Below are 144,179 nucleotides of genomic sequence, written 5' to 3'. Positions count from 1 at the left end.
TAATAAAGATCATGACCAAACGCAAGTTGGAAAGGAAAGGGTTATTTCTCCTTTCAGCTCTCAGATCATACTCCTGCTATGAGGGAAGTCAGGGCAGGAACCTGAAGCAGGGATCTGAAGGTGGGAACTGAAGCAAAAAATCCTGATGGGAAGGAGGAGGCTTACTGACTTCTTCCCAGTACCTGCTCGGTCTGCTTTCTTTCACAACCTAGAACCACTGTCCAAAGGTGGCACCATTGACTGGGCCTCCGGGTTATCTAATGGAAACGTTTTCTCAATTGAGGTTCCCCTTCCCAGTCAGTTCTAGATTGCATCAAGTTGACTTTGGGGTGTTAGAGGACCAATGAGGACAGAAATGAGGACTATTTCTAATTAGCTATGAGAGACTAGATTTTCTTTGAAGGGCTAGTGTTACTTCTTTTACACCAATAAGGTCTAACTTATTGGACAGAGATGAGGACTCTTGAAACTCAGTAATTGTGAGCTCATGAGGGAGATTTTATGAGCCACACAGCCCTGAACTATCACTTTCAACGGAAGCATCTCAGAAAAACTGGATGTGAAGAAAGTAGCCATGAATTCCTGAGGGATAAGATCCAAGAACATGCTAGGGTAACACTATGGGGATTTTTCCCAATTTGTCTATACAACACTTATCTGAATTTTTTAATTTCATTAACAGAAAAACTTGACAATGAAAGCAAACACTGGGGTCCTACGGCAAGTGATGGGGCATTGTGGTAAGGCTGATGTTTTCTCAGCTATTAGATACCACCTGATAGGGCTTTCATGCCAAGTACCTAGCAGGCTCTGATATGCTACATATAGGAGCTGATATTATTGTAACTTTTATTACAAAGTGCACTCTGTAGTGACATGATTCCCAGACTCCTGGGTTGTTCACTTTAATCACATCTAAGTTTAATCACATCTAAGTTGCCTAAGTTCAAGAGTTGACTTTTTACATTCAGTTTGACTTTGGAGGTAGCTTCACTCTCTGTCCTCCCCCCATTTTACAAGAAAAATAAAGACCACGTTGTCTGTTTTGCCCAAAACTAAAAGTAATGCTCAGAATACGATCCTATTGTAATTGCTTAAGAAAAAAATCTTTCCCCAGTCTTTACAAAACACTTCTGCACCTGAAGCACAGGTTGCACTGCAAAAGAGGGGAAATAGAATTGCAAAAACCAAAGATCCAGTGACTTTGCTATGAGATTGTGTGTCTTAGTAATATCAGAAGCTACATCCATAAAGTCTCACCAACAGGACTGCCTCACAAGGATGACACCAGTAGATATGCAGAAGTGGATAGGGGAGAGTCCATGAAACTTCAGCCCTACAGGCAACTAAGGAATGTTGAGAGTAAGAGAGTAAGAGAAATAGTCTTCAACAGGGAAGAGCATAACATATCAATGGTTACCCAATACCAAATGGTCAGCCCTGAAAACATACATACGAACAGCATTGTGCAGATGGAGAAGGTTATATTTAGGAATATATATGGATACACCTATATACATGTAATACCAATTAATAAAATGAATTTGAAAGCAAGCATGGAGGTGTACATGGGACAGTTTAGAGGAGCGAGGGGAAGGGAGAAACGTAATCATAATCTCAAAAAACCTAAAAAAATTTAAATTCCTTTCAGCAGTGTTGTAGTAGCTCACTTCTTAATGAATCTGCAGCAGTTTTCTGCCTGCGTCAGAAAAACAAATCTGTTTTCAAGAACTTTAGAGGACAGAATTCATATGTACTATGCCCACGAATGGAAGCATTTTGAGGAAACCAAGTAAGTCCAGCAGTTCCTTGTTAACTCTCAATCTGGGCATGACAGGCTAGTCAGAGAGACACACAGGCTCTACTGGAAAGACCTAGATGAAAAAATATAAAGCAGATGGTTACAAAGATATCGAACACATGTAGGATATGTTCTAGGCACTTCATCCTTACACGGGAGAGGCATGAAATATAAGAGTGTCACTTCACAGGCAACAGAAGAGGGAAAAACAGATCCCAGCTGATTCCCTTCTGTGGCTGTTCATGCCTCACACTCTGGCTTTCCTTCAGCACAAGACATTGCTGGCTGTTTCTAGGAATAGGAAGCAGACGGGGAGAAGGAGAACTACATGAGACTCCCAACTAAGAGTGGGAGTAGTCCTAAAGAGCTAGGTGTAAGGAAGAAGCAGACATTGGTTTAAGGAAAAAAAAAAGCTGGGCGGTGGTGGCACACGCCTTTAATTCCAGCACTCGAGAGGCAGAGGCAGGCGTATCTATGTGAGTTCAAGACCAGCCTGGTCTACAAGAGCTAGTTCCAGGACAGCATCCAAAAGCCACAGAGAAAACCCTGCCCTGAAACTCCCCCCCCCAAAAAAAGGCATGGTTAAAAAATAATATAACCAAAAGCCTAATTCTAGGAGGTCTAGCCAGAGATGAGACAAGATGTACTAGGAAGTCCGCAGTGTGGGCTATTCCTGCAAAGTCAGCAATGTGGGCTACTACTTGTGCAGAAGTGAGTCAGGAGTTTTGCGCTATTTCTATTCAGGAGTCTCAGATATTCACATCACAGCTTCTGATATTAGAGATGCCAGAAATGTAAGTCTAAGGAAAAGGACTAAGACAATAAAAGATTAATACTGGCTCTGCAGAGGACTGAGTATAACTGAAGAACAGGTCCCATGGTGGACATTAACTTGGTATTGCAGGTGCTAAACTATGGCCCGGCCAAGCTGAGAAACATGTGTAAGATAATGTGTTCATTATCTTAGATAACGTATTCATGTGTGGCCCTGATGGGCCAAGAATAAGTGGTGTACCTTCATGTGTTAGGTCAAAAGGGGATGCTGATGTGGTTTCTTTTCTTTTTTGGGGGGAGTCCCTCAAATCATGCAAGCATGGCTGGGTTTACAAGAGAATTCTGACCGTGAGTAGGTGTTTGAGGCTGGTTGCTTCAGGCCTACGGTAGCCTCTAAAGCTGTTAAATGAATTCCCATCACTGTGACAGAATACCTAAGATAAACAACTAAAGAAGGGAAGATTTTTTTTTTGTCTTAGCTCAGGTTTCCAGAGGTTTCAGTCCATGGGTTTCATGACTACGTAGCTTTGGGCCTATGGTTGAGGCAGATCGCCATGGTGGGAATCTGAAACAGAGATGGCTGGTGACATCGCGCTAGCCAGGAAGTGAAAGAGACAGGCAGAGACCGGAGTTCTCAGTGTACTCTTTAAGAATATGTCCCCAATGACCTAACTCCCTTTTAAGAGGTCCTGCCTCCTAAATGGTTCTCTCCCTTCCAAGCTCATGGCCTTTGGGGGATTTAAGATCCAAACCACAAACTGGTGGGAGGAAATAGAAACCTACATCTGAGAATCTGTGAGAAGACAGAGAGAAAAAAAAAAACAAGCAAATAGATAAGATTAGAACTGAGTGCTGAGATCAATATTTACAGAAAATTACAGTGTACGATATTTATCCAAAGTAAGTATTTGTCACACTGCCTGGGGATCTTGAAGACTGCTTTGCATATGAGTAATTAAATCACTTTTTAAAAATGTTGACATAGCCGGGCGGTGGTGGCGCACGCCTTTGATCCCAGCACTCGGGAGGCAGAGGCAGGCGGATCTCTGTGAGTTCGAGGCCAGGTTGGACCGACAGCCTCCAAAACAATACAGAGAAACCCTGTCTCGTAAAACCAAAAAAAAAAAAAAAAATGTTGACATAAATGGCTTCAGTTGGGAGTCAGTTGTGTGGACTGAGGAAAGGGCAATTCTAGAAGACTAAGGCGGGAACAGGATAGCCTGAAGGGTACTCTGCAGACAGCCCTGGGTTCAGAACTCCTCCACATATTTCTGTCAAGTGCCTGAGGCTCCTGCCCTTTTACAGATCATCCACCCTTTCAGAATGATGGCCACAGCGCCACTTTAAGGAAATGTCTTACAAATGCATTTAGCTGCAGAGAAAGCTTTTGTGAATGAGCACCAACAGCTTGGCACATTCGCTCATTACTGTTTTAGAGCAGAACTCCGGGGAAACCTTTTATTTTTAATTAGGCACAAGACAGAAGTGCCCAGAACGATGGCTTCTAGTAGTCCCTGAAGGGACAACACCCCCTCCCTCCAACCATTTTAGCAGCCATGACAGACTAACATGTGCTTGCCTGACCTTGCCTTCCTCATGGCAAGGAACCAATCAGAACTGGTGTGGCTGTGCTTTAAGGCTCTGGGTGTGCAACAGTGATGTGCAGAGCATAGCAACCGCCCTGGGAGGGCCTATGGGCCACAACAACCAGTTGACCAATCAACACAGGGCAGGTCGTCCAAGCCTGGAAGCGCACCAATCTTGAGACTGTTGCGTACCCCTAGACACTCCCCTTATGCTGCCCTATAAGATCCCTGTCTCATGATTTCTCAGGGTCTTTTCTCCAGACATCAGCTGCCATGGATGGATGAAAGGCCGGAGCTAATAGGGTTAACTCGTTAAACAACTGCAATAAAAGACTCTTTGCTTTTGCATCAAAATGGGCCTCTTGGTGATTTTCAGAATTTGGGCACAGCACCTCATAGGAGGCCTTTTTTTTTTTTTGTCACACTCTGCATTTAGTTATAAAACGGTGTTGTGTAACTTGTCCACTTAATAGAATTCTACTATTTTTAATCACATCCTTCCACCACCGTCTTCTGGAGGTCCAACTCCTTTGCATCCGTATGTCCGTGTTAATTTGGTTTGGGAGAGACTGATAACCCTGAAATGGGAGCAGTGCATTTATAACACAAAACTGCAGTTCACATGGCATGCTGAAAGCCAGGAGCTGCTCACCTGTGGAGTGTCATCAAGGCTTCGGTGAAACCTTGTGTTCTGAAGAGCTGGGAGTCTCTAAAGACAACAGTTCAAGAGTTGGGTCCCTTCCTGTGAAAACTGTACTCTCAGTCCTGTGATAGCTCCTGGTTTAAAGCAACTGCCTCTGGCACTCAGTTTCCAAAACAATGTACACTCTCCTCATTTTCAGAGATGATGACTGAGTTGCTGCTCCTTGAAACTCCTGAGCAGGCTAAACCTCGGTCTTCTGCTGGAAGAGAAAGGCTAGGACTGACAGTTTTGGGCGCTCAGACTAGATGGCTTAGCTGGAAATTTTTACCCTTGAGTTGCATTTTATTGACAACTGTTAACATACTTTTTTAATATATTGTAACAAAATAGTTTAGTAAACTAAACAAGTGTGTGTTTATGAGAGAGAGGGAGAGGAGAAAGGGGGGGAGAAAGGAAAAGAGGGAGAGGAGGGAGGACAGACAGTGTGTGTGTGTGTTTTTTCTTGGCATAAAAAATGTTTGAATAATCTAAGCTTTCTAAGAAATTCAACTGTGTAGTTAAGAGTTAAAATGTCAGTTAAGCCTGGAAAGAGTGAAGCCCACTGATTCAAGGATGCTCCACAACCACGGGGTGGAATTAGGGTGTATATGAATCTCCCAGTGACCACAGCATGACAATACTTGTGAGAGAATAGGCACGATTCGTTTCTCTGTGCAGCCCAAACGTCCCTAGGATTTTCACCTCATAATATGATGGAGTGTAAAAGTTCCCGAGAGCTACAGAGATTTGCAGACGAAAAAGTCTCGTGCTGTCTCCAGTCCTCAGAGTCCAGCTTGAGAAGTTCAAACAGGCGCCTTAATCGAGCTGATCCAGGCCTGCTTTCCGGTGCTGGCCTCTGGAGTGATCCGGTAACCTGAGCTCCCCAGCTCTCTAGCCATCCCAGGCTGCGGAAAGAAGCCATTTCCTTTCCCTTGGAGGCAATGCTCAGCAACTTGGTAGGACCACATGTTCTAAGGTAGGCTCGCCATCTGCATGGGGGGGTCGGAGTGGGGGTTGGTGCTGGTGGAGGGGGGGGAATGACACAGGCCTGGTAGGAGCCCTTTGAAATGCCAGGACCAGCTGCAGGCTGACCGAACAGGCAACCAACCATGCAACAGCTGGAACACATTAAGGTTGGCAATTTTTGCCCAAGGGAAGAAAGTGCCTTTACATAGGCAGGGCCAAGGATTTGCCTCACACTTGGCCATATTTGTAAAGAGATGCTGAAGGGAATTTAAGGCAAAGGGGCTGAGCCTTTCCCCTAGGGCTCTGCTGTGAGCTTGAGCAACCTGTCTGTGGAAGTAATTAGGTGCTGTGCTGATGGGCTCTCTGTCAGCAACACATCACAGTGTCCAGGAAAGGTTGTCCACAGAGCACAGGCCATTCTGTGAGAATTTCCTTGAGAATAAATGGCCTGTACCTGGGGATGGTATTCAGACAAGAACGACAGTGGACAATGTGGCCGCTCTACTGTTCGTATTATTTGTGGAGCTTGAACCCAGATCCTCACGAATGCCAACTATAAGCTGCACCCCTGAGTTATACTACTATTATTCCTTTTAAAATCGACACTGGTAGCATAATGTTTAATGTTTGTTAATATATCAGTACATTCTTTCTAAGTTTTGTTTAGGACATTTAACATTTGGACTGAGGAAATATTCACTCAATAAAGTGCTTGCCTTCCAGAATGCAGGTGGAAAATGCAGAGGAGGCAGGGACAGGTCTCTGGCACTCATTGGTCAGCCAGCATAGCCTATTTAGAGAATTACAATTCAGTGAGTGACACATGACCTCCACACACACTGTGAACCACTCATACCAAATAAATAAATAAAATTTAACTTTAAAAAAGGGGGGCGGCGGCTATTGTTGATAAATAATATTGTTATTGTTGTCTAAATAAGAGGGCTTTAAGCCTGATACAAAAGCTATATACAATGATAACAAATATCAAGCATAGTTCAGGAGAAAGAAAGGTAAAAACATACACAAGTTTAGACCTACAACCAGCAAGAGCAATACGAAGCAAGAAACACATGCTCAATAAATGTCCAGTCCTAGGGTAATGGCATATAAGAGAGATTACTCCAAGAGCTGTTCTATTCTGGAAAGTCTAAAGTCTTGTGCCTAATATGTTCTAACTAATATAAAAGAGGAGGATATTAGCTGTGAATCTTCAACCTCATCAAAGACCTGAGAAGGAAAATAACATCACTAGGGTGAACAGGAAGTACAAGTGGGTAACTTCCTAAAGGTGCAAAATATGACAGAAAACAGCAGGCTACCTGGACAGGCACCCAAGGCCTCACAGTAACGTCAGAGTACTTTTGCTAAGGTCTAGAGTATAATGACAGACCATCTCAGAAGCAGGAAAATTTGAAAGATTGTCTTACCCTGACTTGGCAAGGTTCAGCAGTCTCTTTACCTCTGGCTATCCCAGTTAAGAGAGCATGTTGGAAGTCAGCAGCTGAAGAAGGGTCAGTTCTTTGCCCAAAAGGCCAGAAGAAAATGAAATCCAAAAGGAGTGTCAGGGGTGCCCGTCATATTCTTGGGAATAGCTGGGTGCTGTCAGAAGCAACTGTGTTTCATGTCAGCAGAGTTCTAAATTATTAAAACATTTAAATGTCATATTCTGTAGGTCTTTGAAGTGTCTGAAGATCAAATATCTATGTTGGGCATATCTCTGAGCACTTAGAGAACCTGACTAACATCCTTAGGTGTAAGAAGCATAGGTAACTATAATTTGTGATTCTCAGAACCATAATTTCTCAGTGACTGAAGCTTCATAGATACAATTTAAACAACCTTTAAGCACATGTGCGGCATAAGGACAATGACCTAAAATTTGTAGCTATATTCATATATATATATATGTAAACCTCTACATTAGGGGTAGAACTGAAATATCTTGACCAGAGGTAGAATTGTATAGAGCAAAATTAGGATTAAAATATCCTAATTTTTATTAATATACAAAGTATCTTAAGCATATATAGAGAGATACACACATACAATATGATAAAAGATAGTTTTAGATTTGCGCACAAAAAAAACCCCATGGTAAACAGAAAGAGGAAACTGCACTCTATGACAAATATAATTTCAAGTTTGAAACAATATACAAGTTATCCAAGACAGGAATACAAAATAAATTTTACATAAGTTTCAATAAACAAGAATCTGTAACAGTTTAAGTTGTCTATAGCTAATAATTGCTAAAATAGTTCACAAGAAGATATACTAATCTGCCTATATCCCATCCCATCCATTCCCTTTATACTTTTCTAAAAGAAATTCCTGAGTCTGAACGTTATTTTCCATTCCCAACCCTACACAACTTAAAACCAACCCTTAGCAGGTGACAATTATCCATATTCTAGGGAAAAGCTGAAACACCATCTAAGCCAACTGTAGGGAAAGGGGCCATAACTTTCTTAGAATTACTTCCAGCTGTCATGGGGGCTAAGGCAGCTCTACAGGACCCTGTAAGGGGAAAAAAGGAAACTAAAGCAATGGTTAAGTCTCAAGAGTACTAGCTGCAACATTTGTAGCTGGTCTCTGAGTAGCAGGTGATGCTTGTCTGAAGTTAAAAACCACATTTCCCACTTTCTTTTGATGCTCTAACTTTTTGAGGAGTTTAGTTCTCTTTTGCTTAGTTGTAAAAATGCAAGACTGGTGCCCAAACTGAATTAAGTAAGGAGGGAAAGTGAGCAGGAGCTTTCATTGTAGCAGGTCCAGGTGGCAGGGATACAGAATGACTTTAGAGCCTGGAGTTTTGAGGGGGGAAGTTTATTCCCTCAATTTTTCCCTTAAGGTACGGTGTTCCTGAAATGCACAGTGCAGAGGCACCTTCTTCATTGCCAGATTTCAACTTAAGTAGTCTAATCCTGGATGCAGCTGTGGCCACTGCAGCATTCAGATCACCATTCTTTGCACTAGTCTATTAGTTATTCTGAAAATATTCTCTAAAACCCAGCCTAGCATCTGTTCTTCTAGCTATTCCAATGATTCCCTGAATTAGATTTCTTTCTACATGAAAAGAGGAGAATGCTGTCTCGTATCTGCAAGTGGTTGCTGATTAATTCACTGTAGCCTCTCTCTTGATAAGACTTATCTTTCATTACCATTCACATTGGAAAGTATGTACAGTCCTTTCCCTGTGAACTTCACAGTTGTCTTTGGTAGCTGGTATTTTTTTTCCCCTAATTTTACAAACAGTAAACCCTTTTCATAATACATGAGTTGTCTTACAACACTGTGGTCAAGACTGCCATTTCTCTGGGGAACTCCATTGGGTAGGAGTAAACCCTCCTCGTAATACATGAGCTCTCGTCTTTGTCTTACAACACTGTGGTCAAGGCTGCCATTTCTTTGGAGAACTCCATTGGGTAGGCTGAGCAAGATTCCAAGATTTAAAAATGGTGCATTCTTGTTTATATTAATACTCAACTAACTATGTTGAGTACTGACATACATGTGTTGGGAGTCCTTTAAAAAGTTAACTTCAGCAAATTAAAAATACTTCAGAGTTTCTGAATGTTTTCTAGTATCATGGAAAATTCCATTGTCACTTTATGAATCTGTGGATCTTTGACAGAGAGCTTCTGCTTTTATAGGTACACAAATGGGTTCCAAATCATAGGTCATGTCCTTGTATCACCAAAGAACCTCCTTCGGAAACTAGCAGCCTAGATCTTTCCTTGAGTGTTAAAGGAGGCAAACATGTACAAAATTTATGACTTTGGACTTTTTTTTAACAACAGAACTTAATAATAACTGTGATAAAAACTCTCATTTGTAATTATTGAGTACTCCATTAAATAACTTGTGATAGTTTGGAACAACAACAAAAACTGATGTCCAGTAGAAACATCACATATAATTCTAACTTTCACATATACATAATTTGCATTATAGGTACAAAGGGATACCATGCGTAGTGAGTCCTGGGCTGGATTCTGTTGTATAATGGTTTGCTAGGCAACTGTATAATAAATAATGAAGACAAATCAAATTAGAAGATAAAGAGTTTGTTTTGGAACGCGTTGCTAAAGGTTTACAGCTATAGCCAGTTGACTCCATTGTTTTATAGCCTCTGCCCTTCCAAGGTATACCCACAGTGGTCTCCTTTCAAGTATCTGATTACCTTTCTCCTGTTTAGTTTGTCTCTCTGTTTTGATTGGTTTATAGGTTTAGAGAGGTATTGATTGTAAAATTAGCACAAATTCAATTTAATTTAATTTGCCTTTAACATGATATTAATTGAAACCTGTACTTCCCCTTATTCTAGCTTATGTTTCCTCATGGATATAGTATCTTTGGTCTTCATAGAGTAGCTCTCACATAAAGGGGACAGACACACAGAGGAACTCTGAGATTGCTGTAGAGCTGCTCCGTGGTATCTTTACCGACGGAAACAACTGTAAGAAACAACTGAGAGAAAGGTTGGAAGCCCAAAGAAAGAAACTGAAGCTGTCTGCACAAGGAACCATGTCCTAGAGAATGTGTTTCTGTGAATTATCTTATTCCTCAGATGGAAAACACTGTTACAAACACACTTAGCAGTGTGCACAGGCATATTTCTAAGTAATAATCATTTGTGTCTGATTCTCATGTTATGTTTGAAGTAAAAACTTGAAGAGATTGACCCAGAGGTGTTTCCTTAAAGACTTCTGGCTAAATGTTTGATGAAGTTCATGAATTTGAGGTCATGTGATTTGTTGTTGACTCTGTGTTCTCTAATACACCTTTATTTAATTTCCATCCCCTTAGCTGAAATCTGACTCTATGGAATGCAAACAGGAAGGGGTAGAAAAGGTACCTCTGTGTATGAAACCTCTTTGAGACACAATTGTCTGACAAACATTCTGTTCAGCAGTATCCCCAGGTCCCTTGATGCTGGGCCTTTCCTGAAATGGACACGTGTCACTTTGCCCCAGATGTTTAACCAACCAGTCCTATTTTATGGTGAGTTTTAAAAGCAAAATTAAATAAAACCAAAAAATAGGAAAACAGAAACAATTTTGGACATATCAAATATGTAATTTGTTTTTCTACTTTGTTTTCACATCTTTCACTTGAAGATGCAGAAAAATGCAGTTAAGTATGTTGTGAAGTGAATAACACAGTTCTGTTTTTTTTTTTTAATTTGAGAAAAACCAGGCTAGGTAGTCTGCCACTAAATTCTAAAATAAGTTCAATGTTTTAAAACAATATCCCCAAACTTTTCATTAGCTTAAATAATGTCTATTACCACACCCTTCCTTTGAGTCAGTCTAGAGAACTAACCCGAATGTGCCTTTAATGAAAAACATTACTTTCAAAAGAGTACAAACACCTACTAAATTTTGCTAATTAGCAAGAGATGATGGATGACTTCATTACGGTGATGATAATGAAGTATATTGGGACTCTTAAGGCAGAAAAGGAAATGATGGAGTTGCACATAACTTGGACAGAGAAAGCAAAGAAGAAGTGGGAGAAGGTGTTTTGTTATTTTGCCTATTGTTTCATCCAACTCTCTCTCTCTCTCTTTCTCCTCTCTCTTTCTCCTCTCTCTTTCCCCCCACTCTCTATCACATACACACACACACACACACACACACACACCAGCTTTGCAAACTATAATATTCATTGCACCATTGCTATTACTGTTCATTAAACTAGGTGGCTGGCATTCTCTCAAGACTCTTTAATGGACAAGTTAGAGTATAATTTGGAACCAGAATCCCTGCTGCTGCTGTTATGTCATTATCCTACACTTACTGCCCATGAAACTCCTAAGGCTCTTACAGATGTGCTCTAACTTTTCCCCTCCTCAGTACCTCAGGGACCTTCATCTTGGACAAAATGATAACTTGAAGTTTTTATTTCCTTTGAGTTCCTTAATGAATTTTGAAGTAGAACCCATGAAACATAATAGCCTTGAAAAACCTGGTCCATTTACTCTAATTGTTCCTGAGTGAAAACAAACAAACTCATTTTCTAAACTGATGTTACTTTTCCCCTTTCAACTCATTAAGTAACCTAATTCAAAAAGCTTTCAGAGTTGAACAGAATTGCCAGGCAACCACTATCCTTTCCTCATACCTACTAAATGCTGGCTCCTTTGTGTGATTTTTTCAAGAGAGTAATGACTTAAATTAGCCCGAAATATATTTTATCCAATATTTTGTTTTGTGAAATGATTCTAGTAGCACGAAGAGCATATGGAGAGAGGAATGTGTTTTCTGGACGGCGAAGACAGAAAAGGGGCTGACTGTCCAAGAGTGGGCCCTTGTACTATCATCTGTACAGAGCAGTCAGTTGCTTTCTGTGGCTTTCTTCCCTGCCACCCAGAGCAGCCAAGACCATTCCAAGATACCAGAAGGGACACTGAATTAAGTAGAAAAGAAACAGATATGTGAATCTGACAGTTGGTTTTGACTCCCACCCACTGAGAGGGAAAAGAAGTTTATTGTTTCAGTTGATACCTGGTTTTTGGTGATATATTGTTTATTGCTGTTATTTTTAGAGTGGAGTCATTTACTTTATTTTGAAAGCTGGGTGTGAGAAAAAGCCCTTCTTATTCCTTGGGACAAGTCCACGCCTTAACCTGCAAGCAACAGCAACTGTTCTCTGTCACTCATTTTCTGGTCCCTGCTGCATGCAAATGAAGCCTCAAGAGACTTACACCCAGGAACCCCAGGAACCAGACATCATTCACACCCAGTGCTTCACTCCTCTCCATTGCCAGTGTGTTTAAACTTGAAAATCAGAGGAGTGTATTAATCTGAACTTCTAAGCAGACGCTACCACAAGGCATGTGACATACCTCTAAAATTTTCTTCTCTGAGGGTGAACCATGGGTAACTCACACCTTTAATTCCAGCACTGTCAAGGCAAAGACAAGCAGATCTCTGTGAATTTGAGGACAACCTGGTTTACCTATATAACTGAGCTCCTATTCACATATGTAGTGAGTTTCAGCATAGCCAGAGCTATACTGAGAGACACCACCTCATAAAGGATGTACTCAAGGGATATAAATCTTCAAAATCTCTGTTTAATTTAAAGAAAACATTGGACATAAAATACTTTTATTTTGTTTGGAAGATACCTATTGGGCTGGCTTATAGATCATTAGTTGGGTTATTGATCTTCTTATAAATTATCTATAAAGTTCTTTGTTCACGTATTGTCCTTTAAGTTCTAGTGTTTCTGTTGAAGTCTGTATAGGTTAAAAATACTTTGGCTTAATTTACTGTCATTTCCTCTATTTCATTGAACATACTAACTGCTTAAAATTCTTTACGTGTAAGCGAAGGAGGAGCCATGATATGAACAAAGGAGTCAAGACCGTGATGGGGAAACCCACAGAATCAGCTGACCTGAACTAGTGAGAGATCAGTGACTCCAGTCTGACAAATAAGGGAACCTGCATAAGACCGAACTAGACTCCTTTAACAAATGTGACAACGGTGCGACTACAACAATATATAAGGTCCCTGGTAGTGGGTCCAAGATCTAATTCCAATGCACACACTGACTTAGTGGAGCCCATTCTATATGGGGAGACACCTTGTTCAGCCTAGACACAGAAGTGTGGGGGAATAGGGCGGTGCTTCTGTCCTTCCTCAACTCGATGATAGAACAGACTTAGTATGACTTCCTAGGGTAGGCCTTACCCTCTCTGAGGAGCAAATGGAAGGTGGGGTAGGGCGGAAGTGGGGGGGAGCAGGAGGAGAGGAGAGAGGGGGAACTGGGATTGGAATGTAAAAGATAAATTAATAAAAATATTTTTTAAAAATCTTCATGTGTTATGCCACTATCTGGGTCAATAAAGTGTCTGTTTCTACAGGTTTTTTTTCCTCTTGCTTAAATTACATGATACTGTCTCTTGGAATTACTGGAGATTTTTAAAACTTAAAACTAGGACACCGAATTTTAAAGATTACTACTGGTTCCACCAATTTTTTTTAGCATAGAAAGTCTACTCTCTTCTTGTTAAATGGAATCATAAGGACGGAAGACATGGCTCAGTGGGTAGGAGTTCTTGCTGTGCAAGCCTGGGGATTAATGGCTCCTCAGCACACATGTAAAAGGTGATTATACAACCACCAACTTGTGTAACTACAGCAGTTCAGGTAGGATGGCAGAAGAGTCTCCGGGGGATCTCTGGCTAACAGGTCTAGCTTTAAAATGCAGTAGTTAGCTCCATGTTCAGTGATAGGATGTCCCCCTCTGGTCTCTGCATACAGAAGTTCTTACTTACACACACACACACACACACACACACACACACACACACACTGAATGAGATATGAGCTAGTCAGTCAGGTCACATGCCATATCAATTACATGAAGACATCTGGGTATGAGATCTTGGTGACAATTCTTTTCAAGAATCAAGGTGATTCTATTAGCAGCAAAGCTCAAGAGGTGATTTCAACCGACTATAATCACCTAGGACTTTTGCCTTTTCCTATTATCTCTTTTTCTATGCCTGTTGCTGTTTTAGGGACCCTAATTGGGAAGAAAACACCATTGTCTTTAAGATACAGTTTTCTCAGTGTTGAAAGTTTTAACAGTCATTCTTTTGAGATCATGACCTGAGTGATGTCCTGAGGCTGGCACCTTCCATGGGTAAGAGCTATTTGTGTTGTTTCAAATAAGGTGTTTTTGCTAGAGGCTCACTTGTTATCAACACATAGAGGACTGATTATCCTGACAACGGACACTGGGCTAGGCTTGCAGAACTGGGCTCCCTGCAGTGGAAATGAAATGTTAAGTCTTCTTCATGTATTTTAAGTTAATTAATTAGGTGTGGGGACTGACCCAGTGTTAAAAAGGTACTGAATTACATCTCAGCCTAAAACATTGAGTAGTCTATGGGAGTTCATAAACTGTAGTTAATGAACAGTATAGTTTATAAACACTATATACGCTTATTCTAACAGGTCTCCATTTTAAAAGAATTAAGCATTATTTGTGTGTCTAGTACAAGAGTAAAGATACAAAAGCAGTATGAACTGTGAGGAGAGCTTTGTCTGTGAGCAGGTATCCCAACACAAGCCTAGGATTAAGCTTCACGCCGAATTAAGACCAAATTTAGGTTATTCTTGTAGTACTGACCTGAAGTTACACTGCCAGAAAGGAGGAGGCAGAAATTTAAGACCTGGGCTCGGTGGGCTCATGACTCTGTCTTTGGGAGAAAGACTGCAGAGAGGTTTTCCAGGCATTGACTAAGGGATTTGGAACTTAAGGGAGGCCTGCTTTACAGGCTGAGTGCCAGAGCGTAGCTTTCAGGTTACTGCTGAAGCTGAGAGCAGGAGCCCAGTGGTCTCAGAGGGCGGAGGGACCAAAACTCACCCTGATACCCTGGCACCAAAGCATTGTTCTTTGACAATCTTAGTTCTCTGGTAGTGGTAGGAACAACAGTCCCTTTGGCTGCCCCTGTGGCACTTTAGCTAATATTTTGGAATGTGTATCACTGTCATTAAGAAGTTACTCATGATTATGTCTTGAGTCAGGAAACTAAGGTTTTTGCACTGATGGGGCTCACATTTGGTAGGAAAAGAAAGAGATAATAAGCCAGGAACTCTACATGCTTTATTTCCTATAGTTTCCACAGGTGGACGTTTTGGAACCTTGTATCCCGTCCCTCCTTTTCACTTATTAAGACAACCCAGAGCTCATATCTATAATCCTGGAGGTGGTAGTAGGTGAGGCAACAGTGAGGAAGTGGATTGCCCTGAAATCAAGGCCTCCTTGGCTATATAGTAACTTCCCGATCAGCCCAGGTTACAGAGAAAGACCAAAAATAAAGATAAAAATCCTCAGCTCAGATCGGACTTTACTCCTTAATGCTTTCTGCCCCTCTATGCCACTGTTACAGCATAATCCTCTCCCACACAGTAACCTGGATACCCACTGTATTTTCAGCTCCTTGCACATAAGGTTTCTCATTGTGCCTATGATTGTATTACTCAGCAGAGACCTATTAAATTAAAGCAGTAGATGAATGTAACATTGCTCTTACTTTCTCTGGCCAGATCGCAATAGAACATGGCATTCTTGAGCTAGCGCCTTTACTCATCACCATTCCTGGACAGTACTACTACTCAAGCCTTAATTGCCACTATATACATGCGTTACATGCCTAATGAGTTTTATTAACTCTGAATTCAAATCTGAACAAGTCATGGAGTAGTTTATAGTCCAGATAAGCATATAACTTTAATATTGACCTTGAGAGAGAACCATGGAGAGCTACCATTTCAGGATGAGAAAAAGAGAGTATGTACTTTTTGTCTTAGGTTTTATTATGTATTTTTGGCCCTGATACTCTTGCTAAACTTAGAGAAAAATAATGTTTTGAGGTAAGATCTAATCTCATAGGCCAGGCTGGCCTGGAACTCTCTTTACAGCCTAGGTTGATCTCAAACTTGTGGTTACACTGTGGCCCCACTTTTCCTACTAATGGAGGGGGGGTTGATCCTGGATTTATCTGTCACCTATTATATATCATACACTATAATATATCATTACCCTAAAATTGCTACATTTCACTTGAAAAATAAATCTGAAAGGACAACGGTATCTTCAGTTCAAATATTAAACAAAGGAGCTTTAAAAGAATTAAGAAACTTGTACTGGGTCCAAAAGTTAGGCATGCACAACCAGGAAAGTCTTGCTTTATTCTTGACTCTTGTGTAGATGGATATAATGTCAGTCACATAGGGCAGGGTACATACTAAATCCCAGACCTGTTTTCTATTATTATTTTTTACCACTCTATTTGGAGGTGGGGCCTGGGAGAATGGAGCCGATAAATGAGGCAGACTGAAGTCTCATTCAACAGTCTACTTTATTCAGAGAAACAGCCAATTCGTACGTTGAGGGTTAAGAGGAGTCACACGAGTCAAGTGTACAATTACAAAGACAAGGTGCACATGAACAAAATAACAATAGCCAGTTGTTAGTAATTTGAATAATCTGAAATAAACTCATCCACTACACCTGGGAGAGGCAGGAAAGTACAATCCAAGAACAATTTTGTATTTTTGAAGACACTGAGGTCACAAGACTCATCTTTTTTTTTTTCTTAGAGTTTTCTCGCAAGCAAGCACTCAGAATTCTTATGTATTCCATTTTTGGTTATGTCCCGACAATCCATATGACCTTGGGTAATTCACAGAAAGTCATTAGTTTTAGTTTTTATCTGTAGAACAGGAATGTAAAAGTTACACTACACGACAGCCATGATCATTAAAATGCAAATTATAATTGAAGTTACAAAGTTCACAGCTTCATGAATATTATGAGGATACTATGGTCTCCCTAGGTGTGATCATGTTCTTTTGCTGCCTACTATTTTTTTTGTAGGCATACTTCAAAACTGCAATTCCTAGCCAGGAGCAGCTGCTGCATAATTGTCCTGAGAATTTGAGGTTCTGTCAGTAGCTGAAAAAATATCCCAGGACAGAAGCATCTGAGTTTTATGCCAGCTTCTAAGTTCTTAAAGTTCTTGAGTGGAGCTGCATGAAATAAATTGAAAAAGACTGAACATACTATGTAACTGTGTTTTCTCGACTGGTGATGATGAATGGATTTGACAGGAGACCAGAAACTCCGATAAGTTCTATGATTCCAAAGAATTTTAATGGGACAAATAAAAGGTAATGATAATTGTCAGAGCAAGACACAGCAAGTCAGTGTAATTCCCTCCCCATTTAACATACGTATCAGAAAGCTCATAGCATGGCCCATTGGCCTCCAGGCAGGTCAAAGCCATGAAATGGACAGATGTGATTGAGAATGGTCTTGCTTTAAATATGATCTTCAGATCAATAATGTCAGTGTTACTAGGAAAATTGCAGATTCTTGTGTTTTATCCAGAACTTCTGAATCAGAGTCTGGACTTCTAAAGATCCCCAATTGATTCTTATGCTCATGAAGGTCCGAAAAATACTAAGTTGGTCAGTGATGAGGAAGTATTTATACTCAGACCCACCTAACTTCTCATTTTATGTTTTTTTTTGGACATGCCATTTAATCTCTCTGACAGTATTCACACTCTATAAATGGAGATACAGTATTTCCAACATCACAGAGCTATTGAAACGCAAAAACTCTGGTAATTATAAAGTATTAGCACAGCCTTTGATGTACAGTAAAGGAAACAGGTGTTTGTGTTTTACAAACTCACATAACACAGAATAGAAACAGAAAATTATGAGCTTCAACCCATTAACTAGAAGCCTCTAACTTTGGTTCCTGCAGGTGAAGACCTACAAGGAGAAATGTTAATTCAGTGGTTTTGAGTAGATCAGCCTTGCCATCTTTTCAGGTAACTTGGGAAAGTTCAGCAAATTCCCCACATACCGATTGCATGCCAAATGTACTCAAATTATTTCTTCCATCTTTCATAATCATAAACTTCAGTTTCTCTCCAAATCTGTTTGCTAAGAAAAGCAGAGTGGTCCCCACTGAAACTGAGATGTCTATTCTTAATAATCTTTTTGGTGACTGATGCCTACTAACTCTGAGATTAGAATGCATGTTATAATGACAGTTACAAGAATATTGCCCATGTTTACCATAGGAATTTGATTTTACTCTCTAAGCCATTGATAACAATCTATGGCTAAATCTCTGGTTTGGCCCTAAACAACTGAGTCAGTATGATAGTTGCATGCAGATATACTAAAAAAATTAAGAATCCAGAGAAAGGCATTTTAAAACACATATCATATGTATGTGTCATGTATTCAGAGAATTGAACTCAGTCTTGTGCATGCTAAGTGTACAGACTATCAATAAAATATACTTCCAGCCCATGTAAAATATATCTTTACAAGCAATAGGAAATTAACCTTATATTGTATCTTGTATTTTTTGGTAAGAATAGGGTATCATTAAGTCGCCCTGACTGGTCTCAATCTCCTGAACCTAAGTCACCCCCCTGCTTCTGCCTCCTAGGAAATTGGCATTATGGCTCATGTCACTGCATTTTAGTAAAATGCAATTTGTAGAATCCAAATTTGCTACAGTTATCAAGTGTTACCCTAACCCTGACTATTATTTTTGGCAAAAGGACAGAAATATAAAAAGATGCGTAAAATAGGTTTTTAATAGAATTAGGAAATATTAGGTAAACACAGCTCCAATAGAGGCCCAATTTTTCTCTACAGGGAAGATCAACAGAATACACACATCTTCCCTGTCCTTTAGGTTGCAGCAAACTCTGGCTTATGTGAAAGAGACAGTAGTGCTTTGTGTATTTAAGAAAAGCTTTGTCGGGCGTTGGTGGCACACGCCTTTAATCCCAGAACTCGGGAGGCAGAGGCAAGCGGATCTCTGTGAGTTTGAGGCCACCCTGGTTTATAGAGTGAGTTCCAGGACAGCCTCCAAAGCAATACAGAGAAGTCCTGTCTCGAAAAACCAAAAAAAAAAAAAAAAAAAGAAAAAGAAAAAGAAAGAACGAAAGAAAAATAAAAAGAAAGAAAGAAAAGCTTCAAACAGAGAACTACAATAAATGTGAATAAATTCTCCATTTGGCAGAAATAGTAGAATTGGGGGTGTATATAGTATATTCTGTAAATAGTCTTTATATAAAGTTAATAATGGCCTCCCATCTCTGTGTGTCTCTGAACACTGTCCATATATTTTGTTTCTCCTTTGGTTGAATGAAAATTCACTAGTGCAAACAGAAAATTAGAAGAACAAAGCTGAGTTACTAAGTGATTTCTTTTTCAGATGATAGAATGGGTTTTGAAATTTAATATTTGCTTTTTTATAGCAAAGTGCATTTATAATTTTTTTCAAGAAGAAACTTGCCTATTAGAACAGCAATCGCAATAATTCTGAGAGTTTAAATGGTGGCATTATGTGGAAGTTGCACCACATATGTTACATATGTGACTGGGCCCTTTTTTGGGTGGTAATCTGATTTATTACATGCTAAGGATCTTAAAATATTCAAGCCATTTGCTATTAATTTAATTTTAAATGAATGTTTACTTATATGATTCAAAGAGTGATCGAATCTATTTAGATGGAAAAATATGTCATAAAAGAGCACCAAATATATTTAATATTAGAGTTTGGATGTTACTGTTTGAAAAAAATAAATAGGAAAGAGACAGTATTTGTATAGTGTGCTTGCAGGATGGTGCCGCCAGAAATAGCAGAAACGGAAAACAAAATTCCTCTGAAGAGCAAATGAACTTGCTGATGACATACTATCCACGGCAAGTTTGGAAAACACAGTAACAAATGAAAAGGTGTACATGAAATTACATTAAATGGCTAAGATAGAATATCAAGTAATACGAACACAAGCCAGAGCTGTATAAATATATGTAAACATGCTATAAAAAGAGAGATAAAGTAGCTTAAGATTTATTAGGCCTTTTAGCTCTTCTAAATGTACTTTCATAAAACATGAGACGCTCTTGCCTAAAGAATGTTTAACTATGGTTTCATCTTACCAACAGGAGCATCAGATAGCTGAAGCAGAATAGAATTTAAACCACTGTCCGTTGTTACTAATTGCTGAGGGACACATCACAAGAACTGAGTTATTGAGCAACAGGAATCCTGTTTGCTGTCTACCAGGAGAAGTATTTTGGTTTTCTATGAACTTTTTTTGAGGTAAATTAATAGTAATGAGAACATTTTCCTGTGCTATTAAAGAGAAATGTATGATTTCACAATATGTCATTAAAAGAAATTCCCATGACTAATGCATGACAAACACATATTTGGATATTAACCGACATTAAATTCTGAAACTTCCACTTTTTTCTTTTGGTTTTAACTTTTAGCTTTAAATTAAAAGTTTTTCACTTTTTTTTTTGAATTGCAACACTGCCCTTTGCTTAAGTCTATATCTATCCTGCAATTCTAGCTTCATGTTCCACCAAACTTGTTATTTCTATTAGTGTTTAATTTGTTTAAGAGACTTGGATTTTATGTATTACTTTGAAAATTGTTTCTTTCCATCAATCTATATAGGACTTTTATATGTTTATAAAGAAAAATTTAACTTATTTTAAAAACTGCATGTAACAAATGCTTCCTAAGATAAGTATAGTTTCACATTAAAATGTGAGTCACATTTGCAATTCCATTACAGATATGTTTTTGCCACATATAAAAAGGTAAACAGAGAGAACAGAAGAGACAGATGGCTTAGGGTGTGAAAGTTCTTCCCATGCAAAGTTTTATGACTTGAGTTAGATCCCACAAGTCACATAAAGGTGACTAGAGAGAACTGATTTCACAAAGTTGACTTCAGCATGTGCTCTATGGCACATATGTATCCACACTCACACATCATGTACACACACACACACACACACACCTCTAATAAAGTAAAAAATTTAAAGATGAAACTAGACATCATTGGTTTAAAAATACACTTACCCAATACATCTGATATAATTTCTGCAAGCATCCGTATAAACATTATTAATAGGGCCAGGGAGAGGACTAAGTAGATAAAACGCTTACTGCACAAGCACGAGGAAGACTTTATATTCCCAGCTCTCACGTAAAAACTGGGTGGGTATAGTACAGCTGCTGCAGGAATTCCCAAGCCCAGTTTGCTAGACTATTGTTCTGAGTCCATCTGGGCCCATCTGGGAATGTCTTGTGGTGGAGAATGGCCAACCTCCGGTCTCCACACACATTCCCAATGTCGCCCTCAGGTACCATACACATGCAAACATGCATACACATACAAACTCATGACTAATTATTACCGAAGCCATTTATTTCATTTTTACAAACTCCATTATGTACTCAGAAAAACAAACTATACATCAATGATTAGTAGGAATGGTGCCTAGCCTCTACACACCGGACAGCGCAGGGAGAGCTGGACTATGAACTACTTAGCCCCATACTGAAGAACATTTCAATGTTTTCCATTATGAACAATAAAAATAAAAAGTGCCCCTTAAGCACCTGTACACGCTTTCTGGAGGATAAATCTGTCAAAGTGAATATTCAGAGTCAAAGGACAAAGCAGCAATTTTAACAAAGTTCACACTCTCTCCAGTTGCAGATATAACTATTCACCGCCAATCTGATTGGGGAAGAAATGACACTGAAAACTGGAATTTCTGATTTTGTAGCTGCTGTTAAACTTGAATGTTTCCCATAATGGAGTGCCTGCCTTCTTTCTAGGCTAATAAAAGCAGATTGTCATTTTTTCCATTCTGTGTCGAGATTCTGAGGACTTCTCCCTCTTACACACTGAGGTGGCAGCCCAGACCACTGGCATCGACATGGATTTTTGGTGGAAAAATGGACCACAGACATCAACACAGACCCTGCCTGCAGCAAAACCACGGACCCAGACACGGTCCTCAGCAGCAGCCCAGGTCAGGACTTGCCATGGCCTCAGGTGGCAGCACAGGTCACTCAAATTAGTTTGGCTCCAGGCTGCTGCTGGAAGGAATTGAAGGAGTCTGCAAAGTAATCACTAAATTGACTTTTCTGTCTGAGGGAGTAAAACTTAATTATGTGGGGTCAGCAAAAAAGGAAACACACACACACACACACACACACACCACTTAGGGTGCTGATGAAAGGCAAGCCTTCATCAGGTCAGAGAAACTGAAGAAGAGATGCAGAGTAAGCTAACCACTGGACAGACAAATGGACACATGAGGATTCTGAGGGCCAAAGCTAAGTTCTTCGTTTTATTATTCTTTCTGTTGCTTGTTCTACTCTATTCCATTTCTGTTCTGTTCTTCTATCCTGATGTTTCTCTTCTTCTTTCCTGATTGCTTCCTTCTAACTTCTTTATTATTTTCCTTACAGCTTATGTAACCCGGCAGAATCTTTCAAGCAATATAAAAATTACAATCTTGAAAAACCAAAAAAAAAAAAAAGAAACGTGGTTACATTCTATTTTTTTAAGTGAATGATTACAATGACTACAGTAAAACGTATTTCCCATTTCCCTTACACGATGAAGCATTTTACATATTATAGGTGAAAAACAAATTATCCCAAAGAACTCACATACAGTTGAACATTTGTCTTTGAGATTTCTCACAGACCAGAGCCTTTCAGCCATAAGCTGAAATTACAATTGTCAGAAAAACAGGTTACTAGTTTCACTTTTCCTATTTTAGAGTCCAGTGCAATTATCCTAACTAACCAGCCAGTTCTTTGTCTTTTAATTACATGAAATTATTTAAAGCTTTGCGTTAGCTATGGTGCACACTGAAACACGTGGACACATTTCCCAATATCCAAACGAACTTGAGCTAACTCCTGGGACTCGATTGTTTTCCTTGATCATTAATATGAACCATAGTATTATTTACAGCTTCTCAATTAAAACTCACACGTCCTAGCTGCATGACACCTTTTTTCTTGTTCCTAATAATCCACAGTAGAACGGGATATTCCCACGAGATAATCACACTGCATTAAAGGCAGTGAGAATCTCTCCACACCCATTCCCACTTTGCCTGACACCAGAGAAAAAAACGGCAGCGGCAGACATGTGAAGACGCAGCAGTAGCAAGAGACATTCTGGAGCTGAAGCCCGCTGGGCATTGCTTATCTGAGAGTCACCCATCGGTGCCTTGTGTTCTAGCGCACTGAACTCCTGAAGCTCAACTGCTGCTCCTCTGACAAGGGCACTGGCACCAGGCAGCAGCATGGCCCCCAGACATCAACATGGTCTCAGGCAGCGGGCCAGACCACGGACATCTATCTCTGAATGGTTTTGGTGGCAACATGGGTCATGGACATCAACACAAACCCAGACTGTGGTAGGGCCATGGACCCAGTTATGTCCCTTGAGAGAAGGCCGTCCTGACATCACCAGATGATTGCATAGGCTCCTCATATCCACCCGTTCCTTACCGCATCTCCTGTTCCTCCTCTCTCCACGGTTCATAAACTGCTCTGTTTGGCTTTCTCTCCCATCTCTCCGCCACATATTCATACTCCATCTTTCCTAGCTCTCAATCACGTATTTGCTCATCGTAGTGGTGCTGGGGTCCCAGAACAGGTGCTTGGGTGTCTTCTGTCCATGCCCAGGGTTGCAGGACCCTGGGATGGGCATTTGGGTCTATAAATTATATATCGGATATAAGGGACTTTCAGTTTCAAAGTTAATAAAAAAAACCAGCAGCTGGCTGGTGGTGGTGCATGCTTTTGATCCCAGCACTGTCGAGGCAAAGACAGGCGGATTTCTGTGAGTTCGAGGCCAGCCTGGTTTAGAGTGAGTTCCAGGATAGGCTCCAAAGCTACAGGGAAAGGCTGTCTCAAAAAAACAAAAACAAAAAAGAGAAAGAAACATAGAAAGAAAGAAAGAAAGAACCTATTGAGCAAAGAAAAACTTTGCACACTTTTCTAGCCAATCAGGTCATTGTAAAATGACACACATATGTATCATTGTTTGTCAATGACGAATAATAAGCCAAAACAACAAGAGGAAGGAAGGCAGGAGAGAGAGTGGAGGGGGAGGAGAAAGAGATTAGCTTTATTGGGAGTAAACACAAATGAGAATATCATTATTACTACAAAGTCAATTGACTTTGATTAGTCCTAAAGAACTTTAATTCTAAATGTGACTACAAAGTAATTTGAATCAAACAAATGGAATGTGTAACTAGACAACATGAGAAACTAAAGATTGAGTCCAACAAAGACTGGCTTCTCTGGCTTGAAGTGAAAAATAAGGTTGCAGACAGACTCAAAGCTTTCTGTTTTGCAACACGTATTGTGAGGAAGAGAAAATTTTGTGTTCTCAAATGTTGAAAATTAAATTCATGAAATAAACTGGAGAGGAGAGATTAACAGGAAAACAATCATTTTCATTGTGAGCATAACTGACAAAATGAAGCTCGAAGAAGGGCTTGGAAAGTTGAAGAATGGTGAGAAGTTTTGGGAGGGAGAGGGAAGGGGGCGTGTGGAGTATAAAAGTTGTCTGATTTTGAAGGAGAAAAGTCGCTGATAAATAAAAAGTACCCTAGAGGAGCAGAGCCTGCCATCTGGGGACTGTTGGCATACTGTCGGCATGTTCTTTTCTAATTGGATATATAGTTTCTGACTTTTTATTCTTTAGGCCATTTATTTTAGGCCCTGTAAATCCTACTGTCAACATGCATGACTCTTGCAATGTCTGAGATGATGTTGCACATGTGGCAAGACACAGCCCATTGAAGCCTCTTTTTTCATAGAGAGCTAGTCAAGTCCCCTTGGCTTTTCACAGTTTGTAAACAGGGCAAGGAGATACTGTCGTGGATTAACATGGAGGAATGAAAACAGATCCCAAACATGTTACAAATATGAATGCACTAAATGAAAGGCAAAGTTAAAGGAAACTTGTTTTAATTTACTGACCCCTGTCTTTAACAAATGCCATTATCTATGATAAAAGGAACTATATCTTGGCACTTGGGACACTTGAAGTCTCCTCTTATTTTTTTTAATTCATTTGCAGTAGTGGTCTTCTAATCCAAGTATTTTTTTCCAATAGACAAATAGGTAGAGATGGTAAATGATAGGTAGAAGGATAGATGTTAGATAAATAGGTGATAGATAGATAGATGATATCCCATATAATTTGATTAACTGAAAGCATATAACATTTTGTTCTTTTCAATTTCAGTTAAGTGTAGTCTTAGGTTGGCCTTTCAGCTATCCTAGCAATCTGGAATTTCAACAGATCATCTGCGTTTTCAAACTTTCTCTATGGAAACTAACTTTCACCAAATACCTTCCAGGTATCCCTCACAAATCACTGATGGAAGCAGTACAATGTCTTGGTAAACACAATAGATCACCTCAGAACAACTTGTTTCCCACATAATGTTATGACTGTGTAAGTCACAACTCACAGGTCAGAGAGGCATGTTTAAGGTTTTTAAATCACTCCATCTCAAATAGGGTTGAATAAAAGGTCTGGGCTATTGAGCTGTGCATTTTTGCTCCAACTGTTTGCACTTGTTGGAATAACTATTTCCTGTTTTTGTTAACGCTCATTAGCAGCCACTGATAATAAAAGCCAGTGCCCAGCAGAAACAGACCAGAGGAAATTTTCCGACTCATTTTCATAAGTCCAATTCATCAGTTCTGAAGATATATGAAGTGTGACTGCAGAGTAATAAGAGTGATTAGGTTTCCATGGGTAACAGAACTCTTACATATAAATGAGCAACATCCCATCAGGAGTCCTCAGGGTGTCTATGTATTCCTATGTGATTGGTCTGGAAGCATTTTTGGATTTCCCCTCTGGGGAAAATATTCTTTTGAGCATCTTTAATACTGGCAGTTCCACCTTTGAGGAGGGATTTGATGTTTGGAAATGCTACAATGTATTAATAGTATATGTCTGTTGTCTTCGTCTACCCAGAAGTCTTTTACCAAATTTCTTTTATTGTTTATACTGTCTTTGAAGGTCCTTGAATGGGAAATAATTTTTAAATGTCCTGGGAAGTTGCCATTTTACCTCTGGTAATTGAACCCATATTTTGCCCTCCTCCTTTTCCACTAGGTCTCAGCTGTTTAGATGGGTTTGACTTGACAGCGAGACAGACAAATAACATAGATCTGTCATCAACTTAGACCATGATGGTACTTGGTTCTTGGATAAGAACTGATTGGGGTGACTCATTCAAATGGCTATCATCTTGCTTCAGGAGGAAAAAAAACACTGTAAAAATGGATCCAGAACTTAAGAAAGTAGATCCTAAAACATGAGCAATAATGTGTATGTGTATGTGCACACCCATGAAAAAACATGTACTGAGAGATGTCAAATTCTGATTTGTTTTTCTGGTAGAAAAAGCCTTTGTTTGTTTTGTTTTCAGACAATTGGTAGAAGAAACCATAATTAAACAGGGATAGGGAGTGCAGGGAAGGAAAAAAGGACAACCCATCTTGAAGTGAGAAACATACTCCAGGGTGGTGTTTTAGTATGGGGCCCTATATCTATTGCTGTTCCTTGTTCTACCTTCTGGATATGGGTCTTGCACATACTAGTCAAATGCTCTACCACTGAGTTAAGTCCCAACTGTTTGGTTTTTTATCAGGCTCATTTTAGTTTTCATGGATCAAAATTGTAGGAACTCTATAGCTAAGTAGTGTTGTAGTTTTAAAAAAAATGTGGCATGAGAAAGATGCCATGTGACAGGGTTCAAGAAGAGGGGTTTTTCATTAGGGAACAGGATCATAAAAAGGGGAAAGTGGATGGGGAAGACCAGCCTTTAGGGACAGAAGCAGCAGGAGAGAGGAAAAGGGGGAGAGAGGAAGAGAGAGATAGAGAAAGAGAGAGAGAGAGAGGATGGCAGGGCCCTTTTAAAAGGGAACATAATGACTATACACAGGTGGTGCTCTTAGTGGCTGCAGCTGAGGGTGTATCCTATCAGAACCCCAAGGGCAGGCCAGTACAGATGCCTGAATACTAACACGAGGTCTTGCCTGAGAAACTTGTCACCAATTCTCATCTTTACAAATTGTAAAGAGAAGCTTTTTCCTTGAGAGAAGCCTTCCCACCAGCCTGGTTCTAGAGCCGCATCAGTCCCAAATAAACACACAGTAGACTATATTAATTATGAAGCTGTTGGCCTTTGCTTGTTTCTTACTGGCTAGCTCTGACTTAAGTAATTACCCCATAATTGTTAATCTAAGTATGTCTCTTACCGGAGAAGTTTCCGGGCTTCCTACCCTATGGCGTTACATCTCGACTCCTGTCTTTCTCCTTCCCAGAGTTCTCCTGGACTCCTAGTCCCACCTATCTAGATTCCTATTGGCCAGCAGTGCTTTATTGACAAATGCACAGGACTTCCCCCCAACAACAAATGAACTCATGGAACACAATTTATGTCAAAATTAGGAACTGGCTGGGCGGTGGTGGCGCACACCTTTAATCCCAGCACTCAGGAGGCAGAGGCAGGTGGATCTCTGTGAGTTCGAGGCCAGGCTGGACCAACAGCCTCAAAAACAATACAGAGAAACCCTGTCTTGTAAAACCAAAAAAAAAATTAGGAACTGCATGCAAATAGCAATCTGTCACTTCCCACTGGAAACCAGCATTCTTCAGAAATCAACAGCCATCAGAGTGAAGTTCTGCTTGCTTTCCTAACACCTGCTTTGCTCCCAGACAAAAATGTGACCAGTGTTAACTTAGATTGAAAGAAGGGCGTTTTACCATAAGCTAACAGATGGAGATTGTAATGGTTTGGTTCCTAGCAGGGTGGTTGAGCATAATACTGAACACTGGGGCCAAGGTGCTCTTTTGAGAGAAAGAGAAAAAAATCTCTTTGCCCCCTCTACTACTTTCTAGCTTCCAGAAAATCCTTCTTTCTCTGTCCTTACCCGAGAGAGCAGGACGATGTTGCTCAGTGAAGGATGCATTAAGTAATTTCAGGCTAGAATGCCAAAGACTGAAGTGTGGTCAGAGGCATGAAAGAACATGGTGAATAACCTAGAAACCTCTACAACTTGCTCAGTGGAACTGCAATACAGTCTAGGAACTTATTTTTTAAGCAAGGATTTCAGGTGATTCCTGTGTAGATGGTTCACATACAAGACATAAGAAAAAGAGACCACATATACCGTGGGGCAGAATCTGGATCTGATGAGGTGTTTGGTTGCAAATCTGGAATTCATTAGGACATGGACACTGACTGGAGAAGGTCGGAGTTGTATTTTGTCATGGCATCTTCCTGTATTCCTTTTTTCTGTTTCTCAGCTGTCATAATGTAAAATAACACCCCCATACCCGCAAAATGTGTCTGTGTATACACTTTTCCTGATTTAGTTCTGGACTATAGGGGAAAAACATTTTCAAGGAAAAGTATCTGATCCTATGTAGCCCAGAAGATCTCCAAATTTGGGTTTGGGTCCAATGTCAAGAGGGGCAATGACTCTGCTGGTTAGATAATAGATTTGAGTCAGTGTTGACTAGAGAAAGCAAGCAGTAGCTGTCAACTTCGCTGTGCATTAAAACTGTCTGATAAGATAGATACAACATTGGTGCCTGGACCATGTGTCCAAAGAATCTGATTCCATCAACCTTGGAATAGTCTGACTAAGATTTTCAGAGCTCTTTGGGCATTTTACATACATAACCAAAATCACTGGGGAAGAGAAACTGAGTTCTATTACACTAGAACCCTAGATGAAAACGGCATTGGCACACTCTTAGACCATTTGCTTTAAGTTTCAGCACAGAAGGTTATATTTCAAGTTTTATAACACCACAAAATCAGTAGGTGACAATATTTGGGCTAGTGTTTACCCACAGACATAGTCAAAGATAAGGAAATTATCTGTCTACTTTGGGGCTTTGGCTACAAAGAAAAGCACTGCACAATAAAAACAGGAACTCTAAAACATCTCAACCATAGTCAGCAAAACTTCTTTTGGCTTAAAACGCTTTCCCTAAAGAAATAGGAGAGTTAGAAACTTGGGTTTTCCCCGTTTGTTTGTGTCCAGACTGAGATGATGGAAGTGAAGAATTAAGAGCTTGATTCTTTTCCTTTGCTGGAGATAGTTGGTATTAAGAGCAAAAGCACATGTGTACTGTAGCTTTAGAAAAATCCAGAATATTGGAGGGTTAGTGAGTTTATTAAATCTGTAATATTCTGATACAATTGCCCACATCTAGTAACTACTTTGTCTTAGCTTGTTTTTTCACAACAATGTGGTACAATTTGATTTTTGTAAAAATTAAGCTATCTTTGCCTAAACAATACAATTCTTTATTTCAGCATCATTGTAATTATCTTTGAAGTAGAATCTATGGGCTAGATCAAAGATACACTGATGTGAAATTTAAGACCATGTATGCTTTTAAAATTGTGAGTTCCAAACTAAGGGTCAGTGACATTCTGGGACAATGCATGGATTTTAGGATGGGGTCCACATATTTTTTGAAATCGTTCTATTTTGCTATGAGCTAGTCTGTGGCTTCTTATCTGGTTGTCAAAGAGTTCATCACCAAAAACAGCCATCTTCCAGGTTCCATGTTCTTAGAGACTCCTTTACTTTAATCCCTTTCCACAGTGCAGGGTTGAGAACAAGACAGGCTGTGAGGTTTTGGTCCTCACCTGTGGCTCTCTGTACCAGTGTGACAGGTGTGTGTGTGTGTGTGTGTGTGTGTGTGTGTGTGTGTGTGTGTGTGTGTGTGTGTGTGTTGCTCTGTCAGCACAACGTCATGGCTGAAATCGATTTGCTATTAGACGGGGGCCAGCCATGGCTATGACCTTTGTTACTTTTGCTGAAACTTCCGGTACTATTTCAAGAAAGAGAGAATTTTCCATCATTTTCAGTTCACAGAATTTGTACAGTGTTATAATCACCAAACAGAAGGTGAGTCTGATGTTGAGCCATCTAAGCCCTACTCTTGTATCTAATCAGATGTCATCCTTTTGAGGTGGACATTGCCAAAGGCTGCAAATACAGTGAAGACGTACCACACATAAAGATCACAGCTAACATGGGAAATGTGCTGGATTTTAAATTTATGAAAAAATTAAATAGAAATTTTCTTTCACTTAAAAATTTATTCAACAAACAAGCAAAAAAATCCCTATTCCTTCTCTTCTGGATGACATTTAGGCTCATTATCGGCAGCAATGTGATTTTTGTTAAAATAACATTTTAAGATAAATCTATCTGATATTACACACCATTGCTTTTTTTGGGATATTGGAATAGGGCAGTTGTGTAGCTTGATTTCTTCTTGTCTGAGAAATATGATATGTGATACTTTTGTTATTAAAGCTAATTTCACAATATATGATGAGAATAAAGTAATTTTTAGGAGTGCTGGAGAATATACTGACTGTTGTACATTTTTTACAAACAAATCTGTACTATTTATTTAATCTTAAGTCTTTTAAAAGGTGTGATCAGCTAGGTGGTGGTGGCACACGTCTTTAATGCACTCAGAAGGAAGAGGCAGGCAGATCTCTGAGTTCAACGCCAGCCTGGTCTATAGAATGAGCTCCAGGGCAGCCAGGGATACACAGAGAAACCCTGTCTTTAAAAAAAAAGTTGTTAGCGTGCTATATCCCCCAGTCCTGCTGCTGTTTTCTTAGAGGTTTCTTGTACTGGGCCCCTATGTGAAATAAGGCACATATCAACTAGGCTTTATAGATTAAATCAAATCCTGAATAATTCTTTCCAAACAGTTGTGTTGTCATTCTTTCATTCTGAAGTAGAACTACTAAGGGTATGGCTGAAAACAAACATGAAGTAGGAAGTTGGGGTCTGGACCCATCCTATTCCCTGTGAACAGAATGGGTAGGGAGCAGTACACCCTTCAGGTAGTGACTATTAAGCTAAAATCTCCGACAACCCCTGTCAATGAGATTCCTGATGTGAAAGTCCTTGGGAAATGATAGCCTTGCTAATGATAGCCACACAGAGCCGTGAGGCTCAGCTGGTCATCACTGGGTGAGGAAGGGTCAGGGTCACTATAGATCTGAGTCAGAGCCAAGCTCAGGATTTCTTTTTTTTCTTTGTAAAACCGTAGTTCTTGTCCTGCCTTCCTGGCTTCCTCCAGCTGTCCCAGGGCTGCACGTAGCTCTTGAGAGAGAATTCCTGGTGACTCACGCTCCTTCATGATCCAGTCCAGGGCCATGTGGCTTCGCATCTTTTCATCTAAAGAATATTGGGAATAATAGGAGATGACTTCCTAGAACCAGGAAACAAAAGTTCAGAGTGTCAATAAACAGAAACAAGAACACATGTGTGCAATGTCTTCTATACTTCCCCAGTCATGTGGCCTTCAAGCAACTCTTACTTTCAAAATCTGAAACCAAATCCCATTGACATACTTCTGAAAAGGAAATGATGAACTAATATAGTCCTGCAAAGCCTGTCACTCCAGGCTGAGTCAAAACATAACACTAGGAATGACAATAATGTTCACAAAGATATATTTCTGTAACAACATAGAAATACGGCTTCATTTATTCACTGGACGCTTGGGCCCTGTACCATTACCTTTAACGAGACAGAATGAGGAAAGGGCTACACAGACAAGTTGAGGTAGACTGAGGTTTGGACATGCCTATTGCATGAAAAAGGAAGCATTCAGTAAAGGGGTCTTTAGAAGACTTTGAAACCCAAGACTCTACTTCCTAGACGATGTGTTTTGCTGTTGGGACACAGTCCAAGAGTAGAGTCCTGTGAGAAGAATTTTGAATGCTTTTGAGAAAACGCCAAGGAAACAGGACAAGGGTCTTGTGACCTCAGTTTCTTCAAAAACACAAAATCGTCCTTGGAATGTGTTTTCATGCTCCTCCCAGGTGTACTAGTTAGGAGTGAGTTTACTTCCAATTATTTGCTACAACTGGCTATGGCCTCTATGGCAAAATGCTTTTGCCATATGCTGTTGTCCACCATGTGTGGCTTACCTTGTGACTATAAGCTTTACTCATGTGACCCCTCTTAACCCTCAGAATTCAAACTGGCTGATGCTCCAGATAAAGTGGGCTATTTATTGCATGAGACTTCAGTACGCCTCATTTTTTTTAAGCTCCATTCCCCCAGGTCCCACCGCCTTTAGCATAAGGAAGACAAATGTCCTGAAATGGCTTACAATCGGCCCATAAAGAGCTTCCGAAATGTATTGTAGAATGGAGACATCATTATTGGTATTACGGTGACACTTTTGTGATACACTATTTTTTTTACTTTTGCAAACAATTAAAAATGAACCACTCCTTTCATTTCTTCTATGAAAAAAAATCAATCCATCATGCTGTCACATGTATGTTTGATCATGGGGAATGGATGCATTGCTTATTTTTATTTTCAGGAACATATGGTATTTATTTATGACCTTAGCAAATTAAAAACAATCACGGAAAAGTGTTTATAACCAATCCAACATATTTCAAAGGACTTGCATAAACTCAAAGGAAAGGGAAAAAATAGCTGAAGCCATTGTTAGCTACTCATTTCTTTTCCATTTTTGACATGTTGAAAGCCAGACTTTCTAAGCAAAGGACAACTAAAAATGACAGGGTCTGCAGTGCCTCCAAGACCCTCATCTTGATTACTTTAGAGTCTTAGTTCTTCATAAAAATTCTTATTAGGAAATTCTCAAAAATAAACTATTGTCCTTCAAGTTCTGATGGATTAAAAAAACGGGTAAATCTCAGAGGGCAATAGGAAAAAAAGCTTTAAACACACAGGATAGAGTTTACACTTGGTATTAAAAAGAGGAAGGGTTCCAATTGTAAGTTATCAGCGCTTCAGAGAGAAGGCTTACAGCAGGCAGGTTTGCTAAAAAGTTATGATCTGAGGGTCAAAAGGAAATAAGCAGGCTCACACATGCATTCCTTTCATGGTTCTTCACTCTTCAAGAAATGTTCCTCCCCACAAGTTCTCTCTCAAAAGCTCTCTTTAAGATTTCGCTCTTAAAAAGCTCTCTCCTCAAAAGTTCTTTCTCTAAAAGCTCTCTTAAAGTTCTCTTGATATCTGAAAGTCCCTTCTAAAAATTCTCCCTAGGTCCTTCTAAAAGTTCTCCAAAAAGTTTCTTCTAAAAATTCTCTGAAAGCTATTCCACAAGGTGTCTAGCTTTTATGTCCACAGGCACATTTAACAACTCTCAGACAACAGGGTATGCATATCTCTCAGAGCCAGGAAGGTGGGTAGGGTCTTGAGGAAAGCAGGTGCCTCAGGTCTTCCCCCCTTGGATGTGACTTGCAAAGCTTCCTGGCAAACGTAAGTCTCAGGGGAGATGTGACTTGTAACATGTGCTGTTAACTCATTAAAACGGGGACTTCTCAGCATTATGTCAAAGGGAAAAACTAAGTGTGAGACCTGGAGCTGCAGCTCTTACTGCTGATGCCCCGGTGAGAAGGAATTCCTTTTCTCTGGGGCCTATTTGAGAATACAAGGTAGCCAGTATATATTCTATATACAGTCAGATTTGCAGTAACAAATATCCTGGAGTTGACGCCTACAGTATTAATTGCTACTTCTGTAATAAATGATAAGGGCTCCCAGCATGTCACCCCTTTTCAGTTTATTTTTAAAGAGGTGTGTAAACATCTCCCCATGGGCAGCATAAACTATGGACAAATAAAAGTCTGAAGATGATTTAAAGTAGAACAATGGATTAATACAATGCTGGGGTAATTTGGGGTTGAATTCCACTATGGAAAAGGGAAGTGTTTTGTCTTCACAAAGGTTCCACAGAGGTGACAGTGACAATTCAAATGGCCAGGTATCCCCAAGGCTTTGCAAGAGGGGTTTCCTCCAACAGAATACATGATGATCTCGCTGGGTAGCCTAGTGATTTTGTCAATTGAAATCTCATTGTATGATCTCTGTGGCCTGTAGCAGTAAGTAATGAAGGAATACTGAGACCTAGCCCCTGGAAAACAAAGAGGAAACTTCTAAATCAAAAAAATTAAGGTGACTAAATGCCAGTGTGTCCAACTTCATGACCCTTTTTGCTGCTTTTGAGGAACTTTGGTTGTAACAATTCCACCTGTCTTTATCTTGGAGGTTCTAGAAACAGCAGATTCTCTTTCTCTCTATACTGGATAGTGCAAAAGGGGACAGATCCAAGGCAGGTAGGGTGGATGTACAAGCTACATTACTTAGAATCCAACACTATCTTATGGTTGCTTCATTCTGCATTAAGAATAATGGGCCTTCTGACCAACCCTCTGCAGAGCCAACATTCTTAGTGTGTGTGGCAGTCCCCGACTCAATATTTCCTCACTTGTCCTTGCTTTTAACTTAGTAGGTAAACATAATTTTAAAACAAAGAGATGCATAAATAAATGAGGTTTCAGTCGATGTGTTTACACAAACAGAAGCATCTGAATAAAGGAAACCTCTTCAAAGTTTGGTAGGCTCCTGGCCTTGTCCTTGGCACATTAGCCTGTCTCAACCAGAAAGTCTCACCTGTCTAGAGCACTTTGTTTCACGGAGGGCTTTCAGGCTTCCATTCCAGTGCAATAGTTGGAAAACGGTCATCAGTTCCTACAAAATCCAAACATCTGTCATTGATCTTAAAGCAGAAGTGCATGTCAGCAAGAGCTGAGCAGACATAAATATGACCCCCAAAGAAATAAAGGAAACAAGATATATGAAACTGTCAGAAACCTTGGGACTTTCCAAAGAACAGAGCACCAAGGCCCCTGAAGAAATGCCTCTATTCCCCTGCTTAATCTTACTTTCAATATGATATTACTAAATGGTTGACAAGTGTCTTTCAACACTAAAAATATACACATTAAAATAGTTGTACACCCCCAAAAGTTACTTAGGTATGTCAGAACATAGGAGAAATAACTTACAAACAAACTTATACATACTTTGTGTTTTTTTAAAAGAACAGAAGATTCCTAAATACACATTTTCTTGTAAATGACTAGAAAATTTTTTTACAAGATGTGAAAGAACCTGGTAATATAGTGTGAAGGTCTCACTTGGTGGTAGAGCATGTACTTAGCACGCATGAGACCCAACTGTGGATCTCCAGCACCAAAAGCAAAAAAAAATATTGATCTGGTAACATGTCTGACTTGGAAGAAAAGAGTGGGAGGAATTATTTCCAGCATTCTGGAGGAAAGGTTTTTGGGTTTTTAATCATGTAATTAAATGACATTAAAGAAAACAGTGGAAAAATTTAAGAACTTAGACTGAAAAATAAATGTCTATGTTACTAAGTAAAATTTATAGCAGTCGATTTGCTTTGGACCAAGCTCCTTCCAACACATGACTCAAAATGGACCAAACCAAAGTAGACTCATAATTGCTAAAGTTCCATATCAGTAAGCTGAAATAGATTATCTACCTGACTTTTTTTTCAGGATACAGAGAAGAGAGGGGGATGGAAGGAGGGAGGAAGGGAAAGGGGGAATGAGGGAGAAATGTGGGAAGAGAGAGTCAGAGAGAGAGAGAGAGAGATAGAGAGGCAGACAAAGAGAGAGGGAGTGAGAATTTTAGCCAGTATAAAAAGAGAGGTAAGTCCTTCTGCTTTAAGAATGCCTTAAAATACCAACAACGTGGTTGTATTCACCTTTAAACAAACAAAGGATTCTACATTCTGTTCTTTTGCCCTGAGAGAGTACAACTCTATCCCCATTTCCCTGTCTGGTCTAGGACCAGCAAGCTGAACATTTCCGTTTTCCTAATGTGGTCAAAGCTAGCAGTTTTCCACTGAAATTATCTGTGTTTTACCTATTTAGGGATTTCATTTATGTTCTTGCTTTTTCCCCCTTAAAGCTAGGTGTCAATTATGAATCAATACCATAAACCCTGACCATATAATCATTGGAAAATAGCCCCACATAATTAAGGAACTTCCTGCTTATGAACACTTAGCATCTAGACAGATGTCCTATTGACTATTCATAACAACAGCCTTTTACTGACTGTCTTTACTTCTGTTTGCTCAAGAACATGTTTTTCTTCTGAAATTCCAGAGACAGTGCAGTCGTAGGTTGCAGGCATGTTGAAATCATCTGGTGTATTTTAGAACTGCAGGATTATTGGAGGATCGAGCAGCACTAGTCTCAGCTCTGAAGCTTCTATTATGGGTTAGTGCTGCTACTTTCCATCTCAAGATCCAGTGGGTGCACTGTCGGTACTCCACCATAGGTGGAGTACCCCAGGGAACACTGAGCTAGCAGTAAAAGCAAGACCATTTGCCCCCATCAATTAAAATCAACACAAATATTAAACAAGTTGCTCCTTCAATACTGAACAAAGACCCCACTGTGCAGCATCCCAAGTCAAAAGCCCAGAGACTTGCCCTGCAACCGCCCCTCTTCTCCCTGGCCCCATACAGTTTTACTCCAGCATATCGCTACACTAATACAAATAATTGGGAGCACTTTGACAGACTAATAGGGCTCTTGTCTCTGTGCTTGTTGATCCATTCATCAAAGTATCCCCAGGAGGGTAAACCTCTGCTACGTTCCCCAGGGCTCCCTTCAAAGCCACTCATGCAATACTTTGTAGCCACAAAAATGGATATGGACTCTCTATGCCCTGATAGAGAACAGGATCTATGTTATAATAAAGGTCCTTTAATAAAAGGCCAATATTGGATGTTTCTCTGATTTAATATAAAAATTCACTTGAATTTTGCACTCATATATATATATATATATATAATACATAATCATATTATTTGTGTGTCATATATGTGTGGTCACATGGATGTGCGCATACATGAGTATAGAGGCCAGAGGTTGGCAGAGGTGGGTGCCCTCTTCAACTGCTCACCACCATAGTTTTTGAGACAAGGTCTCATTGAACTTCGAGCTTACTGATTTGGCTAGACTGGCCATCAAGCTCTAAGCATCTTCTTGACTGCATCTTCCTGGTGCTATGATTACAACTTTGAGCTACCATACCTGGTTTCTTATGCTGATGCTGAGGGTAGAATTTAAGTCCTATTGTCTGTGTGCAAGCAATGTAGCCTGAGCTATCTCTTTGGCCCTATATCTATTTATAATAATAATAATGATAATAATAAAAGCAATGCTCTGTTTCTTCAGTTGATGCCTCACGATCCCAAATCTGGAGTTTGTTTTTTTTTTTAATTCATTTATTATGTAAACAGTGTTCTGTCTGCATGTGTACCTGCAGACCAGAAGAGGGCACCAGATCTCCCTACAGATGGCTGTGAGCCACCATGTGGTTGCTGGGAATTGAACTCAGGACCTCTGGATGAGCAGCCAGTGCTCATAACCTCTGAGCCATCTCTCCAGCCCTGCAGTTGGTTTTAAATTTAGCTTTCTTCCAGTTCTGTAAATCAAACTCAAGACTTTGCACATACTTGGCAAGCCTCCTACAAGCAAGCTGTACTCACAGTCCCTATGTAAATTTGGCAACCGAAAGAGACAAGCTGCAGCTCCTAGTACCCATCCTAACACTGCCCTCAAGTGATCCTGTCTGAGAAACGACTTATTGCTGACACAGCTGTTGATTCCCATTGGTGTGTATACCCTCCTCTTTCTTCAGGAGCCTCTGGAACAGCCCTCTCGTTTATGCACCAATGGCTACCTCCTGTAGATGCATTGCTGTCATTCCACCCATAACTTTAGAATCCTTGGTTACACTGTGAACAGAACCAGAAAGCTTTCTCATACCCCTTGCAACCTTTCTCTGTCAAAGGCTTCCTAAAAAGACTTAAACTGTTCTTGCCTCTCAGAGGAAAGTCGTTTACTTCCCTACTGCTCTAGTTTGTCTAAAAAGTACTTCCTCCTCAGTGTGGCTCTGGTTCTTACATTTCTTTAGGGAAGGTGACCTCCTTCTCATCCTCATACATTCTATCCTGAACTAGTCTTTGCTCTGCTGTGCAGAAACACTTGTCTTCATCGTACAAGGTGTACCTAATTATTTATACACACTCCCTGTCTCACTTCTTTATTTCCCTTCAAGAGATCAAATTCTTTTAGTTGTTATTGTCTTGCTTGTTTGTTTCTTTGTTTGTTTCCAGACAGGGTTTCACTATATAGCTCTGGCTGTCCTGGAACTCACTATGTAGACCATCCTTCCTCTTCCTCCAAAGTGCTGGGATTAGAGGTGTGGGTCACATCTTCTGAGTCTCTGTGAGTTGGTGCTTAATCCAGTGCTTCTATGGCCTGTCAAACTCAAAGGAAAATAAATCCATGCAATATTGCAGAGGACATCTGTAAGGAATTGTTTTCTAGTAATTCCTGTTCCCTGGTTTTTACCCTGGCTTTGTACTTTATCAGCCCCTGTCCTGTACAGAAACTTGTAGTCACCTACTCTATGATGGCCTTTTCTGCTCTAATGTGGTGGAGTTTGCTAAATAGGTTAATTTCAAAGTCTGGGGAGACTGGCTGGACTGAAAGGAAAGTGAGAAGCCAGTTTGTTAGGGTGAGGTATGGGAGGCAAGATTTAAACTAATTCGTGAGTATTCTGAATCTTTTTAAAAATTGACATTTTGTGCCAGGCATTGTAACACACATGTTCAACTTCAGTACCGGGGAGGTAGCAACAGGCAGATCTCTGTGGGTTCAAGGCAAGCCTGGACTACCTACTGAGACCTACTAAAATTTTTTGTTTGGTTTTCTTTGTATTTTGTAATATTATACATGTTAATCACTGAGCTTTTAAAAGCATCTTTCAATTTTGTTCCAAGACATATGCATCACTTTCCTCTCTTTGTCTGGGACCTTCTGGATCTGCCTGGCATCAAGTCTGGCTTCTTACTTGTGAGGTCTATTCAGCCCTGGAGGTGCTGCCCCAGTTTGATGCTCAGTGTAATAGTTTTTGAGCAAAGGTCTTTGCATTTTTATTTTGTACTAGGCCCCACAAATTATATAACTGCTCCTGGTCATCAAGGTAAATTGCAAACTGAATGGTGAATGAAGCCTGTGTTTCCTTTGCTCTGTAGGGAAAATTGCAGTTGCTGCTTTCTCTCTCCGTCCACAGCCCACAGCTCCACAGTTTTTACTGTCATTCAATTCCTTTAATCCTGCAACAACTGGGCTCTGTCCTAGAAACTGCCTGCCTGGTTTCACCTATTAGAGACAATGGCTTTGCAGCTCCTTGGAGCAGGAGAAAGGGCTCACTTGCCTCTCCCTGGAACTCTGGGAGCCTGGCTTGGCTCTGTGATTCATCAGAAATAAGAAAAACAAACACTGTAAATGGAGAACTTGGAAAACAGGTGGGCACCATCTCCCCACCCAAGAGAATGAGTTTAAGAGGAAATTTGTTTATGGGATGAGGCTTTAAAAGGCGACCTGGGGAATTTAGCACAGATGTAAATAAACAACTCCTCCTTGCATTGCATTAGTCTTCAGAATAAATATATTAACTAGCTTCAGTCAAATTCCGCCTAGAATCTGACCTTGACAAGACCCAGCACCGCCGGTTGCCACTCCTGTCCCTCCCCCTAACAGCAGGCAGTTTCTCTCTGGCCAGCCTGCCTCAAAACAGGCAGCCCTTTCTCTCCCAAGAAGTGAAGGTAAGCAGAAGCCTCTTAGGATTCCCTCAGCGCTGGCTGCAGGACCAACCCGCTGAAAACCCAAGGGCAGTGGTTTTGTTCTTTTTTTTTTTTTTTTTTAACGCTATTGTCATCCTTTTCCCAGATTCAACCACTCTTCAATGGCCTTGACCGCACAACACAATAGAGCTAGCTCTGAAGAGTTAGGTGTGGGAGAGCCGACCCTGAGGATGGGAAAGTGTGAGGACTGACCCCACTGCTTGCTCGTCCCTTCAAGGGGCGAACTAGCCCGGGGGGGGGGGCAATGATTGAGGACTCACCCTGGTGGTGAAGACAGGAGAGGGATGGCCAACTGATCAACCTAGCAGCTACCCAGGCTCCGAAACAGGGTTAAGTGTTGGCCCACCCCAACAACCATCTCATCTGTGATCTGTTGGAGGCGGAGGGGGTCTTGGGACTGCAATATCTCCACAGCACAGGGCAGCAAACGAATGTCCAGGAAGAGTACCAGTGAGGGCCCAGTGTCGATGGTGTAGTTGAGACCAGGGGCCTCGAGCCAAACTAACGCTTCTATGGGATGAATGCCTGCTTGTAAAGATGTATGGTACTAACGCTTCTATGGGATGAATGCCCACTTGTAAAGATGTATGGTTTATTGTGTGACTCATTGTGTCACGCTGCAGCTTCCATGACGAGAGATTTTTTCCCTTTCTCCTACCCTCCATTTTCTTTTTCTTTTTTTTTAAATCTTAAATGGTGTTTTATTTGGGGAGTGTTGCAGGGGCAGAGGGTGGATGTGAGGATGCGGGAGATGAGTGGGATCGGGATGCATGATGTGAAAGGCACAAAGAATGAACGAAAAGGAAAGTTAAAAATATTCCTTAAAGAAGAAAGCTAAGTGACTTTACTCGTTATGAGTAGACCTACTCTGGATGATTTATAAATGTCCAGGTCTTTAGCTCTATAAGGTGACACTATTATTATTATTTAGCAGGAAAAATGAGTTTCAGATTGGACAAGCTCACAGACATAAAGTGATAGGCACACACACATAGGTCTGTATGATTTTAAATGAATGTCTTTTCTCTCCTGCCATTCTTTCTCCTGTTACTTTCTCCTATGCTTAGGGTTAGATTGTGGGGGAGGGTTGTAGATCCTTTATAGTTTCCCCCATTTACTGTAAGACAGGGGGCCATGAAGCATTTCGGCAGGGAGCTACCTAACCTCTTGTGAAGCTTATGATAACCAAATGTGTCAGGGTAAATCCACCCATCAAGCAGCCTCTGACTTTTCAAGTAACACAATCCTTCAGAGTCACCCTTAAACTTCATGGAATGTTTACCATATGCCAGGCTGCTCTAGAATCTTCTTATTGTGTCCTATTTCACCTTCATACTGGCACTGTGAGGTAGTACTGGTATTTCCTCGGATTTATACCCAAATGAAGAAACAGATTTAGAGATAAGGAACAGAGTAAGGCTAAAACCAGGTAGTCTATTCTGTATGATTTCTTCCACTACAGAGAAGAGTTGGTGGCTTTGGAAGTCAGCTGCAACACAAAGATTAAGTTTTATCATGATAAACGTTTTTGTTCATAAAATTTGGTAAGACTGCTTACTTCTTGAAATCAAACCTAAGAAAACAGAAGTACTGAGACTAAGGCTGTACTATTCCATATTAATTTTTTTCTGGTATTCTATGTCATTGGATATATGACTTCATTTAAGCTTAACTATTTAGAGGAACACACATTGACTGGCAAATCACTACTGAATTTTCATCTATCTAGATCATTATATGAGAAGAATCATATGTGTGAGAAAAGCAAAGAGATTGCTTTGCATGGGTCTGAAGCCTGGAGCTAAGCCATTTGCTAAATGAAGATAATCTTCCTTGGATAACATGTGACTAATAACAACTACCTCACATGACTATTGTAAGGGTTAAATTATACGAATAATTGTCAAATGCTCAATATTATGCCAAAGAAAGTATCATATAAGAATCAGATACTAACATTATTGTCATTAGTATTATTTTATATTTTATAGGTATAGATAGAATAAGTCGGTTTTAATTAGAAAACATCTGTAAGCCAAAATTAGCCCCATGAACCACACAGTCTAGCAGAATGTACCTTCAACATACTCAAAACACTTACAGTTGGCTTGCAGCTAGGCAAAAGTTTATAATACAGTATTAAATATCTTCTGTGATTTATTGAGCAATATAATGAAGAGACAAGGAACAGTGCTGTTTTCATGCCTTCATAAAAGTGGGAAATCATAAACTGAGGATTGTGTGTGATAAGTAACAGAGTTCCTCAGCTGTTACTGCTCGTCAGCTGTGGATGACATGTTGCTAATGTTGCTTTCCCTGATAGGAGGAAGAGGCACATCTTTTTAAATAGAAATATCAGAACTGAAGTAATACTTTTGAATGTACCCCTATGGAAATCCTTATTTGTCTTCTGGAAAGTAAGGAAGAGATGGTCACAAGCAACATTTTTAACCATTTGATTTGGTTTAAAGGGGATCTTAGTCCTGAGGAGCTGGCAAAGTGTTATTGGGTTGTAAAACAGGCTTTGCTCATCTGTTTCTAAGAAATGTAAAGTGACCGACACCATATGTAGGTCTGCAGGGTTTTTAATGGATGTGTCTCCTCTCTTGTGCCATTCTGTTTTCCCCTGTTGTTTTCTTCTCTTTCAGAATAGTTCTGTTTGAAAAAAATATAGACTCTTTTATAGCTCTCCTTTTTTGTTGTAAGACAGAGGCCCTGAAGATTTCGGGCAGGGAGCTTCATGAGAGCAGAGTGTGTCACGATTGCTATTGTTGCAGCTAAAATATAGTCACCATGCTGATTTCTAAAAGGGTAAACTTTTAAAAAGAAGATATTAGTGCTAATGATAATAGTTACATGTTCTGAATCTGGAGAGATGCCTCAGTAGCTAAGTGTAACTCTAGCTCCAGGGTGATCTGATGCTCCGTCCTCCTCAGGCACCTAAACTTATGTGCACCCACACACATACACCCGCTCTCTCTCTGTCTCTCTGTCTCTCTCTCTCTCTCAAAAATAAATAAGTAAATAACAAAATAAAAAATAGTTGCACATCTTCCAGGCTTCTGGATTAGGTCATCAGATAAATAAGTGGCAGGGAGATAGGCACCTGAAACTCCAGCATAGTCTTCCCCATGTTTGACTCCAACATGTAATGATAGGCTCCGACACTTGTACTGGGGTCATCCGCATCATCTAAAGTGCCCTTGGGAAGGAAAGCAAACAAAGAAAATGTCACTGACGATTCCTTTCCTTCTTTGAATGAATAGGGCCTAATCCTATTACTGGCCTAAAGGTATTAATATCCAGTTGCTCTTGGATAAGATACTTAACCTCATTTACCATGACTCAAGTGAAGAGTGTTTTATAATCAGTTTGAATGTGGCTTTTGCTTAAAATGCTAGTGGAGTGTATAACTGTTAATAGGATAATAATACCAAAGCAGGATTTCCTATTTTTTTATTTTTTATTTTTTAGGATTTCTTGTCAATGATGCATTAATGCTTATGTGACTGCTCTCCATGGCTGTCACTGTGGCTTACTGAAATATTACAACGTTGACCTTATTCAGATTCAGGCAAGACTGTATGATAGAAATTCAAAGAACTGTGCAGATGTGTGGCCCATTCCTTCTTTCCTGCCTGACTCTTAAAGGGAAGTTTTCATAATAAGCTGCTGCTGATAGCATGGGTGTTCATATATATGTATATATTACTCTCAGACTACTTAATATTTAAGAATCAATGTGGGTGACAGGTAGAAATGAGATTCTTTTTCAGTGTGGCTGTGAAGAATGACACTAAGCAGCAAACACATGCTCTGGAATGGCATCCGGGCTTCTGTCAGTATCCCATGGCATTGGATTCCCAGGATGGCCGGCATTAGCAATGTTGAGAGACTGAACAAACAACTGTCAGCATCAGACAGCAGGAAATGTATAGCTTCGAATGCAATAACGTTAACACACTGCTCCTGAAATATTTATGTTGGACTTTTAAATATCCTAGGGGAAATCCATCCAGAAGCTTGCAAGCCATATATATTCTCTCTCTTTAGAAATTTCCACGGGAAAAATGACAAATTGCATTTACATTGAGGGCCCTTCCCTGCTCCTAAGTAAATTCCACATGTATATAAATCAGACATCATTTTCCTAACTTCTCTTCCTCAAAGGCACTTGAAATTTACAGGGCCAGAAAATAAAGGCTTCCTTTTATCTTCAGACCAGATATAGTGCAGAACTCTCTGTTTTCTCCCAGCTAGGCTACTAGTTCTTCTGTCCTGCTGCTCCATCTCTTCTCCAAGGGGAAAGGGTCCCTAACAGTCTGATCATCTCCTTCATGAGCAACTGCCCTGGAAAGATAGAATCTGTCAATTCAGCTCAGGAGGGGAGTAAAGGGGTGGGGGGAGTTTAGCACAATGGCCTTTGATTCCAGTACTCAGGAGGGAGGCAGAAGCAGGAAGATCCCTGTGAGTCTGAAGCCAGTCTCCATAGTGAGTTTCAGGACAGCCGGGACTACATAGTAAGACCTTATCTAAAGAAAAGTGGGGAACTAAGAAAAAGAAGAAAAGTGCCAGAGTTTGCCCTTCTACGATTCAAATGCCTGCCCATAAGCACACACAGAAAACTATCTACTATAGGTGGGGCCCAGGTTTCCTCTGTGGCTTACAGTGGGAGGAATTCTTAACCATTTATTGGACAAGTAAATATCTAGTCCTGGATTGCTGAGAAATTTCCCTATTTAAATTTCTAAGACACATTTTGATGTTGTCTTTTTTTTTCTCCCAACACACTTAATTTGTATCTGTCACAGAAAGTTTCAAAGCTTACCAGAAGATACAAGCTGCTAGGAACCATGATTTTTCTAACACACAGAGCTGTCTAAGCAGCCCATAGTTGTTACACTATGAATTACAAGGCTGCACGCTGGCTGGGGAATTATTATTTACAGCAAAGATTTCAAATATTTAGCTTAATTAGTTAAGTTTGGGGAAAATTATAGCTAGTTTATCACTAGATTATAAATCATTCTTCAACTGTATACACTCTTGGACCTTAAAAAAAAAAGCTATACTCCTCAGAGATCAAACATTGAAATCGGTGTGATCATGTGATCCTCCTCTGTCTGAAACATAATCCATTTTGATCCTGGCATGTCAAGAGTATTAGCAAGACACACAATGGGAAGCCAGCTTCACCGTCATGATTTCTAACCTAAGGATCCATTTTGCTAAACTTTAATGAGTAGATGGGCAAAAATTTAAACTGAATATTGCTAAAATGGGAAATTTGCTTACTTTATTATTTCCCAAGATTCAAATGTCATCACATCCTCATAGAAACTACCTCTTGCCTCCCTTTGGTACTCACACTGGTGGAGGCCACTGCTTCCTGAACACTCTCCATGATGAACTCCTTGGTGATTCTTCGGGAGGGCAGCTCGTTGAAGAGAGAGTTGATGAGTGCCACTTTAGCTGCATCCCGCCTGGCCTCAGCTCTACTTAAGCAGCACTTGAGAAGAAAGGAGAGAGACAGTTATTAAAGAAGTCAGCATCTCACCATTTCAACACTGCAGCAATTGATGTCTGTGCATCTCTACTTATACCTTCATACGGGCCTGGATTCAGACTGATAGCATTCAACTCCTAATAGGTATGTAAGCCTTTGAACTAGTTAATTATCATCTCTGTGTGATGTCCTTCTTAGCAAAATAATAGTGGGAGTGAAGCTGAAACTGATTAATTGATATGAAGAAAGCACCAAGAATGGTCATGGTAGATGATACATTGCCACGCTTTATGAAAGCAGGTCAGTCATATATATTTTACCTTCATGATAGCTGTAAGAACACATAAGTTAGTGCAAGGATACTATTGTCAGTACTTTCGGCTTTTAACTTTTCCAGCATCTGTTCCCCATCTTTCTTCTATCAATAGTTCCCTGATTTTCTTGAGGACTGACCTTTATACTCATATAGTTTCCGTAGGAATCAAAACCATTTGGTTTTCCCAAAGTTAGGGGCCACAGACTGCCTGTGCTCGGTAACTTATTAAACACATTTTTAAAAGCTTGGCATGGTGACAACACCCTATAATCCCAGTACTTTAGAGGCTAAAGCTATGATAATTTTGAGGCTAACCTTGGCTAGAGAGGGACTGAGGGGCTTTATCACAGTTGTAGTGTACTTGCTTGGGATGCACAAGGCCCTGGATTTGAGTCCCAATACTTTGGAAAAAGTTTTCCCAGGGCTCCCAATATAATGTTAGTCTCCATCCTCCAAGCCTGTTTCCCTCATTGCTCACATGGGCTTGCCTGAGTGTCTCGCTTCCATTCTGTTCACTCTGTCTTTTTTCCCTAATACTTAAAATTTTCCATTCTTTGAGTTCTACTTTGGTGTGGAATTTGGGGCTCCAGAGAGAGGTAGAATTCCTATAAGAGCCAGAATGGAGCCATACCTTTAGAGCATTTAGACATGACTGCTCTCCAAGAGGCTCCTAGGAACACAGAGCTGGATAGTAAGGTTCCTTAATGGGAAACTAGTCTCGTGAAAAGAAGTCCAGGGTCAAGACAAGTCCGTGGGGGTAGTCAGGTAGCCCGGGCTTGTAAGATCTATCCTGCCTGAGCTTTGGGAGTGGGGTGGGGGCATTTCCTTATGCGCAGCTCCTACTCCCTAAAATGTGAGGCTTTCAGAAACATGATGATGTGTGGTGTGAAGGGACAGGGAAAGTACTGAGGGTCACCCTTCACTTTGCAGTTTCACAGCCTCACAGGTTTTTTTCCCCCAACAGGAAAAACCAGAGTCTTTCTTGTGTGCTTTCATTCAGCACTGTTTACTCTGCACCGGCCTTGCTGCCCTGTCCCCAGGCACTTACAACCTTGTATCATTTAGAGCCCAGCTTCTCCTTCCCACTTCCACAGACCCAGTTTGAATCTGAGACCAGCTTCTAGGTCTCCAGACCTTCCAAATAGCAGGAATGCTCTAGTGTAAGAATCACGTAGGTAACAACTGATCACTTCTTTTGACCACTCTGCAAACTTTTGTCCTCTGTCCAAACCAGGATCAGCACTTTGATTTAAGATACTTGTGTGATAGGGGGGATGTCCTTCTGCATGCTGTGAACATATGTTTCTCTTATTGGTTGACGAATATAGCTATTTTGGCCAATGAACAGACAGGATGTAGCCAGGCAGGAAGTATAGGCAGTTGACCAGACTAGGAAAATTCTGGAAAGAGGAACGCTGAGAGTGAGGAGAGAGACATCATGTAGCTACTGGGAAGATAGGATGCCTGGGCATTCTTCGGTAAGCCAAGGCTCCATGGAGATACATAGATTAATAGAAACAGGTTAATAATTAAGAGAGTGCTAGCCAATAAGAAGCCCGAGCCATCGACCTAACAGTTTATAATTACTATAAGCTTCTGTATGTTTATTTGGGACTAAACGGCTGCAGGACCAGGCAGGACAGAAACTTAGTCTACACTCGTGTACCATCAGGGCATGTAGTACCACAGGACAAAGTGTGTGTGTGTGTGTGTGTGTGTGTGTGTGTGTGTGTGTGTAAGAGACAGAGAGACAAAGGGAGAGTGAGAGACAGAGGAAATTTAAGGCTTGGACTCTAGCTTATGGTGCTATTGGAAGGTGGTGGAACCTTTATGGAAGTTAAATCATTAGAGATATGCCCCAGAATAAGATACTGGGAACCTAGCATCTCTTCTCTCTCTGTCTCCTATTTGTCAAGAGGACAACAGTTTTACTCAGCCATGCATGCTCTCTACCATTAAGCTCTGACTCACAATAAGTCCCAAAGCAGAAGAACCAATGACTATGGACTTTTTGAGACCACAACAATATGAACTTTTATTTTCTCAAAGTAGATTGTCTCAGATATTTGGTATAGTGAGTGGAAATTACCAACATACCTTTAAGTGAATAGAGCTGAAGTTCTAAAATCTGTGTAGAAAAATGGTGTATGGGTAGTAGGGTCCCTTTAGTGTTGGATGACAAGTAAGAAGGCCTTTGGAATAGCTTTAGGTAGGAAGCCTTTCAAACTTTAGGCATCTCCTAAGGTTTAGGCTACTTGTATTAAGCCAGAGAGCTTCTGTATACTTAGTTTTGTGTTGTGCTGTAGACTTGGACAGAAATATACAGGGCTGTGAAGTCTGAGTCAATCTTGCTTGAGTAGCACTTAGCTGCTACCTCTTTTCCAGGAAGCTTTGCCCAACACTCTCAAGCCAAGATGAAGGCTTTGACTGTACTTGAATGTAAATAAATGTTTGCTGGTCTTTGCCTGCTGTCTCCTACCTGCATGCCCTAATTGTTACATAATGTCTTTGTGTTCCTACCCTATTACATAATTTTGATGGAATTTTCTTTGCATCTCTTCCTATAATTTACTCAGTGAATAACAGGCTGAAACAGTGAATAACAGGCTGAAACACAGCTCAGTAGCAAATCAATAAAACACCTGAAAAAATGTGCAAGAAATTCTTTCAAGAATAAATATATGCACTTCTTTTTCTTAAAGAGTACTATGCTATATATTTTATATGGTATTTTAATTCAGCAGTATGAAAATATATTAAGCTAATATTCATAAGAATATTCATAAGAATAACTTATGGCTTTAGACCCTGGTATAAGCATTTTGGCCAATGTGTAGGATATATTTATTATTCTTTGAATAGACTAAAATGCAAAGGTTTCGCCAATATTACACAACATCTATTACAGTAGCTCATTTTAATAGAAGTTTGGCTTCACAAAATCTACAACAGAGCTTTAGGATTTTAGAATTTAGGAATAAAGGGGACTGTTGGGATGGCTCAGAGGTTAAGAGCAGGGACTGTTCTTCCTGAGGTCATAAGTTTAATTCCCAGCAACCACATGGTGGCTCACAACCATCTATAGTGAGTTCTGGTGCCCTCTTCTGGCTGTAGGCATGCATTCAGACAGCACACTGTATAAATAATAAATGAATAAACAAACAAATAAATGAATCTTTGCTCGACAGTGGTGGCTCATGCCCGTAATCCCAGTGCTCAGGAGGCATAGGCAGGCAGATCTCTGTGAGTTCAAGGCCAGCCTGGTCTGCAAAGTGAGTTCCAGGACAGCTAGAGCTGTTACACAGAGAAACCCTGTCTCAAAAAACAACCCCCCCCCCAAAAAAATAGAATTGAGGTCAGAGCCCTCTTAAACTCCTAAGAAATATCTTTCTGTATAAATAATAGCAATTTAAGTCAACTTTGGGTGGGGGGAGAGACACAGTAAACATTGCACAGTTAAAAGAAGCTATCTATTTAAATAAGAGCAACTAAGTGCTAGATCAAAGGCAACATGTACATTTACAGCCGTATGGCACTGCCTATCAGATCAAAGTATAGTCAGGCCAGCAGGCAGGCATCAGACAGACCCTTTACCAGGAAAGCATGGAAAAGGAAGATGGGAGACTCAGCTAATCTCAAGATGTGAAAACAGACACCTGTCTTTACTTATTTTATTGTTTCAGAGTACTGGAGTCTTTTTTTTTAATTCCTTTTTTCCAGTGGGGAGAAAGTGTGCCTGTTAATAAGTACATAAAATAAAATCATCTTGGAGCCATCAAAGAACTTTTAGTCCTATTGTTCTTTATAATTCTGAAAGACAAGCACTTCAGAATGTCTATAATGCCAGCCAGCTGCTTTCTTCTGAAACTACAAATCCAAACCAGTAACTGCCGCCTGTTTTGCTTTTGAGAGGCTTAAGGAGAACCTTTCACCCATAGAAACATGTACTTGGGCAAGCAATTTAGCTCATTTGCAGTCTGCTTGGAGTGTCAAAACCACAGTTCGGGTGCTCCTGTAAGAACAGGAACTTTCAGAGTCACCACCAAACAATGGGAACTACTGTAAGAAAATTAAATATGGCAAGTGACAGGGCATTTCATTGTCTTTCAAACTGGTTATCGAGGACATCAGATGGGTTAGTGAAGTATGATGTTATTTCAAAGCAGCTTCCTGCTAAAATTAGACTTCCCTGTATGTTTTATTCTTGCTTTTTTCCCATCAGACCTCATCATAAATACAGATCTGTAAACCATGCCTCATATGCAGAGACAGCTTTCATCCTTTGCATTGTATGGAAGTTCTGAGCTTGAATATTCAACAGTCAAGATCTTTAGCAAAGTCAGCTGTGGACATCGTAGGCCATGCTAAACTAGATGCATTGTGAGGGGCCAGCAGACCACACTCAGTTGTGTCTTGCAACTCAGATGTCTTTTATTTGCTAGTAGATTGTAAGCCATTGCAATCATTAATGCCTTCTAATACTAAGGCAAAAACAAAAACTCTCCTCCCTGTAACCCCTCCCTCCACAAAAAGCAAACAAACAAACAAACAAAAATCACAGAATGTTGTATTGCTTGGGAAAGCAATTTAAAAGCAATGGTGAGTCAAAAAATGGCCTCAGTGGGTCCATTCCTTTTCCCAGCATTCACCTCTTCACCAAGTCCTTGCCACTCTGTAGCAGTGTTAAGCAGGACATGACAGAAGTGACAGTATGTTTCTCTAATATTGGTTTATAAAAAAATAAACAAACAAAAACCCTGTGGCTTCCATCTTGGTCCTGTTTGCATTTTCTCTGGTTACTTTCATGACAAAAAGTTAGCTAATATAATGTGAGCAGCCCCATGGAAAGGCACACGTGATCAGGAAAATCAGCCTGTTGTCAATAGTCACCTCAGTGGCTCTGGAGGGATACCCAATCCAATCCAAACTTCAGATGACAGCATCTTATCTGACAGCCTGACTGCCACCTCCAGGAGTTGGTGAGCCAGAAATGCCCAGGAGTTGATGAGCCAGAAATGCCCAGGAGTTGATGAGCCAGAAATGCCCAGATTCCAGAGTCTCGAACATGTTTGTAAGTTTTGAAACAATTTGTAATACAACAAAAGATAACTGTTGCAAAGGCTTTGCTTGCTAAAGGTAATTAAGAATTTTCTTAGCACGCTCTTGGGGGAGAGCTCAACAGCAGAGATCTTATTGCTGACCCTGAGTGCTTTGGCCCTGAGCTAAACATTTTATGGTTAATATCATGTTTAGCTATCACAGCAATTCTATGATGTTGGTTTTATTATTACCCTTATTTTGCAGTTGTGGAAACACAGACTTTAGAAAGGCTACACACCCCAAGGTCATGGGACTTAAAAAATAGACCAACAAATAAAAATCCTCTCTCAAGGATATCTAACTAGTAGGTTTTTTTTGTTGTACTTCATAAGAACGCTAACTCAAATTTATCTAAGGTCACATACTATTTCTTAAACCCATATAGTACTCTAGACAGATTTCTCACTTTGATATTCCATGGCTTACTTTGACAGAAGATTCCAAGGAATTTCACTTAAAAGAAAATGTAACACAGTGTAACAAAACCCCAGCTCATTGGGAAGGGCAATGTGCTGATGGTCACTTTAATGTTCTCTTTCCTATTTGCTTTTCTGGACTGCAGGAGAAGGCAGAGATGATAGAAGGGTCGGCTATGGCTTCATCATTTTTTGTCTGTCTCTGGTTGAACATGTCCTCATAGATACCATGGAGTTCAGTGCTATTATATAATGTAAGTATTGATCAGCAATTTTAATAAAGGTTTGGTAACTCTTCAAAAGTAAAAGTCATTTCCATTAAACTTTCCAAATTCTTCTGGATAAGAACATTTCCCCAAGCCCAAACCCTTTTGGCTTTGTATTTTATTTTGGAGTTTAGGTCATCAGCTGGTCAGCAGGATCTCACAGATGACCCAATGAAGATCCCTATTGAACCTACCCAGGAACTCAAGTCCAGTAGTTCAAAACCTTTAATGTCCATGTTATTGTTGCCTAGTGACTTGTTAAATCTGTGTATTTCCAGGGTCAACGCTGACTGATTGAAATATCTTCAGGTAGGTGAGTCATTGTGAATAGTATGCATGTATTTGTTTTGTGTGTGTATGGGGGAGGGGTACTGATTTCAGGCACAGTCATACCATGAACCATGCCGGAGGACAATCTTTGGGATAATTCATTCAGAGGTAAGTGGAAAATTTAGGGAGTTGGTTCTCTATTTCTATCATGGTTCTCAGAGATTCAATATCTGGCAAGCAGTTTCACCTGCTGAGCTGTCTTGCTGTCTGGGATTCCACCTTATTTTTGGAAACAGGATCTTTCACTAACTTGGAGATCACCAGTTACTTAGATTGGCTTCCTAGCAAGCTCAAGGGCCCAGTACTAGGATCATAGGCACATGTGTCTATGCCTAGATTATTTTTATGTGGGTACTGGGGACCAAACCCAACACCTTATGCTTGTTCAACAGACACTTTATCCATTAACCCAGCACCCCAATTCCCAGATATGCATGTAAATAAGCCTTTCAGGTGGTTCTGAGGTCCCTAGACCCATTCTCAGCAGAAGAGCAACCACGTAAAATATGTTGACATCAGCCTATGTAGAAGCTACCTTGACTTCATGATAAAACCTGTGCTGTGAATATAGAACAATGTTAGTTTCTCAATAGAGGAACTATTTCTATCTAAGAATCAAGCAAAGCAATGTTAAAGTTAAAAAGTCCTTTGATAGCTCTTCTAAACATTTCTGGCTTTTCTAAATTACATCGAAATTCTGTTTTTTCTTAGGGGTTTTTATTTCTTCTGTGGTATCAAGATTAGTTTGTAGGTGGTCCACAAATCAAGTAGTAGCTATCCATGGTTTTTTTGTTGTTGTTGTTTTGTTTTGAATGCAAAGACATTCTTAAGATAACTTAAATAAAATTTGGCAGTCACAGACAAGTTTTAAGTAGCAATGCATAACAAGAAATTAGTATCATTTTTAATAATTTCTGAAACACTTAATTGTTTATAGGTGTGTTCCTTATAGGACATCTTCTTGTCAGTCTGACACAATTCAGAATGAGGAGCATCTTTCATAGTATCTGTCAATGAATTAATTTTCATTCATAACTTGTTTTAAACTATAAGCAGGATGCATGTGTGGAGTTGTCATTTTCACATCGAAGATTTTGTTGAGCGTACATCCTGATATGGTAGGTTTTGTTGGAAAGTGTGTGGAAGGACATTAAGATAAGGGACCTAACTCCATCTTAACATACTTCCTGGAATTATTCCCCCATGTGCTTTAAAGATTAAGAAAAAGGTTCTTCTAATCTGAAATCTATAGAGCCAAATTAAGAACAGTCTACTTAATGCCTATGAATGGCAGCTGAGGAGCTGCAAAGGTGTAGGCTTTGAATAACAGTGATATAATAGCAAGTGTTACTTGTGACTGTAAGGACGTGAGCATCTTTGCTGGGGTCAAGGACAGATCAGTGATATTTAGGTAGGACTTTACTCAACTGTGCGTTATACCCAAGATGCTCTCCCACACTAAGATTTTGCAAATGACTAACAAAATAAACTGACTGTGAGAAGTGAAAGATTCTTGTCTTAATCTTAAATGCTATAAGTTTGTCATTCAAGTGGTTGAGAACATTTTTCCTTTGCAGCCTGTAGCCCAAGTTTCTGCAAATGACTTGCAGAGTGTGTATATGGCCTGTGGGCTCTGGCCAGTGTCACCAACACCTCGATTTCATTCTGACATCGAGCGAGCCTTCAGCAAAAAGAATTCTACAAGCCGGGCCCTGTTGCTCTCAGTGCTTTAATGCTCTGACCTCCAAGGTCAGAGAATGAACATTGGCATGTGTTCCAATATATCTGGTTGTGGATGTATTAGCATCGCTCCTTCCAGATGGTGATGTGAAAAGGGCAACTGCTGGGCTTCCATCACTCAGGTTAATGCCACCTCTGCAGGTCAGACTGGAGGCAAGAATGCAGTGACAACTCAAGTCTCTGTGTGTGCTGAGAACAGGGCTCTTTGCTGGGCATTGGGGGAGGGGACCGGTTTCTGTCGACTTAAGAGGAAAGTTTCAGGCATATGGTGGGTCAGAATGTTTTTTCCATAATATAAACCACCTGCCTGCCTCCTTGTTTACCTCTTCCTGAAATGCTATTCTGCACATGTGCCTAGACCAAAGTCCCTGGTAACCATTACAATCCCAAATTGTGTTGTGCTCCTTCAAGGTGCCCTCCCTCCCTCCCTCCCTCCCTTCCTTCCTTCCTTCCTTCCTTCCTTTCTTTTTTCCTTCCTTCCTTCCTTCCTTCCTCCCAGCCTTTCTTCCTTCTCTTTTCTTTTCTCTCTGTCTTCAACTTTTTTATTTTTTTAATGATAGGATGAAGACAAGATGAATTAATCAAAGCTCAAATTTTTGGCTTATTTGGAGACTAGGGAGATGAATGGCTCAGCAGTTAAAGAACACTCACTGCTCTTCTAGAGGACCAATGTTTGGTTCCCATCATCCACACCAGATGGCCCACAATCACCTGTAACTCCAGTTCTGGGGGATCCAACACCATCTTCTGACCTCAGAAGGCACCTGGTACACACATGGCATACACTCACACAGACGTGCATTTACATAAAAATAAAAGAGTTCTTAAATTTTTTTCTTTTGGCCTTTTTCAAATGGTAATTGTGGTATAAATGGAATGCATGAGAGGGATGGAAGGATATCACACAGAGAAAGTCAATCTTACCTGCTCAGCAACCTAAGTTAGATGGTGAACATCCTCCCAAAGTATATTACAAGGGCTGCAAGACTCCTGTGGAGATACCCTGACATCCTTATTTTGCCACGGGCCTTCTCTGGGCTTTCCTTTTCTCTATATGCTACTGTTCTGTCCAGAGGTCAAACATCTCTCTTCTCTTTGTTTAATAAGAAAAGAAGCAGATTGCAGTTAAGGGAGAAGGCTGGGTAATAAAGGATCTTATGAAAGCAATATGCACTTCTGAGTTTCATGCAAGTTACTAAAGTCTGATGATCAGCTGATGTGCCTTTCAAATGGAATGGGGGTCATAGCCAACTTTCCTATCTTTGAGTCTCATGAATTATGACAGGACGTTTATTTCTCTGAAGATTTCTATCAGGAAATGCCTCTTTTGGGAGTTGCTATACTGCCTAGTGTGTGATGCATCTGAGTCTCCTACCAAAGTCAGGGGGAAAAAGCCAAGGATTGTTTCAAACAGAAACATTTAGGATTAAAGCAGCATTGGTGCTGGACAACAGCCTTGATTTTATGGCAGGAACTTCACTTATATCTGGAGAATGAAGTGTTAAGGTGAGGGCTTATTTGATTACTAGCAAAGAAAGCATTCCAGTTGTATTTAGTCAAGCATGTGAATTGATTAAACATTCTCTCAGTCATGGGGAAAACCTTAGTTTTAGTAACTGGTAGCTGACTTTTTTCTTGTGATTTAGATATCCTTTACTTTCTTGGATTTTGAGAAGACTCATGCAATTTATGAAAGTACAAAATGTGTTTCTGAGTCTGATTATACAGGTAAAGTGTACTTATCACATTAAGTAAAAGAAAACAACATTCCATACTTCTATTTTCCTTGTACTCAGTCCAATCCTTATAAAAGCAGTATTCCTAGGTATTTTCATAAGCAAAATAACTAAAAGCCATTAAAATGCAGAGAAAGCTTCACCAAGACGCATCTGCTTTGAATGTTCTTTCTTTGGCTTCCTGTTTGTTGTACAGCAACAGTGTCTGAGTTAGGATTTCTATTGCCACAGTAAAACACAAGACCAAAAGGTAAGCTGGGAAGGAAAGGGTTTAATTGGCTTACACTTCTGCATTGATGTTCATTACTAAAGGAAGTCAGGACAGGAACTCAAAACAGGGCAGGATCCTGGAGGGGGAAGCTGATGCAGAGGGCTTAGAGGGGTGCTGCTTACTGGTTGGTTCCCATGGCTTGCTCAGATTGCTTTCTTATAGAACCCAGGACCAGCAGCCCAGGGCTGGTACCACCCACCATGGGCTGGGCCCTCTTCCATTGGTTACTAAATGAGAAAATGCCTTACAGCTAGATCCAAAAAGGCAGTTCCTCAACTGAGGTTCCTTCCTCTGATGTCTCCGTGGCTAGTGTCAGGTTGATGTACAAAACCAGCCAGTACAACCAGATAGGAGTTAAAAATGGGTTGAGGGAGCCGATCAAGAGTCTGCTAGTAGAGATAACAAATGTTTCAACCTAATATGCCTGGCATTTACATAACTAGTCTTAGAGCCACACTATATCATTGAATACCTATACTTATTTTCTATGAAACGCTTTTAACAATAGCACCCAAATAGGTAAGAAAAACATAATATCATAATTAATTATATATATGTTTCAGATATATCAAGCTATCACATCAATGCTATACATTTTCGTTAATAATAATTCACATATGTAAATAATTGTATAAGTAGTACTATGAGAAAAATTTGCTAAACATAAGAATGTAAAATTTTAATTCCAAGTTATCCTAGCCAATTCTATACAGAAGACTACTTCATGGACTTTTTTAAAAAAATCGAACCACAAACTTTTTAAAATAAAAATATAAAATAAGATACTCGAGTTTTTTTGGAGGGCTTAGAAACAAAAACAGCTGCCAGAACAATAGTGACTCCCCTTCTACATTCATAAGGAGGGGCTGGAAGATGAGCTGGGGCCACGGTCATTTTTATGGTAAAATGTGGAAAATGTTGCTGATTTTCATGGATGTGATGTATGATAAGAGAAGGATTAAGTGCTTAGACCAAAAAAATGGTGTAATGAAAATGCACTCAGGATGCACAAATCTCACATAACTTCTGGGGAAAATTTTTGTGTCAGTAGGTTATTTTGTTTATTATTTAGATATTTAAAAACAATGCCACATTTTCAGTTCTCTCTTTTTTTTCATACTACAGTAATTCATGAAGGTTTGGTAAAAGGAAGGTCAAGATTAACTGAAAATGTCTTAATTAGTCTTCATGGACACAAGCTTCCCATTTACTCAAATTAGAGGTACTTTGCATGAAAAAACAGTGTTAGCTTGTGACCATCAAAGTCTTGGACAGCTTTCCTTTTACTAATCAGGAAACTAGAGACCATTCTTAATACCACTCCACTGTTCTGAATGAATGAGCATGATTTCTTACAGCTTTCACGAAACTGCTGAAATCAGAGTGGTTAGTTCTGTAACCTAACTCACAGTCCACTTTAATAATACTTGGCGCCACTGGAAGCGATATCCATGGAGCAACAAGAAGCCTACTCTGGCACAATGATTTCTCCATGCTTCAGCACATGGCCTTGGTGCTAATAATCCATCATGAAATGGTTTGCAATGCACTTATAGGCTCTTGTAGGACAGCTGCTGGTAAAACATGGTTAAATGTTACATGGCAAAAAACAACATTTAAGATGGGTTTTGAACTGACAAACAGTGTAAGATATCATCTCTAAAGAATTTTTTATCCCTTTTTTATTCCCTGGTTTTTCTTCCCCAATCTTGTTTTGGAGGAACAAATGGGTTAGGGGACTAGATTTGGTTGCCAACCACCCAAATACATTTCAAAATGTTTTTGATTCAGGAAGTTCTGGGTCTTTTAAAGCAAGGACATTAGCAATCCTCCTGAGAACCTTAAACTATGATGATTTAAACATAAGGAAAAGGAGACTTTGAGATGATCAGAGAAGTCACCCAGAGGCCTCCCTGCTGAGCAATTTTCATTTTCATTTTTTTAAGACCACAAGGAGGATGTTGGATCCACCACCTAAGGGAAGTCCTGTCTTTTGAGTCAAAATTTATGAGACAATAGGAAAATTCATAATCCTCAGGGTAGCTAAAACAAACAAGAGCACTAAAATTCTTAGATTCATGGTCTCTAGATATATGTTTTATATGACAAATGCATTCCATTTAAGATAGATTATAATGAGTGCATTTATTGACTGCGGACATAATGCATGCCTGTGTACAAATATAGTCATCATTGGTTATTCATGGCCGTGAGAGCCAAGTGAGAGGAAAGTTATGCACAAATCAAATCCAGGGGGAAACAGGCAGTCCTAGATCAATTATTTCTCATTGATTCACTTCCAGTATTTTAGCCATAGATAGGAACAAGATAATGCTGGTTTATTACAAGGTTACTGAACCTTTGTAACCTCACCCACAGGAAAAGTTAAGTGGATATCTTTGCAGACTATTGATTGCATAGAAGAGTAACAGCATTAAGTTGTTCTTGGGGTTTATTATTCATTCATTCGAGTATTGATTTTACAAAATTTACTAGGCTGATACTATGTGAAAACAGCAGTGCTTGAGATTATGAAGTCTTAAGGAGATGGGTCCCATCCCTGAGGCATCTATATTTTATTGCAGAGATAAAACACATGCACACATCACCTTAGCGTAAGGTGCTAATAGAGAAGCATATAACTGCTTTGGGAAATCTGAAGAGGTAGACTGTTTCCAAGAGACGATTCAGAGCATATACATGGAAAATATTCTTGTGTGGAGGCCTAGAAAGTGGGGCAGGAACACTGACTATTAGGTGTAGGAGTGAACCCCACAAAGCTATCCGCCCATGAGGGCGGGGACATGTAAACTGACACAGGTAGATATAAAAGGAAGTGAAAGGAAAAGGAACCTCCCTTTTTCTCTTGGAAGCCAGCCACGCTTCTAATTCCTAGCTAGTGCGACTCTCTCTCTGGTAAATAAATATATTGTTTTCCTTATAGCGTTGAATATCCTCATTAATTAGGTCATAGTGTGAGTATGGGGATGACTGGAGGAGATCAAAATATAGGATGTGGGGGAGTTAAGGCAAAGCACCCAGTGTCAGAAAAGGGATCCCTGTAGATAAAGCCTGGAGGACAAAAGGGGTCAGATGAATTGTCTATTGCTGCAGAGGGATTTAGACTTCAGTAAGATAACAGCAACTATTAGCTTTCTTCCCCAGTCAAATTTTTTCTTTGGAAATGATTTTAGAGAAAAGTTATAAAGATAGTATAGTTTCCCACTAGCCAGAAATTTAATGTTTTAGTTTTGTTTATATATATATATATATATATATATATATAGTGTGTGTGTGTGTGTGTGTGTATGTATGTGTATGTCTATGTGCATGTGAGTGTAGGTGTCCTAAGAGGCCAGAGACATCAGATCCCCCTGGAATGGAGTAAGTGGTTGTGATCCACTTGATGAGAGTGCTGGGAATTGAATTTACACATCCTTTCTAACAGCAGTACACACTCTTAATCACCTAGCCATTTCTACAGACCCCTTTTGTTTTTTACCACAATGATTTTTTGTTGTATGCTTGTACTACACTGTATGACTTTCTTATAAGTACCGAGGCACATACCTTTTTAATTTTGTTTGTTATTAATCAGAAATTCCAAATATGTCTTATTTATCTTTTCTTTTTTCCTTCTTGCTTTTTTTTTTTTTTACTTTTTTTATTTTTGGTTTTTCTAGACAGGATTTCTCTGTAGCTTTGGAGGCTGTCCTGGAACTCACTCGGTAGAACAGGCTGGCTTCTAACTCACAGAGATCCTCCTGCCTCTGCCTCCTGAGTACTGGGATTAAAGGTGTGTGCTCTCACTGCCTGGATTTATTCATCTTTTCAAAAACACAGGTTTGGGGTTTTATCTTTAACCAAATTTGGTGGGTTTTGACCCATTTCAAAGTCAGTGACCTTAAAAGTTTCTCAAAAGCTACCTATACACTCAATATATTCAATCTAATTTTTTAAAACAAGGGTGCTGCAGAGTTGGCTCAGTGGTCAGGAGCACCGACTACTCTTCCAGAGGCTTAGGGTTCAATTCCCAGCACCCATGTGGCAGCTCACAACTGTCTGTAATTCTAAGATCTGACACCCTCACACAGACATATGCGCAGGCAAAATACCAATGTATATAAAGTAATAAATAAACTATTAAAAGCAACACAAGCTAGTGGGTAAATGCAGTATCAGAAAACAAAACAAAACTCCAACCTACCACCAGGCGGTGGTAGCGCACGCCTTTAATCCCGGCACTCGTGAGGCAGAGGCAGGTGGATCTCTGTGAGTTCGAGACCAAGCCTGGTCTACTGAGCGAGTTCCAGGGCAGTCTCCAAAACAATACAGGGAAACACTGCCTCAGAAACACCAAAACAAAAAACAAAGAAACTCCAACCTACCTTTGAAGTTGAATGCCCTACTCACTCATTTTGTCCACATTTTCTGGGTCTCTGCTCCTGTCTCATCATCTTCCTCAGCCAACGGCTAAGCTAAAATTGAGGTTTTTAATCCCATCTCCCCAAATTCCAGCCACTTTTACACTCTCTGTGGATCACCTTGTGTATGCAGCTCTATCCACTACCATAGATGCTCATGACTCACTTCCTGAAGCTCTTGGTCTTAGCTTCATGTAGCTCTAAAGCATCTTCATGTGGCCGCCAGAGCACTCTTTCAGAAACACGTTTGCGCATACTGTTCACATTCAGGGCTCTGATTCTACTTAGTGCAGAACGTGTACTCTCCTTGGCAAGGTGTGACGGCCAAGTGTCTCAATGCTGTCTTCCACACTTACATTCTGGTGACCCTGAAAATGCTTGAGGTCTCTTCTTTCGGTGTTTCTTGTACTGAGAGAACACACATTACCTTTCCCAGATGGATAAGAGACCTTCAACTGTACACCTCAGCTTCAGTTTACAATCCCCAATAGTCACTGACGTGGGTTTGCTAGTCTGCTTATTAAATTATGCTTTTCTTGGGCCAGTGAGCAGGCTCGGCTGGTGAAGGTTGCCTGACACCAAATCTGATGACCTGAGTTTGAGTCCTAGGACTCACATAATGGAAGGAGAAAAATGATGCTCTCCTCCCCCATGAGCTGTTCTCTGACCTTCACACAAGAACCACGGCACAGTGTGAACACACACATGTATACACACATGTGCATGCACACACACACACACACACACACCACAAATACTATAAACATTTTTAAAGTTTTAGAAGCTTAAAGACGTAATCTTCTCTTACCACACAAAGGGTTTGAGACAGTTTAAAGCAGATATAACAGGCAATACAATAAAACAGGGTAAAATAGCAACTAATCCAAAGGGGGACTATAGTTAATTAAAGTTAACACCAGATAAGACAGCTTTAAAAACATTGGGTTCTGTACACCCGTACATGTACATGATAAATATATACACTGAAAGGTTTTTTTTAAATCAGTGCTTCCTATCTACCAAGCTCAGAAAGAAACTTGGCTGTGTATTCTTTTCTTTATGTTAGAAATGAAGTACCGCTGTTCCTGAATGAGTATGGCTTATTGCGTTAAAGGAATACTTATAAAGAGGACTAGTAACTTTAGAAGTGTTCCCTTGCTTGTGCTTGCAGTGACCCTTAAATATAACTCCATAATTACTATAGCATTTTTTACATTGATTTCCTAAGGGTATGGACCATATCCTCAGCCTGCTTGATGTTCCCTAGTGACTCACTGGATAGCCAGATGTTGGTTGTAATAGAGTCCAATGCTTTTTGCATAGATACACGATTAGAAATATGTCTACATTTATCCACAAAGAGGAAAAAAGTGTAACCAAATGGGTGAGTATTCTAATAATGATATCTGGAGAGTTTGTAATCCAGCAGATATGTCATGCTAAAACACACGGAGAATGTACTTTCTATGACGTCCGGCTAATCCTGCGGATACTTTCCATCTCAAAGCTGGGAAAGATTGAAAGGTTAAAAAAGTTTTTCAAGGTATTACAAATAGATAGAGGCAGAACCCTGGGATAAAGACAACTACTTAATCCCAGTTCTCAGCTTTCTGCTGTTGGTTCATGCTTTGGTGTGGAGTAGACTGATTACATTGACTTGCATATTTTATATAAATATTTGTTTGTTTATTTAGCTAGTTTTGAGACAGGGTTTCATTCTACCGACTTAGAACTCTCTATGCAAATCAGGCTGGCCTTGAACTCCTAGAGATCTGCTTGTCCTCACCTCCTGAGTGCTGGATTAAAGTCATATGCTACAATGATTACCAGATTGATTAATACTTAACTATAACAAAAATCATGGTAGTACAGCCTTTCAACTGATTGCCACTATTTTCTAGTTCTGTGTATTTTATTCTAGAATTGTTTTGTACTATCCGGAGACGAAATGCTATACTATAAAAAATTGTTTTCTGTAGAAGTACCAGGGCACGTCCCAATATAAACCACTTCTTTCTTTTTTAAATTGGGGCAGTTTTTCCAGTATATTTGATAGGCTATGATTCAGCTTTATTCACTATATCCAAGAAAAGTCATAGCTAGTTTGTGCTCTAGCCCAGTTATTTTTTGCTAACAAGGGGCTGGCTGTTCTTACCTGAAAGTTGCCAAAGCAGCTTCCTCCAGGGAGAGTCACGTAGCTCACAAAGGGAGGCCCAGAGGAGGGCATTGACTCATAGACCACCAAGCCTTCACTAGAGAGTGTGGCTCTCTGCTGCTGCTTACTTTCCCAAAATTCCTGTAACATTGACACAACATTCACTGCAAAAGACAAGAAATAGCACCAGTTATAAGGGTGGGCACACACTGGCAGAAACCAAATGTTTAAGGCTGGATTCTGCAAGGGGCAGTTGCCATTTAAATGGAGCATGTGCATTATGGGAGTTGCTTTCAACTGTGAAGAAATTGTGAAGACACTTTAGTTGAGCATGTGTAAAGGATGTTAAGATATATAACTCTAACACATGTGTGTATTTCCTTTGTAAACTACATTTTTATTTAGTGTGTGTGTCTCTGAGAGAGAGAGAGAGAGAGAGAGAGAGAGAGAGAGAGAGAGAGAGAGAGAGAGAGAGAGAGAGAATTTGTGTGGAGAGCAAGTACATATGTTGGCACTTGTATAAAGGTCAAATGACAGCTTTGGGGAGTTGGCTGTCTCTAGTTTGTGGTTCTCAGGAGTCAAATTGAGGTTGTCAGGCCAAGCAGCTGAGCCATCTGACTGGACTATATGTATGTTTCTTAACAAGTAGGACTCAAGTGGTTTTAGTACCCCAGTTTTGATATTAAAATAATATCAAATTTATTTTACAAATTACATTGATATCAAAATTTAAAATCTGACCATTCATCTCTGAAATCTTGCTGTAATAGACTTTTCCAGACCTGTGATTATCTATAGCCCATATCCAATTTCTCCTACCCAGTCCTGAAAAGAGAAAGCCACATTGTGAAGTAAAGATGTAAGCAATGTAATATTAATCTGGACTTGATATTCATATGACTTAAAAGAAATTCAGATTGGAGGAAACTCTTTTATGTTCCATCTAACCCAATCTAAAGGAGAATCAAAGGCAATCGCCAAATAAGCAAGAGGCTGGAAAAAGCCGTGAGTGAAACTAGTAACATGGAGCCTTTGTAAGGACAAGGTCTGTTAGATGATTTTGGAAAACACAGGAATGGTGAAGGCCATGTGTTTTAGATTAAATGACCTGTGATAGCCTGCAGAGGTTCCAGATCAAATTAGGCTGCTTTGTTTATCCTGTGCTGCAAATTGAATTGGGGAAATTAACAAGGATAATAGAATTGTGGAGTCAAAAGTGACCTTATGAGTCATGTCGACTAAGCTCTGCCTGATGCGGGAATTTCCTTGCCAGCCCTGCTGCCAGACAGCTGTCAGTCTGGCCTCTACCTGAATTTGCCACACTTGACACAGCCATTTTCAATCACTGACGTTTCTGATTTAAGATTTCCTTTAAGATTTATGCAAGGAGTCTACTAGCATTTCAAGAGAGCTCACAGTGTATTTGAAGGCAGCATTGGATAGATATCTGTCGGTTTTGCCTGTGGGGCATTTGCTCAGTTTCATATGTGACTAGGACAAAAGGTTCCCTTGAAGTATCATACAGTCTTTACAGTTGGGACTAGGGATTGGCCAAACCTTATGCATTTAGAGGCAACAGTCCAAGACTTTTGTTGGAAATTCTCTTTTTTCATGTGTGGGTTGGAAGACTAGGAGGTAAGTACATCATTGCTCACTCAAGAACGATGGCTTGAGAGGAAAGTGAACACAGAGAAGGGTAGCAGAGGAGATGGAGAAGAAAAGACTAAATGTTACTGATGTAGGTTGAGTACCTCAGTCCAGCTTTGCACAGCCCAGGCTCCTTTCTTTATAGTGGATTATCTGAAACAATTCATCTGCTTTCCCCCTTAAGCCCCTATGAACGGCTCAATCACTTGCATCTTTTTGTTGTTGTTGTTGTTGTTTTACCAGATAGGGTTTCTCTGCATTTTTTTGGAGGCTGTCGGGCCAGCCCGGCCTCGAACTCACAGAGATCTGCCTGCCTCTGCCTCCCGAGTGCTGGGATTAAAGGTGTGCGCCACCACCGCCCGGCAATCACTTGCATCTTAAAGTGTAGCAATGCAGTGACCACAGATTAGCTCAGTGGCAGAGTGATGGCCTAGCAAGATGGGGCCCTGAATTTTTCTCCAGAATTACAATACAGTTTTGTATGTTTCAAAATACTGAACACTGTTTCCCCCCCCGGAAGTGAGGGGTGTCACAGAGTTTGAACTAACAGCAAAAGCACTGTACATCCACACCTCTAAGCTGTTTCCAAGACAGTAAGGCTCTTACACCTTCTCCTTAGGTCTCTGATAAACTCATGATGTGTCAGGAAAGCTCACGATTCTCCTAAGGAATTGGGTACCTTTGTAGTTTAAAAAACTAGTTTAGTATTCAAGTGTCCTGGGAAATAATGAGAAAAGATATGCCTAATACGAAAAAGTGGGTTAATATATGTGGAAGGGATTAAGTTGAGAATTGGTGAATATAGAACTTCTAATTTGTTTACAAATTTAAAATAGTGTTTTATACCAGCTGATAAAATTCAATGTGAAAAGTCGATAATTTTATATGTTTAACTGTTTCTGGCCCGCATGCTTTCCTCCCTTCCAGTTCTGAGAAGGCACAGATTTTTTGAGGAATCCAGTTTATTATGTCTCTACATGCAATTGACCCTCTGGATTCATTAAGAGAGATCCTGAAGCCAGAAATAGAAACCAGTGAGTGGCCTTTTGATCCATTGGTTAACAAAGATCATGACCTTCGAGTTCTAAGTTCATCTCTGAATGAGATTGTTCGGGTTGGAGAAGGAAACTGAAGACACATGGTTATCTAGGATAGGATACATACAAGAATTTTGGCCCACATAACTTATTTCAGTTAAAGAGTTTGAAAGTATGAGTTTAGATTTCTGCATGAATAAAAAGAATAGCTTTTGATTTTTTTCATTATGCAACCATAAAAGATTCCTTTGATGGCACTACAGATGTCATCACCCTGAAAAGTGCAACATCTGTGCATGAGCACAGACCATGCATATTTCTATCTGCATCCCCTTTGTGCTTGGGAATCAGGATGAATGCAGTGTGGGACAAAGAAGGCCAGCTTTGCTGTCTGCAACTAAAGTCAGTTATATGAGGCTGTTCTATTTATAAAACACACACTCCTTTTTGTTTAAGGAGCACCAGTAAAGTTTATAGACGATTTCAAAGAAAATATGAGAAGAGGATGAGGATTCATTACATAGTTTAGTCTCTAGATGCCTCAGCCCCAAATCCTGTCCTCCCCATGTTACAAAATAAACTTGAGCTACCAAGTGTGTGATGTTCAATCTCTACATCTAGGGACTCATGTGTGTGTGTGCCCATCTCTGTAAGAAATAATTCATGCTCTCTCTCTCTCTCTCTCTCTCTCTCTCTCTCTCTCTCTCTCTCTCTCTCTGCTCTCTCTGGTATTGTTTCCTTAGTCCCACTCTTGACCCATTTTTTAATTGCTTACTCTTTGCTTGTTGCTTCTCAGCAGCCATAAATGTGCTCAACACAATGAATGAATAATAATCAATTAAATACATCACTCAACCTTGGAACTGTTTGTGGTGACTGGTTATTGAAATTTGTGTTATAGTCAGGCTGCTAGTAAGAATATCCTGTGCTAACTGTCTCTGCTTCCTCAGTGCTCTTGTTTTTTTTTTTTTTTTTTGTTACCATAGTCCAGCTTCTTTCTACCCTAGTCCAGTGAAATACTTTGACAAATATTGCCAATTCAGCTGGGCAGTGGTGGCGCGTGCCTTTAACCCCAGCACTTGGGAGGCAGAGGCAGGCGGATCTCTGTGAGTTGGAGACCAAGCCTGGTCTACAAGAGCAAGTTCCAGGATGGGGTCCAATGGTACACAGAGAAACCCTGTCTCAAAAAAACAAAAACAAAAATTGCCAATTCAGGATTTTCAGGCCTCATTTACTTATCTTCCTAGCTGATAATAGTATGTATTTCTATCTGTATCTGCTCTTGTGGTTAGTGGTAGACAGAACGCAGTGTGAACTATGCGTGTTGTATGTTCAGAAGCAAGGGTGCAGTGCAGTTATGTGATGCAATATAAACAAGCAGTTCTCTGAGAACCTCAGATTCAGTATGCATTTGATTTTGAATTAACTTTTGGTCACTGGATATTCAAAAAAAGCTTTGCTGTTGCCGATGGTTTTTTGTTTGTTTGTTTTTTTGCCAGCCCCCACATTCAGTTAACTTTACATGGGGTCACCACAGCAGTTTGAGAAGCTGTGGTCTACCACACATTGTTTGAAGGTATGCAGCATTCCTCTCAAAGTTTAGTAAGGTTCCTTTCCCAGTCTCTACTTTTTTTCTAAATGGACCTTAAAGCAAAACAGTTTTATCAACAGCCAGGACAAGATTATCAGTCACCTGGTGAATCTGGACACTAAACAGGAGGGTGTTAGTGACCCTTGGCTGGATACCTGGAGAAGGCACGTGGGGACAGTTTTGTTTGGTGCTGCAGTCAGAACAAAAAGATAAGTGCTTAGCTGATGCTAAGCGACAGGGCTGCCATAGAGAAGCGTAAGGTCCAATGGCAGAGACAGCGTTGTAAGAAGGAGTAGGAGGAAGATCCTAGAAACTATATGAAACCCAGTTCTGTTTCAAGACATTTATCATCTTAGAGCATCTGAAAATAGAGGAAGCAATTTACTTCTAATTTATATTGTTTGTCAGACTTCTTAACCCATCTTCCTGCCATGAATTTCTTCTTTGGATGCAGTGATAAATCTCTTCAACATTTTGAATGTTTTGTGTATCAACAAGACAGTTTGCTGCACGGTTTATAGGTATCACTCTGGCTAGTATCATCTCTCTTTACTGTGTTCTGAAATTTGTTCATAACTGCATTTTTGGAGCACTAATTCGACTGCCCAGAAGCTCTTCTACACAGCAGGTTTTTATTTTCTCCTTCCTCAAGTTTCCTTTTTTTATTTATTATAAAGTAGTCTGAAGCTTTCCCAACTAACCAAAGAAGATATGAGTAGCATAAAACACTTTGACTATCTAATCTTTGACCCTCACCAGAAAATAAGCCCTCCCTTGGCTTGGGTAAGAACATTCTCTTTACTTGTCTTGGAACTCATGAAGCTTATTCTCCCTCCTACCTTGAATGTTTCCCCCACCCCATACCTAATTTACTCCTACACTTCAGATGAAATACCACCTTCTTCATCATGTCTGACTCACTGAGTGCAGCCTACGTGCATGTGTTTTCCTGAGCTCTTATTCCATTAGTGGCCCTGTGTCTTAGCACTTAATCGTCTACAAACCATCTCATAAAATGGATATGGTGCTCCTGGCTACATTTATCAAGTCCGACTTTCTTCTGGCTGGAAGAATGGAATGTCTTGCGGTAACAATTCATCTAATAGACTATAGTTTTCTGTGATTTAATTCACAGAAAGACTATGGGATCCTGGAAGGAATGAACCCTGGTTCATTCTACTCTGTGCCCTCCTTGGTTTACAACCAAGAGGATAGAATTATCCTCTTAGAAACAGTTTATCACATTCATTTGGAATCTAAACAACACTTTGCATGGTCTGAATACTGGTGTGATTGACTGAATGTACAGGAAGTAAGTGAATTTCACTAACTCCTGGAGAGTGCAGGATAAGAATAGGAACAGGAATTGGAGGAATAGGAGAGTTCTGCAATAGGTTTTATGTATGTACCCTAGTGTTACTAAAACAGCATGGCGGTGATGGTAGTAACCTGCCCCAGATGAGGATGGTAGAGTGAGTTCAGAAAGAGGAACCTAGTCAGAGTTAGCATGTAACTAGCTCATAGCTGTGGTCTCACTTGGGCTGTATCTTCATTAACTGTTGCTCAGGGAAATTGCGAATGAGATGGTGGCTGTAAGGATTCAGGCAGTACCTTGGCCAACCCAGGTGCAAAGGACCCCTTTAAAGGAAAGACCCCGCCCACTTATGCTCTCTTTCTGCTTTTCTCTTTCCTGTTTTCTCTCTCTGTGTCTCTCTGTCTCTCTCTTCTACTGTTCCCTTGGGGAAGATAGGACGTTTCCTGTCTTCCTCTTCTCTCCTTTCTCTGTCTGTGTGTCTCTTTACTTCTTTTCTCTTTCCTCTCCCTGGCTTCCCTTTTCCCTTTCTAATAAATCTTCTCATTAAGCTCTGTCTGCCTGGCATGTTTGTCCCCGCCTCGGTCACCCTCGCCTGCCATGGAATCTGGGTTCTTTTGTCTTGACTTTAATTGATTTATGCTCCCTGTATGGAGTTCTCTACTGAAAATATCTTCAGGGACCAGTGGAACAGAACATCCTAATTAACACCCAATTTTGCGCTGTCACAGTGTATGTGTGACCTCTAACCTTGAAGTACAAGGAAGTTCAAAAGAGGCCTCTCAGCCCACAGAGATTTGAATTCTTCCTGAAGAAATAATATATTCATTATATAGTTAGTGAATAAAATATTAGGGCACCAAATTATACAATAGAGTGAATGATAATATTTAAAGTGGGAAGATTAGAGGAGAGCAGGGTGAGAGATACCCTAATAGAAGGAGCCATTATAGGTTTGAGGAGAGATCTGGCACTAGTGAGATTTTCAGATATCTACAAGGATGACACCAACTGGCAATCTAAGCAATAGTGGAGAGGCTACTTAAATGCCCTTCCCTGATAATGAGATTGATGGCTAACTTATATGCAATCCTAGAGCCTTCATCCAGTGGCTGATGGAGGCAGAGGCAGACACCCACAGCTAAACACTGAACTGAACTCCTGGAACCCAGTTTCAGAGAGGGAGGAGTGATGAGCAAAGGGGTCAAGACCGGGCTGGTTTAACCCACAGAAACAGCTGACCTGAACAAGGGGAAGTTCATGGACCCCAGACTGATGGCTGAGAGGCCAGCATGGGACTGATTCAGACCCCCTGAATGTGGGTATCAGTGAGGAAGCCCAGGCAATCTATGGGGCCTCAGGTAGTAGATCAATATTTATCCTGGGGTATGAATGGACTTTGAGAGCCTATTCTATATATGAAGGGATGCTCTCTCATGCTGGACACATGGGGGAGGGCCTAGGCCCTGCCTGGATGATATGACAGACTTTGGAGATCCTCCATGGAGGGCCTCACCCTCCCTGGGGAGAAGAGGGGGAATGGGGTGAGGAGTTGAGGGGCTTGGGGGAGGAGGGAAGGGAGAGGGAGCTGGGATTGACATGTGAAGCTAGCTTGTTTCTAATTTGAATAAAAATACGAAAAAAAAAGAGTGAGCTTACAAGCTGGGGCATGGTGGCACATTCCTTTAGTCCCAATGCTTAGGAGGCAGGGGCAAGTGGAGTTTGAGGCCAGGTTGGTCTGTAGAGCAAGTTCCCAGACAGCCAGGGCTATATAGAGAAACCCTGTATTGAAGAAAACAAAACAAGCCAAAACAGAGTGAGCTTATAGTAAAATCATTCTGCCAGGAGAAGGTCCAGCACTTTTACTTTCATATTCCAAGATCCAAAGGTCTCTACCCATCATGGATAAGCAGAGGACTACAGGATAATTGGTTTGAGCCTAGGAAACTGGCTGTGACTTGGATGTAGGTGCAGGCAGCTAGATTTACATGGCATGGAATGTGGGCTATGATGCACAGAAGAAGGTTACCTTTGGAAACTGCAGTCACATCTCTAGGAAGAGGAGCAAGATCAGGCTTTTCTGAATATCAGCTAGGACAGACACTGCATAGCTAGGCATACAGAATCATGGAGTATCCAGGCCTCTCTACAGTCAGCAGAGAAACCTTGGAATCCACTGCTTCAGCCTTAATGACAATGCATTAAACCTCTAATACTCTTGGCAGGCCCCCAATTAAATGTTTTCTTTTATAAAAGTTGCCATGGTCATGGTGTCTCTCCACAGCACTGTAACGCTGACTAAGATAGTCTCAGACTCCTGTAATCATAGAGGCAAAAGCAGGAGGATCATGAGTTTGAGACTAGAGTGGACTACTTAGCAAATCCAAGCCGTATCCTGTCTCCAACAACCAGGGTTATTTTGGGATATTTTGGTGATACAGTGTTTGTAAAACAAACACATAACCCTTGTCTAATACATAGCACTGATACAAAATAAAAGATAGAGGAAGAGGAGGAAGAAGAAATACTCTTCCTCCTTACATCAATGATAATCAGACTACTCTGTCAAGTAGGAAAGAGGGAATATCATCAGACTCAAGCTACAAGGCCAGATTACCCTGGTAACAAAACAAATTTAGGCTACAAATACCTGCAGACACACAGAAATACAGGCATGCAGGTGTACACACACAGAAACAGGAAGGAACAAAATCTATAGATCCACTTAACTGATGAATATATACACAAAAACCTCAATGTAGTACTTGAAAACCAAATTCAAAATCAGGTATCGCAATCAAGTTGATTTTACATCAGGAACAGGAGAATGGTCAACCATAAGCAAATCGATAAACTCAATGCATCATGTAAGTAGAGTCAAGGAAAAATGAATTGGGCATACCCTTCACAAATGAAGTATAGGCTGTCAATAAATACATGGAAAACTGTTCAATGACTTAAAAACCAGAGAAATGCAGTCTGGAATCTGCTGAGGTTCCATTTCACCCCAGTTGGAATATCTGCCATCACAATGGAACTGAGGTTCTTCTTGTTACACAAACTAAGCCAGATTCAGAAGGGCAAGAATCAGGTGGTCTCGCATGTGCAGAATGTGTCTGGGTAAGGCGGTAAATGAGAGTATGGAAGAAACACTATTTGTGGGAAAGGAGAGAGAGATGGATGGATGCAGCCGGTGGCTTTCTCTTAGAGCTTTGTCTGACCGAAGATGGGTCTTCTAAAAGGAACTCAGTTGTCGCAACAGAACCTCCTAGGAACCTCACCGACCAAAGAAGAGCACAGGGAAGGAGGTAGAGTCTGAATACCCGCATCCACGACTCGCATTCTGTGATAACATCCTTAGGATGACTTTCATGACTGAGGAGACATTTTTTCCCCAGTTCATAAACAGGAGTTAGTTTTCCACTTATTTGTGTTTTCCTCAATCTCTTTCATTATTTCATCATTCAGAAATTCACAACTTTCTTTTTTGTTATCAAATATTTTTATTATTGAAAACAATTCTAAATGTAAATGTATTTTGAGCACGTTCTTCCTTCCCCCCATGTCCTTCCAGATCTGAGAAGACATTCTATTACAAACTTTATGCCCTCTTATTACTGCATCCCCAACCCTCCCCTAGTATACCTCCTCCGTCACTTCTGAAGCTCAGAATGCTATATAGATTTCACTTTTCTGACATTTCTTCATATCACATATTTGCTATGAACCCTTTGTGTAAACATATCATGAAACATAGTTTTCCTCTTGTTTCCTGTTTTACATATGCTTACACTTGGTTTGTAGCCCCGCTAAACAACCCAAAAGGGCAGTGTAAGTAACTTTTGCCCTTCTCCTACGAAGGGAAGGTCCTGCCAAGAAAGTACATGATTTGCTGAGGATCAAGTTGGAGGAACTCAGCTTGTTATATTAATTCAAAATGATTCACTATCCTGGTGCCTTGCTTGACTCAAGTGGGAGACAAAGAAGGAATGAATATGGAGTTCCTTGCCCATTGCAGTCTCTGCAAGCACTGAACTGCCTGTCAGGGCTGCATTCAAGAAGAGGTTGGGAGTGTTGAAGAGTTGGCTCAGTGGTTAAGAGCACTCACTGCTCTTGCAGAGGACCAAAGTTTGGTTCCTAGAACCCACATTGGTGACTTACAACTATCTGTAACACCAGTTCCAGGAGATCCAATGCCCTCATCTGACTTCTGTGTGTATCTACATATATATCATGTACATACAGACAAGCAGGCACACACATACACACATATTAAAGTAAATTGGATCTTTTATAAAGAGAAGAGATAGAGCTTTGGAGAAGCAAGATAGTTAGAAAGAATGCAAATATTTACACACACATATGTATGTATGTAGGAATACATGTAGGAATTGGCATGTAAGAATCTTAAGGCTAAATGTTTTTCTAAGTCAGAGGAGGTTGGACAGAAAATAAAATTCATGAAAGACAAGACAGGTGTAGAAAATACAAAAGAGTGCTTGAAAGGAACCTCAGCCCTTTCCTAGAAGGACAGTTTCATTTTACACACACACACACACACACACACACACACACACACACACACACACACGCATGAAAATAATGTATATTACATATACATTATATGTGGAAATATAGAGGGAAATATATAGGAGAGAGAAGCAAAAGAGTTGTGTTTTCATCTTTTCAATGGAGACACCAACAGGGATATATGATCTATGTTTTCACATAGGAAGTGTGAGATTTTATGTGCACCACAGTTTATAAAGTGTGATTTATATGCACTCAAATGATGGGAATTATATGATATACATTAAATTGTGTACTGCATTCTGTCTCTCCATATATCATTAAGAGGTGGGAAGTTGCTGAGTACTTAGAAGCCTGTATTCCTGAATCAGACAACCCGATTTTGAATCCTGTTTGCACCACAGTGAGATACCTTCCTGATCCAAACTGAAGTTCCTATCTGAGGAAAGCAGTGTGTGTGTATGTTTAAAAAAGGAAAATGTTCAGAGTAGAGCTGTATGTATGTTAAATACTAGTTCCTTAACTATTGTGATCAAAGATGTTAAAGGAAGACATGATTATATGTTTGCATATTGCATCTTTGAAAGTAATTGTTCATAGAGTTTTGGAAACCTTATCATTAAATGCTCTAAAAATAGTATGCATGACTGAAACTTCTCTCATTAAATACATTGTGCTATTTATTGGCCACATACATGAGAATTTCAGAGATCCAAAAGAGCAAAGTCTTTTAAGAACATTCACTGGTAAAGTCAAAGATTTAGAATAGTCAAAACATAGGTACACAAAATGTTTTATGTCTCAATATATTGAGATATTAGTATCCCAAATTTTCACTTTTTGATGGATAACAAAAGCAATAGATCTGCCTTTAGCAAGAACTACTGAGGAATTAACTTTTACTCTAACTTAGTACTTAGTGACTCATATACCCCAGGAAAGTAGAAACAATGTATTTCACAGCCTGGTTCAATGTCAGTCCTAGAAGAGACCATTTGTACACACACACACACACACACACACACACACACACACACACACCAAGGGTAGTAAAAGTCTGTTACAAATCTACCACAAAGAGAGCTAATTTCTTTAATCTTGTATCAGGAAATTTCTAGCTGAGTAAAATATCCCTTGCCAAATGGACCGAACTAGAAGAAACCATCCTGAGTGAGGTAAACCATTCACAAAAAGACAAACATGGTATGTACTCACTCATATATGGTTTTTAGACACAGAGCAAAGGATTACCAGCCTACAATCCACACCGTCAGAGTATCTAGGAAACAAGGAAGACCCCAAGAGAAGAACGCATGGTCCACCAAAGAAGGGGAGGGGGACAAGAACCCCTGAGCAAATTGTAGGTGGGGAAGATGGGGATGGAAAGGGGAGAGGGAGAGAAGGGGAGGAAGGGGAGAACAGGAGAACTGAAATGGGAGGAATAGGGGAGGGCAAGAAAGGAGATGTCTTGATAAAGGGAGCCAGTACAGGTTTGGAGAAAGGTCTGACACAGAGGAAATGGTAGGGGATCCACAGGGATGACCCCAACTAAGAATCTAGGCAGTGGTGGAGGCTGCCTTTGATGCCCTTCCCCAAAATGAGATTGATGACTACCTTGGTTACCATTCCTAGAGCCTTGATCCAGTAGCTGATCGAAGCAGAAACAGGTACCCACAGCTAAACACTGAGCCATACTCCCAGAACCCAGTTGTGGAGAGGGAAAAGAGATGAGCAAATGAACCAAGACGGAACTGGAGATACCCGCAGAAACAGTTGAGCTGACCTAATGAGAGCACACAGACCCTAGTCGTAAAGTGGGGGAACCAGCATTGGACCGAACTAAGCTCTCTGAATGTGGGTGCCAGCTAGGAGGCCAAGGCAGTCTATGGAACCTCTAAAAGTGGAGCCAGTGTTTATTCCTAGGTCACAAATGGGCTTTGGGAGCCCATTCCCCATGGAGGGATACTATTGCAGCCCAGATAAGAAAAAGAGGGCCTGGGCCCTCCTCCAAATGATGTGATGGTCTTTGATGATCCCCTGTGGAGGAGGGTCTCACTATTTCCTGGAAAGTGGGAGGGAATGGGGGTATGTATATGTAAATAAGAGTGTTTCTAAAATAAAAAAAATGAATTGACCAAACCTTCCCCCCCCAAAAAAATCCCTTGTCAAAAATAGTTAAGACAAATTGGAAAGCCTGCCAATTACAAATAAATCATTAAGTGGCTTTCAAGATAAAGTATTTTCAAATTGATTCTCTGCTTTTGAACAAATGGATTTATGTTTATAATACTTTAACATCACCTGTAATTTACTTAACGTTAAATAGTATTTACCATTCCAGTAACTCAATCACGTAGAGCTTGTTCTTATCAGTGCGATATTCTAATTTTATTGAGGGAAAACAGGAAAGGGACCCTCAGGTAATGTAAAAGGCAAACTCGTGATTATATTAATTTATCATGCATGCACAACAGGTTGAAAAATGGGATACCTCTGGGTCTTGTTCTTTGTCTATCCCAGCCCCAGGAACTGTCTAGCCATGCTAGCTGTCTGGGCATTTGCAATGATCCCCAGCTTTGGCTTTGGCCAGGCCAATGAACTCTTATAGACACCGCCCCCTGTGTCCTGCAGCAGAGGGTGGCCCTGACCTCCTTTCCTTTAGTGTGAAAACTCTTTTAAGGTAGCTGCATTGGCACAGTGGGGCAGACATCTGGAGTCTTCTTTGTTCCCAGCAGTGGCACTCTTCAAGGGTTGTGGCCCAGCTCCTTAAACAGCTGGGAAGCTGGCTGGCTTTTGTTTGGCTTTCCTTTCCTTCTTCACTTCCACCCCTTATTCCAAACATTTCTCTGAGGGAAGAGAAATCCTTTGAGTTGTTTTAGGTAGCTAACCTTTCAGGAGGGTCTATAAAAATTTTAAAGTAATATTCTTTGTGTGTGTGTGTGTGTGTGTGTGTGTGTGTGTATGTGCAAGGGGTACTTTTGACCTATAGAATTAAAAAAAAGGCTTAGCTGTAAATCCTTTCATGAGAAAAGCTAAATAACATTCATTTTATGTGTATTGGAAGGACAGGGAGAGAAAAGAGAGTATGAAGGAACAAAAGGAAGACGCAAAGGCAAATTAAATGAAAAGACATTACTGTGTCACGTTGTATGCTGCAGCAGCAGCATGGTAGAATTCACATGTGTGGCTTACATGTGTAGCATGGGTCAGATGATACCACTCGATTCTAAAGGTTGCATAGAGTAGAAACCTGATACAACCTATTTTTCCAATCATGGGGTATATATTTCCCTCATGTTATGTTGGGCACTGATGCTGCACTGTGCTTATGATGGTCGATGGAGGTCATCGATGTGAGATAACCGGCTGAGGATTGGGCACACTATTCAGATTCATCAAGCGGGTCAAATCTATACAAATATAGTTTTAGGTATATAATGTATTTCCCTGTAACTAGGAATTTAAGCATTGCTTTTTAGTATTTGCCACAGGGTCAGTGTAAAAGACACAAATAGAATTGGACCATAAGAAGAATGGCCCTGTGACGTATAGGTTATTTTGATGTCAACTTCTTCCTAAATGTAGTTATTCTCTGATAATCGTGTCAATTGAGGAATAGCTTAGAAGAATGCTAGGGAGTCTGCTTCATCATTAAGGAGAACACCCGGCAGTGCGAAAACTCTTCCCCTCTTCCCCTTTTGTGGGCGGAGAAAAATTACTCAGTTGGTAGTTCAAATATATATATATATATATATATATATATATATATATATATATATGTCATATACATCCCAGGTACCTGGCCTTGTAGAAGACATCTAGCCTGTGACAAAAGTACAAGGTCTGGGACTTACAACTAAACTATAGACAAAGCCATCCCCAGAGAAATTATAGCAGGTAGTTCAGAAGCATAGGAAAGAAATGCAGATGAAAAAGTATAGGTCATAAGTGCCAACAGAGTTGTGGGTGAGTGATGGGTTCTCACAGCTGCTCAACAAGATGAGATCGGCCTAGGGATCAACTGATTATCATCGCATCAGGAAGAAAAAAAATAAAGCCAACAAAAATTCAAAACTGTAACATTCCATTAACTCCAGAGAGACAATGGAAAGAACTTACAGGATGGAGCAATTGTCTCTTCTGTTAGCTTTAAACTTTTAATAGGACTCCTTTTTCTTTTAAAATAGAATTGTTTTAAATACCTCTACAGACTAAACTTACATGGACATTTGAACATGGAGGAAAAGAAATAAAAGCCTTTGGGGTTAAACTTCAATATAAAATATATTAAATAAAAAATTCTTTTATGAAAGGCTTCTAAAGTTGTCTAACATTTCTTAAATCAATCTGTAGCACATAATCAGTAAAACCATATCATTTAAACAAAAAGATCATAACTTAGAACCTCACCCTTGGGCAGCTGTATCCTATTATGGGCTGTAACTTAGCACATGAGTTTCAGAAGTTGTTAGAATTGGGTTCAAGCTAACAAATCTCAACTATTAAAAAAAATAGAAACCTCTGGTGAGATGGGGCATCAGGCTATGAAGAGGCCCCAGATGGATCCCATGGAATGGTTATCATATTTTATTTGTATTAGTATTAGTCATATTGTAACAGTGAATGAGGAGAAAGGTATCAGGACAGATAATGCCTTCAAGTGACTGAGAAAGTCACCCCCTCCCTCCAGTTAAAAGACTTCAGAATATTTTCTCCCCAGGCTGCCATTCAATATTTAAACTGCCAAAGGAATATTTTCTGATAAAGACAAAGAGAACATCTTTTACATCACTTGATAGCTGAGCTGAAGTTCTCATTTTTTCCCCCTCAGTATGAATTCAAATGAAAGCCACTGTATCCTGTTACAAGTAAAGTAAAACTGGCATCTGAATGGGATTCTATAAAACATGCATTTCCAGTTTAATACTAAAAGTATCAACATTTACTCTATTGCAATTAAGATGGAATCATTGCTCTGAAACGAAATGGTGATCTTTCAAGGGCTGTTTATATGGTGGAATGCACTGCAGGGTGCAAAGGAATGTTAAACACCCCTTACATCCATCCCTCTCTGTGAAATGTGAAAACTATAAATGTATTATCAAATTTATAGATTTCAAGTAACTGCACTAAAGAGAATGGAATGGAAAAAATACTCGACTCTTGAGGATTTTTGTTCTCCCAGACCATACACTGCCAGATTCATGATTGCTAAGATTTTTTTAATAGCCTTGTAGTCTGGTCTGAGTTTTCCAAAGGGTAGAAATATGCTCTTTGAAGCTAAGTATTCACCTATCTGAGATATATAATATATATACATATATATATATAAATATAAAACCTTCCATGCAGAGAGGTTTTTCAAAAAATTAATGCACCTCAAATATGTGAGAAATTTGCATCTAACTGAGCAATGTTTAACAAAGACCCCATCTTACCTTTTCATCACAGAATGTGGATAAAATACTAGTAAAATCTAACATTTAACTTTATAGAGATCACCCAGTAATTCTCATGGCTGAAATGACAATCAAGATAGCTTTTAAACAACCTCTTGGGGAAAGTTGTTTCCATTTGGCCTTCAGTTATTGAAAGTAACATCTTCCCAGAGGCATATTCACCATTCACCAACTTTACATTTTTACCTGGGTTGGCAAATGTTTTCCTACTGATTAAAGCTGCAGTTCTTCCCAGCTAAGGTATCAGTACATACACTTTCAACAGATTCACATAAAGCCATAACTTAAGATCATACCGAATTCCAGTATCTCCTGATGTCCTCTGTGTCAGCAAGACTCAACCTGCTTCTTTTAATTCAACTCTCATTCAATCCATACCCCTTGTATGGCCTTTGACCAAGTGACTTCTCCTCCTCTAAAAACACCCCCATGTCTGCATCCCTGTCATAATCTGTTCAAATATGACTACTTACCTCCAGAGAAAAGCTCACTTCTCTCCCCTCTCTGTTTTCCCAACAGACTTTGCCATTACAACCCCGATAATCTGGGAACTGGCACCTTTAAGAAGCAGTGTTATACAAAGAGTTGGAAAATATTTGTATCTAGCCTCTGGCCCCTACCTTGGTGGTACTTGGTAAATTTGCCTCTGTTCCTTAACTTATAGCAACAACACTACAGTACTACAGCAGTATCTGCATTTACCGGCTTGTTAGGAGGAATAAATTGTTCCTGGCATATTACCTGTTATGCAATGAAGATTTAACATCCTAATGTCTATATAATGGATGAAGTAACACCCTAGAGATGGTAGATATCTTATCTTTTGTAATATGAAGAATTAGTACCTATGTTAGGATCTGCTACACAGTCATCTTGAAATCACACAGTAGTTTCTTTGGAGAAAAAGCCAAGGACTGGTCAAACAGTAGCAAGCTAACAGTGCACGCTCCACAAGAGAGGGCAGGGGCTGTTCTTAAGATAGCTCATCCTTGCTTGTGACTCATGACCATGGAATGGATGGCACAGAGCTCAGAATGGAAGGCAGCGTGGACCCATGCCATACTTTCTCTAAAAAACAGGTTCCGTCTGGTTGTGTGGTGCTATCCCGTGCTACCTGTTGCAGAGACACTCCTGCTGTGGAGGGCAGTCTCATGCAAGCCTCCAAAAGCAAATTTCAGTTTGGGAGCTCACCTTATGCCAAACCTTTTTCATTTGAATGTCAACTAGGAAGTAAAGAAAAGTATGGTGGGACTCCTTTCCTTTTAAGAAAGAAAATAATACTTTTTAAAAAAATACAGTTATCGTAGATGAACAAGACCTAAACTACAACAGAATTAACATATTGTAAAATACCATGCTGAAGAGCCTTCATGGCTGAGCAATGCATTCAACATGTATTTCCTTAAGGGAATGTAACTATTCCCACATGGATCTGCCTCATACTAGAAAATGCTCAGAGTGCTTTTCCTAATCAACTTGAAGAGCATATTTACCAACTGTTGCTTGTTTGTAAGCAAATCGAAAGCCAACCAAGGGTGGTGAATAACTCAGAAGGCCATTTTTGCTCTCTATACTGTGTGTCCAAAGAGTGAAGGAAATAGCACTTTGCATTCATAGGAGTTTAGAAACACCCTGACAGTTTTTAAAAAATACTCCTTTGTTCACTTGAGTTGGGTTTTATAATTCCTTGAAGTCCCTTTTCATCTTCCAGGAAAGCAAGGAAGCAATTCTTAAATAATTGGCAGTGAGTGCACAGCCCTCCCTCCTGGTAGAGACTGGATGGGTTGTGGCAGGGGCGGATCCTAGAGTGAGTTAGGATGGCAGCAGACTTTTCAGAACCTGCCACTTAGGGCTGGTGGAAGTTTTCTTTGGGTTGCCAGTAAGAGTGTAGTGACAGCAACATATAGGTGTGCCAAAGAAATAACATTCACCAGTCAGACTTTGACATCTACAGCAACCAAAGTTGCCAAGATGAAGCTTGGTCTCCAAACAGACATCTAATGTCCTGACTCAAACAGTAAACCCATTTCTACTCTTCCACAAAGATTAATAGAGACGTTGGCCATCTAGTCATTTCATTCCCAGGATTAGAAAAGCCAGAAGGGAGAGGACCAGCATTCATACATTCACACTCACTGAAACGAGCAGCTGCAGAGCAGCAGTTCATTCCAGGGTAAGTCGGCAATGAAAAATGCCAAATTTAGGATTTTTTGTTGTTGTTGTTACTGTTAATGAATGAAATATATGAAATGTGACACATTTCTTCCATATGAAAGAATTTCTGTGTGGATTATAATGGTCTCAGAAAAAAAAGGAAAAAAAATACCATTCTTGCAAAAATTTGGGTGACAGACAGTATGCAATTGGAAGCAATTAGTTCAGCTTAAAACCTGGACCTTGCAGCCTCACTTTTCCCTCCATTTCCTTTTACTGCCTCTACACTCCAAATTCTAGATGTAAGAAGTCCTTACAATTTATCCAAAGCTTTGGGCATGCCAAAGCCATTTACCCTTCACTAAGAATTGAATGCATTATAGGAGAGAGACATTCTTTCCTTCTCTTTCACTGAGGGAAACATAACAAGCCAGAATAGACTCCAGGCTAGGCTTGTGGATGGAATGATTTCTATTATTTCTAACACAGCTATTGACAAATGCTTGAAGGCAATATTTTTTTAAAAAAAAGAGAGAGAGAAATAAAATAGCTTTCATTTTATGTCTTGGAGAACAGATTGGTTACAATTTAATTTCTAAGAGGGAAATTTTATGGAATAAAGTGGCACAACATTTCTCTTTCTTCATCACACATATGAGGCATACAAGCTACAGGGACATCTGGAGAGGACCGTTATTCACTAGTCAGGAGGCAAAATCCAAACCACCGATACTTTGATCGAGACAAACATTACTAGAGTCACAAAGAGGAAAGCTGTAACGTATTGCAGGCTAAAAGGCATCCCATATGTATTTCCACCTTTTGGGCAGCTCCAAAGCGCAATTCTATTCCAGAAGCCCTTTGTAATCTGACACCCACTGTAGATAAGATACACTGTGAAGACAGTCTGTTTTGCAGCAGCAAGAAATCAAATTGGTTCCAGAAGCGAAGCTATATGACAAACGGTTTAATAGTATGGCTGGAATTGGAAAGCTTGACTGAATTATTTCTCATAATCATTTTAGAAAAAAGACTTAAAAATAACTTTGCCATGCCACGTGGGGTCGGGATGGGGGGATGTGAGGAGTGAGACTGGAATTAGAAAGCATCTCATTTTATTGGCTTTATAATTTGTTATTAAAATTTAGGAGTTCTGCTGTGATTTGTTATTAAATTTTGTTTGCTACCAGTATTATTAGATAAAAAAAAGTACTCGATTTAATCTGACTAGTTTTGTTATGGAAGAGTAAATATATTAACAACTAGAGATGCATTTTTATTATAATTTCCAAGTTATTTTTAGTTTTCATCAAGTTCAAGTCAGCTTTGAATTATTTAAAAAGCATCTGGAAAAGTTCATTAAGACTTGGCAGGTTTCAGAGTTTAGAGAAGGCGTCTTCTACACAGTAGTGTCTTGGCAAAATAACCCAGAGCTTCGTGGATGTAGTGTAGAATGGAAATCATTCCCCTGACTGAAGTTGGGAACAATTTAAATATCGTTTAGCCCACAGCACACTGCTACAAAGATCTAGCAGAAATCCTAGTTAAATAGGATGTGACTAGACACGTAGAGCTATTTTCTAAAAAGTCAGAAAAGATAAGATGTTTCTCCTTCAGTACTTACAGTCTTTGAAGACCAAAGCCGGGTCTCTGTGAGGCAAGACTTGGGCAACGATGTGCCTTAGAGATTCCAAGGTCCTGTCCATCTCGGTCTGCCTGTGCAAGCCTCCTGCACAGTGTCCTCATGCCTGAATTCTTGCAGCTCTGGACTGAATTTGTGCAGTTCATTGATGCACTGGATTACCAAAGAATCCCTTTTAACATCTGCCAATCAGACATTTCCCAGAATCTAAAGACCCTCAGGGCCCTCCTCTCAGGCTCACTTATCTTTGTTGTATTCTGAGCTAATTAGCTTGAAAGGCTGGCTGACAGGCTGGTTCCCATTGCTTCCTCCTGCTAAACACACCCACCTACAGGCTGGCTGGGGAAGCTCACTAATCATGGGAACAGATTTCCTCGCCAACCAGATTTTGCCTGGATGCTGTGCTGTCTGCCCATTTGGGCATTTCCTTTCGGCCTTCCGTCTTCAAAGTCACTGCCCCAGGGACATGGACTCAAGAAACTTGTTTCTCAAAGTAATTTACTAAATCACAAAGGAGGGGCTCCTCCAGACTGCCACCTTTGTATAACCACTGTAAACAACATAATCTAAATTCTTCTTTGGAAAAAGGGGGTGCTGTAAATATTATGATTGGAATAGAGTATGCTTTATGAATGCATTCGGCATCCTCTCCCCAGTGACAGTCACTCCTGGTGAGCAGTACTAAGTAACATCTGGAGGACTATTTTGTAGCACCCCACCCCAAGGCAAATCATTCCTAAGACTGACTTCAATTAATCCTGATATCATTCACCCATAATAACTCATTCTGCTAAAAATCTCAGGGTGAGGGTCTGGAAAAATGGCTCGGTGTGTCAAATGACCCTTGTAAAAGCAAGAGGACTTGAGTTCGAATCCTCAGCACCTGTGTAAAAGCGAGGCTTGGCTACTTGTGCAGGCAGTACTAGTGTAGGGAAGCTGAGACAGGTGGAACCCAGGACCTGTCTACCAGTCAATTTAGCATAAATAGTCACGGAAACACCCTGTTTCAAAACAAAAACAAAAACAAAAAACAAGGTGGAGAGTAACAGAAGAAGACATACAAAGTCACCCTTTGGCATGTATCGGCATACACACCTGAGCATATAATACCACAGATATCACCACCACCACCATTACCACCACTACCACCATCGCCACCACCACCACCACCACCAACAGTACTACCACCAACACCAACAACAGCAACAACACCACCACCATCAACACCAAAAACAACAACAGCAACAACAAGGGACAAGAATTTCTGGTGAGCAAGTGCAAAAAGTAATACCTTTAAAAGAAATTATCAAAATAACCCAGTGAATCGGACTTTTTCCTATGATCTCTATAGCTTCCACAACTACGTGTAAAACAGTATCTTGACGAGACAAAACGTGTCGTGTGATCACATTGCAATAACATGCAATACTAGAAATAAGAGAACTGATTTTTAATGTCGGTAAGCTGTTAGTTGTTGAGGAGTTGTGGAAGACTCCTTTGTTTTAATTCCTCCCCTCTCCCAAACCCCCTGCCACCCAGCCCATTGGTTAAGTCTTTTTACATAGCACTCACTACAGATTGTTTTCTAATGTTCTTTCCAGTTTTCACATTCCATTATTATGAAACCCGTCCTTTAAAGACTGCGTATAAATAAAGTGTCTTTCATGTGATAATTTCTTCAGTTTGTTATAGGAGGGTGGGCTTAATAAAAGAAGAAAAGGAAAAAAATGCAGCAGTGATAGCAATTGTTATTATAATGACTATCCGTTGGCAAATACCAAAAGGAATATAGGCAACCCAAAGAAGAAATTCAAGGCTGTCCCACGGACAGAAACATTTTAGTGAAATGACATGTAGATCTATGTATATTTCATATGTATGCTTGAAATCATAATGATGAGACTTACTTTGGGTCACAAAGTATACTTTATATGGCCTGCACTAAATTGTGAGCAAGTAGGTATGTGTGCGTGTGCGTGCGTGTGTGTGTGTGTGCGTGCGTGCGTGTGTGTGTGTGTGTGTGTGTGTGTGTGTGTTGCTGAAGATCACACCCAGAGATGTGCATAGACTAAATAATCTATCATTAAGCAACAACTTCAGGACAGAAAAATATTGATTACTGTAGTCCAAGAGTTCAAAATTTACATTTTATTTGGAGAGAAGAAGTTCCTAACTTAAAAAATAAACTAGGTGGGTAGGGATTGACAAAGAACCCTGTTATCCTGAGAATAGATACATGGTAAGTGCTTTGAGAAAAAACATAGTATTGGAAACCAAGACAATTGACATTCTCATTGTAGAACCAGTTTCCCAAAGGAGTGACACTGATAACAGGAAGCAGAAAAGTTAGGAATGATTCATGCCTGGGTTTCGATCAGTAAATAGGCTTTTCCTGTAGATCTAAATTGAATATAATAATTCTTTAAAATAGTTTGCTTGTTTATTTCATGTGTATGGGTGTTTTACCTGCATATATGTCTTCACACCACTTGTGTGCCTGGTTTCTGTGGATGCTGGGACTTAAACCTGGATACTCTGAAGAAGCAGCCTGTACTCTGGAAGTGTGGTCAGTCTTGAGACTCAAATTCTAATCTTAAAAATAGCATGATAGAAGGAACAATAAATGTGTGCTCACTAAGGCCTAGGATTATATTTTTTGTCATCTAACTGTGATAAGCCACTCATTTCTGAGTTTACATTTCTCATGCATAAAATCATGGAGTTATTCTGAGCACTCGATTTATGTTCTAACATATGATTCTATGGTTATAAATCAACACAAATATTCACACAGATTTTCTAGGTGTCTAGAAAAATCATACATTCATTTCACAAATGCTGGACTGATATTCAGAAAGTCACTTCTAGTCTCAGTCAACTTAATCACTCATCTGTAGGAGACACACAAATCAATATGACAAATTAAAAGATGTTCACTGTCAGTGCCACAAAGGAATTTATAAGAAGACTGTAAGCATCTTCCCAAGACCCTCAAAGCAAATTTACCAAGCTCAAAGCAACATTATGGTCTTTCATGGTTCACATTTTATTCAATGACGTCGGTAAATTCAGTGAAGACAGATTACACAACACCACAGTGAAGCATCCTCATTAAGCCCAATCTTTCGGTAAAAGTCTTCCTATGCCTCTGCTTACACTTCCTTCTTTGAATGCTCATAAGCATCCAAACAGGTCAAACCTCTGTTATTAGCGGCCAGAAAAACAACTATGCGGGTTCTTTACTTTGGTGTAAAAAGCAACTGATGTAGACAGAGGGGTGGAGAGGCACGGAGCGGTAGATCTGTTGTAACAGGGATCACACCCTTCACTGTGAGCATTGGCTACCTGAGAAGGTTGTGCCAAAAAGCACAATTAAAATATGGAAACGAGGTAAGAGACTACGGTAATAAAGAAAGCAACGTTCCAACAACCTCTGTGAGAGTACTAATTTAAAGGATGATGACATGCTTGGTGATAGAAACTCAGCTCCCCGCCCTGATAAAAGAGGGCACTTCAGTGACACAATGACCATTCCAGGTTGGAGTGGGGTGGGGTGGGGGATGGGACACAGAGACCAAGAAGAAAACAGCTTTGCTGTTAAGGAAAGTTCATTCCCCCTTGTCCTAATAGCATGCTTATTGTTAGATAGTAGCTCATCATACACTTACAAAAACTGGTATGGGGGTGGGGTCACCAGTTGGAATTTAGAAAACACTGAATGTGTATCAAAGGGTCACTATTCGTTAAAAATGGAAAAGAAACGTCTTCTTGTGCCAATAGTGTGATACACTCTGGAAAAAGTGACCAGCATGGTCGAGGCAGGGAATGGGATGTTGTTCAGGCTGCAGAGACTCAGGGGTAAAGAAAAAGACTCAGTCCATGGCATGCCAGCTCTAAAGAACAACTGGGTAGTCATACCATCAACTGACTTACATTCTTTAAAAATGTATATATACGTACCATCATTTACAAAACATCATCATTGTGTGTGAGAGAGCATAGACGAGCAAGATGAGTGTGAGGGTTGTTGGAGAGCATGTGGAGACCAAGTGGCTTTTGGAGTTGGATCTCTCCTTTACAGGGACTCTGCTGATCCATCTGAGATAGCCAGGCCAAAATCACCTTTATGCAGTGAGTGTTTTTTTTTTTTTTTCCCGTAGCCGCTGACTTACATTTTTTTTTTGTTTTGTTTGTTTGTTTCTAATGAATCAGATGACTGCAGGAGGGAAGGAGGACCCTGAGTGAGAGCTGGGGGCAATTATCTTCCCTGAAATAATTTTTCACTTATTTGCCTATGTCTTGGTGCTGGAAAGTTTATGACAAAAATAGACACAAAACCGAGAAGAGTCAAAGGCATGGTGCTAAGGATATCTAGACAGAAAAATGAACGGTTTACAGAAACTGACAGATTCCAGTGAAGGTGTTCAGGGTGAACTCGGGAAGGAGCAAGGTGAAAGCCAGGGTCAGCGTTGTTTCCCAGGAAGGGTGGGAAGGGAAAGAAGACTAACAAGTTAACTTGCTTGAGGTTTAGCGTCAGATACTTTGTTTCAATTCAGAAAGAGGCCGGGAGGAAGGATGAGCGGCTGCTAAGCACCAACTTTTATAACTAAAAGAAGTGAATGGACTTCTCAGAGTTTACTTGCTGTCTGCTGGGAGGAGACCAACGAGATGTTCGAGATGTTCGTATTAAGGGCATTTATGAGAGACAGCTGAAAAGGTAATTACTGACACCTTCTACAAACAAAAGTTTAAAGACACATACTGGAATCTTACTCCAGAGTTTCTCATCCATTGATAATTTGACCACATTAGGGAACTGTCAGTAACAAGTAATTGTTGGATCACACGATAAATAGACAAATAATGAATATTCCATCTGCAGAGTAAGGGGATGGACATTTCTTCATTTTATAGGAAAATATTTAAAAAAAATAACAGTTACAAATGGTCCTTTATTCTTGTTGGGGATATCTGAGTTCACCCTCATAGTCAAAAAATACAACAAAGTTTTCACCTATCAGAAACCCTTGATTGGTGAATATATTTGGGTTTCCTGCATGGATATACGTGTTCTTGTAGTTTTATTGTCCAGCCCTGACTTAGAATTTGGTCTCCCAGAGTATAGTTTATTCTTTAAGAAAAACTTCCCAAGTGAATGACATCAGGAAAGGTTTCCTCCCAGGTTAACAGTTTTGATATAAACTTGGAACTGTTTAAAGCTGGAAGAATTTGGCTGTCCTATTTTATGATTGGAGATAATGATGTCAAGCCATTTGGTCATTAAATATGTGTCTGTGAAAACTGAACTGATACTTTAATGGTGGCTGGCTGACTTCCAGAACAATTCGTGTTTTGAAAAGGATAGCTTAAAAATTTTGGTTTATGGAGTAGATTTTGCCAATGGCTTTTATTACAATATTTTCTTTCAAAGTTTATCTAATTATTAGTTCCTGTCCTTCCATTTCTCTCAAACTTCCCCTCCAAGACTGGGATTTATATAGTTGGCTGTTTGGGAAAAATTGACACAAGATGTGGCTATGAAGTGATAAGCTTTGTCTGTAAAGAGGCTACTGAATTGCAGCAATCTTTGAGCCACTTCTCAAAGGAAGAGGATGGGGGTTTTCCACAGAAAGTGCTGGGGGCTGTTTCTAGAGGTATGGTTGTACAGAATGCTTAGATTCGACAAACATAATGAGTAATTTTCAATGAAAATATATTGACTAGGAGAAAAAGTATTAGGTTAAAACAAACACAGGAAATGTTTATATTGGTCACAAATGACTTAAGTATGAGATTAGTTGATGATGCCAGGATCCAGCAACCAGTAATTTCACAGCTCCATCTCTTTAGATGAAGTTTCCTGTAAAGGCTGCATCATCGGTAGATGCTTAATTTAGTTCTAGCTACTTATAGATATGCTTACATTAAGATAAAAGCCTCATGTCCTTCCATTTCACACTGTAAACTGTAATCTCCACATACTTCCTATGCTGTTGTGACCAGAGTACTGCATTTAGCAAGCATTTTGCTGACAAAGAATTATGCCTTTTCAAAATTTGTTTAAGGAGGAATAAGAAACTGCTCACAGAGGAGTCCTATTTTCCCACAAGTTTTAAACTGGAGAAAGTCCAAGGTACAAAGTAAATAAATTCTTCTGTTCCTCTAAAAATACCTGAATAACCTTGAGCTCAGGGAGAAAGTGTTCCCTTCTGTGCCCCTTCCCCTAACTCTGAGAATGTTCTCATGGAGGACTTTTTAATCTATTGAGATGGGATTTTGTTGGACATGTACTAGGAAGAAAGGTTTTGCTTCACAGAAAGTGAGGTGTGACAGGATAGACATCAAAATCTGGTTGTGCAGACTGTCTTCTTAATGCCTGCAAGGTGTGTCCAGTGACTCTATAGAGACCCCAATTAGGTACAAGCTCAAAACCATCCTAAATGCAGCTGTCCTGTGATTCACCTTTTTATTTACTCACCAGTTGTCATCAAACCTCTCACAACCTTACTTATTCTGTGACTTCAGGCAAGAAATTTGGTGTTTAAAGATGTTTGTTTAGAGCTGCAATTAAAATGAGGTCATAGAGAATCTCTGTAACTCTGGTAGAATTGACCCTGTTTCTACCATGTTTCTGCCTTTTAAATTTCAGTCCAGATTCCTTCAAATCATTCTTTTTTTTTTTTTTTTTTTTTTTTTTTTTGGTTTTTACGAGACAGGGTTTCTCTGGATTGTTTTGGAGGCTATCGGTCCAGCTCCGGCCTCGAACTCACAGAGATCCGCCTGCCTCTGCCTCCCGAGTGCTGGGATTAAAGGCGTGCGCCACCACCGCCCGGCCCCTTCAAATCATTCTTAACATTGCCAAGTGCCCCTGAGCCTCACTAGTCGTTCCTGAGCTGCTCAAAACCTAGTTGTTTTTCACTGATGCATCATTTCTCCTTCCGCAGAAGTCATCTGTGGCTTGATCCCTTTTGATTATAGCACAGCAATCACACTGCACTTCTGTCTTCCAAATTTTCTGCATGATTTCCTCCTTTGCATGCTGTCTTTTTCAGTCTAGTTATTCAACCAAATCTCCCTTCCACAGATTACCTCATATTTCTTTGAATTTTTCTCATCATCAGTTTGGTACCAGGCTCTTAAGTAGAATCTTCCTTCTGTCATAAGGTTGGTTTGCTAGTCTTCTCTTTCCAAAGCCAGGTGAGGTGATCAGCCAATTACAAGCTGTATCTTAAAAAAACAAAACAAAACAAAACAAAAAACCCATGTGCTTTTCCCTGGTAATTTTACATTATTAAGCTTTTGGGAAATGGATGTAGGAAAAATATACTTTTTCTTTTAAACCTCTTAAAATAGGACAAACTATAGAATTATAGCAGTGGTTATGTTTAACTTGTCAGTCTTTTTTTTCCCCTCCTTATGGGAGGCACAGATTGTGATAATCATAACAAGCAACAAATTTATATTGTAAAGTGTACTTTAAGGAATTGCATTGACACTCATTTGCTTTTGTTATGTAATTGTGTGTGGTGTGTGCACATGTGAGTGCACTCACCCATGTGTGCACGTGTGCGAGCTAGAGGTCAACATTGTCTTCCTCTATTGCTCTTCATCTTTTTTGAGAGTTCCTCAGTGAAATGGAAGCTTGCTGTTTTAGCGAAACTGACTGGCCAGCCTGTCTCAGGCACTCACCATCTCAGCACTGGAATTACAGACATGCAGCACAGTATGTGTTTTTCTACAAGGGTGCTAAGGATAGAAATTTAGGTTTTGATGCTTGTACAGCACTCTACCCAATAAACCACCTTCTTCCTCTATATAATTTTTAAAAACAATTTAACATGTTTTAATGACATAACTACAGTTTACAATATTAAAAGACTTTAAAAATATGACACTAGGTATCTTTGTAAATGTTAGTTTTCTAAGTTCCTTGGGCTTTGGAGCTGTTCCCACACTCTTGGTTATCACACAACTGTGAGGTCCATTGACTGCTCTGATTTTTTAACCCCAACTCTATTAATTCAGTTGTGTTAAGCCAGTACTTCATATAGCAATGAAAAACTAAGATAAAATTAATGCTCTATTGAGAAGCCTTCTGAAGGTTAAAGATATGGGTAGTAAGCCTCTGTCCACCCTGGAAGTGGCTAGCAAACTTGGAGATAGCATCAGAGAGATTAACCTGTTTGTCAGAAAATTTACCAAGTACTTGGCAAAAAGAATAGTTATTTTAAGCTACACTAACCCTGTGATTAGTATGCTCTAAAAATCTTATAGTTCTGGACCAAGATCAATGCCATCTATCTGGGGTGCAAGAGGTGGCTGAATGGTTAAAAGCACTTGACTGCTCTTCCAGTGGTTCTGAGTTCAGTTTCCAGCAATCACAATTATCTGTAATAGGATTAGATTCCTTCTGGTGTGCATGAAGACAAAACACTGACATACATAAAATACATGAATAAGTAAATCTTTAAAAAGCCATTTATTGGGCTGGAGAGATGGCTCAGAGGTTAAGAGCACCGACTGCTCTCCCAGGGGTACTGAGTTCAATTCCCAGCGACCACATGGTGGCTCACAACCATCTACAATTCAATCTGGTGCCCTCTTCTGGCATGTAGGCAGAACACTGTATATGCGATAAATAAATAAATCTTTAAAAAAAAAGCCATTTATCTGCATGCTGAATAGATAGGTGACTACCAATACTAGGCTAATATGAATATAAGCCACGTGCTGTACGGAAAAAGCTTGTTTAATGGGAACAAACTCAACTGACTATTCAAGAAAAGGAAAAGCAAAGTTTCTATTAGATACATTTTTGGTGGTTGTAGGTTTAAGTAGATACTGAACTTAGGGATTCAAATATCTAACCTGGTCTCAGTCATAATAATACTAGAAAGGATTAAGCTAGTGAATTTTATTAACTTTAAGCTTTTTTTTTTTTTTTAAGATAGGGTTTCTCCTCCTAGCCCTGGCTATCCTGGAACACACTCTGTAGAAAACGTTGTGTGGAGAGCTGCGCCACACTGCGCCTTAAAGATGGCGCCGGCTTCCGCATTCCACCATCCCGACGGTGAGTGCTCTCAGTAACAAACAACTCCTTATTTGGCATGCTCCTATCCCGCCAGGGTCAGTCATGATAATCAGATTGCTTACGCGCCCGGTTACACCAATGGGTTGGCTGGCCTTGGCTATTTAGGGAGCAGGAGGGCCTGGTTCTTCTCTCTCTCTCTCTCTCTCTCTCTCTCTCTCTCTCTCTCTCTCCCTCTCCCTCTCCCTCTCCCTCTCCCTCTCCCTCTCCCTCTCCCTCTCCCTCTCCCTGTCCCTCTCCCTCTCCCTCTCCCTCTCCCTCTCCCTCTCCCTCTCCCTCTCCCTCTCTCTCTCTCTCTCTCTCTCTCTTTCAAGACAGGGCCTTTCTAGCTGCTGTGGACTTTAGTAGACCAAGCTACCTCCTGAGTGCTTGGAATTAAAGGAAGCCACAGCTACCCTGGTTCTTTGTAAGGGTGAGTGTCCCAAAAGTAAACAAAACAACAACAAAAAAAAAACAGAAAAACAAAACAAAAACTCTACCACTGAGTTACATCCCTAATCCTTTTTATAAATATTTACAAAAATACTTTCATCCAGTCTTCATAAGTCTATGATAGACATTATCAAATGTTCCTACTTCACAAGTCAAAAGTATACAGAAGATACTTGATGCAAAAATTGAGAATTGGGAATTCTAGAGTATCCCCCACCTGTGCTGAGAATCAAACAAGGTCTTGCACACACTGATTCCGATTTAATGAATTAGGAATGGGTTTAGCTTTGCTTTTTAATCGTTGACTATGGATATTTGAAACATGTAGGTTAGAACTAGTCTGGAAAGACACCCCCACCCCCGCCACCCCAATCTTAAAAACAAAGAAGCCTCTTACAATTAGATCTTAAGTTTCCAAATAAAACAAAACCTCCAAAATCCAAATCCCTTATCACTTAGTACTAAAGCTTTAGTAGTTTCTATGAATCTTTGTCCAATTAGGTGGAAGCCTCTGTTTCTGATTTGGTTTGGTAGGTCACTTGAAATCTTAGATTATTAAGGGTAAGAACCATGTAAATCTGTCTTCTAGCTTTATCAAATAGAAATGAGCTTTTTATGTAGTAGGTGCTCAAGTCAACTCAGCCAATGAAGTAAAGCCAAGATGAGGTCATACAGTTTTATTCTCATTTGCTTTCAACACTTTGGATATAGGAAAATGTATTCCAGAATAAACATTCTGTGGTCTTATTAAGCTGTCTTCAGCATTAGTTTATGTTATAAAAATACTTTTGGCAAAGTATAAAAACCGAGAACCTCAGCTTAAAGAAACAACTAAAATTTAAAGAAGGGCTATGTCAACACTTCCAAAATAAGTCTAACTTTCAAAGAAACCTTATCTGATATATTCCTATATCCAAATATCTAAATGAATTTAGATTATGATCAGTTGCAAATAGCCAGAAGCATTAATTTTGCTGAGGTGAAAGGGACTCTGATGTCTTTATCATGGAAAGGCATCTATTGTATTTCTTCTGGCTTATTACTCTAGACATTCTGTTGGTCACTGTTGGCAGACATTGCCATCTGGTGGTCATTTCTTGCTGAAGATTTTCTACTACTGGTCTGTCTGCTCTGGAAAGCTGAAGGGATCTACATTCATCTCCATCATGAATTCGATCATGCTTGAGGATTGAACCATGGTTTACATATTCTTTCCTGTACTAAATACGTGTTAATACTGAGGTAGGAACATATTCTGGAGTCATGCATACAAGAAAACGAAAAAAGAACATTTCACTCTTCATTCCTTCTCATTCTCCCACCTCCATTATAGCAACACTTCTGCTCAAACCTGAGGAAAAGCTGACAATTAAGAATCCTGGTAGGACTTATCTCAAATTTCTTTCCCATGAACCACACAGACAATGAAAACAGCACCAAATAGTCTGAAGGCTGATGAATTACCTATTACTGACTTATCTCTACTACTGAAGTCTAAACAGAAGGTCAATTCATTCCAATGGCCAAATAATTGTATATTGACTCGTGTAATCCTAAAACCACCTAATCAAACAGTGACTGATTGAAGGAGAAAGGAAAACTATGCTTGATTTAAGTTGTCTACTATTTATTACATGTGAAGCCAGGACCTGAAGCCAAGTCATCTACCTGCTTAAGGTAGACACAAAACATCACAATGAAATAAAAATAATACTAACAGTTTGCAAATACTGCTAATGAAGTTTTATTGAACAAGTTATTTTAGGTTTAACAGTTATTTGAAGAATTAAAAAAATGCTTAACAGAATTGTAATTAATTAGTCTCTGGAAGCCACATGAGTCAAATTTATAGTCAAAAGGTTTATTTCTGTACATGGTGGTTTTAGTTAAAAACAGACCAAAGGTGGCTGAATATAGAATTACAGTATCTTAAAAAATATGTATCAGAAATACACTAGTCTCCCCAAAAGCTGGCTGCTTCCAAACTAGATTTAATATTCTGCATGTTTTCCCTCCGCTGCTTGGTAAACACATTGGCTTCTCCTTTCTGCAACCGGCGTCTGGTGGCTGACTTCTGCTGCCTTGTCAGCTGGCGTTTCACCTTCTGCTTCACCAGTTCCTGGAAAGATTTTTTTGTAGTTAGTATCACTAACAACCATTTTGATAAGGAGCAGAAACTCATTAAAGCAAATATTTACATTGCTAATATCTTTTAAATTTAGATGTTGAGGATGAATTTTTAAAAACACTAATGACACTATACGAACAGTATATAAACCAGGAGAAGCTGTTGTAAAATTTAAAAATTTACATTCTTTGCAGAAATACAGATTACACAGTCAGAGGGGTCAGCAGTAGTTTAAATTATAAATCGCCAGAGTGCCACCTAGTGATCATGAGCATGGAGGGGAAAAACTAGATGAATCCGTCCGTCCGTCCGTCCATCTGTCCATCCATCCATCCATCCATCATCCATCCACCTGCCCAGGCTGACCCTAAACTAGAATGTGGCCAGATAACCTTGCTCTTCTGCTCTCCCTGCGTTCACCTCCCAGTGCTGGGATTACATAGCCATGCTTTGTTTGTGGTGACAGGGACTGAAAACTGAGAATGGGACGGGGGCAGCAGTCATTCATGGGAAGTTTTCGTAGGGTTTCTAGAGATGCAGAATATCATCTCATACTTAAAAATTCAAATCACTCATAGTTAAATGTTATATGTACAAATCACATGACTCAGGATTTAAAGAAAAAGTGAAAACTCAGTTCATAATGATCATTTCTTTCGAAATAGCCCCAATTCAGAACAAGTTATTTTAGTTACCCATAAGGTAATTATTTTTTTGTGTGTAAGAAAAACCCAGGTACAACATGAAGTAAAATACTATATGTTAGCCAGGGAATGGTGGCTTATACCTTTATCCCAGCACTTGGGGGGCGAAGGCAAGTGGATCTCTGAGTTCAAGGCCAGCCTGGTCTACTGCCAGGGCTACACAGAGAAACAGTCTCAAACAAATAAAAAATACATATTTTTGCAACTACATAAAAAACGAATAAAAACCATCTTTTTCTTGTTAAAAGAAAAACATTTTCCTATTAAATCTAGCCACATGTATATTTATTAAAAGGCAATATATCTTAATCACTAATTCTGTTAAACATTCAAGAACAGAATTTACAAATGACTAGTGGCTGTGTTAAGAGTTTACATCTAGTTTTCAGAAGAACCTGGATTTGATCCCCAAGAATGCAAAAGTCTAATAAATAGGAACGATCAAAGAGGAAACAGATTTTGTTTATAGTTTCAACCCTTTTTGTCTTTGTATAAATTGTAAAACCATCACCAAGTTCATTGAGATAACAGTTTTCCTCTTGCCATTTTAACAAAATAGAAAACAGTATGAGAAAAATTTCAAGAGAAGTTACATGTACAGCCTGTAATCCTAGCAGTGGAGAGGCAGAGGCATGATGATCAAGAGAAAGAAAGGGTATGGATTAGAGTGGAAGGAATTGGGGTGAGGGGAAGCTGTGATCAGAATATATTATATAAAAAAAAATTAAAGAGTCGAGGCCAGCCTGGCCCGCACAGACTTATATATTACACTTCACAAAAAGACTTGAAGACTCTGAAACTAGGTATGAGAGCCTGGTAAAAAGAAAAGGACCAGAGGAGCTTAGTACCCACTTAAATAGGCACAGACAACTGTTTCTGAGCCAAAAGAAGGCAACTATAAAATAAGAATTTCATCTTTATTGGTCTAGCAAATTCTAAATGTTTCTGAAAGGCCCCAGAACTATAACAGAAACTACTGTTAACGACTTTTACTTTATTCTTTCATGTGTACAGGTGTGTATGAGGGTGTGCACATGTGTGCAGACACATGTGTGTATTAAAGCCAGAGGTTCGTGCATATTGTTTTCCTCTATCACTTCCCAACTTATTTTTTGGGATAGGGTCTCTCACTGAACCTGGAGTTCAAACTGACTACCTGACTAGGACGATCCTGTTGGTGTTAGGATTACAGGCACAATCGCCATGCCTGGCTTTTCATGTGGACACTGGGGATACAAACTCATGGAAACACCTTCCCAACTTTAATTTTTTACTTTATCCTTGATAGTTTTCATTTAATATAATATTTCATTCTATCCAAAACATTTTAATTTACCAGTGACATACGTGAATAACTTTAGCAAAATGAAGTATCTTTTAAATTTATTTCTATGTAGCCATTTCCTCATTTCTTCCCTTCTAAACTGTTCCTTCTTTGTTCACCACGAGTAAATTATCTCTAAAAAGCTAGCTTTAATAACACAAAATCTTACATAAACACAAGAAAAAATCCAACACAATTATAGGATTTTAACATGTGAAAAACTTGATAAATTACTATTATTTCAGTTTCTTAATGTTAGGCCGAAAATAGTTTTTAGAATTAAATAGTACTCTTCAAAAATACTGCCCTACTCCTGAAATAAAGTGGGTAGGTTGTAAACTTGCACAGTATCTGCCAAAGAATCAGGAAAGCAAACCCAACATAGTTTTGCTTGAGTGCCCACAAGAGTAATGACTTGTAAATCCCTGCTCCTTTCAAATGTCAAGAGTGAATGAGATCTATAATCCTGTGGAGATGGAGAAACAATTCCTCCACAGGCCACAAAAGAGGGCTTGCTTTGTGGGGTGTAATAATCCTTACACCGATTCTTCCTCTGGGTAGGTCAGAACAAAAGCTGGCTTACATGCCAGAAACCTCAGTTGGGGCTAGAATATTTTGCTCACCGTCCTGTTTTGAAAAGCGTCTCTTTTGTAAATTGTTTGGACACTACTGCTAAATGTCCAAGGAACCAACAAAAATTTGAAATCAAAGACATTTAAAATTACCCATTTTCCAGAATGTAAAAAAGCAAGGATGGAACGAACACCTTCACATTTTAGCCATATTGCTAGGGCTGTACCTTTCTGCAAGACCACGTAACTTCCCTTGTTAAAAATTCAATGCCTGGGGTAGGGGTTGAGAAATGGCTCAGCAGTTAAGAGTGCTGAATGCTCTCCCAGATGACCTGGGTTCAGTTCCAAGCACCCACAATGGCAGCTAACAACTGTCTCTAACTCCGGGATCTGACACCCTCATAGTCATATGTTCAGGCAAAACACTAATACAAACAAAATAAAAAATAAATTATCATTAAAAACAAACAAGCAAACCAAAGAAAATACAAAATCCCATCTGGATCCAAAACACTTAACATTCTATTTCTCAAATTCAAACTAATTTTTATGCTGCCCCATCCCTAGAAACTGCTTATTCCAGGTAAGTGAGCCCTCTCCCCTCTTCTTACTAAACTTCTGAGTGCTATTAATTTTATGAGACTCAAATATCTAAATGACCTGAAATCCTCACAGTGCCTAAGTTTATTACTCTCTACAGCACTGGCCCAAACAGCTGATACATGTGTAATACTTACTGGAGGAATTGTTGAACAGCTTAGGATACTGCTGGTAGATGTAACACTCAGGGTTCTTGTTCTGTGCTGAGCAACACTATTCATACTGTCTTCATCTCTAGGATAAATATAATTTAAGAAAAATACAATTTATCTTGTTATTTTTTATAATGTAAAAATTAATTTGTATTTTTTTCAGTGAAGCTTACGATGAAATGCCTAAGAATCATATTTATGAAAGCAAAAGTGAAACTACTTGCAACTCAGCTCACTACATTTGAACATTCATGGAATGTCTGACAAAACTGAACTTTATCATTTTCCCACAATTCATTTGGGTTTTCCACTAAATTATATAAAAAAGCAAACATAGTATGGACAGATATAAACATCTCATTCTCTAAGACAGGGTCTCATTTGTAGCCAAGGCTGCTCTTCCTATCTCAAGCCCCCAAGTGGAAGTGTAGGCTATGTACCACCATACCCAGCCAGAGACAGACATACTCTGAAACTGTACTGAGTCATAATAAAAATTACAATCATGGACACGTCTATGCTTCTCAGTGCTTAGTATTTTAATGTAAACAATGTACAAGAACTCAGAAAACATTAGCTTCTGATAGCCAGCATTTTCCTACAACATCTATTTTTTAAAATTACATTTATCTTCTGTGAGAATGGCACATGCCATGCATGTGGAGGTCAGGGAACAATTTGCAGGAGTCGGTTCTTTCCTTCCACCATGCCAGTCCTGGAAACTGAACTTGGGTCAAACCTAGTAGCAAGTGATTTTTACCTTCTGAGCCATTTCTGTGGCTCCACAATATCTATTTTTGCTTATACACTCTCTCCTTAAATGACTATTCAATGAATAAAATTTTGTACAGTATTTGTGCAAAGCAAGAACCAATCATTAACTCCCTCACTGCTTATAAGACTACTAACCCTATACAGTTTTTTTTGGGGGGGCTAGGTATTTGTTAGACATTATTTAAGGTATACCACAAAAGGTACACCAATTTAGAAGCACTATTAGTTGTTCTGAGTTTCCAACTTGCTACTGTAGACCAAAGACCAATTCCTTATAAAGTCAATCCCAGACTTAGTATGGCTGATCTTATAAATTTTCAACTTTGTAACAATGTGAAAGTGTTAGCACATTTGGTAGCAACCACACTTTGATTTCCTCTAGGGCTGTCTCTATGTGGTACTGATACTCTTGAGATGCTGGGAAACAGTCATCCAAAGATCTAGTTAACTATGCAATCACAAGAGCAAATGGCATATATTTTACCATATGTTGTTTCTACACTATTGTAGGGAAAAGGGTTCAGCCAAAGAAACACACCCTGAGCAGAGCCAAAGAAACACATTTTGGCCCTGCAACCAGAACTAAAGAAATGCACCCTGACCCTGAAACCAGTGCCAAAGAAACATACCTTGTTCCTGGAATCAGAGCCAGTAAAAGAAATACACCCTGTCCCTAAAACTAGAGCCAAAAGGCTAAAAAGGACCAGTGAAAGAAACATACTTTGGCCCTGAAACCAAAGTCAAATCTGACCCTAAACCTGTGCAGAAAACTAATCAATCCCCGAGCAGGAGATCTAGGCATCCTAAACTCAGGATTGAAATCTGACCAATCCCCACCCTAGAAAAACTCCACCCCTTAAGAATTCCTATATAAACCCTGTTGTCTGTTCAGCTTGTGGCTGTTCGTGCTGCCCAGCTGTCCTCTGCCACACTGGCAGAGGGCAGCCACTCTCCTGGATTCTTCCCTCCCAATAAATCTCTTGAATAAGATTTTAGTGAGACCTTCTTTGGCAGGAGCAAAGACCACCCTGGGCAGAGCCGGGCATAGCAGAGCAGGGCTGTAACACTTTTCGCTGGGGTAACCTTCCCTGGCCATGTGAAGCTGTTACACTCTGTCCCAGGGGGACTGGAGTGGATGTAACAACTCTGTATATTAACGTTTTGAAATAAATAAGGTCACTATTGCAATAAACTATAGTTTTATTCCAAATCTAAAAACTAGGTTTCAGGACTTTTGCTAATTTGAGTTGCGCTTAACACCTTCAAATAATTTGAGTTGCGCTTAACACCTTCAAGACAAAAACCAAAACCAAACAAGCAAAAAAACCCCAAAACCAAACCAAAACCAAAAAACCAAAACAAAACCAAAAGAAAAAAAACTTAAAATGCAATACTGTTATGTGGCTTTAAGTGTACGAGAAAAAACAAATGACAGAAGTCCCAAAGCATCACAAAATATTCTCAGTAGATATTTAACACAGAAATCACATTTGTTGTATGTCTTACATACTTTCATGCCTCTTTGTAGTTTAAATACATATTAAGCAAAGCAGAACTTATCCTGTCTAAAACACAGATCAACATTAATTCTATGAAGTCATATGTTTTAGTTAAAGGCAGAATTTTGTGAAATTTAGTCAATAGACTATCTGGAATCAGATCAATCGAAAAGACAAATTTGTTTCAATATGAAAAAGCAGACTTCCATTTTATGCATGATGGCACAGCACAATCATGTCATAGCATTTGTTCTTTTTCAAATATGCTCCTTTGTCAAAGAATATACGGATCTCAAGATTAAAGGTAAAAAGCGAATAAGAATCTATACCTGAAAGGCCTGAACTCCTTGTTCATTGATGACAAGGCAATCAGATCAGGGCATTCATCCTCACACTCTTCAGAGTCAGCAGTCCACTGACCTGTCTGGCCATCGTGTCTGGTGTCATTTTCAGTACTATTGCTCTCCTCAGAAAAGCCAGTAACAGAACTGTGGGTAAGAACCTGCGCCTTCATTTCTTCTAAAGCTTGATTTAATTCAGTCACTTCAAAACTGGATACATCAGCACTCTGCTCTGATAAATCATCTTCCTTTATTTGCTTAAAGTCTCCAGGTGAGCGGCAACAGTAGCCATCCGATTCATCTACTGGGTTCAGTTCATTTTCCGTTTCTGATGTCCGAACTTTGTGTTTTTCTAACACCTCTTCATCAGAGAATGAGAAGTCAGATTCCTCTTCTGTTTCAGTAATCTTATCATCTGGACCTACTGGGTGGAGCAGTTCATCATCTGCTTGCATCTCCTTTGTGTAACCACTGGCAGAGACCTCCACGTCAAGAGAGTCCTCCCTCCTAGGGAAAGAGGGTACCAGCATCCAATGACACAGAAAAAGGATATTGAGATGAATAGCACCAATCTAATAAATGATAAATTGGAAGGGAGTTCAAATGGCCTTCCACATTTTAATCTTAAACACAGTGTTTAAACTACTCAACTTTACAAAATATAAACGATATTTGAAGAATAAAATGGCTAAACAGCAACATAATAATGAAGAGATTATAGAAACCAACTGATTTTATTACACTTGAAAAAAGTGTTAAGGATTGGTTTTTTTTTTTTTTTCTCTTCGAGACAGGGTTTCTCTGTGTAGCCCTGACTGTTCTGGAACTCGCTTGGTAGACCAGGCTGGCCTCAAACTGACAGAGATCCGTCTGCCTCTGCCTTCTAAGTGCTGGGATTAAAAGCATGTGCTACCACTGCCAGGCAAAAAAGTTTAAGGATTGCTTCATCCAACAACTAATAGGAACAGATGCAGAAACTCACAACCAAACACTAGGTGGAGCTCAGGAAACCCTATGGGAAAGGGGGAGGAAGGATGGTAGGAGTCAGAGGGGTCAAGGACACAGCCCATAGAATCAACTACCAGGGTACATAGGGGCTCAAAGAGACTGGGACACTAATCAGGGAGCCTGTACGGGTCTGACCTATGTCCTCTACATATATGATATGGTTGTGTAGCTTGGTGTTCTTGTAGGACTCTTAATAGGGGAAGTGGGGGCTGTCTCTGACTCGTTTGCCTACTTTTGGGACCCCCTTTTTTTTTCTGCTGGGTTGCCTTGTCCAGCTTTGACATGAAAGTATGTGTGCCTAGTCTTATCGTAATTTGTTATGCCATGTTCGACTGATATCCCTGGGAGGCCTCCTCTTTTCTGAAGAGAAATGGGGGAAGAATGGATCTAGAGGAGAAAGGGGGGGTGACTGGGAGGAGAGAATGGAGAGAGAAACTGGGGTTGGGGTGTAATATATGAGAGAAGAATATATGCTTTTTAAACTATGCAACAACAAATCTCAAACCACAAAATATCCTAAAATGTATAAAGCCAATAGAGAAAGATTAACTCAAAAATACACATAATCTGAATAAAAGAAAAACAATAAGGCTGGAGACATGGCTCAGCATATGTTACTTTTCTAGTGGAAGGGGGTTTGGTTACTAGTACCCACTTTGGTTTGCTCACAACCACCAGCTCCAGGGGATCTGACTCTCTCCTGGCCTCTGTTGGTACTTGCACTTATGCATGGGTTTGTGTGGTGTGTTGTTAATGTAACTCAGGCTAAAATTCTGGGAAGAGGGAAGCTCAAATGAGAAAATGTCCCCACCGCATTGGTCTATAAGCAAGCCTGTGCACTTTCTTGACTTGTGATTGATGTGGGAAATCCCAACTCACTTTGGGTAGTGCCACCCCAAGGCAGGCGATCCTGGGAGGTTTAAGAAAGTAAACTGAGCAAGCCATGAGGGAGCAAGCCAATAAGCAGAACTCCTCCACAGCTTCTGCTCCAGTTCCTGCCTTGGATTCTTCTGCTGACGGATTGTAAACTGTGAGCCAAATAAACCCTTTTCTCCCCAAGCTGCTTTTGGTCATGGTGTTTTATCACAAGTGAAACCCTAACTAAGACACAGAAATACACATAATTAAAAATAAAATCTTAAAAACCAAAACAAAACACCAATTTTACTAAGATTTGCCACCTGATTTCTTATAAATGGGTTATAAACATTTGATGCAGCATTCAAAATACAATGAAAGGTGCTGACTTCATAAGAAAATAAATCCAACATTCAAAAGTTCAACTGTAGCATTTTAACTAACTGACAAGTATTTTCAAATCTTCAAGTTTCATTCATGTACTATAGAGTGGTGATATTCAACAGCAACTGTATGTCTGGACATTATTTCAGATGAAAGAATTAACTTTAGAATTAAGCAAATAATCTATCAAAGGGGTTCTATCATTATAAGCAACACTAAATACAAACCTGATGTCACTAAAGGTTGGGTAGAGCTCACTTTCATAGCCAAAACGTTTCATGAAGAACTCTCTAATGCATTTAACATCTCTGTCAAAATACCTGTAAAAGTAAACAATCATCTTTAATGTTATCTTTTCTATCTGCTGTCCATTTATCTACTTCTGAATAGGACACATAGCCTCTCCATGTAACTACTTCTGAGTAAGCTTTGGTTTTAAAACTCTGATTTTTTTTTTCTCTGAGACAAGGTGTCTCCATGTATTTCCAGCTGTCCTGGAACTAGCTCTGTAGACCAGGCTGGCCTTGAACTCACAAGAGATCTGCCTGCCTCTGCCTCCTGAATACTGGGATTAAATGCTTGCACTACCACCGGCTGGCTGCTTTGATTTCTTAAAAGTCCTATTTGAACAAATCAGCTCCATGGCTTAGAAAGCTTGATTTGAATGTTAAGTACAAATTATTTTAACGCTTTCTTCATTGAAGTTTATGTGTTAGATTCTCAATACACAGGATAAGGATTAGTTTTAAAATTGGACCTAAGTATATTTTGTCTACTTTAAAACACTGAGTAGTAAAGATTTTCTTACAGGGAAAATTCTAGTAGTTAGATATCCTTTATTCAAAAAATAAATCTTCATCATTGAAACAATTTACTGCTCTAAATAGAAAACTAGAAAATTATGAATAAAAAATGATCCTATGATACACAAACATATCCACAACTAGAATCAGTTTTAGCACATACCATTCAGCATTTGGATGGGAAGTGGAAACCATCTGTGGAAAATCAATCATGGTGATGTGGTCATCTTTATCCAATATGAGATTGAATTCATTGAAATCTCCATGAATCAACCCATGATTTCCCAATTTGACTATTAGTTCCATAGCTTCATCATAAACTGATGCAGGGTCTTCAACATGATGTATCTGACACCTCAAAGCATGAAAATTATGAATAGGTTATTTGTTTATGTTCCTGATTTTAATGAGTATAAAAGTAGTATGTGTATTGTACGTCATTCCAATTCCCAGTCTTCCCAGTTTCCTCCTCATTTTCATCAGATACACGTCTCAACTATTAAAAGCCCACACCACCTTCCAAGCCTGTTTTCCACCATCACTTCCTATCTCACACCTTCCTTACAGCTCAACTTTTTTACAAAAAAGCCTCTTCTAATTTCACTCATGCTACTTTCATTAGATTTCCTTCCACACCATTTAAACAAAAACAGTTCAAGGCAATTTCTTCTATTCTTTTAGGCCTAAATTCTTTGTCATTTCCATTTCTAGTCAGCTAACTTCTTCTCCTTGAAATACTTTCTTCACTCAACTCTCAGGCACCATGCCTTTCAGATTCTCTTTCTTTATTGTTAATCACCGAGGCCAATGTCCTCTCTATCATCCATTTCCCACCTCTTTCGCACTCACATCCAATTCCAAATAACTCATGCTGCTACCTGAGAATCTGAGCACTTTTCATCACCTTTATGACTGTGATTAAAGATATAACCATCTCTTGCCTGGACTTCTGAAAGTTTCCTAACTTATCTTCCCTGATTGCTTCTTGGATCTGACTGTTCACTTTTCCCCCTCCTCCGACCCATCCTACCTTAGTCACTCTGCTCTATATACTGGTTTTTTCTTTCTCTAACTACAGCTGTGAACATCCAAGGACCAACGCTTTTCCTTTACCTGGAATATTGCCTTAGCTAGTTTCCTAAGATTTCACTCTGTGAATGGCACTTTTCCTGACTGTCTTGTATTAATTAGGAATCTCCTACCTCTAGCCTCTTCATTGACCTTTATCGATAGAATTTACTAATATACTAGATATACTATGTATTTCCTTGTTCAGTTTGAGGGCAGGAACTTTTTTGTTCACTGCTGAACTTGAAAGTATTAGTATGTAACAGTACTTTTCACAAGCACTCAACAAATCAATTTACAAATGGCAAAGATGAATAACCGAATAAAACTGAGTTTTCAACTTATTTTTGCATACCTCTTTAGAAATGTCTAGCTTCTCAGAAATATTCCAACAATTTAATACATTTTACTTAAAAACATGGACCTTAAATTCATTTATTAGGACCTATGCTTTCAAGTTTAATGAACACTTACAGGGGATAACCATCGATAAGCTCCATGATCACTGCATGGCGATTGTAATCAACTGGCTTTGGAACTGGAAATTTCCTATCATATAATGCCTAAAATGGAAAAAAATATAAAAAGTTAATAAAATCATGTTTTTAAAAGAACAAAAGAATGCATTTTCCAACAACAAGGCCTTACAAATTTTTAGTCAACCTAAGGGTATTTAATGCATGATTTACTGCAAGAACTAATTAGTTATACATAAAAATAAACTTAAGTTGCTTCGAATTAACTTTCCCTCTTAAATTATGCAATTACTAAGTATTCTATACTGTGATTAAGACAAAAATGAATGTAAAAAATTCTTATAGTCCCTTATGGTATTCCCTTTTTGTTTTTTAAGTCTCTGTCAACTGTTATTTAGGTTTTCTGGCATAAGAAGTCAGTCATCCTGAAGGTCAGGCATTTCAGTCTGTAAGTCACTGATGCTAATCTCCAGAATATACTGCGATACACTAGGTAAGTAACAATTATGTACACATGGCAGTCTGAGCCAGATATTACTTTAGACCATTCACACCTCTTCCTCTCTGACCTCTGGAGTGCCAATATTTCTACTAGGCCTTTGTTATTTATGCATAATTATTCTACTAGTGTCCAATCTCTTGCCACCATACCTTACCTATGGACCTATCAGACTAGATACTTATGCCAATGCATAATTTAAAAGTATTTATAGTGGATGTAGATATTTTATTTCAGTCTGAACCACTTTTGTATTTTTGTTGCCCAGTTTTCAAAATTCTCTGTAACTGTCTAGTACAAATTCTTCAGTCAGCACCAAAAACATAGTTAGGACTGTCACTTCAGAACCACTTACACACATGGGGCTAACATCCAGTCATGCCTTGGCAGACGCTTCATCTTCTGCACAGTCCTTTCCTTAAAACTCATATCCATCTTATGAATTCACTCAACTCCCATTCACGTCACAGTATTTTCCTCTTCATATTGACTCTGACTTTAACATATAAACTTTTCTTTCTGTCTGTTATCTTCCCAACTTTAAAGCAGTCTATACTGGCTAGTCCTTTGGTATTTGGCCCTTTATCCTGCATTACCATAGTACTTAATTTTAAAAGCTTCCAACTTAACTACCACCTTCTGTGGATAGGAACTGAAATACTTCCCAGAAATCTTTGTTTACTTTAAAGAGTTTTACATCAATACAGACCAGTTTTAACAAGTCCTGGAAGCATAGGAGCATAGTATAATCTTAAAAATTATGCCGGACGGTGGTGGCGCACGCCTTTAATCCTAACGCTTGGGAGGCAGAGGCAGGCAGATCTCTGTGAGTTCGAGGCCAGCCTGGTCTACAGAGCGAGTTCCAGGACAGCCTCCAAAACAATACAGAGAAACCCTGTCTCACAAAACAAAAAATATACTAACATTTGTCTAGAACAGCAGTTCCTAACCTGAGGGTCAAGACCCCTTTGTGGGCTAAACTACCCTTTCACAGGAAATCACCTAAGATCACTGAAAAACACAAATACTTACATTACTATTCAGAACAGTAGCAAAATTACAGTTACAAAGTAGCAACAGAAATAATTTTATGGTTGGCCGTCACCACCACATGAGGAGCTGTATTAAAAGTTGCAGCATTAGGAAGGTTGAGAAGCACTGCTCAAGAGTTTACATTAATAGTGCAGCTATCGAGTCACCGCTCAATCTGTATCTTAGTCTTTTCCTTTTGGGAAAATATCGATGCATTTATTTAAGAAGAGTACCTATGTGCAACCAGGTTATCTCTCTGTACCTTCAATGTGAACACACTTAAAAAGCATCCATTACGCCGGGCGTTGGTGGCGCACGCCTTTAATTCCAGCACTCGGGAGGCAGAGGCAGGCGGATTTCTATAAGTTCAAGGCTGGGCTGGATCGACAGCTTCCAAAACAATAGAGAAACCCTGTCTCGAAAAACCAAACCAAAAAAAAAAAAAAAAAAAAATCCATTACTGTTTGGAGGAAATGTTTAATGATTTTTGCCAAGATACTTCCTTATATAGTATAAAAAGAAAAAAGGAAACATACAGTATCACAATTGCTTATTTATACTGCTTTAAGAATTCTACTACTACTAACAATGAAAGGGTTAAATAAACTATTCAGAGAAAACAAGCCGAGCTTCCAAGAAGCAGCTGCTTCCACACTATAGTAATTCTCAGCAACTAAGAAAACTTTTTTTGGGGGGGTTTACAAGACAGGGTTTCTCTGTATTGTTTTGGAGGCTGTCAGTCCAGCCTGGCCTCGAACTCACAGAGATCCGCCTGCCTCTGCCTCCCGAGTGCTGGGATTAAAGGCGTGCGCCACCACCGCCCGGCTAGAAAACTTTTTTTTTTGTGGGAATCAAATACAGCAATCAAACTAAAAACTGGGCCATCAAGATGGCCCAGAGGGTAAAGGAATCTAATAGACTTGCATTCCATCCCAGAGACTCTCATGATGGAAGGAAATAAGTGAATCCTACAAGTTATGTACCTTCCTACACACACACACACACACACACACACACACACACACGCACGCACGCACGCACGCACGCACAAACAAAACTAAAAACAATAAAGTAAATTTTAACAAATCCTACTAGACAAAATAACTGTTATTTTCTATTAAACTTATTGATAATATTTAAGTATTGAAGATTTTTTTAAATCTATGTGGCACTTATTTTTAAAGGTTCCAGATACAATTTTATTACAAATATGTAAATTAATTTTTCCTCATAATGTTAAAGAAAAATACTAGTCAAGTTATCTGAAACAAGATTTTCAGATAACGTTTTTAATAAAAAGAACATTTATATAGTCACACACATAAATTTGCACAATAATTAAATGTCTTCATTAAGAGGAAGTCATAAGAGGAAGAAGCCACTAGGAAAAGAACATAATCAACAGAGTTCAAGTTGACTGTAGGGACTGAATTGGGGGTCATTAAGGTCTTTGTAACGATTGCTTATAATGAGGAGTTACAGGTTATTTTTTTTTTTAAGAAATTTAAAATCATTAAAAAATACCTTCATATAGGCAAATTCCTTCATGGCAGAGAGACGAGATAAATAAAGCCAAGAAACATTATGCCTGTGCTTATGGTAATCACGCTTGTTTTTCAGATTTCGAAATGAGGTTCTTCCCAGTCTATGAAGCTTCAGTGCAAACTGCTGCCCTTCTTCATTTGCAACAATGTAAATATCTAGAGCACAAATTGTAAAAACATCATTAAGACACTGTTACTACAATGGGTTAAATAGTTCTGACTTTATCTGCCTTCCTTGTATCTGCTATCTTTCCTAATACTAGTTGTGTAAACATTTCATATCTGAAATGACAACCTAAAATGTGCTCATATGTAACTGTAAAAGAAAGCAGAGATGCACTGGTACTAGGGCTTTCAAAGATAGCCAATACTTAACATTTATCATTATGTCAAAACAATTATTCAAGTCATCGAAAAAGTGTTTCTAGCCAGGGAAGTGCTAGGGATCCAACACAGGTCTTGTGCACAGCAGTAAGGGCTCTATCATACAATTACGTTATCAGTCTAAGCAAAGTGTTTAACATCTGTTTCAACATGTTCAACTGCTATGACGACCAATAAGTTAGAATTTAACTTGTAAGTAAACAAGTGATCTTTTTAATAAGTAATTTGCCAACTATCAAAGTAAGTTATTTGTAATGCTGACATTTAGAACATGTTCTCAGTACATTAAAAATTTTAACCATATCTATTAAAATAGGCTATCATATCTTATTGACAGAATATAAAACATTATACTTTTTTTGAAACTTGGTAATATCAAATTTTATATACTTTTTGTCCTGTTATGGACTGAATTGTGTTCCTAAAAATTCCCCCACTGAAACACTAAAATTTTACATATCTCTCTAAAGAAAGGGACTTCTATTACTATTCACAATTAAGAATAAATGAAACTCAAATCACTACTGCTTAGAAAATGATAAAAATCAATTAAAGAAAAACTCTCCCACTGTAACACTGTACAATTATGATAAAGATACCTGTCGCTAAACAACATCAAGAGTGAAAAGCAGACAAAAATTACGGTATAAGATACTGAGTAATGCTTACTGGAATTCCACTCTTGCTACAATCTCATGTGAACACAAAAGTAACTCTAAATGCACATAATGCATATAATGTTTTTCTACAGAAAATTTCTCAGATTAAATAAGACATAGCCTTAGCTATGAGATATAACCAACAGAAAATTAACTAAAATGTAGATTTGAAATAAGACTAGATTTTATTGTACTTTCTATTTTTGCAATTTTTTTTTTGAGACAGGGTTTCTCTGTATTGTTTTGGAGGCTGTCCTGGAACTTGCTCTGTAGACCAGGCTGGCCTCCAATTCACATCCTCCTGCCTCTGCCTCCCAAGTGCTGGGATTAAAGGTGTGTGCCACCAACGCCCGGATTATTTTTGCAATGTTAATGCTTATCATTTTACTGTTCAATTTTTTAAAAATTAAAAAATAAACAATCTGTTTCATAACAACTTAGTCTTTTCAAATAGTTGAGATATTTACAATAGCTAATTAATAATTTAAAATTCAAAAGTAATGACTGAGAGCAAAAACAATTAACAGGAAGGTTATATTACCCAGAGATGATAGTCCACTGTTTATACATTTATATTCATTTACATGTGTACACGCTCTCCCTACTTCAACTCAGTATTGTTGCATTACTTTTTGTTTTTGTCTTTTTGCTTTTTTGAGACAGGGTTTCTCTGTAGGTTGAGACTGTCCTGGAACTCTCTTTGAAGACCAGGCTGGCCTTGAACTCACAGAGATCTGCCTGCCTCTGCCTCCCTCGTGCTGAGATTAAAGGTGTGTGCCACCACCACCCAAATTAGCATTACTTCTTAAATACATACTATAACTTAGATATAAACACAGAAGGCACACTAATCATATAAAATCTCATAGGGACCTTTTGGGGGTAGGTTTCTTAATATTTATTTCCACGTTTAATTTTGCTTCCCCAGTTTAGACAATGTAAATTAGATAGGAAGAACTGTACAGGACAAAAGCTGTATACAGGAGGCTATGGTTCAAAAACAACCATCTCCTATTCTTTATTCTTGTCTCTCACAGAGGAAGGGAATGAATATACAACTATTTGCTCCATGACATTTTAAAATGCTTTTAGTTCTGTGTTGCTGTGACAGAACAATGTGCCTGTGGTATTGATATTTACTATCTCCCATTACTTCCTTTTGGTATGTATTTTTAATTAATACAAATGCATATCTTATGAGATATAAAATAAGAGAAAATATAATAGTCACCAAAGATGTGAGCTAGTAAAAGAAAATTAGGGCCTGAAATGTAGCTGAGTAGTAAAACACTTGGTAGTATGTGTGATTTGTGGAAAATTTTGGTACCACTGGAATGATAGTAATTTATGGAGATAATTATAACCTACTAAATTACTGTTAATAAATAACAAACTATGCTACTAAATCTGTAATTGCTTACAATCAACTTTCAGACTTACTATTTAGTTGGACTATGTAACAAAATGAAAGAATGCGTTCTCAAAGTAATTTAAAAACTTAAGCAGACAGTGCTTTCAACAATACTATTAGTACATACCTGACTCTTTGCCAACACCCATCTGGTTTCCAACAGACTCAACTACCTGTCTAGAAGACAGGGTTTTCAAAGCTAGGTAATCATAACCAGCATTTGTCAATCGATAGCCCTGGACAGCTAGACAAAAATTAGATAAAAACATTAGTTTTTTGAACTGTAGGAACAAGATACATCAACTCAAGCCAAGCATCAAAGATGGAAAATTTAAGCTAGAAAAAGATAAGTTATCCAGACCTGTAAATTCCCATTCCTAATATCTTCTCTATTATAGAACTATTTAAAGTGATTCATGTATGAACACCAGTTTGAGGGTATGTGAAAAGATATGCACACAGACTCAAAAGTATTTAAGTTCAGTATATTTTATATTGATCTGACTATAACCATTATTCTCTTTTCTTTTTCAATAACTACTTTTTCTTATAAAAAAAAGTCTTTGATAAGTTTTTAATCCTTTAGCCCTCATCATGGATGGCTTGGGAAGAAATGCTCTAGAGTCCTGTGAGAGCCTAGATTTTCCAAAGGTAGTGATAACTGTACGACTACTCCATTTGTTCTGCAGTGTGATCTTGCTACTTTCTCTTCCTTCCTCAAGTGGACTCTGACTGTTTTTGATCAATTCAATATGGCAGAAGAACATGTCAGTTCTTGGTTGTCTAGTCAGGCAACCTGTACTTCATGCTTTTTGAAGGTCGGCTCTATAGAAAGCCAATTATCGGCCGGGCGTAGGTGGCGCACGCCTTTAATCCCAGCACTCAGGAGGCAGAGGCAGCGGATCTCTGTGAGTTCGAGGCTGGGCTGAACCGACAGCCTCCAAAACAATACAGAGAAGCCCTGTCTCGTAAAAACCAAAAAAAAAAAAAAAAAGAAAGCCAATTATCTGGAAATTGACAAGTAATATAGCATAAACTACTTACTTTTAGTACGTTCCCAAGCTATGAGTTTATGTTTCACTAATTCTCTCAAAACTTTATTACAGCCACCATGTTTCAGGCTGGCTATAGAAGCAATCAAACTGCAGGGAACAATTTCATGGTTCTTCATGCCCATTTCAACCTGAAATTAAAGGAGTCATTATGATGACATAAGCAACACAAAGCTTTGTCTATTGAAACTGTGCTAAGAAATTAGCCTCTTGAAACTTTCCCAACTAAGTACATCTCTGGCCACACTAGAAATGTGCTGTTAAGCAAATGTAGACTACAAAGCATTAGTGGGCACTATCATGGTTATATTGTCACTAAATAGAATGATCCTAGGAGATTGCTGAACACACATTCTCTGGCCAAACAAAAGGTTTAGGTCAGCATATGGCTATAATTCTACAATATAGTTATTTTCGCCTGCATCATGTTAAATTCCTTCTTGATAAACACATTTAATCACTGATACTGTTCCTCAATTTCAAGAGTAAAAACTGTTAGTTCTTGAAAAGCTAATGACACATGGCCGATGATAAAATACATAACACCTAAACACCTATCTCAAAAATTACAGATATTAAGCATAATTGAGATAATTGATAGAGGTTCACAGGAAGACGGGGTGAGCAAGCAAAGTCAACACCGGCAGCATCCCTTTGAGCCTGAAATATTAACTTTAATAACTAGGTAATTCCTTAGGGAGCTTAGAAATTTTGGAAGAAAAATTTGTTACTCTGTTATCTCACCATAGGTTAAGCATTTGAGGCTTTTGACTCATTTTTTAATGTTCTGTTTCTGCTTTCCCAATCTTCCAATACACTTCTGTTTTTTTTTTTTTTTTTTTTTTTGATTTTTGAGGCAGGGTTTCTCTGAGGCTTTTGGAGGCTATCCTGGAACTAGCTCTTGTAGACCAGGCTGGCCTCGAACTCACAGAGATCCGCCTGCCTCTGCCTCCCGAGTGCTGGGATTAAAGGCATGCGCCACCAACGCCCGGCTCCAATACACTTCTTTACAAACCTGTTTTTGTCAGACATTAATAAGTGAATGTGCTGAGAAGAGATGGAAAGCCATTATTTAAAAATACTATTTAAAGAAAAAGCCCAGGTTAATTAAGGCTGCTATAGGAGAAAGAAAGTGTATGCTAGATTTCTTTATGGACTTTGCATTTGATTGATTAACTTGTAAATGCTACCTGCTTAAGACTAGTTCCAAAAAAGCCTTGGTCACAAAGGCTTAAAATAATACGTGAACAAGGCAACTCACATTACACATATTATGTAATTGTGTGACACAGTCACCCTCTCCTTACCAAACCACAGTGACCCCTAAATAAAGACCTTGTCTAATCTTTGATGTATGTCCTGATCTCTGTGCAATGAGACTAAAGCTATGCAATCAAGTTTTGTCATTTTCCTAATTAAAACATTCACTGGCTTCCATACATAACGCTTAGTAGGCCTGCACGGATAACATGACTTGGGTCTCAGCTTTTCCATGTACATCTCCAACCCTCAGTCTTTCTTTGAAGACTTTTCCCACCTCTGGGTTTTTTGCCCTCAATAGAGTTATATTCTTTTCCCGTAGGGTAACATTCCCTGGTTCGGGGTTGGGATCATGACATACACCAACTTTGTGGTTTGATTAAATAGGAGTAAAGACAGACAAATGTGTTTTCCCGAATGAATCGTTACGGGAACATTGCGTGGCTGGGTCTATCGCTGGGAACCTAACAGCCCTCCTTCAAGAACTTAAACCCTCTCGCTAGTTTGAAAGCCGAGGGTCCACTGAAGTTTCCCGGGCAGCAGAGACGCGAGCGCCTCCGTGAAGCAAAAGGGGAAGCGGAAAAGGCAGGCTTTGCCGTATTTAGGGAAAAAGATACCTCTTTCTCCACCAAAACTTAGTGAACAGTCAGACCTGGGTACCCTTCACCCAGATCCCAGCCTCGGCGACGACCCACAGACCAGAGCCCTCACACTCAGCTCCCAGCGACCTTCCGAGGGGCAGGAAGAGGACGCCACCCGGGACGCATAGGCGAGAAGGGCGTGCTTCTTACCGCGGTCAGGACCCTGAAGTCATCGCGGCTCATGTACCTCAGCTTAGCCACATTCACCTTCCCCATGCTTGCTCAGCTCCAGCGCGGACGCTCACACCGCAGACGCGCAAAGCCGCTGGGTAGTCGGACGGGCTTCCGGCGGGCTGCCGGTTCGCGCAGGCGCTCCGCGTCTGCGGTGCTTGTTGGTCGGTAAGAACTCAAGTTTGATTGGTGTCGGACAGATCTACATTTTTCTGGCCTTTGGACCAAAATAGGGTAAAAGGGATTACTCCGTCTTTCGGTGTTTCTTTTTTATTACTCGTGACTGATTCGGCGGGTGGCAACCGTTTCTCATAACATGCCGCGTTACTTTTCAGAGCTGCCAGGACCTGGTCCGGAAATGAGGCTCTACTTCCGGAAGCAACACCCGCTCAGGTCCGGGGAGGGGGAGGGCGAATGCCGTCCATTTCGGCTCTCGTCTGGTTTTAATGCTGGCAACTGTAGAATCCGAGAGGGAAAAGAGTAGGCGAGCCTTGAGAGCAGTAAAGACACTGGAAGGAAGGCGACGGAGCGCCTAGGACTGGGTTAGGAGCACCCCGGCGCTGGCTGGGCACCGGCCGCAGCTGCCCCGCTGGCCGGGGACGTGGACTCCAGGACCGGTTAGGTGGAGCTGCTGTCCTTACTTCCCGGTACCCATTTCCGAAGGAAGCTGGCCCCTTGATGTTTCTGGGGGTCCAGGAGCAATGGAAAGGCTTTATGGGAGGCTTCCTTATTGGACTTGCAGCTCCTCGCTATGCCTACCTGCAACCGTGGGGGCTGTACTCCAGACAAAGATGTTTGTGCCGTACGCATGTTGAATTTCCTTTTCCCAGACTTGCCCACTGCAGTCAAGCGCCTACATACACACTTGCTTCTTTCTCATAGAGTAAGGTTCTTGAGTGTTTAAAATTTCCTGAAACTCACTCGGTAGTCCAGGCTGGCACCCGCCTCTGCCCCTCAAGTGCTTGGGATTAAAGGCGTGCACCATCACCGCCTGGCAAGCTGTAACTTTTTTTAGTCTGGAATTCAGTGTATTTAACAGTCTACATCATCCTTTTGAATCAGTTTGTAATTGTGTGTAATTTTTTTTCTTGTACAACTCCCCTTTCCCTACCACCTCTCCCCGCCAACCTGTACTGTTCTTCACATCTTTTTATTTCTTTTTCCCACTGTAATATAAATCCTATTTATGACTCTTCAAGTTCTATTTACCACATGAAGCATTTATTTCTATTTCTATTAATTTCGTAGATCAGATGTAATAAATTACTACATTGGCGACACAAAGCAGTAGAAAGTGATTTCCCCATAGTTGTGAAAGCCAGAAACACATCACTGGGTCAAAATGTAAGTGTTGCTATCAAGTGAAAAGCAAACCAGGCTCAGACAAATACCACACATTTCCTCATATATGCAGAACCTAGGTTTAAAGTAGTGTGTGTGTGTATGTGTGTGTGAATATGTATTTATGGTTGTATGTAGGACATAAAACTGGAAGGGACTCACCAAAAGGGAGGAAGAGCTAAAGGGGAGTGACAAATGAGAGAGTACTAGAGTATTTGTAAGAAGAAAGCAGAAGATAGATCTGACTTATGTGATTAAGAATCAACTTTAGACTTCCACTCGTGGGAGAGGCGAGTGGAGCCAGAGACAAGAGCAGAGGCCCAGAGGCCGAACTCGGGGTTTGACAAGATTGGCAGGCTGTCCTGCAGGATCATCAAGGAAACCCAGCGTTTGCTGGCAGAACCAGATGAGAGCAACACCAGTTATTTTCATGTGGTCATTGCTGGCCCCCAGGATTACCCCTTTGAGGGAGGGACTTTTAAACTTGAACTATTCCTTCCAGAAGAATATCCAATGGCAGCACCTAAAGTAGGTTTCATGACCAAAATTTATCATCCTATTGTAAACAAGTTGGGAAGAATATGTTTAGATATTTTGAAAGATAAGTGGTCCCCAGCACTGCAGATCCGCACAGTTCTGCTATCAATCCAGGCTTTGTTACGTGCTCCTAATCCAGATGATCCGTTAGCAAATGATGTAGCTGAGCAGTGGAAGACCAATGAAGTCCAAGCCATAGAAACAGCGAGAGCATGGACTAGGCTATATGCCATCTCTTCTGTTCTGCCAAGACACTTGTTCTGTTTGCATTTAATGGACACAGTCTTAGAAACATTACAGAATAAAAGCCCAGGCATCTTCATCTTTAGTGATTACATGCACATTAGCAAATCTATGTTTTGTCCTGATTTACTGTTGTAAAGCATGAGCAGAGGCTAGAAGTATCATCTGGGTTGTTGTGAAATGCTTTAAAACAGTGACTCTTAGACCATCATGGTTTAAGTACAAAGCACTGTGAATGAAGGTAGTTGTCAGGGTTAGCTGCCAAGGTTAGCTGCCAGGGGTATGGGTGTTTTTATTTTTTAAGGGGGAAATAGTTTTATTTTATGTTCTCCTTTCCCACTCCCCCTCTTATGGGATCTAATTGCAGTGGTTAAATGCAGCTAACCAGTTTTTTAGAATATGCTCTCTAGCAAAGTCTAACTTTAGACACTGTAGATGGACAAGCTTGATTGTCTGAACCAAAATGGGCACATTAAATAAACATCACAGCCCTTACTAATAATATTGTGACTTTGCTGTTAAGTGTAGATTCTCTTCCCCACCCCCAAAAGAAGAAGAAAAAAGCTTGTGACCATTGTGTATGGCTTGTCTGGAAACTTCTATAAATCTTATGTTTTAGTAAGATTTTTTTGTTATTCTAAAAAAAAATCAACCTTAGCTCACAAGAAGTTCTGAATAAAGTAGGCTTCATATAAAATGTTATATTAAATGTTTAGTAATAAGTGGTCAGATAAACAGACAAAACTTAAGTGAGATTCAAAAAAATAGAATGGTGATGTGAAATGTCAGCTGACATAAAATAATCATGAATCTGTAGTTATTAGCTTGTGTTGACTGGTTACAAGTTTATTATTGAGAATTATGAGAAAACTTTTAGCTGGGTGGTGATGCATGCCTTTAATCCCAGCACTTGGAAGGTTTTATAGCTTTGATTTTTCTTTTTTTAAAAAGAGTGTGGGTCTAATCAGGAGTCAATGTTAAGCCAAGTGTTTAAGTACATAGGTCACAAATTAAGACATTATTTGGTTTCAACCCTTAGAGGCTTGAAGGTACTATTGCGAAAAGGAATTCTAGCCTCTGAGCATGGTCATTATGCTGGTATCTCAGTGCAAACAGTGGAGGGGATTGCTGAGCATGTGGTACTGATACCTGAAGGTCATAATGAGGACAAATGGAATACAAACTGCTCTGATCTGATATTTCTTAGTGGTGAAAGATTGATGGCTGTGGTGTTAAGAATAGCAACAAAATAAAGATGCCAGTTTTAAACCCTACTCTTCAGCTTGTACTGAGGATAAAACAGGGGGCAAGTAGACAAGAAAAGACAACATAAGGCACCCACACCAGAAAGAAGGAAGTCAAGTCATCTCTATTCACAGATGACATAATTTGTATGCAGAAATTCCAAGGCATACATACACATGAAAAAAATGAGTTCAGCATGATGTAGGATATTTGCTTAATGCAAGCTCTTTCTGATGAGAGCAGACCAAGTAGACAACAAAATTAAATGATATTGGAACACAGCATTGCTGGGAAAGCTGGTGAATTTTAAACTTTGGTTCATTATTCTATGTCATTAAAAAAAAGTCCCCGTAATGTATTCATTTGAACTGTGTAGTCAATGGTAACCTGATATTAAGTATCTAGGAGTGCTAAGGTTTGCCTTTTGTTCTCCTTTTACTTTCTTCTCACTGCCCTTCCAATTTCTGTGCTGTCTCTTTAAATTATCATTTTCATAAAGAGACCACTATGGTATAATTTAAAATTGGGAGATTAAAAGAAGTGGCATCTTCTTTGTAACACTTCCTCAATTCTAAAGTAATTTCAAAGCACAAAAGTTTCAAAACATCTATAATTTACATGTCTTCTTATTTATTCTGTGTATTTTTAGTGAATTTTGACCTATCCATCTTCATAGAGAATTGTTTAGCTATTATGCTATGTGACCGGAAGTATGTGGTATACTAGCTGGTTTTGTGTGTCAACTTGACACAGACTAGAGTCATCAGAGAGTAAGGAGCCTGTATATATGTTTCTCTTATTGGCTTAATAAAATACTGATTGACCAGTAGCCAGGCAGAAAGTATAGGTGGGGCTACCAGACTAGGAGAATTCTGGGAAGAGGAAGGCAGAGAGAATCCACTAGTAAGATGCCATGTAGCTGCTGAAGAAGAAAGGGGACCCGCTAACACTAGTACTCCCAAGACCACGTGGAAATACATAGATTAATAGATATGGATTAATAATTAAGAGAGAGCTAGCCAGTAAGATGCCTAAGCCATGGGCCAAACAGTTTATAATTAATATAAGCCTCTGTGTGTTCATTTGCAGTTGCACAACTGTGGGACTAGGTGGGACAGAAATTCTGTCTAGGAAAGTTGAGGAAATGCCTCCATAAGACCCACCTATGAGGCATTTTCTCAGTTAGTGATCAACAGGGGAGGGCCCAGCCCATTGTGGGTGGTACCATTCCTGGGTTGGTAGTCCTGGGTTCTATCAGAAAGCAGACTGAACAAGCCAGAGGAAGCAAGCCAGTAAGCAGCTCCCCTCCATGGCCTCCACATCAGCTCCTGCCTCCAGGTTCCAGCCCTGTTTGAGTTCCTGTTCTGACTTCTTCTGATGATGAACTATGATCTAGAAGTGTAAGCCAGATAAACCCTTCCCTCCCCAGCTTGCTTTTTGGTCATGGTGTTTTGTCGCAACAATGGAAACTAAGAAATGAATGTGGTTATTCATTTCTTTTTCTTTTTTTTTTTAGATGAGCTGTGTTTACATTCATCAATTCTATCATCACGTGTTGAAAAATCTAGGGCAGAATTCGTATTTCAATGATTACAGAGTATCATATCGATTGGTTGAGAAATTTCAGCATTAGAGTTTTCCTTGGTCATCGCTCTATAGCTGTGAAGAGACTCCATGACAGTGGCAACTCTTATAAAAGAAAGCATTTAATAGGCTTGCTTACAGTTTCAGAGGTTTAGCCCATTTTCATAATGGCAGGCAGCATGATGACATGCAGGTAGACATGGTACTGAAGAAGTAGCTGATAGTTCTACCTCCAGATCTCCAGGCAGAGGGAAGGAAAGAGACTCTGTGATTGGAATGGGCTTTTTGAAATCTCAAAGCCTATCCCCAGTGGCACACTCCTTCCAACAATGCCACACTTCTTAATTTTTTCAAATAGTGCCACTCCTTAGTGACCAAGTATTCAAATCTATGAGGCTATGCTTAATAGATCAAAAACTACCAAAGAGTTTTTGATACATTAAGCAATCCAAACACATTAAAACCTAATGCTTACATTTTAATTCCCACATATTATAGATTATTTTGCCTGTCAACATCCATACAAATCAGATGAAGGTTTTGTGCTATAAGCAGTAAATTTTTTATGGGTGCTTGTGTGCATAAAAAACTCGGGTGTAAGTCCAGAAATGCTATATCGTAAGTAGAAGACTACAGTGCAGATGGTGAAGACTTTTGTGTGCACTGCATGTGAATCCTTCATGGTGGAGATAATGATGCACCTCTCCTGTGAGATTTTTGAGAGACCAGATGGGATGTACACGTACAGTAATTAAAACAGTGTCTTTGAGCATCATAGGTACTCATAGCTTTTCATGGGAGAAAGGAAGAACAGCCCAACACAGATGTACAATGAGGCAGAACCCTGTGTTCTCAGGGGGAGGAAAGTAGATGAGAGCCAGAACTTCATGTGTTAGAATATCTGGCTTTATTTTGGGCTAAAGTAGAAATCAATGAAAAAAATTTAAAACAGTATTCAGTTTGCACTTTTTTGTACTGATTTATTGCCGGGGGGCGGGTAGTGTACAATATAAAAATCATTTACCTCTTCCTTTTCTTCCTTCTAAACCTTCTGATATACTCTTCCTTTCTTTCAAATTAATGGGCTCTTTCTTCATTAATTGCTGTTACATACATGTATGTACATGGATATAGATATGTGTGTTTGGTCGTTACAGTGTTACTTGTATGTATGTTTTCAGGGCTGACAATCTGGTGTTGGATAACTAGTTGGTGTGCTCTTGGCTCTTCCCTGGAGAAGACTATTTGCTTCTGCTCTCAGCGTTCATTAGTTGCCTGTAGTTCTTTGTGTATGAGGTTTCTCTCATCTAATTTAGCCTATCATTTTTAGCAGTCATGTTGGTGAAACTTTGTGGGTTTAGGTCCTAATGAATACATTTTTTTCTGGTATGGGGGTAATTAATCGTTTTCTTTTTTTTATTCTTTTTTTTTTAATTTTAAATAGCTTGTTTTACATGTCAATCCCAGTTCCCTCTCCCTCCCCTCCTCCCGCACTCCCCTTCCACCCTCCCTCCCACCCTATTGCCAAATCCTTCCACATAGGGGATGTCTAGAGTCTATCATTTTACTCTTGGTAGGGTCAAGGCACTCCCCTAAGAGTCCAGGCTGAGAGAGCATCTCTCTTTGTGCTATAGGCACATGAAGACAGATTGTATACCAGGGATAGACACTGATCCACAGCTCAGAGCCCCATAGGTTGTCCAGGCCTTCTCACTGACACTCACATTTGGGGGTCCAGATCAGTCCCATTCTGGCCTCCCCACTGTCGGTCTGGGGTCCAAGAGCACTCCCCTGTTCAGATCAGCTGTCTCTGCTGGTTTTGCCAGCCCATTCTTTGCCAATTTGCTCATCATTCCTCTCTCTCTGTCACTGGGTTCCTTGGGTTCAGTTCAGTGCTTATTTGTGTGTTTGCCTCTGCTTCCATCAGTCCCAGGATGAAGGCTCCCGGATAGTTATAGACATCAAGTTCATTATCAGGAATGGGCATTCGAGGTGGTCCTTCCACTATTGCTTAGCTTGCCAATTGATGTTATACCTTTAGATCACTCGAGGTCACTCTGGTGCCTGATCTGTCTTCGATCCTATGATTCCCTCTTCCCCCTATTCTACCCCCACCCCCTCAACTTCCTGTTCCCCCATGACCAACTCCCTTCCTCTTTACCCCCTCTATTCTTCCCAGGTCCCACTACCCCCCTCGCCCTGTTCCCCATCCATTCAGAGGATCTTGTCTCCATCCTCTTCTCTTGCGTACTATGCATATATGCATATCTTTTAGGTTCTTTCCTGTTTCCCAGACTCTCTATCTGTGGAAGTGCAGACTGGCACTATCCTGATCCATATCTAAAATCCATATATGAATGAGTACATACCATGTTTGTCTTTTTGCGACTGGGTTACCTCACTCAGGATGGTTTCTTCCAGTGCTATCCATTTCCCTGCGAATTTCAAGATTCCATTGTTTTTTTCTGCTGAGTAATACTCCATTGTGTAAATGTACCACATTTTCTCTATCCACTCTTCAGTTGAGGGGCATCTAGGTTGCTTCCAGGTTCTGGCTATTACAAACAATGCTGCTATGAACATAGTGGAGCAGATGCCCTTGTTGTATGAACCTGCCTCATTTGGATAAATGCCTAAGAGTGGAATTGCTGGGTCTAGTGGTAGATTAATTCCCATTTTCCTGAGGAATCTCCATACTGATTTCCAAAGAGGCTGTATGAGTTGGCATTCCCACCAGCAGTGGAGGAGCGTTCCTCTCTCTCCACATCCCCTCCAGCATAAATTGTCTTCGGTGTTTTTGATTCTAGCCATTCTGACAGGAGTAAGATGGTATCTCAGAGTTGTTTTGATTTGCATTTCCCTGATGGCTAAGGATGTTGAGCACTTTCTTAAGTGTCTCTTGGCCATTTTAGCCTCCTCTACTGAGAATTCTCTATTTAGCTCTGTACCCCACCTTTCAAGTGGATCCTTTGGTGTTTTGGAGACTTGTTTCTTGAGTTCTTTGTAAATTTTGGAGATTAGCCCTCTGTCAGATGTAGGGTTAGTGAATATCTTTTCCCATTCTGTGGCCTGCCTTTTTGTCTTTTTGATTGTGTCCTTTGCCTTACAGAAGCTTTTTAGTTTCAGAAGGTCCCATTTGTTAATTGTCGATCTCAGTGCCTGTGCCACTGGTGTTATGTTTAGGAAGTGGTCTCCTGTACCAACTCGTTGAAGAGTATCTCCCACTTTCTCTTCTAAAAGTTTCAGTGTGGCTGGATGTATGTTGAGATCTTTGATCCATTTGGACTTAAGTTTTGTACAAGGCGATAAACATGGATCTATCTGCAGCCTTCTGCATACCACTACCCAGTTATGCCAGCACCATTTGTTGAAGATGCTTTCTTTTTTCCACTGTACAGTTTTAGCTTCTTTGTCAAAAATCAGGTGTTCATAGGTGTGTGGGTTAAAATTAGGGCTTTCGATTCGGTTCCATTGGTCTACCTGCCTATTTTTGTGCCAATACCAAGCTGTTTTCAGGACTATAGCTCTATAATAGAGCTTGAAGTCAGGTATGGTGATGCCTCCTGAAGTTCCTTTATTGTATAGGGATGTTTTGGCTATCCTGGGCCTTTTGTTTTTCCATATAAAGTTGATTAATGTTCTTTCCAGGTCCTTGAAGAATTGTGATGGAATTTTGATAGGGATTGCATTGAATCTATAGACTGCTTTTGGCAAGATTGCCATTTTTATTATGTTGATCCTACCAATCCAAGAGCATGGGAGATCTTTCCATTTTCTGGTATCTTCTTTGATTTCTTTCTTCAAAGACACAAAGTTCTTGATATACAGGTCTTTCACTTCCTTGGTTAGCATTATCCCCAGATATTTGATGCTGTTTTTGGCTATTGTAAAAGGTGATGTTTCTCTGATTTCTTTCTCAGTCACTTCATCATCTGTATATAATAGGGCCACTGATTTTTTGAGTTTACCTTGTATCCTGCCACATTGCTGAAGGTGTTTATCAGCTCTAGGAGTAACCTTGCGGAGTTTTTTGGGTCACTTATGTAAACTATCATATCATCTGCAAATAATGAAAGTTTGACTTCTTCTTTTCCTATTTGTATCCCCTTTATCTCCTTTTGTTGTCTTATTGCTGTAGCTAGAACTTCAAGTACAATATTGAAGAGATATGGAGAGAGTGGACAGCCTTGTCTTGTTCCTGATTTTAGAGGAATTGCTTTGAGTTTCTCTCCATTTAGTTTGATGTTAGCTGTTGGTTTACTGTATATTGCTTTTATTATATTCAGGTACGTTCCTGTTATCCCTGATCTCTCTAGGACCTTTATCATGAAGGGGTGCTGGATTTTGTCAAAGGCTTTTTCAGCATCTAGTGAGATGATCATGTGGTTTTTCTTTCGCAGATTGTTAATATGGTGGATTACATTGATAGATTTTCTAATGTTGAACCATCCCTGCATTCCTGGAATGAAGCCTACTTGATCATGGTGGATGATTTTTCTGATGTGTTCTTGAATCCGGTTTGCAAGTATTTTATTGAGTATTTTTGCATCAATGTTCATGAGGGAAATTGGTCTATAGTTCTCTTTCTTAGTTGTGTCTTTGTGTGGCTTGGGTATCAAGGTAATTGTAGCCTCGTAGAAAGAGTTTGGCAGTGAGCCTCCTGCTTCTATAGTGTGGAATACTTTGACGAGTATTGGAATGAGCTCTTCTTTGAATTTCTGGTAGAATTCTGCACTGAAGCCATCTGGGCCTGGGCTTTTTTTGTTTGGGAGACTTTTGATGACTGCTTCTATTTCATTAGGGGTTATAGGTCTGTTTAGATTATTTATCTGTTCTTGATTTAGTTTTGGCAAGTGATATCTATCCAGGAAATTGTCCATTTCCTTTAAATTTTCAAATTTTGTGGAGTACAGATTTTCAAAGTATGCCCTGATGATTCTCTTGATTTCCTCAGAGTCCGTTGTTATGTCCCCTTTCTCATCCCTGATTTTGTTAATTAGCATGTTCTCTCTCTGTCTTTTGGTTAGTTTGGACAGAGGTTTGTCTATTTTGTTGATTTTCTCAAAGAACCAACTCTTTGTTTCATTGATTCTTCTCAATGTTTTCCTGGTTTCTACTTGATTGATTTCAGCCCTCAATTTGATTATTTCCTGGCGTCTGCTCCTCCTGGGGGAGTTTGCTTCTTTTTGTTCTAGAACATTCAGCTGTGCTATTAATTCTCTAGTATGACTGTTCTCCAGTTTTTTCATGTGGGCACTTAGTGCTATAAACTTTCCTCTCAGCACTGCTTTCAAAGTGTCCCATAAGTTTGTGTATGTTGTGTCTTCATTCTCATTGAAATCGAGGAAGTCTTTAATTTCTTTTTTTATTTGTTCCTTTACCCAGGGATGGTGCAATTGTGCATTGTTCAATCTCCATGAGTTTGTAGGGTTTCTGCGATTTGTGTTATTGTTGAATTCTAATGTTAATGCATGGTGGTCTGATAAGATGCAGGGGGTTATTCCAATTTTTTTGTATCTGTGGAGATTTGCTATGTTTCCTATTATGTGGTCAATTTTAGAGAAGGTTCCATGTGGTGCCGAGAAGAAGGTATATCCCTTTGTATTTGGGTGGAATGTTCTATAGATGTCTGTTAAACCCAGTTGGGTCATAACTTCTATTAATTCTTTTGTTTCTTTGTTAAGTTTCTGTCTGGAGGTCCTATCTAGCGGTGAGAGCGGAGTGTTGAAGTCTCCTACTATTAGTGTGTGAGATTTTATGTGCATTTTGAGCTTTAGTAATGTTTCTTTCACGAATGTAGGTGCCTTTGTATTTGGGGCGTAGATATTTAAAATCGAGACTTCGTCTTGATGTATTTTTCCTTTGATGAATATGAAGTGCCCTTCTTCATCTCTTTTGATTGATTTTAATTTGAAGCCTAATTTGTTAGATATTAGGATTGCTACGCCCGCTTGTTTCTTGGGGCCGTTTGATTGGAAGATCTTTTCCCAGCCCTTTACTCTGAGATAACGTCTGTCTTTGGTGTTGAGATGTGTTTCTTGTATGCAGCAGAAGGAAGGGTTCTGTCTTCGTATCCATTCTGCTAGTCTGTGTCTTTTTATAGGTAAGTTGAGGCCATTGACATTGAGGGATATTAATGACCATTGATTGGTAATCCTTGTTTGCGCTTGATTTATTGTTAGTGAAGTTATTTTGTGTAGTTTCTCCTCCCTTTTTCTTTTAGTGTTTTGTAAAGTATGATTCTATATTGCCTGTGTCTTTGTGAATGTAGTTATCTTCCTTGGCTCTAGGTTTTCCTTCTAGCATTTTCTGTAGAGCTGGATTCATGGATACGTATTGTTTAAATCTGGCTTTGTCATGGAATATTTTGTTTTCTCCATCTATGGTAATTGAGAGCTTTGCTGGATATAGTAGTCTGGGCTGGCATCCTTGTTCCCTTAGCGTTTGTAGGACATCTGACCAGGATCTTCTGGCTTTCATCGTTTCCATTGAGAAGTCAGGTGTAATTCGGATAGGTCTGCCTTTATATGTTACTTGGCCTTTTTCTTTAGCTGCTCTTAATATTTTCTCTTTGCTCTGTAGGTTTGATGTTTTGATTATTATATGGCGAGGTGACTTCTTTTTCTGGTCAAGCCTATTTGGTGTTCTGTAAGATTCTTGTACTTTCATAGGCATATCTTTCTTTAGGTTAGGGAAGTTTTCTTCTATGATTTTGTTGAATATGTTTTCTGTACCTTTAAGTTGAAGTTCTTCACCTTCTTCTATACCTATTATTCTCAGGTTTGGCTTCTTCACGGTGTCCCATATTTCCTGAATATTTTGTGTTAAGGATTTGTTGGTTTTGAGATTTTCTTTGGTTGACGATGCTATGTCCTCTAATGAGTCTTCAACACCTGAGATTCTCTCTTCTATCTCTTGTATTCTATTGGTGATGCTTGCATCTGTAATTCCAGACCGTTTACCGAGCTTTTCTATTTCCAGCATCCCTTCATTCTGTGTTTTCTTTATCGTTTCTATTTCAGCTTTCAATCCTTCAACTGTTTGAGCTGTTTCCTTAGTTTTCTTGGTTGTTTTTTCTTGGTGCTCTTTAGATTCTTTGAGAGATTTGTTTATTTCTTGAATTTTTTCCCCATTTCATGGATTTTTTTGTTTGTTTTTTCTTCTATTTCTTTAAGGGATTTCCTCGTTTCTTCTCTGAGGCTCTCCATCATCTTCATGAAATAATTTTTAAGGTCTGTCTCCTCTTCTTCATCTATGTAGTGCTTTTCAGGTCTTGCTGGTGTTGGATCCCTGGATTCTGGTGGGGTCGTGTTGGTGTTTCTATTGCTGAGTGATCTCTTATTCTGTCTTCTTCCCATCTCTTCTTCCAGTGGGTGCTGGTGGGGGCTTTCTGTTTCCACTGGTCTCCTTCCTTACTGCAGCTGAAGCTGAAGCTGGCCTCGCTGGGGTTGGGGTCTTGGAGGGGCTGATCTCTTTCCTGAAGCTGGCCTCGCTGGGTTGGGGTCTTGGAGGGGCTGATCTCTTTCCTGTGTGGGCGGCTCTTCTGGAAGCCGGGAGCGGCCCGAAGATGGAGGGGATGGGTGATGGGCGGGTGGTACCAGCCGGGGACCCAATCTCACCTGAAGCTGGGCTCGCTGGGTTGGGGTCTTGGAGGGGCTGATCTCTTTCCTGTGTGGGCGGCTCTTCTGGAAGCCGGGAGCGGCCCTGAAGATGGAGGGGGATGGGTGATGGGCGGGTGGTCCCAGCCAGGGACCCAATCTCACCTGAAGCTGGGCTCGCTGGGTTGGGGTCTTGGAGGGGCTGATCTCTTTCCTGTGTGGGCGGCTCTTCTGGAAGCCGGGAGCGGCCCCGAAGATGGGGGGTTGGGTGATGGGCGGGTGGTCCCAGCCGGGGACCCAATCTCACCTGAAGCTGGGCTCCCTGGGGTTGGGGTCTTGGAGGGGCTGATCTCTTTCCTGTGTGGGCGGCTCTTCTGGAAGCCGGGGGCGGCCCCGAAGATGGAGGGGATGGGTGATGGGCGGGTGGTCCCAGCCGGGGACCCAATCTCACCTGAAGCTGGGCTCGCTGGGTTGGGGTCTTGGAGGGGCTGATCTCTTTCCTGTGTGGGCGGCTCTTCTGGAAGCCGGGAGCGGCCCCGAAGATGGAGGGGGATGGGTGATGGGCGGGTGGTCCCAGCCGGGGACCCAATCTCACCTGAAGCTGGGCTCGCTGGGGTTGGGGTCTTGGAGGGGCTGATCTCTTTCCTGTGTGGGCGGCTCTTCTGGAAGCCGGGAGCGGCCCCGAAGATGGAGGGGGATGGGTGATGGGCGGGTGGTCCCAGCCAGAGACCCAATCTCACCTGAAGCTGGGCTCGCTGGGTTGGGGTCTTCAATTAATCGTTTTCTTAATGACTTTAAAACTCTCCACAGGAGGGAATTTATGTAAAAGGCAAACATTACCTGAGAATCATGGACGTCAGATGAAGGGAGTCGAAGGCATTTTGTAATGAAAAACTACATGAAATCTGATTTCCTCCTGCACCTGCCATATATTCCCTGATACATGTTAGTAGCCTTACCTTAAGTCCCTTTTCTTCATGCACATGTGGTGGTGGTTGGGAGAACACAACACTAGGTTTCATTAAGACTGTTTGTGGGAGCATGGAAACTTCACCAATGACTACCATTGAAGAAATGCCTCTCCCTATCAACCATTAATTGTGTGTATATCCTTGGGGAAGAGGGGACCCTGTAAGCACTCCTCACACACACACTTTCGTGACAGATGTTAGCAGGTCCAGTCTTTATGAATTCAAGAATTAAACAGTCATGTCTTTCCTACAAGTCAGTATTCCATAACACTCCCTTCCTCTCTGGCTGTTAAGTTCTTCCTGCCCCTTCTTATGCAATCAATGTTATCTAAACATAGTAGGGGAGTGCTTTAGATTTCCTAAACCAAATTTCACTATTTCAGCTCCTAAACAAGAAACCCCAACTGGTTTCTTGTGATTTAGGTGTGACCATTTCCTTATTCTTCACTCATCTGTATTTTCCCCCATTTCTTGAATATCAGTTTTATCATCTTAGTCCACATAGCTGTTGAATTGTTAAAGCTGGGACGACATTAGGACTCATTAGCATTCCTGATCTAGAGCCCTTATTGTTTGCATCTCTGTGGCATCATCTTACTTCAGCCTCTCTGTCCAGAAATCCTTACATATTGCCTCTATGTCTGACTGCAATTGCTACCAATGCCTTACAGTCTTCTGTCTAGTCCTGTGCTTATGTCATAAATTCTTGGAGGGCTGGCCCTACCATCAGTTTGGATCTGGGACTGCTGCTCTGGTTTCTGCTATCTCTTCCTCAAGTCATCTAATTAATCCTCTTTTACTTCTTAGGCTCACTGTATGTAGCTCATATTGATCAGTTTCCCTCAAGGATAAATATTGAAAAGAAACATTAAATATAAACTGGTAAAAGAATATGTCCTCTGGCATTTGCTTGTAGATCCCCAGGAAAATCAACCAACCAATAAATGACAGAAACATAGATTTTTTTTTTTGGTTTTTCGAGACAGGGTTTCTCTGTGGCTTTGGAGGCTGTCCTGGAACTCACTTTGTAGACCAGGCTGGCCTCGAACTCACAGAGATCCACCTGCCTCTGCTTCCCAAGTGCTGGGATTAAAGGCGTGCGCCACCAACGCCCGGCCCGAAACATAGATTTAAAAATAAATGACACACTTTTTGACATTTGTTAAAGCTAGATGGTGGATATACATTTTAATTTGTAGATACATGGGAGTAAAACATACTAACTTTAGCCAGGTAGAAAGGATGGATAGTAGCTCAATGTAGCACTCTGTCTTTTTGGCATATACAGGCCAGTACATTTTGTATATATTGTCCTTTGATTAGAACTTCTTTATGAAGATTATGCCTTGTTTCATTTGACATTGAAATTCTTGTCATAGGTGATCGTCCTAGGCAAGGGGTTGGGTTTTAAATGAAGATATTATATAAGCAAAGCCTTGTGACTTGGATGTGAAATGTCCCTCATAGGGTCACATGTTTTGAACATTTGGCCCCCAGCTGGTGGTGTTATTTGGGAAGGACATAAAACATTTAGGAGAGGGAGCCTTACTGGCATTAGTGGGTGATGCTTTATAGCCTAACCTCATTTCCTGTCCATGTTTATGAATGTGGATGCAATGTTACCAACCAGGCTGCTGCTCCTGCCACCAAGCCTGTATGCTTTCCTGTCTTCCCCATGGTGACTAACTGTAACCTGGAGCTGTGGACCCAAATAAACCCCTTCTCCTTTGAGTCGCATTTGTCAAGGTATTTTATTATGGTAACAGAAAAGTAACTAAGCCATAGACTTGTCTAAAATCTGGTGCTGTTAATATCTGGGGCTAGATAATTATTGGTGCTGTTGACTTTTTTGGAGAAGTGTCCTGTTCACAACAGCATGTTGAGCAACAGTCCCCGTCTCTATCAGCAAGAGACTAGGTGCTAGTGGCACTGCTACCTCCCATCTCTCCACCCCAGGATGATAACCCGGCATGTCTCTAGACACTGATAAATGTCTCCTGGGGAAGATGGCAAAGTTACATATAGTTCTGAGGTGTACTGAATTATCACTAACTGACCTTGTTGCTGGGCTTTATCTCTGCATGCCAGTGGAGTTGATAAAAGCAGTCAAGATACCATATTTTTTCCATGCTAATATAAAAGACTGGTTCTAAGTATTATAAATAACTAATTTAAGTAGACGATGTTGTTTCCAGCATTTTTTTACAATAACATTAATTGGTTTAATATCTGGACCCCTCATTTTAAAGCTTTATGTGATATTTCTCTTTTGCATACAATGTTCATAAGTTTCATTACAGTCACAGTTTTTGAACCTGAGGCACTTTTAAAATAAAAATATTCTGCAAGTTATTATTTTCAAAATGTATAGAATATGATCTCTTCTTTTTTTCCCCTGCATGTGGATACAAATGCATAGTGCTACTATTTTATTTTTAGGGTAATGTGAATTTCACAGTGTCTTTGGAAATGTAACTTTTGTTTAGATTGGGGAGCATGGAAATTTATTTGATAAATTTTGTGGTTCTGGGCACAGTGTAAATGAGACATTTTCAGGTGCTGCAGTATATAAATAAGTGAATGTTTTTCTTGGCTCAGATTTGTACCATAACTAGCCAGCAACTCTTGCATGAACTTCTTCAACTGAAAGTGCACTCATACATACTTCTGATTTAATAAAAACCTTAAAATAGGCTTTTGTACTAATATATTTATAACATGCAGGTGTTTGACATAGAAGCATAAATTACATATGAATAAAATTGGTTCAGGGAAATACTAAAATGTACTAGGGCGGATATTAAAATATATATTTGGATGTTTATTTTATAATCCAACATGACATTTTTCAGAACTAGTTGAGAGCTCAGTGCTGTTGCACGATTCATTTTTTTCTCTTGAACATTTCTGGTCTTAAGTCATTTTTATTGTTTATTTCTCTTGAAATTTTAAAAATTATTATTTTATTATTCTAGTTGTATAATTTCTTCTTTTTGGAACACATACCAAGGTCTGAGTACTAAAAACAATCCATGTAATTTTCTCAATAATTTTATTTGTCAGTCCTTTTTATTATATTTTTCTATAGAAACCGTACAGTGTATGTGCCTTACTCCATAAGAACCACATGCATGCTGGTGAGTGTATTTAGGGTCATGGTTATATTTTATGTCATGGTAAAAATACCGACCACATATTAAATTGATGTTAGAAAAACAACATTGTTAAATGTATTCTGTTAAGACACTGAAGCTGGTGAAGGGTGGTGGTCTGTGAAACTCAAGCGTGCTAATTTAATTTGTCTCATTAAAGGTATTCATTTAAAATATTTATTGAGTGATCACTAAGTGAGAATTGTAAATTTTTATTTATTTATTTTTATTTAGATGGATTTTCATTATGTTGCTCACGCTGGACTTAAATCCCTAAGCTCAGGTCATCCTCCTGCATCAGCCTCCTGAGACACTGGCACTACCACTTCTCAGCTTAAGCTTTCTTTTTGATTATTGTTTCTCATGAATTACCCATTTTTTTTCAAGTAAGAAAAATTTGAGATGAATGAAAATAGGGTAAATGATTATGAAGAATTAACCAAAAATAACTAGATAACTAATTAAACAAATTGACACTCTTGGTTACAGATTTGTTTATGGAATGATATCCTATTTGATTGTGTCCCTAAATGATCTCTTCTCAGGAGACCTCTGACTGCTGAGTTTTCGAGGATTCTTGTGCCCCACCCCCCTCTGCACTAGACTCCCACTTTTCCCTAGTGCATTCTTCATTTTTGATAGTGGTTGTGATCTGATGACATGTACCACATTTCTGTAGTTGTCTTCCCCTTCCAACTATGAACTCCTTAAAAGATGTCTTTGTCATGTGGATTGGTGCAGAGGACTCCAGCGTATTACAAGGGAGCCCCTTTCACGGAAAGGCTAGCAGTTAAGTCTTTGCTAGCAGCTACTTATACTACCATTCTCTGGTTCTTAGCAGTTCCAACTTAAAACCATGGAAGATTTTTGAACTATGAAAGGGTGATCCACAAAGGCTGCCAGTATGGATTTTATACTTTAGCTATTGAAGCTATTGTTTATTCAAATTATAGTGACTGCCATTTCAACCACATGCTATGCCATGGGCTTCCCCTGTACTCTCTGACTTAGCTCACTTGTCATTATTGCCATAGGCTCTTGAATTAGTACATTTGGTTTGCAATACCAAATTACCTGAGGCTGGGTAATTTGTGGGGAAAAAAAACTAGTTTATTATCTCACAGTCCAGAAATTCCAGAGCATGGGGCAGCATCTGTTTAGTTTCTGTCAAGGGGCCTCATTATGCATCACAACAAAAATGGAGAAATCAAAGGGAATGGGTGTGCATTCAACTGGAGCATGTAGGAAGCAAAGTCATCAATCAGGTTTCAAAGTTCTTGTATTTTTTAAGTTGTCACTATTTGACAAGACTTTCTCTATTTTCTATTACTTAACCAGAAATTCTATTGTATGATATTAGCAGATTTATAGTATATGTACTAGAATCCAGTGTGCTTTTTTAATTTTCTTTCTTGGTTTTTCCAGGCAGGGTTTCTCTGTATTGCTTTGGAGACTGTCCTGGAACTCGCTCTGTAGACCAGGCTGACCTCGAACTCACAGGGATCCACCTGCCTCTGCCTCCCGAGTGCTGGGATTAAAGGTGTGTGCCACCAATGCCTGGCCCCAATGTGCTTTTTTATTATACTCATTTATTAAAATATTGTATATCTAACCGTGTGTTAGGGACTGAGTATGGCAAGATGGCTAAATCTGCTAGTTTCTACTCTTCTAGAGCTTGTAGTTTACTGAGAAAGACAAAAAGAATCATCAAAGGGTTTTGAAGGTGTTTCCAAACACCTGTCTTTGTCTTGACACCCACACTTTGCATTGTCATTGAAAACAAAGTGTCATGGTAACATTTAAACTTCATTCTACTTTCTTTCTTTTTTTTGTTTTTGTTTTTTTGTGTTGTGTTTTGCTTTGCTTTGTTTTTCGAGACAGGGTTTCTCTGTATTGTTTTGGAGGCTGTCCTGGAACTCGCTCTGTAGACCAGGCTGGCCTCGAATTCACAGAGATCCGCCTGCCTCTGCCTCCCAAGTGCTGGGATTAAAGGCGTGTGCCACCAACGCCCGGCTCATTCTACTTTCTACAATGCATGCTAACATTTGCTTCATCAGGAGTTTGTGATATTAGCATGGATGGTCGAGAGAATTTCTTCTCACTTTCTTGGAGTTATTTTTTAAATATGTATTTATTTAATGTGTTTGGGTGCTCGTGTCCTACATGCAAACTTAGTAGCTGTGGACCAGAAGAGGGTATTGGATCCTCTGGACATATGGATGATTGCGAGCCGCCATGTAGGTGCTGGAAATTATTCTGGAGCACTCTGCAGTAGCAACCACTAGGCCATCTCTCCAGTCCCCTCTCTTGAGTTTTCATACACTCTTGAATCTAAGCAGTCTAGGAGACCCACAAAACAGTTTTTTTTATTTTAATGACTTAAAAAATTATTTTATGGTGTAAATAAAGCTTGTTAACCACCTAGGATTTTGGATATCCTGTGCAGGAGTTCATCCCTGGAGGAAACAGATTCTGCCTCAGCAGCCACCGACCATTGGTAGCTCTTCATCTAGAGGTGGAAACACGTGGAATTTCCCCTTTCCATGTTAGCACATGTTGCCTATTATTGTCATTATACTTGTTCAGACAACATGTTGTTTTTTTATTGTTAAGATTTATGGGTACATTTTTCCACATAATAGGGAAATAGATAGGGGAATGTATCTAGTAACAGGTGTTCAGAGCCTCTGGTTTTTAAGTTATTTCCCCCTTCTTCCATGATTTTCTCTGAGCCTTAGATGTAGGGGTTGTGTTACAAATGTAACAGTTGGTGTTTGGCTTCCCAGAGTCCCTTACTGAACGCCTTTTGACCAATCGTGGAGTTCTTAGTAGTTTCTATCTATTGAAAAAAGAAAGTTCTTTGATGAGGGGTGAGAGTTACGCTTATCTGTGGTATTAGTGTAAGCATTGGAAGTACAATCAGAAATTATATTGGTTTAGGAAAATGGACATAGTCGATTTTTGTTTCAAGTCTATGATCTCTCCAGCTATGGGTAGTGTTTAATAGAGATTTTAATTATCATCACCTTGGTGGTGTTCATCTGCTATTTAAGGGGGCTGAGGAAAGAGAATTTTGAAATTGAAGCCAGCCTAAGCAACATAATTTATTGTTGATCAGTGATGTGGGCTTTAAATGTTCTTTGAAAAGCATAGATTCTGGGTTGAAGAAATGTCTCAGTGGTTAAGAGGGCTTACTGTTCTTGCAGAAGATCAGAGTTCAGTTCCCAGAGGATTCTTGGAGAGTGTGTCTTCAGGCTGTGTTGGAATCTAGAAGTAGATTCTAATAGCAGTGAAAGGATCATGGCAGAACAGATAAACTTGACAGTTAGAGAGAGAGAGAAAGAGAAAGAGAGAGAGAGACAGAGAGAGAGAGAGAGAGAGAGAGAGAGAGAGAGAGAGAGAGAGAGAGAGAGAGAGCGCAAGCAGGTGAAAAACAAAAGCTTCTTACATGTCACTTTATGTGAGCTAACACCAAAAAGTATTGCTCAGAATTAGGGTGGGTCTTCCTACCCTAAATTATCTGATCAAGAAAATTCCTCACAAGCACGCTCAGTTGATTGCATTTTAGTTGATTTTGGAGTTCCAATTGGTCTAAATAATAAAAACCCAGAGTGAGATATAGAGGAAAATGCTGAGAGATCAGAGAGAAGGAGTAAGCTAAAGCCACCTTTACCTCTTTAGCTTCCCAGATGAGAAGAGAACAAGTTTCTATTTTTCCCCACTTATATCCTCTCTCCACCTAGCCATCTCACTTCCTGTCTGTCTGTACAAATGTACAAACCTCCAGACCTCTAAGGTTAGCTAGTGGCAAACTCCATCCTCTTGTCTGATCTTCATACAAGCTTCGTTTGTACAAGCAAGATATCACTATGGTTGAGTTGACAATCAATTAGCTCTCAAAGGTACATTAATTAAACAAAAATAGAATTTAGGTGCCCAATGCAATGCATGATCATTCATTTTAAAATAGTCTATTTTTTATAATCTTGTATTCTCTAGAAAAACAGGTAATCATTTCATAGTGTTATGATCTTGTATTCTCTAGAAAAACAGGTAATCATTTCATAGTGAATGCTTAGTTTTGTTTAGCAGTTCTCCTAATAGGCATGCAATATATATTGCATGAATGGTTACATTTGCTTGTTTTTTTGAGACAATGTTTCTCTACCTAGTCGGGGTTATCCTGGAACTCACATGAAGACTAGATTGACCTCAAATTCACAGAAATATGGCTACCTTTACCTCCCAAGTGCTGGGTTTAAAGGCATGTGCCACCATGCCTGCTCTTTTCTTTTTTTTCCTTTGGTAAAAGATATTTGCTATGTTTTTGTCCCAAGCTTCTTCATCTTCCTGCGATTTTTATTTTTTTCAGATGTTGCCATTTTATTTACTTAAATTAAAAATTTATATATGTGTATATGTGTGTATATGCTTGTGAGTCTGTACATATCTGTTTGCATATATCCTCAGAAACCTAAATTGGGCATTAGAGTCCCTGAAACTGTAGTTAAAAGTAGTTGTTAGCTGTCTATTATGGGTGTTAGGAACCAAGCCCAGGTCCTCTGTGAAAACAGAAAGTGTTCTTAACTGCAAACAATTTCTCTTAAAGAAATTTTTAGAGTGAAGCAAGTTGGGAGCATAGAAGATTTAGCAAAACGTAGAGGAAACAGACACCTTGAAAACACAGAATTCTGAGGACACGATGTGTGATTCCCTGTATGCAGTCATCAGCAGTAATAAATAAACAAGGAACAGATAAAATTGAAAGGCATATAGTTCCTTATGGAGTTCTAAATATAGACTTCATTTTCTACTTGGAAAGGAGAGTACTAAGAATCAATAATTAACAGGGTGAAGTGTATTCACTGATAATATTTGATCTTCAAATGATTTCAAATGATGCTTTTTGTTTGGCCTAAGTTTTGAGAAAGGTCTTCCTGTGTATTCCAGACGGGCCTCGAACTCACAGCAGTCTCTGTGTTTCAATCACTTGAGTGGATCAAATGTTCTTTTTCACATATTGTTAGTCAAAAAATTTCTATAATCTCAACTGTAGAAAACTAATTTGTTGATGTAAAATTCTCATTGCAATTTGACTTGATGGAGGGTCTTCTCTGCAGACTTTTAAGAATCTCTGCATTATTTCCTTTGCTAGACTTTTTGGAGGCAGGTGCTGTGTTGATGTCCATGGACCTTGTTACCACTGGAGGCCGGATAGAGGTCCATGGTCTGTGCTGCTGCCTGAAACCATGTTGGTGTCAGTAGCCTGTGCTGCCACTGAGGACCACGAGGGTCTCTGTGGTCCATGCTGAGGCCAAGGGTCATATTGATGTCTGTGGCCTGAGCTGCAGTTGGGGAAATCAGGTTGCCGATGAAGTCCATATGGATGTCGGTGGTCTGTGTTCCTGCAGAAGTCTACATAGATGTCTGTCACCTGTGCTGCCATCTGAAGCCATGTTGATGTCCATGGGCTGCAAAAACCCTACTGATTCCACTTAGTGCTTCTAGTATACACCAGGTTGTGCATGTATGCATAGAACCATCTACAAGAGCATAAATAGCCTCCCAGGGGCTCCATCCATGAAGAAAACTGACTTACCCTCCTCAAGCAGTCATTAACAGTTCCTCAGCTAGGGGTGGGATTTCATGTGCTGGCTTTTCGTATGGCTTGATAGTGTGTATATAGTCATAGTTGTTGTTAGTTCATGGGTACCATGGTCCTATCATGTCAAGCAAATACTATTTGACTTCAGATACCCATTACTTCTGGGTCTTACAGTCTTCCTGCCCTGTCTTCCAGGATAATTCCTGAGATTTGGCTAGAGGGAATGTGGTATGGATACCCCATTAAGAGCTGAGTACTCTACTGGCTCTTATTCTCTGCACTTGATCTCTTGTGGGGAAGCATATTAATTGCCATATACTGCAAGAAAAGCTTCTCTGATGAGAGTTGATAGATGCTCTAATCTATGGGTATAGAAGTAAGAATTTAGAAGGCAGTGTATCTCTATGTTCATTTAGTAGAACAATGATAGGTTCTCTTGTAAGGCCTGTGACCTATCCAGACACAGGTTTTTGGTCCAGTTAACTCTACTAGGTGTGAATTATGTGGAGCAGGTCTTAAATCTAATCAGAAAGTTTTTTGTTGTTCTCTAACACTTGTTACACTCACTACTGGGCCTTTTTTGTCAAGCTAGTTGTTATTGTAGTTTGCAGAATTTACATCTGGGTAGGATTGTGATGACTTTCCTACCCCAGTATCCTGCATCAAGTCTTCCAGGACATAAAAGCTAATGAGTAGGGATGAAGTTTCCAGGTTGGTATCAGCTTGATTTTTCCCATGTTCTGTAATTCAAGTATGTGGTGGCTTTGGTAACAGGGTCTTACTTGTCTAGTTTTGGGAGTTTACTAAGAGCAGTTGTGATGCCTATGAGGGGCTCTGTGGGATACCACTGACCAACAGCTTGAAAAGAGGTAAACCATATCTAGCATTGGGCTTCTGCTTTTGACATTTATTTCTGTTGTAGGACAGCTAACTGTAGTAATTTTCTCATTGAAGGAAAAGGCAGGGTTGTGTATTAAACCTTACAATTCAGATCCCACCAGTAAGGAAGCCTAAAAGTTTGTATCCTAAAACCCTGCCTCAGTCTATCTTTTATTTAAAACAAGTGACTGGGATTTTGCATTGTAATGACTTAGAATATGCAGAAGAGCTGGGGCTTTACAGATCACCCTTTCATAAAAGACTAATTTAATTCTTTGCACATGGAAAAATAACATAGCAATCCAGAATGTATTGTTGGTAATTTCCCTTAATAGATCAATAAAGATCCCCACTCTTGTATTTTGAAATATGTGTGTAGGTTTGTAAATACAGGTCCTGCTTAATTATATAAGTCAGCATGAGGTGGCTGGTGAGTATGAATTGAAGGAGTAGTTTTCATGGCATGTGAAGAAACCTTCCTTATTCTATAGATTGCCATCTACTGTAAAAAAGGTTTTCACTGAACATATTTTGTTTAAAGTCTTACTGAAAGTATTAAAACAATTCCCATTATTTACACGTAACGTATTTTATATTTCTTTTCAATGCTCCAGAGAAAATCTGTTACTTGAAATTTGGATGTGTGTGAAGAAAGCTGCTCTGGTTGCCATGACTTCGATGCCTGTTTTAGGACGTGCTTGTCCCTCTAGAGGGCAGTGCTCCTCTTCTGCATCACAAACCCTTGGGCATAGGGCTGCCTCCCTGGAAGGCTGGACACAGCCTCTCATCACCTCCCATTTCAAAACAGTCATTTAACAAGACAGGCTTCGAACAAGAAAATATTCAAGATGATTACAACTCCCATGAGCTAATATTTGATTTGGAATTTTAAGGACAATTTCTTTGACTTTTCTTCTGTGTTTTCTAAGAACACATAGAAGGCGCTTAGCCTATTCCACATTTAATTTATAGCTGAGCTCTATTTCCTGAAAAATAACTTTTCTCTACTTCTAGAATCAATTTCATGTAAGGTCCCATATTTGTCACTAGACATGCTTATGAAACAAAAAAATTTTTTTAAAGCCCAACTAAAATAAAACCCCACAGAAGTCTGTGTATCTTCTGGTTTCGGTTTTATACTTTCTCCCTATAACTCTTGTTGTTTATAGTTTCCTTTACCTTTCGCTTAGCCTTCTAAATCCTTAGATGTAGAGGCTTGTGAAATAATTGTAATAAATGTTATAATATTTATTATCATTACATTTTAGATGATTCCTCTTGTGCCACAGCCATATTCTTGCCTCCTCCTCTTTCTCTTCCACCTGTGTCTTCCTCCTTCCTCATCTTCCACCTCTTCTTTTAAAGATTTCCACAGATCAAATATACTTCTTTAAAAAACCAGCAATAACAATCTCTTTTATCTAGCCTCGTCCACTTCATTCTCTTTAGAAGCAAATATAGAATCTGTTAGTATGGCGGGCAGGAACCTATGGTCATCCTAAAGATTTCTGGGCCTTTATGTTTGCTGTGAAGGGTCTTTACAGATTGTTTTTCTAAAGTAACTCACTTAGTCACAAGAACCCTTTAAAGTCTGTGTCTTGCAGTCAGAGCCAGAAGCTTGGTAAGTATATGGAAGATGAAAAAGACAGGTTTTCTGTTCAAGGAGAGTCTTTATTGATGGTTTGGTACTGGAGGGGAGCCATGAGGCAATGACCTTATAGTGGCCTTCTAGGGACTGAGAGCAGTGCCCAGTTCTACAAACACAAGAAACTGAGTTCTGCCAAAACCAGTAATCATGGAAATAGACCCAAGCTCCAGATGAGAATGAATCTCAGATAGCACTTTTGTTTTAATTTTGTGGCACACCCGAACAACCGTTAGTCACGCTTAGACTTTGGACCTATAACAACTGTAAGATAATACCTCGGTATAATGACTAGGTGTAATAACCAGGTACTGTTTTTAAAATCTAAAGTTGTTGTTATGCAGTGGTAGAAGCCCAGTAGAAAGCAAGTAGAGTTCTTTCATATCACGTGTAAGGAGTTTCTGGAAAAGTGCAAGCTGTCACATGATTAGATATGAAACAACAATGCTCGGCAATTATGGTGGTTTGCCAACGTGCAGCTCCCTTCTAGAGTATTCGCTATTGGGTTGACCTCATGCCTCTCTCCACAGGTAAGACTCAGTGAGCTCACACCATTTGGAGCAAAGCACTCCAAGTAGATGTGACCAGAACTCTTCTAAACTGAATAAACCTTGGGGCGTTTGGGTAAGAGAGTTAGGGCATATGCTTTCCTTTCCTTCTGAGCCTGTTGATGGGAGGTTTATGGGACTTAAAGATTCAAAGGCCAGATCAGAGGCTTCTCGGTTGTACTTGAAGATTAAGTGATACGCATAGGCAACTAAGGAATGGCGAGAGTGGGAGAAATAGTCTTTCCTAGGGAAGAGCATGCCAGTTGGCTACCAAATGATTTCTCTGAAAATAGCTTTATATGAATTGAGCCAGCTGTATTTATGTATTTAACAGCAATTAAAGAGAATGAGGCCATGGACTTGGAAAAACCAAGGAGGGTGAGGTACATGGGAGGGTTTGCATGGAGGAAATGAAAAAAGTAAAATGTTGTAATTATATCATTTCAAAATTTATTTCTTTAAAAAAAAAAGAAAATTTGGCGAATACTTGGAGACCAAAGGCATTAACATGCTTCTATGTCCCATTCAGTCCCAGATTAATATAAATGTGCTCCCAGACAGTTCAGTTACTTTTGATAATAAATTTTCTCTTACTTTAAAAACATTTGATTCCAATATTGAATTTCTTTCTTTCTTTCTTTCTTTCTTTTTTTTTTTTTTTTTACGAGACAGGGTTTCTCTCTATTGTTTTGGAGGCTATCGGTCCAGCCTGGCCTCGAACTCACAGAGATCCGCCTGCCTCTGTCTCCCGTGTGCTGGGATTAAAGGAGTGCGCCACCACCGCCCGGCTGAATTTATTTCTTACAACTAAGGAATATATACATTTATAGATCAGCCATGATCTCCTTGACTTTCATGATATCTTTCTTCATCTTTCGGTAAGAGAATACTTTCCTGGAAAAAGTAACTCTTATTTAGGTATTTTCTTTAGTTTTTGCCTAGTCTTTCAACTCTAGATATAGAAACTGATAAAGTTAATTGTAATGGATGTTGTAGTATCTTATTATTAGAAGAACATGTAGAAGAACACATGATGGAATAATCCATGAAAATCTGAATTATGGTTTGAATGATGACATACTTGAGGAACATTTATTATTTATTGTTTAACTTTTATCTGTCTTGCAATCAATTTTTAAAAGTTGTATACAAAAAGTTATGGGATTTGTTATATTTTCATATTTTCTTTTTGGTTTTCTGAGACAGGGTTTCTCTGTGGCTTTGGAGGCTGTCCTGGAACTAGCTCTTGTAGACCAGGCTGGTCTTGAACTCACAGAGATCCACCCGCCTCTGCCTCCCAAGTGCTGGGATTAAAGGCGTGCACCACCAACACTCCGCTGTTGTTTTAATTATTTATGTGTATGGTTGTATGTCTGAGCTTGTGTATTTACATGTGTGTTAATGCCCACAGAGGCCAGAATGGGTACCCCATTCCTGGAGCTGTAATTACAGGCAGTTGTGTACTGTTTAACATGGGTTCTGGGAACTGAGCTGTGGTTCCTCTTAACTATTAAGTCATCTCTCTGTATACCTGAGTTTATCCTTTTAACCTGGACACATCCTAATTCTTTTGATGTTGTATTTAGACAACTATCTCTCTTACCACGTCCCAAATAATGGCCTGAATTCTTCAAAATAGGAGACAGAAGAAAAGCAGAAGAGAGATAGAGCTGTCATTGACCTTTCTCTCCCTTTCTCCCAAATCTGCTTACTAAATGCAGCTAAGAGACAAATAAAATTCCTGTCTTTCAGGGACTGACATTCTGGAAGCACAAATAAGCTGACAGACATTACAGTGCTATTACAGTACTGTTCTGTAGGCATCATGGTGACAGGTTTGTGACACAGTAATCCAAGCTGGAGTATCTCAAGGCCTTTAGGAAGTGATGAGAAGCTCATGTGTAGGAAAGAGGGGAACCTAACCCTGGGAAAAGAAGGCTGGGGTAGTTTGATAAACACACACCAATGTTTACGTTACATAGCACAGGAATTTAAGCACAATATTATCAGTTTTAGAATTACTAGAACAATACAATTAAGTTTAATTTGTTTAAAAAGCTTTGTTAATGGAGACAATTCTCATTTTGTAATCAGGTGAGATTTCCCTATCTTTCAGGGTAATTGGTTTAAGAATGAGTTTTAATTGTTTGAGGATCTGGAAAATACCTGAATACAGATTACAAAAGCCACACAAAATTTGAACTGAAACCCTAAATATTTTATAGTGGTGTACTGGCCAGTTTTGTGTGTCAAATTGATCCAAGCTAGAGTCATCAGAGAGGAAGGAGCCTCACTTGAAGAAAGGCCTCCATGAGGTACAGCTGTAAGGCATTTTCTCATTTAGTGATCAGTGGGGGAGGACACAGCCCATGGTCCCAGGTTCTATAAGAAAGCAGGCTGAGCAAGCCATGGGGAACAAGCCAGTAAACAGCACCCCTCTGTGGCTTCTGCATCAGTTCCTGCCTCCTGGATCCTGCCCTGTTTGAGTTCCTGTCCTGACTTCCTCCAGTGATGAGCAGTGAGGTGGAATAAACCCTTTCCTCCCCAACTTGCTCTTTGGTTATGGTGTTTTATCGCAGCAACAGAAATTCTAACTAAGACAAGTAGGAATGTCTAATTAGTGTTGGGAGTCAGCATGGCAGATGTCTGAATGGAAAGGAAGCAAAGTTATTCTTTGCACGTATGATGCATTTTCAACTTAAAACATCCCAAAAGGATATGAAGAAAGGTTTGCTTGACATGGCACCTGAGACTTCCCTTCAAGAGAACAGCTGGGAGGTGGAGGGACCTACCCAAGGAAAGTTTATGGGATGTATTTTTGTGTTTTAATTTATAGAACACACTGAAATCAGAAGATTTGTGGATATGATCCATTTTCTTCAAAAGCTTTAGTTTTGAGGAAATTATGCCTATGTTCCCATTTTTTCAGTGAGTAAATTTGGAATTAATAAAATTTTGTTGACCTAAAATTTACAACATGAATAGTTTCTTTTAAGTGAAAACATAAAAAAAAGCCACAAAGTTTTGCAGCATTGTCTAGCTCCTCAGTATTCAAGGTACCTATGAGTAGGAGTAAATTTTTCATCTTAGTACAATGCCGATTACGTAGTGAGAAGTAGGTGTGTTGGTTGCTAATAATTCTCCTGAAAATGATGCTTAAATTACATGATAATAATCGGTGGCAGCACTTCCTCTTTGTGCCCTAAGATAACTAATGCAACATAAGATGTGGCATCAAAGCAAAACTGGTCACAGGAAACTTAATTCTATTAAATTAACAATTACAGTATTTTTATTGAAAACATCTAATCACCATTTTCAGCATCGTGACCACAATACTTTTGGAAAAGTAATTTGCAATTATAATAGAGCTCATTCCTTTTGTTTAGTTTCCTGCAGTTTTCTTTTCACAAATACACTTGCTTGTCTAGCTATAAAAAAGAAAAGTCTTTTGTTTAGGTAATTTTCTTTAAAAATATTCCAGGTTGCGGTGTGTCATTTGAGTTTCCAGGGCTGTTTTTATTGTGTTTCTATTCAAACCTTTTATCAAATGGAAATGCTTTTAAACAATGATGCTAAGTGAAACTAAGCATGCTTCTAAACAAAACAAAACATGCATATTTAGTCTGATTACTTATAGCTGGTAGCTAACTTTTAAATTGAGAGGCTGTGCTGTCTAGTTTTTGTTAACTTTATACAATTGGGGACACTCAGGAAGAGGGAAACCTCAGTTAAAGAATTGCTCTCTCAGACTGTCAGCATGTCTGTGGGGACATTTCTGATTGTCACAGGGAGGGATCAGTGCACTCTGGGCGGTGCCACCTCTAGACAGGGGGTCCTGGGTTGTCTGAGGTTGCTGACCAAGCTTGGGGACAAGCCAGTAAGCAATGTTCCTCAGTGGTCAATGCTTCAGTTCCTGGCTCTAGGTACCTGGTTGGTTTCCTTTGATGGTGGACTGTGACTTTGTAAGCCAAAGAAATCCTTTCCTCTCCAAGTTGGCTTTAGTTAGTGTCATATGAAAGCAACAGAAAGCAAACTAGGAAGGGACTATAAGAAAGCATATAATTGGGGCTGGAGAGATGGCTCAGAGGTTAAGAGCAATGGCTGATCTCCCAGAGGTCCTCAGTTCAATTCCCAGCAACCACATGGTGAGGCACAACCATCTATGATAAGATCCGGCACCCTTTCTAGCATGAAAGTGTACATTCAGGTAGAATACTGTATACATGATAAATAAATCTTTAAAAAATACTACAAAAGGAAAGCATATGATTATAACTGTTTTTCTTTGGTGGCAAAATACTTCTCCAAATTGTGCATTATTCATAAACCTGGGGATGATGTCTGGAATTATTTAGAATTATGGTAAGCTTCAAATAAGAATGTAGAAGTTAAGGAACTGCTTCAGTTTAGAAATGTAAGATTTCTATATTTTCTTTTCTTCCTTGGTTTTATTTGTTTGCTTATTTATTTATTCTCTCTGTGTCCAGGGGGAAGGGGGATGCTGAGTGCCCTAGTGTGCACGTGGAGTCAGAGAACAACTTGAAAGAACTGGTTCTCTCTCTCCACCACGTGGGCTCCTGACATTGAACTGCAGTCATTGGGCTGGGGGTGGTTAAGTGCCTTTATTTCATGAGCTGTCTCACAGGCCCCCATTAAGTAATTTAAAGATGTATGTCTCTTTTACAGTATCTTCAGCGACTACAATGTTTGCCTAAAAAATAAATTCTTTTGGCCCCAAGAACTTTTATATTTGCGAAGGAAAGATTTAAAAGCATGAAATTATGAGATAAACATAAGATAGTCATCATTATTAGCTTGATGCTTTTAGTTAAAATCTGTTGGATAAGTGAATTGATTTTGGTGACAAAGTATGTACTGTGATCTGTGATATATTGATATATTTAATATGTTGTTTTGAATCTCTCTCTCTCTCTCTCTCTCTCTCTCTCTCTCTCTCTCTCTCTGAGTGTGTGTGTTGGACCTACCTCTTGTTTCAAAATTAATTTCATCATCTTGGTTACCAAAGTTAGATATCTCACTTGAGATAAAAGCTTGTATAAGTGATGTGCAGTGAATTTTCTTTTCAGAAGACTATATCATAAACCTTTTTATATTGAAAATAACCTTTTTATTGAAAATAGTTTTTCACTCAGTATATTCTCATCATGATTTCCCCTCCCTCATTTCCTCCTAGTTATTTCCTACCTTCCCACCCTTCCAACTCCATGGCTTTTTTTCTCTGTCTCTTTAGAAAACAAACAGAAAAATAATTAAAAATAAAACAAGAATGAAACAAAACTAACAAACAGAAAAAAAGAACACCAAAGAAAAAGCATGACAAACACTCATAAATTTGGATGCCCATGTTTGGTGAATCAACATTTAGGATTTCAATGTCCTCTTGTGGGATTTTTCTTTGAGTATGTAGTATCCTTCCTTGTCTCTTTTGATTAGTTTTGGTTTGAAGTCTATTTTGTCAGATAATAAAATGGGTATACCTGCTTGGTTCTTGGATTCATTTGCTTGAAATCTCTTTTACTGTCTTTTTTACCCTGAGGCGATCTCTGTCTTTGATGTTAAAGTGTGTTTCTTGGGTGCAGCAGAGTGATGGATTGTGTTTTCAAATCCAATCTGTTACTCTTATCTTTTTATTTGAGATTTAAGACTGTTGGTGTTGGGAGTTATCAATGAACAGTATTTATTGATTCCTGTTATTTTGTTGTTATGGCGTGGGTTTTTTCTTACTCTTGATTTTCTTTGCTCAGAATTGTTTATTCTTTGGGTTTCCTTGGGAATGGTCAACCTCTACATGTTGACGTTTTCTTTCTAGTGGCTTCTGTAGGGTTCAATTTGTAAACAGATACTGCTTGCATTCAATTTTATTATGGAATTTTTTTCTTTCTCCATTTAGTGTGATTGAAATTTTTTTGGAGGGTGTCACAGTCTGGGCTGGCATCTGTGTCTCTTACAGTTTGTAAAGAACATCTGTTCAGACCATTCTAGATTTTAGAGTCTGTATTGAGAAGTCGAGTGTTATTCCTTTTAAATTTTTAAATATTTAATTAATTAATTTATTTTAAATCCTGACCACAGTTTCTCCTTCCTCCTGTCCTCCCATTAACTTTCCCCTCCCCCAACCCCCTCAGTCACCCCTTCTCTGTTTCTGTTCAGAAAGGGCCAGGTCTCCCATGGGTATCAACACTGCATGGCATATCAAGAAGTAGTAAGAATAAGTATCTCCCTTTGTATTAAGGCTGGGCAGTGCAATTCAGCATAAGGAATGCATTCCCAAGAGTCAACCAAAGCACTAAGGACAGCCCCTGCTGTCATTGTTTGGAGTCCCACAAGTAGACCATACTGCACAATTGTCACGTCACATATATTTAGAAGGTCTAGATCAGTCCCATGCAGACTCTCTGGTTGTTGACTCAGACTCTGTGAGTTCCTATGAGCATAGCTAGTTGTTTCTGTGGGTTTTCTTGTGATGTCCTTGACCCCTCTGGCT

General features: G+C 39.6%; 3 protein-coding genes and 3 long non-coding RNA genes across 6 annotated transcripts; 4 read left to right on the top strand and 2 right to left on the bottom strand.

Moving 5' to 3' along the window:
- Nucleotides 1–30,352: 30,352 nt before the first annotated feature.
- Nucleotides 30,353–81,785, bottom strand: Lix1 (limb and CNS expressed 1). The gene is made up of 6 exons (XM_040728242.1): nt 81,442–81,785; nt 62,088–62,251; nt 45,196–45,336; nt 42,934–43,029; nt 34,742–34,819; nt 30,353–31,508 (listed from the first exon to the last, which is right to left on the bottom strand). The coding sequence occupies exons 1-6, from the start codon at nt 81,521–81,523 to the stop codon at nt 31,221–31,223; spliced, it is 849 nt and encodes a 282-aa protein (XP_040584176.1). The 5' UTR covers nt 81,524–81,785; the 3' UTR covers nt 30,353–31,220.
- LOC110343368 lies at nt 45,332–54,199 on the top strand. The gene is made up of 4 exons (XR_005869488.1): nt 45,332–45,477; nt 51,312–51,419; nt 51,710–51,740; nt 54,062–54,199. It is a non-coding gene; the product is annotated as an uncharacterized LOC110343368 (long non-coding RNA).
- Nucleotides 81,786–92,707: 10,922 nt separating the features above from the next.
- Nucleotides 92,708–112,432, bottom strand: Riok2 (RIO kinase 2). Its single transcript, XM_040728133.1, has 10 exons — nt 112,303–112,432; nt 110,244–110,382; nt 109,327–109,443; nt 106,726–106,901; nt 103,669–103,757; nt 102,290–102,481; nt 101,551–101,643; nt 99,062–99,580; nt 96,445–96,541; nt 92,708–93,098 (listed from the first exon to the last, which is right to left on the bottom strand). Exons 1-10 carry the CDS (start codon nt 112,366–112,368, stop codon nt 92,934–92,936), a joined length of 1,653 nt encoding a protein of 550 aa, XP_040584067.1. The 5' UTR covers nt 112,369–112,432; the 3' UTR covers nt 92,708–92,933.
- LOC121132802 lies at nt 104,053–106,950 on the top strand. The gene is made up of 2 exons (XR_005869428.1): nt 104,053–104,163; nt 106,822–106,950. It is a non-coding gene; the product is annotated as an uncharacterized LOC121132802 (long non-coding RNA).
- Nucleotides 112,433–112,467: 35 nt separating the features above from the next.
- Nucleotides 112,468–113,521, top strand: LOC121132803. The gene is made up of 2 exons (XR_005869429.1): nt 112,468–112,557; nt 112,659–113,521. It is a non-coding gene; the product is annotated as an uncharacterized LOC121132803 (long non-coding RNA).
- Nucleotides 113,522–113,731: 210 nt separating this feature from the next.
- On the top strand, nt 113,732–114,662 carry LOC121144468 (ubiquitin-conjugating enzyme E2 N-like). The gene is made up of 2 exons (XM_040758203.1): nt 113,732–113,744; nt 113,924–114,662. The coding sequence occupies exons 1-2, from the start codon at nt 113,732–113,734 to the stop codon at nt 114,580–114,582; spliced, it is 672 nt and encodes a 223-aa protein (XP_040614137.1). The 3' UTR covers nt 114,583–114,662.
- The last annotated feature ends 29,517 nt before the right edge of the window (nt 114,663–144,179 follow it).

Source organism: Mesocricetus auratus, unplaced genomic scaffold, assembly GCF_017639785.1.
Source record: "Mesocricetus auratus isolate SY011 unplaced genomic scaffold, BCM_Maur_2.0 Super-Scaffold_100018, whole genome shotgun sequence".
NCBI lineage: Eukaryota > Metazoa > Chordata > Mammalia > Rodentia > Cricetidae > Mesocricetus > Mesocricetus auratus.
Note: the sequence above shows the minus strand (reverse complement) of the source record. Positions and strands in the feature narration are given on the sequence as shown.

Excerpts from the sequence above, each read along its gene's own strand:
- Riok2 (XM_040728133.1), bottom strand. The coding sequence starts at position 112,368 with ATGGGGAAGGTGAATGTGGCTAAGCTGAGGTACATGAGCCGCGATGAC. Across the intron at positions 110,383-112,302 it reads ACTTCAGGGTCCTGACCGCG|GTTGAAATGGGCATGAAGAA; the intron begins GTAAGAAGCACG and ends CTTTAATTTCAG. Across the intron at positions 101,644-102,289 it reads TCCCATCCAAATGCTGAATG|GTATTTTGACAGAGATGTTA; the intron begins GTATGTGCTAAA and ends TTACTTTTACAG.
- Lix1 (XM_040728242.1), bottom strand. The coding sequence starts at position 81,523 with ATGGACAGGACCTTGGAATCTCTAAGGCACATCGTTGCCCAAGTCTTG. Across the intron at positions 62,252-81,441 it reads GGCTTTGGTCTTCAAAGACT|TGAATGTTGTGTCAATGTTA; the intron begins GTAAGTACTGAA and ends TGTCTTTTGCAG. Across the intron at positions 31,509-34,741 it reads AAACAAAGTGCTCTAGACAG|GAAGTCATCTCCTATTATTC; the intron begins GTGAGACTTTCT and ends TCCTGGTTCTAG.